This window comes from Triturus cristatus, chromosome 4_2, assembly GCF_964204655.1.
Source record: "Triturus cristatus chromosome 4_2, aTriCri1.1, whole genome shotgun sequence".
Lineage (NCBI taxonomy): Eukaryota > Metazoa > Chordata > Amphibia > Caudata > Salamandridae > Triturus > Triturus cristatus.
In genome coordinates, this window is record NC_140586.1 from 895,304,562 (window position 1) to 895,448,740 (window position 144,179).

The following is a 144,179-nucleotide window of genomic DNA, read 5'->3' on the forward strand; positions in this document are numbered from 1 at the left end:
TCCCAATCAATATAAATACAATGAGATTTCTTAATAGATTTTGTGTGTACACTGTAAGTGCAGCCAATACCTCAGTGCAATACAATACAGGATTTTAGTATTTAGAATAAATCGCAAAGGGTGCACCTCATGTCTTTTTGCACGGGAACGGCTACTCTCCATTTCATTATCAGCACTTTAACGGAAGTAAAGTTGAGATAAATCTAACACACTATTCAGAAGTTGGTGCAAACTGCAGATATCACTAGTATTCCAGCGATAAGTGCCCCAAAATTTAACACCATGGTGGACTCCATCAAATAACAGTAATAAGAACAAGAAAGAGTCACACAGCAGTTAAGAGAACAACCAAAAACATTATTAATTTTTTTCCAAACTTTATTTTTAATAATAATAATATATAAACGATAAACTATTTTCAAACTTTATTTTTTTATTAACATAAATATAAACAATAAACTAATAAACAAAATGTAACAACAATAATACAAAACAACAAGGCGGAACACTCCTGTGGGAACCACGGATGTCGACGACAGACCTGGAAAATCAAAAAGATTTTTTTAAAAACCCCAACATGGTATTCTCAACAAAATACCACAAGAAACAAATCACAGATATATAAAATGTATACAGCTAACAACATTTTATAAGTTTAACTTACAAAAACTGTAAATGTTGCCGTTTTAAAATATTTACCGAATCTGAGGAAATTTTTTTGCAGAAGGCACCACGCCCACAACGTTTTTCTTCAGTGGTGAAGAAATTTTTAACTTTTTCCAAGGGGCAAACAAAGACCAATGCCACCTTCTTCATTCACAAGATTTGCCAAAGAGTTCTGTTACGAGGGGATCCTAACAAAAAACACTTGTGCGGCACAGCAAGTATGATGAAACACCTAAAGACCCTTCATCCAAACAATCTTGCACGAGAAGACTGCAAACAGATGAGAAACACTGTAAAAAGGAATCACAAATAAATGTATATTAATAACTTTCAAATTTATACTATTCCATTACTGTACAAACACATTTTATATAAAAACTGACTAAGAATCTATAGCCCTGAACCACAAGTGTGACGATCGTTAAAACACTACATGCATAGTGCATACTACTTTGAAGCAGTTCATGCCCTAAAGCCTACCTCACTAAAAGACTACATGCTAACTGACTAAATGATTACAGTACTATAAGGAGACACACTGGGTGAGTGACAGGGTGTTTGCTAGAAGAGTATGAATACTAACTAGGGAATTGAAGGTGTGAAACACAACTGTGTAGGTGATTAGAGGACTGCATCCATACTGCATAGGCATTTAAAGCAGTCCATGTGCTAAGGCCTGGCTCACTGCATGACTACTTGGGTACTGACTGAATGATTAGAGTACAGCCAGGAGAGTGCCTAGGTGAATTTATAAGTGCTAGGCTTTTCGCACAGGGAATGGATTAGTACTTGGTACTGAATGGGTCACTAGAGGAGTGCAAAGGCAGTCACAAGTGCTGGACTGTATGGATACTGACTAGGAAATTGAAAGTGTGAAAGACAAGTGTCTAGGTGGTTAGACGACTGCATGCATAGTGCATAGGGGTTTGAAGCAGTCCATGTGCTAAGGCCTGGCTCAGTGTATGAATACTTAGGCAATGACTGAATGATTAGAGTACTGCACAGATAGTATCTTGGTGAATTTATAAGTGCTTGGGTTTTAGCACAGTGAATGGATTAGTACATGGTGCTGAATGGGTCACGAGAGGACTGCAAAGGGAGTGACAGGGTATTTCCTGGAAGTTTATGGATAATAACTAGGGAATTGAAGGTGAGAAAGACAATTGTGTAGGTGGTTAGAGGACTGCATGCATAGTGGATAAGGGTTTGAAGCAGTCCATATACTAAGGCCTGGGTCACTGGATGAGCACTTGGGTACTGACTGAATGATTAGAGTACTGCAAGGAGAGTGCCTGGGTGAATTTATTAGGGTTTGGCGCAGTGAATGGATTAGTACATGATGCTGAATGGGTCACTAGAGGAGTGCAAATGGAGTGACAGGGTGTTTGCTGGAAGTGAACGGATACTGACTGGGGAATTGAAGGTGTGAAAGACAAGTGTGTAGGTGCTTAGAGGACTGCATGCATAGTGGATAGGGGTTTGAAGAAGTCCATATGCTAAGACCTGGCTCTGTGCATGAATACTTAGGCAGTGACTGAATCATTAGAGTACTGGAAAGAGAGTGTCTTGGTGAATTTATAAGTGTTTGGGTTTTGTCACAGTGAATGGATTAGTACATGCTGTTGAATGGGTCTCTAGAGGATTGCAAAGGAAGTGACAGGATATTTCCTTGAAGTGTATGGATACTGACTAGGGAATTGAAGGTGTAAAAGACAAGTGTATAGTATGTTAGAACACTACATGCATACTGCATAGACATTTGAAGCAGTCTATTTGGTACTTAGAAACTGACTAAATAATCAGACTACTTCTAGGACAGTGCTGAGGTAAAACTTTTAAATTTTCAGTTCTGCCACAGTGAACAGAATAGTACATGGTACTGTGGAAATTTAGCTTGTAACTGAACATTATCTGCGCCATCTTGCCTCTCCCCAGCGCCACGCACAGCGAACGCACGGCCGCCATATTAGGCACCCCACTCTCTCTCCCCGCTCATTGTCGATCGCCAGCGCGTTCCCCTGGCGCTGCAAGCATCCCCCGTGCGCCGACCACCCCCGCTCTCTCATACACGGGCCATAAACCCTCTCCTTCTGCGCGACCCTGCCATGGAATCACACCCCGCGCCTGACCGACATCCCATACATGGTCATGCATCTCTTTGATAACCCCCTTCCTCTGCGCCCCATTGTCCGAACCGATCCCAGGCCATCACCTAGCCCTGCGGATGCAGTTTATTGCCCCTACTGTAAGGGAAACACCCCACATCAAAGGGATTACAGTAGATCAAATCCCCTACCCCCTGAGACCCGGCCGGTCGCACACGCCCCCGGGAATTGGCGGAATGTCCAGCTGTGATGATAGCCATCTCCTACTGTGGATGGGGTGGGGACTTCCACTGTAGATATGTGTGGGAACGAGCTCGAAGTGGGGATTCCGAGGATGTTCTTTCATGTTCCAAGACAATCTCAAGAATGTGCCATGTACGATAACCCTGCAATAAAGTCATAAACCTGTGTATAAGAGGCTAGGCCTCAGAGATGCAGTTAGAGCACCTCGTGACGATACCTTGCTGTCTGATCTGATGTGTTCTGCTCCGACGGAATAAAACTTTGTTTCCTGCCTTCCAGTCTCCGGCGCCTGCCTCTTTATTGGTTTAACATCGAATGGTATAAGAGGCGATTACCGCCGGGCAATACTTGAAAGGTTATCGACTGAAACTGCCGCTACCGTTTAACAGTACTGCACCTTAGTGTCAAACCCTGACTCATTTTATCAATGCATAAGCAAAGACTAGCTTCTAATGCTACTAAAACTTTACAACATGAGAGGTTTTAAATTAGTTATCTGTCAGAAAATACACGATGTTACCAAATGCTTCTCTCACAGTGGTTCTCAAATGCACACAGACTCACAGTGTGATTCTAGACAACAACCACTATACATAGGAGTTTACCAAAAATCATTCACTACTGTGGAAGTGGTAAGCGAACTGCACACAATCTTCCTATTTCAGGACTGCACTTTTATGTCAAAGCCTGACTCATATAATCAAAGCATAAGCAAAGACTGGCTTCTAATGCTACTAACACTTCACAACATGACCGGTTTTAAAACAGGTATATGTCAGCAAATACACGATGTTACCAAATGCTTCTCTCACAATCCTTACCCAAATGCACACAGACTCACAGTGTGATTTTAGACAAGCAACACTATCCTAGGAGTTTACCAAAACTCATTCACTACTCTGGAAGAGTTAATGGTACTGCACACAATCTACATATTTAAGTACACCACATCAGTGTCAAAGCCTGACTCATTTAATCAACGCATAAGCAAAGACTGGATTCTAATCCTACTAAAACTTCACAACATGACAGGTTTTAAAACAGTTATCTGTCAGCAAATACATGATGTTACCAAATGCTTCTCTCACAGTGATCCCAAATACACACTAACTCACAGTGTGATTCTAGACAAGCACCACAATCCCTATGAGTTTACCAAAACTCATTCACTACAGTGCAAGTGGTAAGGGAACTGCACACAATCTATATATTTCACGACTACACTTTAATGTCAATGCCTGACTAATTTAATCAACGCATAAGCAAAGACTGGCTTCTAATGCTACTAAAACTTGACAACATGACAGGTTTTAAAACAGTTATCTGTCAGTAAATACACAATGTTGCCAAATGCTTCTCTCACAGTGATCCCAAATACACACTAACTCACAGTGTGATTCTAGACAAGCACCACTATCCCTATGAGTTTACCAAAACTCATTCACTACAGTGCAAGTGGTAAGGGAACTGCACACAATCTATATATTTCACAACTGCAATTTACTGTCAATGCCTGACTCATATAATGAAAGCATAAGCCATAACTGTCTTCTAATGCTACTAAAACTTGACAACATGACATGTTTCACAACACTTATCTGTCAGCAAATACAAGATGTTACCAAATGCTTCTCTCACAATCCTTACCCAAATGCACACAGACTCACAGTGTGATTTTAGACAATCAACACTATCCTAGGACTTTACCAAAACTCATTCACTACTGTGGAAGGGGTAAGGGGACTGCACACAATCTACATATATAAGTACAGCACATCAGTGTCAAGGCATGACTCATTTAATCAACATATAAGCAAAGACTGGATTCTAATGCTACTAAAACTTCACAACATGACAGATTTTAAAACAGTTATCTGTCACAAATACATGATGTTACCAAATGATTCTCTCACACTGATCCCAAATACACACTAACTCACAGTGTGATTCTAGACAAGCACCACTATCCCTATGAGTTTACCAAAACTCATTCACTACAGTGCAAGGGGTAAGGGAACTGCACACAATCTACATATTTCAGGACTGCACTTTTGTGTCAAAGCCTGACTCATTTAATCAAAGCATAAACAAAGACTGGATTCTAATGCTACTAAAACTTGACAACATGACCGGTTTTAAAACAGTTATCTGTCAGCAAATACACGATATTTCGAAATGCTTCTCTCACAATCCTTACCCAAATGCACACAGACTCACAGTGTGATTTTAGACAATCAACACTATCCTAGGAGTTTACCAAAACTCATTCACTAGTCTAGAAGAGTTAATGGTACTGAACACAATCTACATATTTAAGTATAGCACATCAGTGTCAAAGCATGACTCATTTAATCAACGCATAACCAAAGACTGGATTCTAATGCTACTGAAACTTCACAACATGACAGGTTTAAAAAAAGTTATCTGTAAGCAAATACATGATATCACCAAATGCCTCTCTCACACTGATCCCAAATACACACTAACTCACACTGTGATTCTAGACATGCACCACTATCCCTAGGAGTTTACCAAAACTCATTCACTACAGTGCAACTGGTAAGGGAACTGCACACAATCTACATATTTCAGGACTGCACTTTGCTGTCAAAGCCTGACTCATTTAATCAAATCATAAGCCATAACTGTCTTCTAATGCTACTAAAACTTCACAACATGACAAGTTAAAACAGTTATCTGACAGCAAATACATGATGTTACCAAATGCTTCTCTCACAGTGGTTCACAAATGCACACAGACTCACAGTGTGATTCTAGACAAACAACACTATCCCTTGCACTATACCAAAACACATTTCTTCATCTAAAAGTAGTACTACATTTTAGTATAGAAACATAACATAACTAATTTCACAAATTCATAAACAATGACTGGTTTCTAATTCTACCAAAATATAAAAACTGCACAGTTATCTGTTTGCAAACATATGAAAAACACAAATGCTTATCACAGAATGGTTTCTACATGCACACACATTTTAGAGAAAAAAGTACTCCCTACACTTTAGCAGGAAAAATACATTAGTCTGATTAAAATCAAAATAGTCTACATACATTCCCTCACAATTAAATAACTCATCTTTCAAGTTCTTTTGTAGATGATGAAGTATATCAATCACTCACCATATTTTCTTTTACAGAATCTCTGCACTGTGCACCTCTCAGCAAAAGCAAAGAATGAAAAAGTTTCCCTTTCATTTTTCACACATATACATGTAAACATTAAATCACAATCCTTTGCACATAAACTCAAAAGCAAACACACATTTCTATTGGTTAAACATTTCAACCCTTTCCAACTGAAATACATTTCAACCCTTCCTCAATCTGCCTTCTGCCTGTTACCATAGAAACAGGTCATGGAACACTGCACTGAGCTCACAGGTCACAAGTTCAGCACACAATGTTCCTACACAATACAGGAAGTGTACTTGACTTTTCAACAAATCAGCTTTTCATATATAATGTTCCTTACAATCTGTTTTTGTTAACCAATAACAATCATACCTTTAAAAACAGAAATATACACCCTACCTTTCAGTGTAGAAAGTTGTCATACAACCAATGATTTCTTGTCGTTTTTCCAAAAACGTTGCCGTGGATCCGCGCACCCACCGCAAGAGAATCCGTGCATCCAACGCGATAGGATGCGCACCGTGCGCGCATTTCCCCGTGTTTTTTTTTTTTAAAGGGGGCCCCAGGGGGTCCTTCTGGGACCCCCTAAGCACCTCTAGAGGGTCAAAGTATTTCCACTCTGCCCCCTTTATATGTTTTAAACACTTATTCCCCTTGCATCTTCAGCCTCGCTTCTACCGAGGCAGAAAATGGCCGTCAACAGTTCCTGGTTTCGAATGTAGAGAGACACTCGACAGCCAATTAGCATTCAGCGCGTGATCGGGAAGGTGCGCGCTCGATTCGGGGAGGGTGCGCACTCGGTTCGGGGAGGGTGCGCTTACGGTGCGGGTACGGTCCGCGGATCCTCCGCGGCCATAGATATCACTAACTTTTTTACCCTAATTTTCTCAGGAACTACTGAACAGATTCACACCATAAATGCAAAAGGCATGAGTCCGAACTGAGGACTACCTCTTTGCCAAATTTTGTGTCATTCCGTTCAGCGGTTCAGGCTGTAGCTGCGACAACAGATCCTATGGGAAATTGCATGGGGAAAACGCGTTTTGGGACCCCCCTTTTTTCTCGGCCCGCGCTTGACGGATCACTGCAAAACTTTCAGGGTAGGAGCAGAGCGGAGCTGGCCAAAAGTTTTGAACATTTCGTGAGGATTCGTCAACCGGTGCTCACGGTATTCCAAATAGAATGTTGCGGATTTCCTATGGAAAATAGGCCCTAACTATAACTACAGTAGATAATATATATATATATATATATATATATATATATATACATATATATATATATATATATATATATATATATATATAAATATATACATTCATACACATATATATATTTAGTGATGTCATCAACGCTGTCACTGACCATGTCATGAGTAATGTAATATGTGAGGTCCTAAGCAATGCATTGCGGAGGCACGAGTTATAGTTAGCCGGCCAACTATAATGGCTATGTTTCACTGGTTTTGTGTGAGTGAAACCTGAGCCTAACTATAACGTTCCTGTAACCTTTGTTTTTTTCAGTGAATTTCGAAGTTTTTTTATTCCATTTCCTAACTATAACGTCCCTGCAACCTTTTTTTTCCCAGTAAATTTCTAAGGTTCTTTAAGTAGTAGTCGCATTTGCAGAGTGGTAGAGAAAGGGGGCAGGGCCTCCAACCAGCTCTCAGGAATCCCGCTGTGTAGTACTTACAGGAGATCCCAGGAGGGCTTCTTGGCCCCAAGGTCCCTCAGGAGTAAAGTGGACTTCATCCCCCAGCTAGTATTTCGCCAGGAGCCGCATTTGTAGAGTGGTAAAGAAAGGGGGCATGGCACTTAGCCAAAAATAGAAAATGATGTAACTTCACCTTAAAAAAATAACAATTGGGCTATTAATCAGATATAATGCTATCAATAACATGGAACTTGAGAAAACACACATGTAGAAATCCTCTATCATTAATTTGGTTGAGATCATAAAGATCAATCAGGCACTAGTCCATTATTATACAAATAGCGAATTGGGCAGCAATAATATGCGTGTGTTACAATATATGATCAGTAACATTCTGACAGTCTGTCTCAAACATGTAAGGGGTAGGTAACAAGATGGTCATATAACATCGTCCTTGTCGAGAATGACGATTCTTCCATTTTTATGCAGAGAGAATCTTGATTTCATTAAAGACATGCAGAGGCTAACATTATTCAAATACTTTTATTTGCTGCCCAACATGCAGCCCTTTAAAGAATGCAAATACATCACAATGAATAGAACATTAACAACATAACTAGTAGCCAGTGTATACTCCAATCTTCCTCTTGGGCTGTGATGACACAGACGTAAAATGTGGAACATGACTACAGCCCGAACTGCTGAGCGGAATTACACCAAATTTGGCAGACAGCTACATGTTAATCCAGAAAGCTTGCTTTTTTGATTTGGTGTACATCAGTCCAGTAGTTTTGAGATATCTAACTTAAAAAAATATAGATATCTGGGGACGGGGATCATTGCAGTGGCTAGCAGATCCTACTAAAATCTGATTGGCTGTCAACACTTCAACAAGGAAGTGTTGGCAGCCATCTTTGGACTCAGCTTGAAGCAGAGTCCCAGAAGAAAGTTAAATACAAAGAAAAGGGGGCAGGCTGGAGATACCCTGACACAAATACGGTGGGAGGGCAAAAAGTATTTTTATTTTTATTTTGACGAGGATCGGGGTGAATCTGTGCCAATTTTTTTAAAAAGCAAGCGCAGGCTCTCACGCTTGCTTTGGAATAACCCCAGGTGGGCCAGGTCCTGCGGGCATAGGCTAAATATAGGAGGGGCAAGCACGGGGTCCCCCTCCTGGGGCTTATCAAACCCCCGGGGCCGCCAGCTCCCTGGGGCATTTTTAATTATGAATGCGGGCAGGCCCACTGGAGTCACCCGCTGCCCCGGGGACCGCTACCTCCCCGGGGCTAATTTCAATAATAATGGGGGGGCCTTGCGGACGACCCCCAGCCCGGGGATCGACACCGCCCCGAAGCACACTTTTTAAAAAAAAGTAATGTGGGGAGGTTGTAGGGCCGCGGGTACTGCCACCTCCCCAAGGCACATACTTTATTAAAAAATAAGTGAGAGAGGCCCTACAGCCTCAACCACATCCCCGGGGACTGCCACCTCCCCGGGGCACAAATGCAAAAATTAAGGGGGTCCGTTGCTGACTCCCGGCCCCAAGGAACACCAACTCCCAGGGGAAAATTTGAACAAAGGAGGGGGCCGTGTGGCCCCCCTCCAGGGGCCCTACATTGCCCTGGGGACAGCCACACCCCAGGGCCTGATCCAGCAATGTGACAGCCCATCCCCAGGACATTGCAGTGTACTATGGCTTGGCGGGAGCGCAGCAAACATTGCTCTCCATGAAGCGAAGCAGAATGGCATTTGGACAGAGGGAGCTGCATTTTAGCAGCTCCCTCTGTCCAAAAGCAATGACGGGTCCCGCAGGAGGTGGGGAGCCGGAAGGTACTGGCGGGACCGTCAGGCCCACACACAATCATCAACGAGGTGGCCATGCCCTCGGGGATGGGGTCCACGGGGTGACATCGGCCCAGGGAGTACGGCCTTCAGGCCCTCCTCCTCATTTTAAAAATAAGTATTTTTTTTCGGTGAATATCTATCTATATATTTGTGTGTGTATAGATATATTCTTTAGTTCTAGTTAGGACTCTGAGAGATAGAAATTCTATCAGATTTTTGCCACTGTTCGCCAAATCTCCACAAAACCTTGCATACTTTTTGCTTTTTCTACATTGACGGACGAGGCAAAGTTTTGCAGTGATTCATCAAGGGGGTGCTCAGAAAAAAGGGGGATCTCAAAACGTGTTTTTCCAACAATGCATTTTTAAAAACATATTTTGTTGGCATTTATCATTTACAATGGTTTGGAAAACACATCCGCAGTAGTACATAGGTAGCCCAAACTTTTCGTCACAGAGGTAGCAAACAATGCATTTTCAATGGACTTTTTAAAATTGTTTAGACAGACATAGCAGTAAAACGGCTGAATGGTTTTTCATGAAATTCGGCAGGAATATAGATTATGGTCTAGAAAGGATCCTTTTTCCTGTTTCATGAGAATCCGTTCTGTAGTTTTGTACTTATAAGGCACTAAAAATTAGTGACATATAGGACTGAGGAATAGTGCAGTAATTTCACGGTATACAGAGGTACTTGCTGATGACAAGGCAGTATCTGACTAGCTAATGGCGGCCTTTACAAAAGTAAAAAGTAGCCATGTTATTTTTACCACAGTTTAGTGTTCTAGGTGAGTGCCTTAGCTATAGGTAAATGGCAGGTTTTATATTTTTTCTGGTCCTATTAACCACTTTCCTAAAGTGGCAAAAGGTAGGGCAAATTATTTCTTTTAAATCAATACTATATTTTTAAGGGACAATATCGTGTATGACAATGTTGTTTTTAATTTCATACTTAGGGCCCGATTCTGATCTCATTCAGAAAGCATAAGGACCGAATTGGTTCCGGAATGCTTTCCATACAACTCGGATCGGGGAGTACGACCGAACAAGTACGATGCATCCATATGCATCCTGATACGATTCAGTCCTACTCCCATTGACTTCAATTGGAGCCTGTGTTCTGAACGGGAACACAGTCTCCCATTGAAAAAAGGGTTGGTTGGGGAAAATCGTGCACCCTGTGGCGTGCACCCCATGGTGTCTGCCACATTGTACATGGCTGGAAAGGGGGGTCCCTTGGGTATACCCACGGGCCTGATTCAGAGGGCCCCGGGGAAGGGGGGTCATCTACGGGCCCCCAAAGACCGATTCTGGCAGCCGTCTCATTCCGGTGTAGTGTAGTTCCTATTTCCCTTATAGACTCTGCGCATTGGAATGATATACACTATAGTTTTTGCATGGGACTAAGGTATGTAGGCCTCTATCGAGTACATTAAACTTAATTACTTGTGTGCCAGCTAACTCAGCGGTCACTAGAAACTTCTCGAATAAACAAGAAGGGAGTCGTTTCTGACAACTGCATAAACATGACAACTTTGTTTTCCTTAGAATCGGAACGTGTCTCAGAATCGTGGAAACAATAGATAACAGTTTCACTCAGTCAATCGTGCATGCTTAGTTTCTTCAGTTACACAGAAATAGATAGACGGGCATTTCAAATTGAACAGTCTTGTTTCTCGTGTAAGAGATATGAGCTGTTACAATCATTAGACAGTAAGAAAAATATAATACGCACAGCGTAAGCAGTAAGAAGAAATAATACTGCACTAGCATTGTCTTTTAGCTATGACATATATTCATATACCTACATAAATAACACAGGCTAAAAAGTGAATACTCGTCTGATGCTTCTAAATAGTTCTACCCCAGTGTATCTAACCTAAGTGTAGTACAAGGTAAGAAGTAGGTGCTGTTTTCTATAGTATGGTATATACTAAGTTTAGTAGGTTCTAGTTAGCTCGATACCTTAGAATGAGAGAGGTGGGAATCTCTTTCCAAATCTCAAACTCCAAAACCCCGCGGAGGGAGTCAGACCACTGGAAGCTGGATTCTCTGCAAGCAGGCATGACAGCGTCTGGTCAGTGCATCAAGCGGGGTCTCAAATTCCTTCCGAACTTGCCGTGGTGAGCCGTATCGAGCTTAGCCGTGCTGAACCGTGGTTTGCCATTGTAAGGGAAGGTATTTTTGTATCTGGAAGGTACTTAGGAATGCTAGCATTGACGTAAAGTCGGGCAGAGGAAGACGTCATGAATGAACCCTAAGGAATAGTAGTTCATGCATAATAGATGACTTCTTGGAGAAATCAATAATCCTAGCTAGGGAAAGTCCCAATGGCTTAAGGGTCTGGTTTCTAAGAACTCGTTGTGACGTGGGGATGGACAGATGTAGGTGACCATGCCTGTATTTGGATAGCATGACTAATGCCTAAATAAGGACTGGGATTCTATGCCTAAATAAAGGCAATGCGAATTGTGCCTATATAAGGACATGATTCAGGGAAACCTATGTACGGGCATCTAAATCAAAACACAACACCCACTCCATTGACGAATGATCGATATTACTAAATGCTAAACACATAAAATTAAGTATCACATGCTCGCTAAAACTTGTAAAAGCATACTTAAAAAATAAGTTCATGTTAAAAACTCTCAGGTAAACATGGAATGCAAAGGTGCTGTACATACATAAAGTAATGTTTTCATCTGAAGCATATGTTTACAATGAATGCTAAATGCTAAATGAATGCACAGAAATATACACATACTCAATGAAATGGTTCATTTTTACCGAAAGGAAAAAAATAGAGCAGAGCCATTTCATGTCATGATTACATAAATACGAAGAAAAGGTGACATTGTGTCCCTGGAAGTGTTCAAAGAAGTCTGTTCTCTATGAATAGTTCTACTGTAAGCAGAGTTGTTTTAGCCATAAAAGAAAAAACTTCCAAAATTTGCTTTTAGTTTTGAAAAATGAAGGCCAAATTCATAGATTATCCGGTACACTGTGAGCCAAATCAAAAGTCAGTGTAAGATGCCTGTGAAAACATGAAATCCTCTATTCCTGTAGACAAAAAATCGTCTACCGATGTCGGTGATAGGTCGTTTACCTCGTTTAGAAGACTAACTGCACATATATGTGACGCATCGTCAGTAGCAGTGTTCGTTACCGATGTTACCTGTGTGCATGTTGATCCATCTCGTACCTCAGCAGTAGCATGTTGCGTCTGTGAGATCTCAATGAATGCCGTCATCAGGATCGGTAGCCTCTGGGGACAACACAGAGCATGGGCCATTTTCGGGTCCAGCAGAGTATCGCTATCCGTTGGCATGACTGATGGGAGTGTTAGACAGATGTCTAGCACGCATTCTTCACCGCAAAGCAGGCAGCGTAGAACAGGTAAGATGCAATCTTGCCAGATTGGTCTGAATGACAGAAACCATGTGGTATTTAGTTCTCGTAGACGAGGTAAACCCGATAGCTATACTATGCGCTCACGACACTTCCTCTCCAGGAGAGCTTTCTCTAAGTTGCAGGGATTGACGCTGGTGGATTGGCTTGCCATAGCATAGTAGGAGGAATAAAAACAGGATTCCTGCAACGAGTGCAAGAATTAGCAGCAGACCACCAAACACCGAGTGCACGAAGTTTGGAATGATTCCGAGGACTGCTTGAAAAGGTGTTAACAGTCCTGAACATATGGTCTCAAATACATGTACAATACCGCTCGTATCAGACATGTTTAAGATACGTCCTAACATTTCTGTGAAATGCGTAGGGCAGTTTGTCCTTAACAGAGCCTGTATCTCAGCCAAAGTCCTAGCAACTTGTAGATCATAGATTTCTTTGGCCGAGGTCAAAGGCACGGCTTGTTGTAAAAGAATGGTTTTTTTTATTCTGCTTAAAGTATTAATTCGTATAGAAGAGATCTTCAGTGAAGGTCATAAAGGCGACTCCCTGACTGTGTCTATTTGAGGGAACAAGACTTGCATACAGCAAGTGAACCTGGAACTAACCGTTACTAGATATGGGATACCTGGCAACATGCCACAACAGCTCTGATCATTCAACATGAGGTAACTCTCATTTGAAAGTTGGCCAAACGCTGGATTAATCCCAGCGGCTGGTGAACCTTGCAGGTTGCAGGACAAATTTGCAGTAGAACCGCTACAGGCCCCGTGGAAACTAATATCCCGAAATATGAGTGAACCGCTCAGTGCATTTTCACAGTGTGTACCGCTAAGAAACTCTTCACGCCCCCCACTGCAACATCTGTGTGTGTAAGGTAAATCCCAGGATGTCTTGATGTATTCTTTACCCAACCTTTCATATTTGCCTGCTGGCATGTGTTTGAGGCAATACTGAAAATGGAAAGTTGCAACAGGCTGAGTTATTTTGCCATGAATGATCCATTCTGTAGCATGTTTTTCTGCTACCGTAAATGGCAATTTTTCCAGTTTTTCAATGCTCAGCACTGTATACTTTGCTCCCCTTTGTGCCAGTTCGATCTGTTTATCAGTGAGATTGTATTCAGTAAACAGAGAATACGTGTTGATGAAACGCCAAGGCACATAGCCTGCATTCAAGTTTTGTAGCGTCCAGCCTAATAACAGAATGGAACGTAATTGAGACTGGCCTTGTCGCAGCAGGACCAAATCTTGTTCTACAATGTCTATAGCAGAGGATACAATGTTGCCCAATGAATATATCCTGGATGACAGAGTCGTTAACCCATTGTCGACCACAGCGATAGATTTCTCTATATTAATACGATCAATTTCTAGTATTATTTCTGCAGTGTCTGCTTGGGTAACCTTCCATATTTCATTATAAGCAGCATAGATGTTGGCATATATGAAACGTTTTTGACACGGCTTTCTTGGACCTAGCAAGAAATCCCTAAGGTTTGCGTCTTCTTTAAGTAAAATTAAGTGTTGTTTCACATTCTCTAGTGTAGATGTCTGTATCCAATCAAGGCATAATTTTCCTACACTGTATGTTGTTACTACCCCTGGATGCTGTCTTTGAAAATAACGTGGGTCTGGCATATTGATAGTAAAACTCTGTATTTTCTTCAGGAATCTTTCTTGACAGATGTTTGTGTCTGTGGGCCAGAGCAACCATTTTTTCCATTCGGAATCTGATCTGTTGTTTTGTAAAAGTGTGTCTACTGTCACAGCTCCCTGTTCAGTGCTATTACTAGCTGGAGTTGGTACAAAAGGTGTGTTCATCTCTTTGATCTTGGCTAACCCAAGGCAGGACGTTTGTTGGACAGTATCATTCAAAAACATTATTTGCTGTGGGATGATGCATGCTCTAAACAAAGCTTCAAATCCCTGCACATGCCAATCTTTTGTACCCCAGACAGATTTTGTGTCAATTGTGTTTTTCCAAAACTCAAAACCCTGTCTAGACAGTTGGGCAATAAAGGCTGCAGAATAAATCTGTTTCGTATTGGTTAACACACTTTTCGTTCCTGTTTTGTTCACATTTTTAAATTAAAACGTTTCTGGATTGGATGAATTGTACCCTGAAAAATATGGAAACTTCATTGCAAACATTTTTGAGCTACCCCTTAGTGGTGTAGGACAATGTTCCCATTGGTTACACATAAATACATTTCTAGGTGTTGCAGATTTATGCAAGAAATGATGACCATAGTGGTTATAACAAGAAAGCTGTTCATAGTCTGGTGAACCCTCTAAGTATTCGTAGTTAGAGAATGCAGCAGAACTTTCTAGATCAGACATCATGTTATTAACAGTCTCAAAGTCCCAATCATCAGAATAGGTACTGGAGGTAATAAAGTCACTTAATGAAATTTTAAATAAGTGTGGAATCTTCAAGAGTTCTGACGGGCCGAATATATTATAATCCGTTTTGTCCCAAAGTATACCATCTGGTATAGGTACGGCTGTGATGTTCACTGCTGACAAGTCTCTTGCTTCACGATGGTATGATTTGTGTGGTTTCAAAAGTAAGTTCACATTTTTACTTTCTGTGTCCAAGTGAATATATCCTCCATTTATCAGCATGCTTAGAGGCATTACTAAAGCTAGCCAAAGCAGAAAGAAAAGTATTCCATAAATAATCCATAGTTCAATCCATGGTGAAACCAGATAAGTCTTTTTTAAGTGATGAAATAAGTCTTGTGCTTGTTCTTTGAAAATTCACTTGACTGGCGTCGTTTCAGGTTTGCTTGGATCCTCAGAAAACGTATCAAAGTTAAGGAAATAGCCAGAGGCAGTTCTGTCAATGGTTGAAATTACATCAGTATTTGTTGAAATCGCAGGAACCAGTTGATTACTTGCTACGTTGGTGTTTCAGGACAAACTGTTATTTGGGTTTCAAGAGGAATGAGTTCCATACTTTCTGACTAGATCCCCAAGCTTTGGGATCCAGACAGGCCTCGCTGGGACGGCTGGATTTTCCCCAGTGGTGGTTGGCTTCAGGAACACGTTGCTTTGTTTCGATCTTAGTTCATTTAAGTCCTGTAAGACAGCCAAACGATCTTTGATATCAAATGATTTATTTTCCACCACGGTGCCTTTACATTCGAGACCAGGAACCCACATTCTTGTCCCAAATAGGACCTCATATTGAGTGACCCCCGTTGAGAACTTCTTGGCAAATTGTTTAATGACCGTTGGACCCCATAAAGATGTTTGACCCACCCATCACCCGAACCTAAGACTCTAGCTGTTATAGACAGCTTTATGTCCCGGTTTTTTCCGTGCGACAACAGAATTTCCCTCAGGATGGAATGGAGAGGAGTACCGCAATGCAACGCCGAAACTGGCCATGGCTTCTTTGTAAGCCCGCGAGCCATCCGCAGGGCCCTGGTCAGAGTGTAGCGTACCTATTTCGTATGTGCCGATAAAGACTCGCAAATCTTTTATAACAGTTTGAGCATCAGCCGAGCCCTGAGGCCACATCCAAAGGAACGTTGACTTAGTGTTTGTGGGATTGCATTTGTCTGCACGTAGATAGTCAAATGCTATGTAACAATGGTGTCTGTACTGGGCAGGCTACTTCGTAGTCTGGTGTCTGGTGGCATTCTACACTGCGATCTCTATTGCAGACAGTCCATGCAGTTATTGATGAAGATGTGAATCAGTGTATTCATTCTAGGCCACCAGTACATCTCTTTTAATGTTAATATTGTTATTTTCCCACTTCTTTTTAGAAGATGTAGGATTGTGTTTAATTGAGTCCTTCTCAGGACCTTCAGACAGTTGTGGTTCAACTGGTTTTCCACCTAAACTGTCTCTGCCTAATTCTTCATAGGATTTTTCTATTATTCTGGGTAGTTCTTGTTGATGTTCTGTTACATCAAATTCCCTTAATCGTTGGCGGATCGCCAATGCTGCTGCCTTCCCTTTAATATTAGATAATATTATTGTTGAGAACTGGTCGAAGTATTTTAGTAATTTCATACCTAAATTCAGAGCAGGCTCTGCCCCGTATTCATTTTGAATTTGTTTCAGGACATCAGGTATTACCACAATGGACGGAACACCATGTGTTTTAGTATAGATGGCAGCGAAGACTGTGCCTCAAGTGTTGCAGTCTTCCAGATGTGGTGTGATCCCCATTGGTAGACAGATTGTTACGATTCTGTGTTTCTCATTAGGGCTAGTATTAGGAAATACTGCTTCGATTTGAGTAATTTTTTGAGCTATCCAGAATAGAATTTGTTCACGTTTTGTGGGCATTTTACCCATGACCGCATGTAACGTCTGTGGAGTAATTTTTAGTGTATTCCCCTGATGAGGGGTTTGATTTGGAATGGTTATTTGTGGTTGGACTGTAAAAGTCCGCATGACATATTGGACTAATTGTCCGTAAATTTATATTAACTCTTTAAGTTGAGTGAGTAATTCCTCGTTTGACTTTGCTTCAATGTCAGGATAAGGTGTGTAGCCGGCTAAAATTGGCCATGTTGCTCCTGGTCCACCTAATGGACCGAGCCTGGTAATGTGATTGTAATGTTTTAGGGCGCCTTTAAAACAGAGCTGATGCTCCTGGTATGTGAGTGGAATCTCAATATCCTCGAAAGGGAATGTATTCCTCAGGTTGTTCATCTTCTTTGAAGAAGTGAAACACATATGTTACTGGATTTGATTCTGGGAATGTAATCCATGAACAGAATACCTCTTTCTGAAAAGATTCATGTGCCTCTATCACAAAAACTGCTCTACCACCTCTTGGTGTTAGGCCATGTTTTATAAGTTTTAGAGTGATGGCTCTCCTTAAGTTTGGTGGGATGTGTATAACATCCGCATCGCTTTCATTTAACCCTGTTTGATCAAAACCTGTTGCGGCTTGATCCGCCGTTTCTGGATCTGTCATTGTTTAATGAAAAATGTAGAACAAGTTTCAAGGGAACAAAGATAAGGTGCACAATATTTTGGAACACTGTATCCCTCAACGTTGAACAAACCAAACAGCTAATACATAGGATTCTCGTCCTACTCAGCTATGGTGGACATTAACCCTACCCACTCCAGACGTCTTATGGAGAATTATGGGTAGGGGTCTCTGAGAAAAGCACAACTGAGCTACTTCAGTATCTAGCTTTAAATTAGTGCCTTACCAAACGTTGGGCGCCATGTAGTGTAGTTCCTATTTCCCTTATAGGCTCTGCGCATTGGAATAATATACACTATATTTTTTGCATAGAACAAAGGTCAGTAGGCCTCTATTGAGTACATTAAACTTAATTACTTGTGTACCAGCTAACTCAGAGGTCACTAGAAACTTCTCAAATAAACAAGAAGGGAGTAGTTTCTGACAACCGCACAAACATGGCAACTTTGTTTCCCTTAGAATCAGAACGTGTCTCAGAATCGTGGAAACAATAGATAACAGTTTGACTTAGTCAATCGTGCATGCTTAGTTTCTTCAGAGCTACACAGAAATAGTTATACGGGCGTTTCAATAAAAGGATTTATTGAACAGTCTTGTTTCTCGTGTAAGAGATATGAGCTGTTACAATCATTAGACAGTAAGCAAGATATAATACGCACAGCGTAAGCAGTAAGAAGAAATAATACTGCAATAGCATTGTCTTTTAGCTATGACATATATTGATATATACATACATAAATAACACAGGCTAAAAAGTGAATACTCGCCTGATGCTTCTAAATAGTTCTACCCCAGTGTACCCAACCTAAGTGTAGTACAAGGTAAGAAGTAGGTGATGTTTTCTATAGTATGGTACATACTAAGTTTATATGCCAAGAGTCCCTCTAGTCAGCTCCATACCTTAGAATGAGAGAGGAGGGAATCTCTTTCCGGATCTCAAACTCCAACACCCCACGAAGGGAGTCAGAACACTGGAAGCTGGATTCTCTGCGAGCAGGGATGACAGCGTCTGGTCAGTGCGTCGGGCGGGGACTCGAATTCCTTTTGAACTTGCGGTGGCGAGCCGTATCGAGCTTAGCTGTGCCGAGCCGTGGTTTGCCATGCTAAGGGAAGGTATATTTATACCTGGAAGGTACATAGGAATGCTAGCATTGACGTAAAGTCGGGCAGAGGAAGACGTCATGAATGAACCCCTAAAGAATAGTAGTTCATGCATAATAGATGAGTTCTTGGAGAAATCAATAATCCTAGCTAGGGGAAAGTCCCAATGGCTTAAGGGTCTGGTTTCAAAGAACTCGTTGTGGCGTGGGGATGGACGGATGTAGGTGACCATGCCTGTATTTGGATAGCATGGCTAATGCCTAAATATGGACTGGGATTCTATGCCTAAATAAGGGCAATGCGAATTGTGCCTATATAAGGACATGAATCAGGGAAACCTATGTACGGGCATCTAAATCGAAACACAACACCGGAAAGGCTCGTCCTGTCCAAATGCCTTTCGGAACTGATTCTGTCAGCCCTAACGGTTTCCAGGCATCATACTTGGTCATTCGGAACTGGGAACGAATCGGTCGGAACCAATGGCTCCAGATCGGATTCGGCAAACCCGAATCCGATTCGGAGACCTTCCAACCGACATCGGAATCGACCCCTTAGTCTGCGTTCTGGGTTTTGAGGCGAAATATAGTGTAATACAGTATACTTAAAAAATGTTTCAATAAGTAAGAAATGTAAAAGTTTTTTTAAAACAGTCTAATACGCTCAATTTCTACTTACAACCCAGAACGCACACTAATAATGGTGTAAACTATATTTTGCAATTTCAGTTTTAGAAGGGCAAAATAATCTTTACACCACACTTAGTCTGCATTATGGGTTTCAAGGGGAAATATAGTTTAGTACAGAGTACTTAAAAAAAAACAATTAAAAAACACTGTGCTACACTATATTTACCATTAAAACCCACAACGCAGACTAAGTACGGTCTAAACAATATGGTACTACTGTGGCACTTCGCAAACTTTATTTAAAATATATACAGTAATAAAACCAACTTTTCTTACCTTGACTCTAACTCACTTACATAAACTGACTCATCCCTTCCTATATACCTATAAAACAGGAGGACACTATATCTATACTTAAAACCAAAAACACAGCTTACGTGTGGTCTGAACAATATGGCTGCCTTTACTTTTGTAATGGCAGTCATTATCCAATCATGTACAGTTTTGTCATCTGCATGTACCTAGGGATAACGTAAAATGATTACGGTATACCGCAGCACAATATATCACTAACTATTTCTACCTTATGGGCCCAATTCATATTCCACAAACAACATTTTAAAACGGGTGTAGCCAATGGCCAGTTTCTGTGGGTCAACTCCTATGCACAGTGGGTTTGTCCTCCACAGTGGGTTGGTGTAGTGCCTGGCAGTAGGCTCTGCAGTCCAGCCCTGTTGCATCTGGCCAAAGGCCTGAGAAGAAGGAATTTTCCTCCTTGGTGGGTTGGGGACAGCAGCTGGCTGCAGGCTAAGCCCTGCAGAAAATCCCTTCTGTGCACGTCCAAAGGCCAAAGATGGCGGGTTGGAAGTTAGGCATCTCATTGAAAATCTATTAAATTCATTGAAAACACACAGTTAAACACTACTGTAGCTCAAACTACTGAAATTTGCATGTAATTGTTAAAATTGAACTCAACTAAACACAGATTTCCAAATGTCACAATAAACAAGACTTACTACCAACAGGAAAAACATGGCTACATCTACCCCTCTCCGCCTCTACCTCACCTCTCTTTCTACATGACTTCTCCCTCACCCCTTGAGAGCTATGGCATAGATCTGGAGTGGCGACCCCCAGTTGGTGTGAGGTGCTTTTCTGAAACGAGTGGAATTTTTTCTGGGGACACTGCTGGCACTGTATGGAAGGGCCGTGGCGGGCGGGTTAGCATTTCGAGCCCATGTTAACGCTTGGGATGTGGGTGCCACTCCTGGACTCAATGGACATATAGAGAGCAATGAGGTAGACTGGCTGGCGCCTGGCTGGTTGTAGTGCTTCTAGGTTGGAGGGCGCGGGCAGAGTACCCTGGGTCATGGAGGGGTTGCCTCTGCCGCACGAGCGTTCTGCGCAGTTCTGGTGGATGGTGCTTTACTTCTCCTCGGTGTGCCTTAGGGGTGGCAGCTGACCCGGTGGATCCCTCCTCTACCTCGCCACCTTTGTTTGCTGCAATTGGGCATGCGCTCTGATGCCTGCCAAGAGGGCGAAACTGCCCAAAGGCCTGAAGATTGCTGACCTTCTCCAGCACACCTCCAAGCCCAATGCCCCGGACGCGGGGGAGATGGCGGCACCGGCTCCTTCTTAATCGGCCATGTCAGATGGGCAGCTTTGGCGACCAAGGCTGACATTCCCGTAAGGACTTGGGCGAGATGTGGCCACTGTTCTCACTCCCTTTGCACTTCTCTCTCCCTATCTTTGGCTCTCTCTACCTCACTGTAAACTCTTATGTATCTCTCTACCTCTTTTTCTCTATGTACTTACCTGGCTGCGGCTACCTCACTTTCTTTCTTTACCTTACATCTCTCCCTAGCTCATCTATTCCTCTACCTTGTCTCTGTCTCTACTTCTCTTCTTGTTTACTTCTCTTATCTCACTGTGTTGTTCTCCTCATTTCTCTATCCGTATCCTCTCATGACCCCTCCTGCTTCTCATACTCAGTAAAACCGGAAGTCACCGTCTACTCTAGCCAGAAATGTACACACAGAAGGAAGAGAGGAGAGAAAAAGCAATGGAAGGGAATGAAGGTGAATATTGTAAGATTTCTTCCAATGGAAGGACGAAAGCCCCTGGATCAGTGCTTGGATTTCACTGTTGTAACAACAGTGCCAATTGTGACTGGGTTTTTTAGTGGTTACTAATATTAGGCAATTAAAGCTGCAATTTGAAGCTCTATGTGCAGGTGAGGTGTTTCAAAATTAACTCTAATTCACTCAATATCGGCCAAGTCACGATCACTGTGGACTTGGACGAATATGCTGGTAAAATCTACATTCCATGTAAAAAATATTGCTGTTGCAAGAAAAGAAAAAAACAGATTTACTGTGCAAAAATGAATTATTTTTTCAGTGTTTGTTCAGACTTTCTTTTGGTACTACTTGCAGGTGGTAGCTGCACTGGCCATCTATAGCTTCTGAGGGGCAGATTTACAATAACTGGCGCATCCCTGCATTTCAGCAGGGATGCCCCAGTTATTGTGCGTCACGGCTCCGCCACCATGGATGCGCCGCATTTATAATGCGGCGCACCATGGGGCAAAAATGGACACATGCGTGACGCATCTGCTGCCGTAAAGGCGGCGCATTGCTGGAGTTCTGTTGCAAGCGCGATGCAGCTCCAGCAAGGCTCGGGGGTGCCCTATCATTAAAATGCTGTGTCAATCCTTACGCCTGCTTCAAGCAGGCACATGGTTTTGACGCAGCATGGCCTTAAAAGTGGCTGAGTGACATCTTGTAGATGTCACTCAGCCACTTTTAGGAGGCTTCCTGCGCCGGAACGCCCCCCCCCCTGCGCCGGAACGCCTACATGTGGCGCAGGGCTTTACAACGTGACGCATCTGCCAGATGCGTCATGTTGTAAGTACCCCACACCATGGCGCTGGCTTTGCGCCTCCGCTGTGTCACAAAAGTGACGCAACGGCGGCGTAAAAGAGGCGCATGGGGCTTGTAAATCTGCCCCTGAGAATTTTTGTGTACCCCCGTTTCTGAAAATGTAATGTATTACTTGATGTTGTTTTGCATCAGCAGGCCTTGAATTAACTCAAAATGGGCATAAGTTGAAAGATGCTCTCAACATGGTGCCCAAAAGTTTGTCTCGCCCAGGCCCACAAAATCCTTACAATGGCGCTGCAGGATAGGAGCAGGGGGTGCTGAGACACTTAAGGGCAGATTTACACACACCCTGGGCCACCAGGGAGTCACTTTTTGTGAGGTACTGGTGGCGTATTTCACTGCTCCATATTTACAACGACATGTAAATATGGCCCCTTTACACGCAGAACTTTGCGTGAAAGGGGGCTTCCATGGGTGTTGATGTGGGTGTTCCCACGCAACAACCATGGAACAAGACACATTTCCAGATTTACGATTCCTCGTAAATCTGGAAATGCGTCTGAATGCTACACCACCCTAGGGGTGGCGTAGCGAGGCGCAGCGAGGAGAAATGTTTTAATTTCTCTTCGTTTTTTCCTCTTTCAATGTGTGCTGCATTCTACAGCACGCAATGAAAGAGGAAAATGCATGAAGTGATTGTTTTTGTGCAGGAGGGTGCCCCTTCCTGCACAAAATCAATCTCCCCACGACACAGGCATCCTTACACCATGGTGCAAGGGTGGCTGCGCCGGCGCATGGCAGCTGTTTGTGCGCCAGCGCAGGGGAGATCACAGGAATGCAACATATTATTGTAAATATGTTGCATTCCTGTGCGTTGGAAGTGCCGCAGCATGGTGCAGCCAAAGGGATTGTGTTGCCGCGCTGCAGCACTTCCTTGTAAATCTGCCCTGATATATCTGCAAAGTATTGTTGAAGAACACAGCGCTCTGAAAATGGTGGTATGTATTGCACGTGCTCCAGAGTGTACCTTCGCTACATCTCCTCAAACAGGCACAGATATAGCAGACACACTGCGCATGTCTCGGGCAGCCCAGCACCGCTGCTACAGCACGGCTGTCATGGCGCTTATCAGAGCATCCATGTGCTCAAAGAGCAGCAGAGGCTGGGCCCAGAGCTCTGTTCCGTTTACTGACAGGGCTTGGATTCCAGCTCTATCGAATTATGATAAGGGGCTTGTGGCGTAACGCAAAATGATGGGGCCACCTGTAGAATGGGCTCACTGGGGGCCACTTGAACGGCTGGGCCCCCCCTACACTGCAAGAGCCTGCTCGGCTTTCCTGAGGGTTTAACTATTTCTTATTCCATGCCATGGCACACATTTTTGGAGGCATGCAAAGGCTTGGCTTGGAGGGTGAGTAACCCCCCTCCAAAACAAGAAACCCTGGGGTGCCCATACCGCGGGTGCTGTGGGTGCCTCCGTTATGCCCCTGCAGTCCTCCTTATGTTCACATGTCGAACCTGTCTCTGCTGCCCTGCCTGACTTCTTGCTGCAGTGTGAGAATCATGCCCTGCTGTTTCCCATGTGCAGCATCAGAGTCAGGCCTTGCTGCAGTCTTTGAGGAGTCCCCAGGAGAGGAATGAAGGAAAGCAAAAACATCATTCAGGTGGGGGCGTGGCCTAAACGGCCTAGATGGCGGACGCACCTTGAAGGAGCTCCGACATAGACCCCAGTAATCCGCCGCCATACTGCTGTGCATCATACTGCTGAACCGCCTGGCCCCTCCCTGCGCCTTGCAAGTATCTGAGGTATCGGTGCTGGGTCTGGTTGTCAGCCCTGACCCTCCTGTGGTGGACCCTGCAGCCATCTCACGCTACGCGAGGCGAATAGGACACTTTACCCCGCACACTTTTACTCCGCATGCCATTACCCCGCAGTTTTTGCACCGGAAAATCTTTTACAATGCAGGGCTTTACAAAGCAAGCCATGACAATGCATTCCCCATTACAGCGCAATATACTATTCTAACTCCATGGAGGTGTTACTTAGGGGAATGAGTTGTAATAGTTTGCAGTGTAAAGCCCTGCGTTGTAAAAGGTTTTGCGGTGTAAAAAATATGGGGTAATGGCATGAGGAGCAACGCATGATGGGTAAAGGATGTTTTCCACGCGAGGCCTAACTTAACACTGAGGCGGGACTGTACCAGACTGGTGACACTCCTGAGAGTGGTTCCTGGAGGCTGTCGGAAGGAGCGTTTGTAGGACCCAGTTGGGTGCTGGGCCTGCTGAGCATGAGAGGCTCGACCTGCTAATCCTGCTCTGTGGGCCGAAAGGGTTTCAATGCTTTTGCATTTGACTCGTGAGGGACATCTAGTAACGACTAGTGGAACTGCAGCTTGATGTAATAATAATTTCAATGCTTTTGCATTTGACTGTGAGGGACATCTAGTAACGACTAGTTGAACTGCAGCTCTTTGTAGAATTAGTTTGATATTGGACACTATAATATTCACTGCCCACTGCTAATCTTGTCCCATAATGCTTTGCAGGGCCTTTGGTTGGGATTGTATTTTTGCCCATAACTGTGCTTGGGGTGGTCCTAGGAGGAAGAGACCACCACGGAATCGTTCACCAGCATGATATGCTCGTTGTGTTCAAGGCATCTGCTTGGTCCTACCCCTAGGTTAGGGGGAACCCCAAAATCATCACCTCTCTCATTGCCTATATTTTCATGAATTGGTTATGTGCTTTTTAGCATGTAAAATTGCTTAATCAAAGCATTTGTGGGTGTTGTTGAGTTTGCTGCTACGCTACATGTATAAGCACAGTTTCTGCACTGTGCTATGTGCATTTTACGCAGTAGTACCAACTTTGCATGCTCCGTGAGCATAGCGTAGTACTACGCCCAGGATTATAGGTAAGGCTGGAAAACTGAGAACCATTGGGAAGACCCTTGGGACCCATGCGTAGGCAGACGGTCTGCTACAAATGTATGAGAGGTCATATGTGTACGATTGTGTGTCGCTTCCATGTCTTTCCCACCTGTCTCCCCGCTGCCTCCCTCTCCTGGGACAGTCTTATCCCCCAGCCCCTGTTTCGGTGGGTGAATGATATCCACACGCAACTTTCCCCCCTTTTTGAGGGGACGAGACATTACAATGCTGCAGTTCGTTTTACTACTACTTGTTCGATGTCAGGCTGTTGCCTTCTTCTCATGTTTACAATTCTATGATCTGTAACATCTGAAATAAAGACATTTTGAAGAAAAAAAAGTTTAAATGTGTGTGTGTCAGTAAGTTACTAGGGAAGCGGTGTGTGTGTGTGTGTCTGTGTGTGTGCACGCATGCGTGTGTGTGTGCATGAGCACGATATACTTTCAGGTCTGCCAGTGGACCTGCCATACTCAAAGTCATTCTTGGCCTATGGCGCACTCAAAGCAACATGTTGACACTGATATATTGTATGAAACTTTTGGCATAATGGAGTACCGCCAGAAACGAATGCAGGCCTAGGTAAACTGTATGTAATAAGGGTGTATGGGACTCCCACTGCAAAAGGCTGGTGTTGGCATATCAGAGGTAATGCTAGGTAACCAAGCCATTTGTAAGCGGACAACCATGGCATTTGCGGGCCATGACATAATGGGAGAAATGTTTAACATGTGGGGCACCCATTGTGTATGGGCGGCATAAATTATAAAATTCTGTACTGGCATATTTATGTAAGTTTTGGGATAAGGTCGCACCCATGAGAAAATGCCAGCAGTGGCACAATAGAGGTAATTCTTTGCATATAGGGGGGGATCCTGTGGGAAAGCACTACATTTGCTCCCAAATGCCCTTTTAGATCATATGCTTATTAGCAAATGTATCTGAAAACTGTACAGTAAAATGCATTGAACAAATGTTCTCAGGGACGAACTCCCCAAACGCTTCTAGAAGAAGATTGGTTTACTCTTCAGGGCAAGTATTATGCCCCACCACTTTTAAAGAACACCAGCTGCCCTCGCACCTCTGAGCGCTAGGAGACGGGCGACAGAAGGCATCAAGTCCCGCCTGGCACCGCGGAGCAGAGAGGAATGGTTGAGGTGCACATCTAGTAGAGCCTCCATGTTTCCAGGTCCATGCCTGAGTAGCTCATCCAGTCCAGTGTTTTCTTTCCATTCTTGCACTTGTTGGCCTGGTTTTAAAGTAGGAGCTCTGAATTGTGGCAGAGGTTGTGGTACATGGGCTGGAGGTGGGTGCGGCCAAGATCCTGGTGGGGCGCTTGTGAATGTCAAAGCCTTGATTGAAGAGTGCGGTTTCAGCCGTTTCCTGAAGAGCAGGTCTATGGTTTGCCTTCTAAATCCAGTACAAATATTAAGACACACATGAGCACCAATGAAAGGCAGACATCCGTAGACGGGCAGACACGCTCGGAGGTTCACAGCGTGTCAAACTATCCTGTCTGTAGCAACAACTGAAGACAATGACGACACCATTTAACCGTCTACTGCTGAGTGTTTCTTCCATCTCAGAGAGCACCTGAAAGACAATAAAACTATTATTCTTAGTAGTAGTATTAGTATTGTTATAATTATTGCTATTATGATTGGTATTATCATTATAATTAATAAGCATTTAGATTCAATCAATCAATCAGGGATTTATAGAGCGCACTACTCACCTGTGAGGGTCTAAAGGCACAGCGGCGGGGGGGTTGGGGGGGGGAATTCGGTCAGCTCCAGTCATTCGAAAAGCCAAGGCTCTTCCTGAGTGCTTGCAGTTTGGGGGTTCGTCTGATGCTGAGGGGGAGCACGTCCCAGGTCTTGGCCACGATGTAGGAGAAGGATCTGCCTCCTGTTCTGGCTCTGGGGATGCGGGGGATTTCCGCCAAGGTCAGAGTGGAGGTTTCTCTTGGGGGCGTAGAGGGAGATTCTTCCATTGAGGTATTGGGGTCCGGTGTTGTGGAGGCGTTTGTAGGTGTGTGTGAGTAGCTTGAAGGTCACTCTTTTTTTGACAGGGAGTCAGTGAAGGTCATGTAGTTGCTGGGTGATGTGGCCTTGTCGTAGGATGTTGAGGACGTGCCTGGCTGCAGCGTTTTGGACGGTCTGGAGTTTGTGGAGTAGAGATTTGTTGATTCCGGCATAGAGGGCGTTCCCGTAGTCCAGCCTGCTGGTGATGAGTGCGTGGGTGACGGTCATCCTGGATTCAGGGGGATCCATTTGAAGTTCTTGCAGAGTACGCGGAGGGTGTTGAAGCATGTGGGGGGCTACGGCGTTGATCTGTGGGTTCATGGTGAGGGAGGAGTCGAGTATGATGCCGAGGTTGCGGGCGTGGTCCATGGGGGTGGGGATGTGCCCAGGGCGGGGGGCCACCAGGTGCTGTCCAATGCAGCGGGGGTGGATCCGAGGATGAAGACTTCCATTTTTTTTAATTGTTATTGTTAATAATAATAATGATAATAATATTAACAGCAATAATCATAACAAGAATAATATGATAACAACAACTGTATACACACTTTCTTCCGACACTCATGCGCACTTAGGGCCTGATTTAGATTTCGGCAGACGGGTTACTCCTTCACAGCAGAGACGTATATCTCTCACAATATAAATACCATAATATCCTATGAGATTTATATTTCGGCGGATAGGATATTATGGGATTTATATTTCGGCGGACGGATATCCGTCACCATTGTGACGGAGTAACCCATCTGGCGAAATCTAAATCAAGCCCTTAGTCCCTCACACCCACACAGAAGACTTACACTATGCATCATCAGCTTTGGACCCAAGACCCGAAGCAAGCCTCAATGTGTCAATGTACCTGCGATATATAATCAAGTTCTTCTCTCATCAGTGGCGGCTTGCCAAGGGAGGGCTCTAGGGAGGTGAGGCGGGGAAGGGGCAGGGTAGGAGGTAGTAACCTCCGGCATACGGCACAACGGAGTTAAGTAAATAATGTATAATTAAAACAATTTACATTACGCGCGCTGCATCGTCGAGTTGGCGTTGCAGCACACCCAATGTAAATTATTTATTTATTTATTTAACTCCGTTGCGCCGTATGCCGGAGTTAACTACCCCCCTCCCTGCCACCCCCCCCGCCCCACTGCCCCGCAGCACTCCCTCGACGAGCCGCCACTGTCTCTCATGTCTCATCGTCAGATATGTTCTCATCAATTTGTGTTATACATATGTAGGTATAGCTAGGTGTAACGGTAACCTTTACCTCCTCTGTGTTCCGGAGGGACAAGGGAGAGTGCTGCAAGCGAGTGATGCAATTTCCATTTTCAGCCATAAACACACAATGAACTATTGTACAGGTGCAGCAATAATGTAAATAATGTGAGGTGAATACATGATCAGAGGGAGTCTTCTTATAATCTCTTCTACTAATAGTTGCATGCTTGGGTATGTTCGAGTAACACCCTAACCGTATGCTTGTCTGCACATAATGAAATCATGTAAGGAGTTTTGGCCTCCTGGTGAAGAACCTTGAAGGCCCCAAATGCATAGAGAATATCTTTTAGTCTTATGCAGACAATACGCAACTCTTTTAAAAATATCTTGAATCGATATTTTATGTGATGTACTTCAACTTTGCAAAACCTAAAGATCTGGATGAACTTTAATGGACTTAAGATCAATATGGATAAAACTCAGGTGCTTATGTAGGGAATAATTAATCAGCATGGCGTGCTACCCCCTGCCCGAGCATTTTACGTTGTCGACCCAAATTAGTGCTGCAGGAAAAATGCCTCAGAAGAATATTTGACACCGGATTCAACATGGAGTCACAAATTTTGACAGTGGTTTCCTGATGCTTCTTCTTGGTACAAACGCTTCAACTTATCCCCCTGATTCCCCCCCAATCCAGAAAAATTCTCATCCAAGGCCTTATCATATCCAGACTTGATTACGGGAACGTCCTATACTTGGGCGCCCCAGCAATTGTGATCAACAAACTCCAGCACGTGCAGAACGCGGCAGCAAGACTCCTCACGGGGACGAAATACAGATGTTCTGCCAAACCTTCTCTAAAGGCCCTGCACTGGCTCCCCATTCAGGAGCGCATCACCTTTAAAACCCTGTGTATCTCTCATAAAATCCTACCGGGGTAAAGGCCCCCCTATTCTCAAACCCCTTATCAAACCCCACACCTCCACCAGACAGCTAAGATCGGACTCCCTCTCATTGGCAAGCATACCCAGAATAAAAAGAGCACGTACGGGTGGGCGCCGTTTCGCCTACAACGCCCCAAAGCTCTGGAACAGTCTCCCCATCAACATCCGTAAAGAAACCAACCTGCTGCCCTTCCGCAGGCTTTTGAAGACTTGGCTCTTCCCCCGATAACTCCGTCCCAGGATCATTTCTAGCTGACACTATAGCGCTGGGACGCCCTCGGGTAGCTACGCGCTTTACAAAACCAAATCCAAATCCAAATCCTGGTATTATGATCAGAAAGCGCCAGAAGATTGATGGTTTTTGCTGCCAATGGAGTTCAGCTTGATTATTGTAATGCCCGTTATTTGCATATTCCTATATATTGAATGAAACACCTACAACTGGTTCAAAATCAAACTGTAGGTTCTATAAGGTCCACTTTTTGGAAAGCCTCACCTCATATCTAAGATGCACTTGCTTCCTATCCAAAACAGAATACTTTTGAAGCTCTTTGCATTGTTCACAAATGCCTATTTGGTCATACTCTGGACTTCCGTTACATCCTGTACTCCCCCGGCAGATCCTTGCGATCATCTTCAGTCTTTCTACTTCGGAATCCTATATTTAAGAAATCCCTGGTAGGTGAGACAGCCTTCTCAATTCTCATCCTAAAATTCTGTAGCAAAGATAAACTCAATCTCATCTTACTTTTGGAAAGAAGTTTACAACTTTGTTGTTTCCTAGTTAAAGGTCCTCCTTCTTCATGGGCTTCAAAAGCAACAGTAGACCCTTGGATGAACAAAGCGCTTTGGAAAGTACGTTACAATATAACACAACAGTGGTACATAAAGAATGTATTGTGAAAAATGTAATACTATTAGAAATTAAGAAGCACAACTAGAAATGTATTTATTGCAAATCAATAAAAAGCATTTATTTGAAAATAGAGGGGCAGATTTATGTTGGACTTGCGCCACTTTTACGCCGCTGTTGCGTCACTTTTGTGACGCAGAGGCAGCGTAAACCCTGCGCCACGTTGCGCCCTATTTAAATCGTGATGCATCTATGGAGATGTATTACAGTGTAAAGCCCTGCGCCACATGAAACCTGCGTCAGGTTTCATGTGGGTGTTTCTACGCAGGGGAGGTGTTCTGCCGCAGGAACGCCCCTGAAAAGTGACTGAGTGAAATCTACAAGATTTCACGGAGTCACTTTTCCAACGCTGCTGCGTCAAAACCCTGCGCCTGCTTGAAGCAGGCGTAAGGCTTGACGCACCATGTTAGGGATAGGGCAAGTTGGAAGAGTGCTGGAGTTGCGTGTCGCACGCAACACTACTCCAGCACTGCGCCAACTTTACACCCCAGATGCGACATGCATCTGTTTATTCCTGCGCCATGATGCGCCGCATTGTAAATGCGGCGCATCATGGGTGGCGCAAGGTTAAACTTGCGTGCCGCATCTTTCCTGGCGCATCCCTGTTGATTTGCAGAGATGCGCCAGGCAACATATATCTGCCCCTGAGTGTGTAAGATGGTTTATTTAAGAAACGTGTTATATCTTAGCCAATCCTAGTGGCTGGAAGCTGGAATGTAGTGCAGAACACTGCGTAGAGGAGATTCTAGCCACTGAGAGTTGGTCACGGCTTCTTCACTACAAGAAGGTTTATATGTCTGTCTCTCTAATTAATTATTAAATCTACCTTAAAGAATCCTGTTGCGTGCAGAGGAATCATTTGACAAGGGAACCCAACACTGGTGACGAGCGGAGCCAGCGACAGAAGGCTGGAGTTCTGTACACACTGATGGTGTCACGGATCACATCAAAACGGTGTCATGGATTGCATAAATCTCGAGGGATCGTTGGACCATCGTGCACTGCCCCAGAGTACACGGAAGACAGAGAACATGTGATTCGCGCAATAACCACTCCACGCTGTTAGTTAGCGTAAAAGGCCATTTATTAGGACAGGGTTGAACAACATATGACAATCTCCATAAACCCCACAACAATCCCCCCAACATCATGTCTCTCATACCTACATTCACTCCCACACTCCAATCACTCACTCCCACATCAACCAGCGACCTCTTCACTTATCCCATTTGCTTCCTCAATTCTCTTTCCACCTCCTCCATCATCTCCAGCCATCGCACTCCCGCATGATGCACCCCCACCTTGCACCTGTATCCTCCTCCCCGGAAGGGTGAGTATGCCCGTCATAGACCCCCCCCCTCCCAAGCACCTCCAACCTCACCTCAACCCGTCCTAAACTGGCACGCTTATACAATAACACCCTTTACATCCACCTCAAAACGTAGGGTGGGAGGGTGGACAACGAACTTCTAAACTAGACCCTTCCCTGAGGCGCTGGGGACAGGAAGAGGAAGAACTTCCTCTCCTGCCCCCTTTTGTACCTAACCTGGAACCCCATCCCTTGACCCTAACTAACCCCCTTGTCCTAGCATCGCGCAAATTCCCCAGGGGAAGACTGGTCTGTCGACCTCACTTCCCCTGGGGCCCGCATCGCGCAATAACCACTCCACGCTGTTAGTTAGCGTAAAAGGCCATTTATTAGGACAGGGTTGAACAACATATGACAATCTCCATAAACCCCACAACAATCCAATCAACAACATGTCTCTCATACCTCCATTCACTCCCACACTCCAATCACTCACTCCCACATCAACCAGCGACCTCTTCACTTATCCCATTCGCTTCCTCAATTCTCTTTCCACCTCCTCCATCATCTCCAGCCATCGCACTCCCGCATGACGCACCCCCACCTTGCACCTGTATCCTCCTCCCCGGAAGGGTGAGTATGCCTGTCATGGACTCCCCCCCCCTACCAAGCACTGCCAACCAGGAAACCCCCGGAGGGCGGTTACCTGCTCCACCCCTCACAAGTGCACCTTTCGTTCTCAAACCCGCCGACACCATATAGACTCATTCCACAACGCACTGATGACATCCCTCAACTCCATCATGTAATACGCATTGCCCATGTACGAAAGGTGCACCTCGTCGTCCCTAAAGAGGAGGGGCTCCTCGAGCCGTAGACCTGTGTGAGTGATTAACTTGATCCCCCTGTTTCCACAAAAAACCCGCATTGCTCTATTCAATTACCTCCGAGCTCTTTCAACCGCTGCGGGCTTCACAGCCCCTCGCCAAATCCGGCGCGGTACGAATTCAGTCCATACAATACAGGCGCCAGCCAGATTGCGTTGTATAGCTTCCAAGTCCCGTTGCATCAGATGCAGGAGAGATACCCCGGATTGTTTCACCAAGTCATTTTCCCCCAGATGGATAACCAACATGTCCGGGCAGCCCAATTGCGATACCTTTTTTGTCAGCCTGGGCAGCAAGGCTCCCCAGCGCATTCCACTCTTGCCCCACCATTGTACCTCGTGGTGACTGCTCCGCAGGCCCACGCTACGACCTTACACCTGCCTGTCCGCATATTTGGATGCCCAATGAACAAAAGAGTGTCCAACAATCCAGGTAACCGTCTTGGCTCCCAGATCCGCAACGCAACCTACGAACGAAAAAGAGATTAGTGCCATGAAACAACCGCCACCGCCAGCCGCCCTAGCGCTCCCCCTGGTCCACGCGCCTCCCTTCACTTACGCACATACCTCTCACAACACCGAGACCTCCATCTGCCAATCTGCCTAATCCGCTCCCATGACCACCCCAGCCGGGCTGCCGCCGTCGCCGCGCCAATGCGAAACGAATGCGTCCCATAAAGCGCCGGGTCCTTGCCCACCCGTCTCAACGCCATTCGCAACACCGCCAACAACTGAAACACCGTTACCCGCTTGGTAGAGGCATGACAAAATATCTCACCCACCAGCGGATGTGTCTGCCTACAAAACGCCAACAACTCCTGAACCGGGCACGCCCCTGCCCCACCATTCGCGCACAACCACGCCCATTTGCCTCTTCCCACCTGGTCTGTTTTGGAGTGCTCCAACCAAATACCCAAACGCTGCCCATCCACTCTCACCTCCTCGAACCGCCTCCCAGGTGCACCCCTGGCCCCCAACAACTCAGACACCTGAAACGCCCCAAAAAACATCCATACCATACACAAACAAAACAAAGCCAACTCTGAAACGTCATAACAACACTGAGGCAACTCTGCCAACAATTCCAGCAATAAGTCAAACGTGATTGCCTCCCGCAGGGTCCCACCCCCTACGTCCCTTCTCGCCCTGCCCCAGCCTTTCAACATCCTGCCCAGCAACTCACTCCTCGCCGGGTCAAACCCCAAATATATCATGCTGTAAAAAGAAACCCTAGCCAATTTCCCAGCAATCGTGTTCTGCGACAGCCCCTTGTCCATACATTCCAGCACGAACTGAATCACACCCTGCTCGCAGATGTCCCGGGACATCCGCCACGGCACACTAGTCCATCCCAAAAAGGTACCGAATTCAGACCACGCTAAGCGGTACGCCCGCCTTGTGGAGTCCGCAATAGACCTCTCAACCAGACCCATCACTCTCATTCCCCCCAGGCCCAGATACCCTCCGGCACCTTGGTCTTGCAAGCCTCTGCTCCTGGCGCCAGCCTCCTGAAGCTCTGCCACTGCGAACGAGACAATGCATCCGTGATGTCATTGCTTGCGCCTGGGACATGTCGCGCGCGAAACAGCACATTGAAGCGCAGACAGAGCAGCATGAAACTTCGCAATAAGCGCAGCACTCGCAGATCCCTTGCCTTTTGATTGTTAACCAAGTCCACCACCGTCCTGCTATCCACATGAAATAAGACCGATCTGTTCTGACACTCCCGGCCCTATATCTCTAATGCAACCAGTAACGGAAAGAACTCCAGAATCGCGATGCTCCTGCCCTGACTCAACCAGTGCTCCGGCCACCGTTCCGCACACCACCGCCCGTCCCAAAAAACGCCAAATCCTGCAGCACCCGCCGCGTCCGAAAAAATCTGCACCTGCCACACCATCCTGTCGTTCACAAAATCCAAAGACACGCCATTGAAGTCCACCAAAAAACCCTGCCAAATCCGCAGATCCAACCGCACCCCCATCGAAATTCTGACCCTGTGATGCGGGAGCACCGCCCCTGACATGGCCATGCCTAGGCGCCTGCAAAAAGTCCTGCCAGTCCGCACAACTCTGCATGCGAAGTTCAGCAGGCCCAAGAGCCATTGTACCGACCTCAAGTCAATCCTCCGCTCCCCCACCACGTGCTCCAAAAAATCCTGCATCTCCTGCACCTTGCGCTCAGGCAATCTTGCCAACCATGCCGCGGAGTCCAGCTCAATACCAAGAAATGTCAAACAGCAACTGGGCCCAGCCATCTTTTCCGGTGCCAAAGGGACCCCAAACTCAGTGGCCAGCTGCTGAAAATGCCCAAGAGCCGCCCCGCACTCACCCGTCTGCCCCCTCCCCACAAACAAGAAATCATCCAAATAGTGTGACACCAGCCGGTGTCCACTCCTGTCTGTGAAGGCCCACTGCAGAAGGAACTGAATGTTTCAAACAGTGCACATGACACCGCACAGCCCATGGGCAAGCCATTATCCACAAAAATCGCCCCCCTGAATTGCATTCCCAACAGATCGAAATCCGCCGGATGTATGGGAAGGAGGCGAAATGCCGATTTGATGTCGCACCTGGCCAATTCCGCCCCCGGGCCACACGCCTGCACCAATCTGATCGCATCGTCCACTGACGCATACAACACCCTGGAATCCTCCACTGCAATGAAATCGTTTACTGATGCCCCCTCCGGCCAAGACAGATGATGAATCAAGCGAAACTCCCCTTGCTCCTTCTTGGGCACCACCCCCAGCGGCGAGATAATGAGCTCCGGCAGCGGCCACTCTGCAAAAGGACCCGCAATCCTGCCTTCCACCACCTCCTTCATCAATTTTGCTTCAACCACCCCTGGCAATTCTTTCGCGGACTTCAAATTCTCGGCCCACCTCCGTTCTCTCGGACCCTGATACCCCACACGAAAACCCTCCGTAAACCCCCAGTAAATCTTCAGCGCTGCCTCCCGATCAGGGTACCTAGAGAGCCATGGACCCATGGCCTCCACATCAACCGGTGTAGGGGCCCTTTGGTCCAGCCTGTCCCCTCCCTTTAGTAATCCGCCACTGTTCGAGGGAGTGGCCAGCGTGAAACACTGTGTGACCGGGTGGCGTCCGCCGCACTTAGAGCATTCGTGCTTGAATTTGCAGGGGTGTCGCGTACAGAAACCCTTATTAAAATTCCAGCAGGCCCCCGTAGTGGCTCCCCCGGGCTTAGGTGACTGCCCCGCTGCACCAGTGGGAAGGGGCTGCCCTCCCGCCCCCCCAGCACCGCTTTGCCCCCCCGTCCCGGACTGGGCGGGACGCGACTGAAAGGACCGGTACGCGACCGGAAGCCTGCTGGCCGTGTGCGTAGATGCTGCCGACTGGGTGGAAGACATCCATTGAACCCAAAGTTCTTGGTCTACCTCCCCCCATGGTTTGTCCGGATTGACGCTGATCCTGGCCCTAAACTCCTTATCGTAACTGAGCCATGTGAAACCGCCAAAGTGCATCTGCGCTTTATTATTATTATTATTATTACTGAGTTTTGTATCGCGCCTGGTTACCCTTGGGCATCCCCGCGCTCTTCCAGAAAAAAAGGCACCATAACACAAGACAGCGGCATTAAGCAGGGAACAGGTAGGTCTTTAAAAGTTTTCGGAAACGTAAAGTACTCGTTTCAGAGCGAAGAAATAACGGAAGGGAGTTCCACAGAGTTGCAACGTTTATGGAAAATCTTCTGCCGCCAGTCCTGGCCTTCCTCACTCTCGCGACTTGCAGCAGATGTTGGTGATCCGAGCGCAATGTACGAGGGGCCTTGTAGGGTTGAACCATCTCCCGTAGGATGGGTGGCCCTTTACCCTGCAGGATTTTGTGGGCCATGCAGATGATATCCATATATTTCAATAACGCTATGGCCCTATCCAGATGCTTCTCACAATAGATGCTAGCGTAAATCAAAAACGCCGACGTCCAATTCTCCATATTCACTGGTACCCTCGGCCGCCTAGTCAACTCCCACTCCTCCTCTTTCGACCCCTCCTTGGCCTGAATCTCCCTGTGCAGCAGTTTGAAAACATCCACGTACTCGTGCTTCCAGATCCTAGACCTTGTTTTCTCAGATAAATGCGACCCTGGCGGCTTAGCCATGCCCATATATGGCAACTTCTTGCGATGCTTGTCCCCCGCATCCTCCTTCCCCTCCGACTCCCCCGGTTTATCGGTCTGCACCCCGGCCACCATCAACTTCTTGTCTCCCCCTGCTAACTCCGCTACCTTGGCCGGGTCTCCCACCTCCATCACTGATCCATCCCCAACCCCCACCGACCGGCAGGCCTTCTTCCGCCCACCTTTACCCTTCTCCCCCCACGCTTCCCACCAAGCAACCTCACCTGAGAGCTTCACTGGCACCACACGCTCCTGTCCACTGGGCACCGCCGACTTCGAGCTCTCCATCTGGGTCCCACTGCTGCTGGCCTTGGGTGCCTGCAAAACACCAAGCTGCCGCGTTGCCGCCTTCCCCCCCACCTTCAACACCTCATGCACCTCCCCCTATTCCAACTCCTCGCTTTCTGATTCATAATCCAACTCCTCCTCATGCACTTCCTCACACAACATCCTCCGCACCTCACTTGCCACTCTTTTCGCACCCTTCCCTTTCATACCCGGCACAAACTCGCACTCAGGCGCCGACGATGCCCGCTCCCGCGATGGAGGGCAGGCCGCCACGGACCCCCCTGCTGCTTCGCCCTGGCGTTTGGAGGCCGTCTTGCGCCCCGCCGGCCCACCCTGGCCTCTACCAGCTTCCTCTGCTGGCCAATACCCCCGCCCCGGGCCGCCACAGCCCGAGGGGGCCCCAGCGCCATCAGGTCTCTGCAACGTTGCGGCAGTCCCTGCGTCATCCACCCACACCCAATGGCCTTGTGCCCTAGGCTGCCCTTTTCCCCGTCCGAGCCCTGTTGCCAACCCCACCGGCCGTGCTGGGGGGCAAACCCCCTTCGGCGCAAAACACCCCGCCGCTGATTCCCTGGCCGCACAAAGTACCTGCCACCTGAGTTCCGTCTCCTCAATAACCCGCCCTGGTCGCAAATACGCTCCTCCAGGGACATGCTATCCCACCTGTCAGCCCAACGAACCTTCCCCCCTGAACTAGCGCCCGCGCCCTCTCCCTTTAGAGGGCCGGAGGCACCCCCCCGCCCACTGTCTTCGACCTCTGTGTAACTGCCGCTTTCTCCGGTGCCTTCCCCTGGGCCCCCCCGCCCCCACTCACTCCTCTCCTTCCCCCAGACAAATCAATGGGCAGCTCCCCCCAGGTCCCATCCTACCCTCCCCCGCTGAGTCACTGCCAGACAAAACCAGGGCGAAGTCATCCCACCCCAGGCCTTCAGTCTCCCCTGCCCCCTCCACATCGCTGCCCTCACTACCAAAATCGTGCTGCCCCCCTGAACCAGAAACCCCAGGCCAGCACCCAGGGCCATCCCCTGCACCTGCACACTGCTGCCCCCAACCTCCTCTGCCCTGTGTTGCTGCTGCCCTGCAAGCCCCCCTCCTCCTCCAGCACAGCCGCCCCCACTGGCGCCTCGGTCCCAACGCGTGCGGGAAGGCTCAGACGCCTTCCCCCGCATTTAAACTGCTCCCGACGTTTGCCCCGCCCCCACGCCACCATACCTGCATCAGGCCGATCGCGGCGTCCGGACCATGCCCACCCAGGCCTGATCCAAAACGCCGTACCCCAAGAGGTCGGACCTCCCGGCCTGGCCGAGCACCAGCAGGGAGGCGCGCACGCCCGCTGCGTCAGGCTCGCTCATCCCGGCACCGTCAATAGCGCCGCGGGACTTCGCTTCTCCATGTCGTCTTGCTCACGTCCCGAGGCGGCCCAACGCTCACTGGGACACCAGTAGCGAAGCACAAGAAACCCGGCCGACAGACCAGGCCGCAACGACAACGAACTTCTAAACTAGACCCTTCCCTGAGGCGCTGGGGACAGGAAGAGGAAGAACTTCCTCTCCTGCCCCCTTTTGTACCTAACCTGGAACCCCACCCCTTAACCCTAACTAACTCCCCTGTCCTAGCATCGCGCGAATTCCCCAGGGGAAGACTGGTCTGTCGACCTCACTTCCCCTGGGGCCCGCATTATTTTTAAAATACCAATTTGAAAGAGCTGTGGGTAAAGTGCTCGAGTAAGCGCGAGCCCAGATGAGCGCGTGTGCCACTACGAGCACTGAGCGTGTGATGACGTGCGTGCTAATAAAAAACTAAAATGCATCCATACAGCAGCCGAAGTGTTCGTGTCAGCAGCCAGTTTGAAAAAATATATTGTACAATGCATTATCACGTCTCCGTGTAAATTAAAAAATAACCCAAGCGCATCGATCCCTGCGCTTATTTTAAAGAGATTTACGGTAATTTGCACACCCAGTTTAAACGCCCAAAAAAAATTAAGGATTAAAATCTTTATGGTGATTCACACACTAATTTTAAACATCGTTTAAAGTTTTGTTAAATTGTTCATGCGGATTGGCATGTCAGCAGCCATCTTTAAAGAGGTTTTGACAATAAAGAACTGCAGTGATTCGCACTCCAATTGCGGACACCAGGAACAAGCTTTGATTTAAATAATTACGGTGATTCACTCACCTATTGTGAATACTAGAAAACTCATTTTAAAGTGAGGTATATGGTGATTCGCACATAAACAAACTCTACTCGTTTATAAAATAACCGCTAAAAGACTTTACGGCTAGCTTGCATTTATTAACCTGTTATGAAACGTGGCACACAATCCATGAATCACATGAAGAGGGTCCACAAATTGCAAAGTTCACCGCTTGTATAAGTTAAGTAAAAAATAAGAGGGAGCCAGAAAACAAATTGATGCATGAATTGTGACAATAAAGAGTATAGTCATTAAACAGAACTTTTTGTGTTTGTGAAGGTCATACAAAATATTGTCAACAATGGAGGGGATCAGTGCAACTACTCCCTTCTTACCTAGCCCGGGTGATCCTGTGTTGGAATTGAAACAATGGAAAGATAGTTTTGAAGCCTATTTAGAAGATACTGGGGGTATGTTTATACTGATAAAGTATGTTTGCCACCTTAAAACATTGTTTAGGTGCGGAAGGAAGACACATATTAAATAATTTACTACCAATACCTATGGATGAAGATGTCGAAGAAGATATCGATGTATATGAAATGGCGATAAAGCAAATGGATATTCCTTACACTAAGAAAGTTAATGAAGTGGTATCTAGACATAAATTCTTGAGTGGAGGTCAGATGCCTGATTAATTTTTTTTATGTTTTTTTTTAAATGATTTGAGAATTCTTGCTGCTAAATGTAGCTATGCAACTTTCCATGAACAAATGGTGAATAAAATGAGTGAGGCAAAGTTACAGGAAAAGCTATTATCTGACAATAAGAACAATGTAGATATCGCCCATCGATTTGAAGAAATTAAATTGGGTATGAATGAGTTAGTGGCAAAAACTACTGCTAAAACACAATTGGTAGAGAAGGTGGGTGGAGAAGATAAAGTACCTGGAAAGGAGAGGGAAACCTAGGATTCAAATTTGTGCTCAAGGCATGGATAAAAAGGAGTATTCATTTTTTAAATGTAGGCAGTCAGGCCACTAAGCAAATGACAAGTCATGTCCCACAATCGGACAAATTTCCAAAGGGCATTATGCCAGAATGTGTAAGAACAAAAACAGAAATATGGATGGTGGGGCTGAGGCATTTAAACAAAAATCAAATTACATCAAAGAGGTCACTCAAGAATCAGATGGCCTGTCAGATGAGTACGTTTTCAGTACATATGAAATTAATGAAAAAGACGATACTCGCTTCTGTGTCATTGACATAGATGGTAAAGAAAGTAGAGTAACGGCTGATTCCGGTGCTCAACACACATTAATTGGTGATTAATGGATAAATACATTTCCTGGAATACAGTTGGTACCTCCCGATACTAAACGTGCAGGATATGGTACCAAACCAACTGAAGTTTTGAGATATTTTTCCTCCAAAGTAAGTTACAAAGGTAAAACAACATTTTGACAAACTGTTCATCAAGTTTACCAATTGATGAGGACAAGGACATGAGTATAGTTGATAATGGTATGGGGAAGGTTGTCTCAATTTCTGAAGTATCATTATGGAAAAATCTATGGAAATCAGCTTGTGAAAATGATGATGAGATTCAAAAGGTTTTGGAATACAATAGATCAAAGGGGCCAAATAACAAAGCTTTGGTGAGGATTTATTGCCCTATTTGTATGTGGCAATGAGTTATCAGAATAGAATAACTTGGTATTACGAGGAGAGCAATTGGTGGTACCAGTGAGTTTAAGGCAGGTTGTGTTAGATATGGCTCATGAGAGACATCCTGGGATGAGCAGCACGAAGAGGAGAATCAGAGGTGAGTTTTGGTGGCCAGCTATCGATAGGTGTATAGGAACTCAAGCTAGATCTTGCATTGAGTGTGTCATTAGTTATAAAAACTCATAAGGTGGCAACCTTATGAAAAAGCACCAGTGTCCAGACCAAGTAGGGTATGTGAGAGGGTTTCACTTGACATAGCAGGACCAATGTGTTTATCCAATAGGCAAAATTTTGCTATTGTTTTAATTGATATGCTAATGCTATCACAATGGCCAGAAGTTAAATTAGTGCACCATGTTACCTCTAAGGTTGTGATTCAGGTCCTTAAAGAAGTGTTTGAAAAAAAGGATTTTCTAAATGTCTGGTCACAGACAATGGCCGAGATGGCCGAGATGAAAGTATTTTATTTGGAGGAACATGGGATCGAACTCATACGCACATCAGCACATTTTCGGTAATGTAAAAGAAGTGTAGAAAGGTGGATCAGAGTGCTGAAAGAGGGTTTACAACTCGCATTGATTCATGGGAAGAATTGTAATCAAGCTTTTAAAAAGTTACTATGGAGTTACAGGGTTACACCCAGATACATGGGAGATGTATCTCCATTTGGAAAAATGAGAGGCAGAAAGGCGGTGTGCAATTTAAATCAAATATGGATGATGGAATGTGCTGAAGTGTGATGATCATAGATGGACTGTGATCAAAGAAAAGGTAGAAACAAAAGAAAAGCATAACAAGGATGTCCAACCTCTCAAAGAAGCTGAATAAGTGCGTATGAGTAAGGGAAGATTAGAGTGGGAAATCAAGTAGTTGAACTAACTGATGATAAAGTCTGAAGCATGAGTAAAGTAGTAAGACTACCTAAATGCTCATTGCCAGAAGTTGAAAGAATGGAAACCTTGCTAATGAAAATAAGAAATTCCACACCAAGTTAGGTGCAAATGAAGATGAAAATAGGATAAAGGGTAGTTATCTATCTGATAAAAGAATAAGGCAGAAACTGGCGTGGTTCAACGATTACCACATGTAAAAACAGAAATTAATTTAAGCCATTACATTATACTGATGTTATCATGTAAATAATGTATATATTAACCATAGAAACTTATATATGCATACAAGAAGTAGGTTGTCTATATGAAATCAACCTGTTACACCCTGTCTAAGTTTAAATGTCTACATATTAATTCATATATTTATTTATCTAATTTATAGATTAATTACTTGTGTCTAAGATTGGTTATTGAAATAATTAAATATTTGTCGAAGGGGAATGTGTTATATCTTGGCAAATCCTAGTGGCTGAAATCTGGAATGTAGTGCAAATGAGTATGACTTCCCCTGGAATTTGGAAGACTTATCTTGACCTTGCTGCTTTTTTGAAGGACTGACAAAAAGAAGATCTGGACTTTGATGAATTACAACCTCTTGCTGGCAGCCAGAAGATTGAAGAATGCTTCATCTGCTAAAAAAATGTGATGGAACTTATCGTCAGGCTCAGCGCCAAACAGTCTGGGACCTCCAAATTGGATCTTCAAGGTTTTCGCCCTCTGAGCAGCATCTGCATCCTAAAGTTTGAGATGTAGATTCCTTCTAGCCAGAATGGATGCCCCACTTGCTGAGAGTGTCGATCTGACCACATCGAATTAAAAATCTGAAAGAAATTCTACCTGGCGTTCCATGTCTTCCTGAAGGGTAGGCATTCGAACTCTCCTAAATTGCTACAAAGACATTTTCAAAGTCCAAGATGAGTAATTGTGGTGTATATTGCAAGCAATCCAAGCCCTCAAAGCCAAAACATTTTTAAGAGCAAAGCGCACTTTCTTGTTAGATGGATCCTTCAAGATGTTTTCTTGCACCACAGAAGAACAACCCACCAGACTAGCCACGATAGAGTCCACTTGTATATTTGTCTGGTAACACGCTATATATGTTTCTAAGTAACTTTTAGAAATAGATCTTGGTAGGATGATCCTATCAGGATCAGGATCACTCTTGTTTAACAACATCCATAACAAATTGATGGATCGGCAAACCAACACTATGTGATTTCTGGAACTGTCTTAGGAGAGGTTTGTCTGAGGTTCCCAGTCTCTCAACAGGAAAAAAGTTCCTATTTTCTCTAACATGGTTTAGCAAATCAGGCAAACAGTCCTTTGAAATATATTTGCCCCTCTGATCCATGTTACCTGGAAGTCCATCACCGCCGTCAGAATCCCCAGAGTCAGAAGGGGACAGCGCTTTTTTCATTGTATTGCCAGCCGCATCCAATTTAAAGGCAGCCCAGGTTTCATGAACAATACTGTGATTTTTTTCACTCCTCATCCTCTCTCGAATCTCTGCAGTGCTTGGGAGGAGGCAAAGGATCAGGAAAGTGGGAAGAGATACGAAAGGGTGATATGAGACATGTCTATTCTTGTCAGCATGCTTGGCTACGTTGAAAATGCAGGAAAATATATGACCTATTCCAAAAAGACAACCCTCACGAAGCAAAAGCTTACCTGAATCCCTGTTTTATGTGGAAAGCATGCACACTGCCCTCAGACGAAATGAAAGGACGTGCATGCGCGGTTAAATCCTGCGTGGGTGGATCTTGCATTCTTGGATCCTCCTCCTTTGTTCCTGTCCTGCTGTTACAGCCAGCTCATTAGTGATGTCCGGAACGAGGACGAGGGAAGAGGGAGAAATTGTTATTCACTGTTTTATTCTATTTTCATAATTTCTTTTTCTGTTTCCTTAACAGTGCATGCCAGCCCATGGCCTACACCTTTCTTTTCATAGTTGTTATCTAATAGTGTTATTTATGTGCATTTTGTCTACAGACCTGCACACAGAAGAGGACCATACAAAAGACTAATTGACATTTTTATGGGATCCAGTTCACCTACCCAAGCTGCTACATTTGGGGGTTCACATCACCACTGGTTATATATTATATGAAATAATTGTTGACAACTCTCTCAACAAGACAGCAAGGAACTTCAGATCCCAGAAGGAGAAGACCACAACAGTTCTAGGACCTTCAGATCTCAGAAGGAGAAGACCACAACAGTTCTAAGACCTTCAGGTCCCAGAAGGAGAAGACCACAACAGTTCTAGGACCTTTAGATTTCAGAAGGAGAAGACCACAGCAGTTCTAGGACCTTCAGATCTCAGAAGGAGAAGACCACAACAGTTCTAAGACCTTCAGGTCCCAGAAGGAGAAGACCACAACAGTTCTAGGACCTTTATATCTCAGAAGGAGAACACCACAACAGTTCTAGGACCTTCAGATCTCAGAAGGAGAAGACCACAACAGTTATAAGACCTTCAGGTCCCAGAAGGAGAAGACCACAACAGTTCTAGGACCTTTAGATCTCAGAAGGAGAAGACCACAGCAGTTCTAAGACCTTCAGGTCACAGAAGGAGAAGACCCCAACAGTTCTAGGGCCTTTAGAGATCAGAAGAGGAAGACCACAACAGTTCTAGGACCTTTAGATCTCAGAAGGAGAAGAACACAACAGTTCTTAGACCTTCAAATCTCAGAAGAAGACCACAACAGTTCTAATACCTCCCATTCTCAGAAGGAGAAGACCACAACAGTTTTAAGACCTTCAGATCCCAGAATGAGAAGACCACAACAATTCTAAGACCATCAGATCCCAGAAAGAGAAGCCACAACAATTCTAAGACCATCAGATCCCAGAAAGAGAAGACCACAACAGTTATAGGACCTTTAGATCTCAGAAGGAGAAGGCCACACAGCCTCAATTCAGTCTTGCAGGTAGGCCGTACCGGGACTGGAAAATAAAAGAAGTTCCTGTAGGCTACAGCAGTACATGAGTGCTGAAAATCTTTGAGCGGGACACATATAATTCAGACAGATATGTATTATCTAAGATTGGACCTGCAGGAATCTTCACTATGTACTATACGCCTGCTTTCATACGTTTTCCATTCTTTTCATTTATGTATTACTACTATTGTTTTCATAGTTGCAATAACTCTTCAAAATGTATTCTGCACTAAACTAGGCTTTAAATAAAAAAAAAATTAAAAAGCAGTGTGGATTTCCTGAGTATGCAACTTGGATACAAAGGGTGTCAGTAACTCACAGCAATAAATTAATTGCCTGAGAGTCTCTGGCAGGTTTTGTTAAGCGCTTTACAGACATCCTCTCCATGTAAGTGGATGGAGATACACACTTTATAACTTGACTGCACTCCCCACTCACGCTGGTAAGTTGGTATACCTGACCATGCCTTAGGGCCAAGGGGGAGTTACCAGGACTTGGCCATGAAAAGATCCTGATAACCTACCGCATGGGCATTACCCACATGCTTTGATTTATTTTGATCAACAGTAATTTATGTGTCAGTATAGGTGTAGCATGCCTCTCATGTGCTTTAGATGCCAAATATAAAATAGATTTAGGGCCAGATGTATCAAGATTGGGAATAGCGATTCCAAAATAGCCATTTTTAACAAATTGCTATTTGGTAATCACAATTTGTGATGTAAGATTGCAAGCAACATTGATTTTGTGACTCCCTAGGATTCGCTATCGAAATTTTGCAAATACCAAATAGCGATTACCTAATAGTAAATTGTGACTGTTGCGTTTTGGAGCAGCCTGATCACATCACATTGAGGAAGTGAATCAATCCATGCTGTTTTTAGAACCCAGAGCCAGCGGAGAAGGCAGGCTGTGGCAGCTGACGACAGTGGCAAGGAAGCAGGAGGTTGCAAGAGGAAGCTAAAATTCAGTGAGCAAGAACTGGAGCTTGTAAATGAGGAGTGTGTCAAAAACCACAACAAGCTGTTTGGGAAGAGCTGAATTCAGGGTCAAGAGAGTGAGAACCGCAAAATCTGGAATGACATCGGGGCAAAGATCAGTGCGGTGGGTGTTACGCAGGGCTCGTGAGAGGAAATTTGCAGGCACTGGTGCGACCTACGGACACCGGCCAAGGAGAAGGTAGCAAACAGGCTTGGTGAGGCATGGTGAATGGGCGGAGGACCATCCAATCGACCACCATCCACCCCTCTGTAAGCAATGATAGAGTCAACGTTGCAGCCTGAAGCCGTTGTTGGGGTGACAGACTTTGACACCTCAGCCACACCCAGTACCATCAGCAGTAAGAGATACAAATTGCTAAATGTTAAAGGTCTATGTAAAAAGTTAACTAAGTATGAAATCGCAATTAACTACAAACAAAATCCACTCCAGGCCACAGTTTATCATCAACCCACCAATGTATTATGGGAGTTGTAGTGTGAATTGCAATAGTGAATACATGTCCAATAATGCTGCACTGTGTAGTCCGAGCTAAAGTGACATAGCAAATAACAAGTCAAAACACAATGTTAGGTTCATATATTAATTTCAGATTCATTAACGTAAACTTATACACACAACAGCATATTTTGAACTGAGCCTCCAACACCCACAACACCTGCACCAATAAGACACAGGGCAACAGAGTCTCCGCTGCTTGATTTTGATTCAGAGACGGATAATGTTGCAATAGACATGCGTTCTCCACCCTCTGAGGTTAGATGCTCCCAAAGATGTCACTCCCTTGTCACGCACCAAAGCCATCGCCTCAGAAGGCCTAGATTGGCTGGAAGACGTGCATCAGAGGAAGGAGGTGGTTGAGCTGCAGTTGGAGGTCTAAAGACATCAATGTTAAAGGTCCAGCGCCTACAATGCAAGTACATGAATTCAATGCAAACACAGTTGGTGTCACTGAATAACAACATGTGTGGCATCAAAGATGGCATGAGGCAGCTGACCACAACAGTGGAGGAAGGCCAGAAGCCACTGCGGACAATTTGATGGAGCTATCAAATGTCACTAAGGAACTTTGCACAGTATGCAGCATGATCATGTCACACATCGTAGGCGTCATCACAAACTGATGGGCAGATTGGATGGGTTTACCAGATCTGTCCATCACCTGACAAATGAAACTGCTGTACTGGCACAATGCGCTGTTTCCATGCAAGTGGAGATGGCACATTCTAGTTGAGATGTTACATGTGGTTTGGTGCAAGTCACCAACGCAACAGAGAACATGCAGACGGCTCGGATTGGAGCAATCTGTGACTTAAGTGGTGGGGAAAGTGAGGAGCTCTTAGCCATGGTAGTGTATGCCCCTGTGATGCAAAAGGTGTTGGAGTTCTAGACCCAATGCATCTTGAGAGGCCTCACCAAGACATGGTTCTGAGCCCACTGAATGGCCTAGTGAAGTGTGTGGGATAAAAAAACTAATTATTGACATGTATTTCTGTTTGTTGTTTAGGTCCTTTTTTAACATTTGTGATGACTGAGGTGATACATTTGCTTTCACACAAATTGAGCATTTTTTATTCAGTTTACATGTGATAGCATAATTTACCTAAAGTTATAGTAATAAATATCACTATTGGCAAATACATTCCGAGATGCTTTTTCCATCATTACTTACCTCTGAAAATAATTGCGGGTAAGTCCTGCACGTCGTCCTCTGCCTTCTGCTGCCCTTGATCCATCTGCTGGTCGATGTGGTGGGCGTGGCTGCTCATTGTCATCTGACTCAGAATCTGACCGGTCCAGGGGTATGCCTCTACATGTTGCAATGTTGTGCAATATGGCACATGTCGCCACGATTTTGCAGCAGGTTTCTGGACTGAATTGTAGTGCTTCACCATTCTTGTGTAAGCTTCTAAATTAACTTTTCAACATCCCAAAGGTCCTCTTTATCACGTTTAGTGCAGTTTTATGTGCAGCATTGTAATGGTGTGCGCTTGCAGTGGATAGATTCAAATATGGCATCAAAATGAACAAGCACGCGGCACACGCACTGTCTCCGACAATGATGACAGCAAACAATGATTCACTGTCAAATATGAGTATGACGCTAATATTCACAGCACAGTCTTAAGAAGGTTTAATAAGTAGATATCCTTCTCCAAACTCACCACCAAGTAGCCATTTGTAAATTCCACTATGGCAAAATATGAAGAAATCATGTGCACTTCCAGGGAATCTGGCCACTATATCAGTTATCATACAAGGCATTGCATATGACTTGTATGTTCAAAGAATGGCTACATTTTCTATTTCTGAAGATATTTTCATTTTCAGATGGTGGATATATTGCAACATGTGTCCCATCAATGCAGCCAATGACATGTGGGAATTGGGCTAACTGATAACATTTCAATTTTGTGAGCTTCAAATCCTGTGGTGTGTTAGGGAATCAAATGTAATCATTGATTTTCAATAACATTGCATCCAGGAATACATGGAAAAAGCGTGACAGTGCACTCCGAGACACCCCTCCTGCTGCAGCTAAGACCACCCTGGTAGCTACCTGAGGCTAATAGTTGCAGGGAACTTAACGCCTGCACGTGGGTGGGAATTGCATCGGCCTTGCAAGTATGTCACTGCAGCTGTGGTTGGAGTTCATCTATTAAATCTAAAATGATTGCAGAATTGAATCTATACTTGGCAAATATTTCCTCCTCTGTCTGATCAAGCATGATAATGTGCATTCTGAAAATGTGCTCCTGTCTCCTCTTTCTACGCAAGCCTGCCAGGATCCTCACCCTCCTCGCCACGATGTAGAGAGCCAGTTCTCAGCATATTTTTATAGGTTGCACCTGGTTACCACCTGATTTCAGTTGGTGGTAAATTGCACATGCAAAATCCTCATTTTGCTTTCCTACTGGTTGTGCGGATTGAATTTCCTGTTCTGATTATATATGATGTAGCACTGCAACTTATAGCTATCTACCTATCTGTGGTTAATTGAATATCAGTTTACACTCAGACTCAGTGTGGATTGGGAATGGAGATTAATCCTTGTTAAATTTGCCCTGTGTTGCAACTGATAGAACCTTCAGGTGTTTTCATTTTACATACTAGGTAACATAACATTTATGACAACAAACATTGGCAAAGCCCGTATGTCTTGCCCTTGAGACCTTTTGGCTTTGGCAATACATTTTAGCCATGCGGCAAAGCATCCAGAATGCTGTGCGGCATGGCTCAATAAGAAAAAAAAGCCTATGGCCTACTTTTGTAGACGCATGCACCGCACATGAGCGCGACAACAAAATGATGCATGCTACGCAAACAAATGATGGACGGAATGCTGAATAAATCATACATTCACCCCCAGTCAAGAGATCTGGGTTAAATCCATCGTTCTTTTGCTCACCATGCCACCCCAGTTTAGACCCAGCCATAGGCAAATCAGTCTTGACCCTGTTCCTCATGGGAACAGTCCAGACTGAACTGCCATGCTAGGTCCTCCCTGGAACAGACGCAAGCACCCTGGGACCGATTTCTGGGTATTACCCTTCATCGGTCAGGCTAGCTTGAACCCAGTGGCACAGTGAGCAAGGGACCCACGTCTGGCAATACCCATCCCACTTAGGGTGAAAAGTGCTACGCAAACAAATGATGGACGGAATGTTGAATAAATCATACATTCACCCCCAGTCAAGAGATCTGGGTTAAATCCATTGTTCTTTTGCTCATCATGCCACCCATCATACATTCACCCCCAGTCAAGAGATCTGGGTTAAATCCATTGTTCTTTTGCTCACCATGCCACCCCAGTTTAGACCCAGCCATATGCAAGTCAATCTTGACCCTGTGCCTCATGGGAAAAGTCCAGACCGAACTGCCAAGCCAGGTCCTCGCTGGATCGCAAACAAGCATCCTGGGACCGGTTTCTGGGTATTACCCTTCATCAGCCAGGCTAGCTTGAATCCAGTGGCACAGTGAGCAAGGGACCCACATCTGGGTATACCCATCCCACTTAGGGTGAAAAGTGCTACACAAACAAATTGTGGACAGAATGCTGAATAAATCATACATTCACCCCCAGTCAAGAGATCTAGGTTAAATCCATTGTTCTTTTGCTCACCATGCCACACCAGTTTAGACCCAGCCATATGCAAATCAGTCTTGACCCTGTGCCTCATGGGAACAGTCCAAACCGAACTGTCAAGCCAGGTCCTCCCTGGACCGGAAACAAGCATCCTGGGACTAGTTTCTAGGTATTACCCTTCATCAATCAGACTAGCTTGAATCCAGTGGCACAGTGAGCATGGGACCCACGTCTGGGCATACCCATCCCACTGAGGGTGAAAGGTGCTATGCAAACAAATGATGGGCGGAATGCTGAATAAATCATACATTCACCCCCAGTCAAGAGATCTGGGTTAAATCCATTGTTCTTTTGATCACCATGCCACCCCAGTTTAGACCCAGCTATATGCAAATCAGTCTTGACCCTGTGCCTCATGGGAACAGTCCAGACCGAACTTCCAAGCCAGGTCCTCCCTGGACCAGAAACAGGTATCCTGGGACCGGTTTCTGGGTATTACCCTTCATCAGCCAGGCTAGCTTGAATCCAGTGGCACAGTGAGCAAGGGACCCACGTCTGGGCATACCCATCCCACTTAGGGTGAAAGATGCTACGCAAACAAATGATGGGCGGAATGCTGAATAAATCATACATTCACCCCCAGTCAAGAGATCTGGGTTAAATCCATCGTTCTTTTGGTCACCATGCCACCCCAGTTTAGACCCAGCTATATGCAAATCAGTCTTGACCCTGTGCCTCATGGGAACAGTCTGGACCGGACTGCCAAGCCAGGTCCTTCCTAGACCGGAAACAAGCATCCACGGACCGGTTTCTGGGCATTACCCTTCATCAGCCAGGCTAGCTTTAATCCAGTGGCACTGTGAGCAAGGGACCCACCTCTTGGCATACCCATCTCACTTAGGGTGAAAAGTGCTACGCGAACAAATGATGGACGGAATGCTGAATAAATCATACATTCACCCCAGCCAAGAGATCTGGGTTAAATCCATCGTTCTTTTGGTCACCATGCCACCCCAGTTTAGACCCAGCTATATGCAAATCAGTCTTGACTCTGTACCTCATGGGAACAGTCCGGACCGGACTGCCAAGCCAGGTCCTTCCTAGACTGGAAACAAGCATCCTGGGACCGGTTTCTGGGTATTACCCTTCATCAGCCAGGCTAGCTTGAATCCAGTGGCACAGTGAGCAAGGGACCTACCTCTGGGCATACCCATCCCACTTAGGGTGAAAAGTGCCACGCAAACAAATGATGGACGGAATGCTGAATAAATCATACATTCACCCCCAGTCAAGAGATCTGGGTTAAATCCATTGTTCTTTTTTTAACCGTGCCACCCCAGTTTAGACACAGCCATATGCAAATCAGTCTTGACCCTGTGCCTCATGGGAACAGTTCAGACCGAACTGCCAAGCCAGGTCCTCCCTGGATCAGAAACTAGCATCATGGGACCAGTTTCTGGGTATTACCCTTCATCAGCCAGGCTAGCTTGAATCCAGTGGCACAGTGAGCAAGGGACCCACGTCTAGGCATACCCATCCCACTTAGGGTGAAAAGTGCTACGCAACCAAAATGATGCAGTCGCTTTCTTTTTCTTTTTCAAAAAGGCAGCATAGTTCTGTCACTGATTGGAAAAGTGACTAAAGGTTAGTGTTTAATCTTATACTCAAAGCAATTCAAATCACTAAAATGGTGGACCAGCAGTGTTAAAAACACTGTGGTGCCTATGGCGCATGCGAGACGTGAAGAATTACATGCGTGGCCAGTTATGAATGCTAGTGCCGAAATGTGGTACTGAGCCCGTGCAGGTAGGTAATTTGACCCGATCATCTAGTACAGACAATTTAAAAGTTAATTCTCAAATCAGGTGTTTGTTAAGCGCGACTACTAACCCGTAAGGGTCTCAAGGTGCTGGGAGGTGTGGGGGGGGGGTTCATAGGTTCCAGTTCATCAAGGACGGGTTCTGTCGAAGAGCCAGGTTTTGGGGTTTCTTGCGAAGATGGGGAGCGATGTTATCTGTCTGAGGTGGAGCGGAAGGTCGTTCCAGGCTCTGGCCGCACAGAAGGAGAATGAGCGGCCTCCCGATCTGGTCTTTCTGGTGCAAGGGACCACGGCATAGGAGAGCTGGGCTAATCGTAGGGTCCTTTGGGGTGCGTGAAATTTGAGACGGCTATTCAGGTATGCTGGTCCGGTGTCGTGGAGGGCCTTGTGAGCGTGGGTTAGCATCTTGAAGGTGACTCTAGCTTCGATGGGGAGCCAGTGGAGTGTGTGCAGGTGCTGGGAGATGTGGCAGTGTCTTGGCAGGTTGAGGACCAGTCTTGCGGCGGCGTTTTGGATGTTCTGTAGCTTGCGGGTGAGGTTTTTGTTTATTCCGGCATAGAGTGCGTTGCCGTAGTCGAGCCTGCTGGTGACCAGGGTGTGAGTGATGGTCTTTCGGTGTTCGAGGGGGATCCATTTGAAGGTCTTACGTAGGAGGTGGAGAGTGTGGAAGCAGGAAGACGAGACTGAGTTGATCTGGCGGTCCATTTTGAGCTCTGAGTCCAGGATGATTCCCAGGATGCGTACGTGGTCCGTGGGGGTGGGCGGGCTTCCAAGGGCGGGTGGCCACCAGGCGTCGTTCCAGGCATCTGGGTTTGGGCCCATGATGAGTACTTCCGTTTTGTTGGTGTTTAGTTGTAGGCAGCTGTTTTTCATCCATTTGGCGACGGTTTCAATGCCTTCTCGAAAGTTGTGTCTGGCGGTGTTGGGTTTGTTGGATAGGGAGAGGATGAATTGAGTGTCGTCTGCGCATGACACAATGTTGAGTCCATAGGTTCTGACGATGGGGGCGAGCGGAGCCATGTAGATGTTGAAGAGCATAGGGCTGAAGGAGGACCCCTGGGGGACTCCGCAGGTGGTAGGTGTAGGGTCCGAGAGGAAAGGGGGGAGTCTGACCCGATGCGTTCTGCTGGAGAGGAAGGAGCGGATCCAGTCGAGGGCCTTATCTTGGATTCCTACGTCATGGAGTCTGTGTATTAGGGTGCGGTGAGAGACTGTGTCGAACGCCGCTGAGAGGTCGAGGAGGATGAGGGCTGCTGTTTCTCCTTTGTCCAGTAAGGTATGGATGTCGTCTGTTGCGGCGAGCAGGGCGGTTTCCGTACTGTGTTTTTTTCTGAAGCCGGACTGGGAGGAGTCGAGGATGTTGTGCTCTTCGATGAATGTGGCGAGTTGGCTGTTGATGAGAACGGGAGCAGGGAGATGGGTCTGTAGTTTTTAGGTTGGTGGGGTCCGCCGAGGGTTTCTTCAGGAGGGGGTAGATCTCAGCATGTTTCCAGTCATCAGGGAACGAGTCGGTTGCCAGGGAGCGGTTGATGGTGTGGCAGAGCATGGGTGTGATGGTGTCGGCGGCTCTGTTAAAAATGTGGTGGGGGCAGGGGTCAGTGGGGGCCCCGGAGTGGATTGACTTCATCGTCTTCACTGTGTCTTCGGTGGTGAGGGCTGTCCAGTTGTCGATCGCTGGCTTCAGGGTGTCGGAGGGGTTGGTGAGGATTAAGTGTGTTGGTTGTCTTCGTCAAAGTTGTCGTAGATGCTCTTGATTTTGTGGTGGAAAAAGGTGCTGAGTTTGTCGCAGAGGTTTTGTGAGGGAGGGATGTCGATGGCCTCGCTGGTGGGTTGGGCGAACTCCTTGATGTTGTTGAATAGTTCTTTGCTGATGTGTGCATGAGTGGAGATTCTGTCTTCAATTCTGAGTGGAATAGTGTGGGCGCACAAAGTGCCTAAGCGATTAACGGTGCCTCTGGTCTTGAAATTATTGCCACTGTGGTGACCAGTAATTAATAAGAGAATCAATGCTGCATTTTCCCATCAGCGACAGAACTATGCTGCCTTTTTGATGTGATTTACCACTATCTAGGAACTTTCTTCATTTATTGCCCCTTGAGTCCAACCAGCGGTGGACCAATCCCTGAAGACCTTTCCTCTATTAATTCAGGTAGGTCCACACTGATTACATCAGACTGCTCCTTTTCATATACCTGACACCATTCTAAAACCTACCTATTTTTAATTGTACTGGCTGTCCCTTGTATTGCCTTGTCCTGAGGAAGACCCGCCGTGCCTCTTAGTAAATCACGTACCTTATGGGGTCAAAACGTCGACGTACTTGCGATAATCCTGACTCTACTCTCTGTGCCCCACGTGAAATGGAAATTTAAATCCCAAGCGGTTCGGAGCTTCATGTACCTAGGGATGGATGTCCTCTGAATAATTAGTATCAACAATTCTTACAGCACTGTATATATCCTGTTCACATTTAGCACATTTTTTCGCTCTTTTTTCACTAAAGCACTTGCGCCTTTGGAACAAAGTGTATGTTCACGAACTTTGACAGCATTTCAATGTCAGCTCGACGCCATAAAATGTAAAAATATTTGGATTTTTCCTTAAATATAGACTTTAATTGATTCAAATTTGGTGTGTCTTTGATTCATGTTCTTTGTCCTTTCACTTTTTTTCCTTTTCATTGATTATCACTGAAAGGTTTGAGTACTGTTGTTTTGTATTGGTTATTATTGAGTATACCAACAATCAATTCTGTTACCCGACAAAATTAACTTTCTCCGCATTCTTGCACACCCAGGTTCACACACACGCACACACACACACACACACACACACACACACACATCAGCATGTCAATTTATGAAATTATATATATTTTGGTATCTCACAGAGACTATTTATTTTAGAAACATAAACACAAATTCCCCATACAAAAGCTTATCCTTTCTATGAAACAAAACATAACTGTTATCCAGAAATAACAGTGTTTCAGATTTGGCAAAAACATGTTTGGTTTGCACATCAATGTATCATTTTCATTCCATGCTCCCGGGGACAACTGACTAGAGTCTGGCTTGCAGCCCTTGCATTCCCTACTCATCTTGGGAAGCCCCACAAGACTGACAGCTACTATGCTATGGTCGCAGCATGCCAAGGGTGGACATCATCCTCATGCTGTGGATGTCCATACAAGCCCAGGAATTACCACTATCATGCCAGGGGGATGTATGACGTTACAACGCACACTTTTACAACGCATGCACTTACAACGCATTTTTTACAACGCATAATCCATTACAACGCATGACATTACAACGCATGACACTACAACGCATTTTTAAAAACTACCTTTACAACGCATTTCCATTACAACGCATAATACCTTTACAACGCATACCATTACAACGCATAATATTAAATTGCATTTAAGGTAAGTATTAGATAGTATAGGGGTAAAAGTTACTTTTCTAACTCCAGGGGGTGCAACAGTAGGGTAAGTGTTGGATAGTATAGGGGTAAAAATTACTATTCTAACTCCAGGGGGTGCAACAGTAGGGTAAGTGTTGGATAGTATAGGGGTAAAAATTACTATTCTAACTCCAGGGAGTGCAACAGTAGGGTAAGTGTTGGATAGTATAGGGGTAAAAATTACTATTCTAACTCCAGGGGGTGCAACAGTAGGGTAAGTGTTGGATAGTATAAGGGTAAAAATTACTATTCTAACTCCAGGGGGTGCAACAGTAGGGTAAGTGTTGGATAGTGTAGGGGTAAAAATTACTATTCTAACTCCAGGGGGTGCAACAGTAGGGTAAGTGTTGGATAGTATAGGGGTAAAAATTACTATTCTAACTCCAAGGGGTGCAACAGTAGGGCAAGTGTTGGATAGTATAGGGGTAAAAATTACTATTCTAACTCCAGGGGGTGCAACAGTAGGGTAAGTGTTGGATAGTATAGGGGTAAAAATTACTATTCTAACTCCAGGGGGTGCAACAGTAGGGTAAGTGTTGGATAGTATAGGGGTAAAAATTACTATTCTAACTCCAGGGGGTGCAACAGTAGGGTAAGTATTGGATAGTATAGGGGTAAAAATTACTATTCTAACTCCAGGGGGTGCAACAGTAGGGTAAGTGTTGGATAGTATAGGGGTAAAAATTACTATTCTAACTCCAGGAGGTGCAACAGTAGGGTAAGTGTTGGATAGTATAGGGGTAAAAATTACTATTCTAACTCCAGGGGGTGCAACAGTAGGGTAAGTGTTGGATAGTATAGGGGTAAAAATTACTATTCTAACTCCAGGGGGTGCAACAGTAGGGTAAGTGTTGGATAGTGTAGTGTAATATTATGCGTTGTAATGGTATGCGTTGTAATGGTAGTATGCGTTGTAATGGAATGCGTTGTAAAGGTAGTTTTTAAAAATGCGTTGTAGTGTCATGCGTTGTAATGTCATGTGTTGTAATGGATTATGCGTTGTAAAAAATGCGTTGTAAAGGTAGTGCGTTGTAAAAGTTGCGTTGTAAAGGTTGTTCCCCATGCCAGGGTTCTCATTGCGCCAGGGTGAGGGCCATCAGGTCATGGATGCCCCCATATGTCATGAATTACTGCCAGCAGGACTGGTTCTGCACAATACTTCAGAGGAACAGTGCTAAAGAAGGAGGTTAAATGATTCTCTTGTCGGCTGAACTGGTACATGTCACTGTTTCCGTGCACAGGCCTTCGGCACCAATGCTTAATTTCTAAAAAAAATAAGTACCAAGGCTCTGGTCAGGAGGCCACCGCAGCTTGCACCACACATTGCCTCTGCTATGCCGCCAATGATAATAACAACACAATTACCTATCATCACACTCCTACAAATGTGACAATTCAGACTATTCCAGGCCCCACAGCTATAGGAATGGATTGAGCAGCAGGTAATAGTCATTTGTAATGTGTATTGAATCATTAATTAACTGCTGTTGTGGTCATCTCTAAACTAGCCAGACAGTGCCACCTTGAGGCAGACGGTCAGAAGAGCCGGTGTTGACAATTAAGTGCTGGTGCCGAGCACTGGAAACCACTGGCTCTAATTAAGCATTGGGCACACCTCTCTCCTTAGATATTTTTGGAACTATAAGCACATGTAGCACTCTCTCATCTCTGAGATTATCTTTGGGCTCAGGGCAGGCTCTCAATTTGGTGGTGTTTTTGGTCCAGGGAGCCACCCCAGGATGGGGCAGGCATCAGTTCAGATTCTAGTGAAAGTATGGAATGGAGGCTACTGTTTAGGGAATGAGGGGAAGGACTACTGGCAAGCCACCAGCTGAACCTCTTTCCAAAGCATGGGACAGAGGGATTGTGGTGGCTTTGAGGGTCAGGTCCAGCTGGGCAAACACCAGTTCAGTCTTATAACTGGAGCAAAAGCCTGCTACACTCAAGGCAGAGAAATTTCAAGGGCTTTTCCAATTAGCCAGAGCGGACTGAAGCTTGATGTCTTCATCGAGGACACGTTGTCGGTGCATCACTGTCTACCCATTATGCCTGTATGAAACCTCACGCACATGTCTTCCTAACATAATTCGCCAAGAGGAAAAAAAACTGGAGCTACAAAATGAGTCTGAGGATGAGTCTGAAACCCCCAAACCTTCTCAGTGATACAAGAGGTCTAGTTCGAAATGTTGCAGCTCTGAAGGGGTCAATACCACTTGTGCAAAAGATCTCCCTTCTACAGTGGTTCGGATTGTGGCTAATGTGATTCCATTGCAATGTCCTGTACGTGGCGTTCAAGCCAATCAGAAGTCAGGTCTGCAGACTGCACAAAATGCTGTGATCCGCTTTGTTTTGGTGTGAAGCACATGGACACGGGTCTCTCAGCGCTTAGACACACTCTTCTCTGGATCCCATTATAAGAGCGTCTTGGAGAGAGGTCCTAGGGAGTTCTGTCATCTCAATGCTTGCTTCTTCCAGCTAAGGAGTTCTCTATGTTCCTACAAGAGGAGGCTGGGGCCTTCTTTCATCTTAACCACGGATCGGTGTCATCAGCGATCAAATTATACTAAGCACTCAAAACAATGATGCTGGACAGTCGAAGGCATTTCTCCGCTTCACGGCCAATGGATGGGAAATGAGAGTTCACGTCACTAGATGCGTGCTGGAGCACGCGTTTCTAACACACGTGAAGAGGTGGTCCTCTAAGGACTGGAAGCAGCCAAGTTCAAGCTAAAGCAGATTTTTAGATTCTGCAATACTAACCTGTCTGGCCTCACAGCACTGCGTCTACTAGTCAGGTGACAAGGTAGGCAAATTACGATACGGACTCAGGGCTGCCCCATCACACAATGGCCTCTAGGATCAGACCAACCACTCAGGGCCCTGAGGGGCACCATGTCGCTGATTCCTCAATAATCGCTACAGCTGTTGCTGACTACTATTAACAGACATATGCTCCACCACCGGCCAAAGCCACATATCCTGTAGTTTGGGACCTGTATGACCGAACCCTCTGGAGATTGGATCTGTGGCCCTGGATCAACAGTAGAAGAGATGCAAGAAGCAATCAGCAAAACATCTCAGGGAAGAGCCTGGGCCCGGAAGGTTCCCTCATGAATATTACCAGAAATGCGCATCTCTTCTCGTACAATACTTACTAGCCATCCTTGCGGACATCTCCTCCACAGGCTGGCTCGCGCACGATATACGCAGTGGCCATCAAAGGTTTTCTAAAACCTGGGGGACCCCAGACCGACAGCTCTCCCGTGATCCCATCTCACTCAGCCACCAATATGGAATCCAAAATACTGGCAAAAATATGAGTCAAGAGACGAGTCTAAGTCGTGGAATCTGATTCGCAGAGATTGGTGCGCTTCACGCCGAGCACTGTCTCAGGCGCCTGCGGGTGGTGTTGGCTTGAGCACACGAACTTCATGGGCCCAGCACATTGGTCCTTGTGGACTTTGAGAAAGCCTTCGACTCGGTGAGCTGGACTTTCTCCACGAGGTGCTGAGGAAAAGTAATTTTAGCCACTGCTTTCTTCAGTACATTAAAGTCATGTAAGATGCAAGTATAAATATAAATGGATATATTCTTGAAAACACTTTAGTGGAGAAGTGCCTACAAGGGCTGGTCCAGTATCTGGCAGGTAAATTCCAATACCGGCTGCGGTATTTTGGACTACTAGCAACATAGACATCAAAGCCTCAATTGCTGATGCACGGAGAGCGTTGCAGTAATAAAGGGGGTGGTGATGGACGGAGCATCAGAACCAATCAAACACTCACACCCAGTCAACAGATCTGGGTTTGATCCATCACCATTCTTTAGCCCACTCTGCCACCCCAGTTCAGACATGGCCATATGCAAATCAGTCTGACCCTGTGCCTCATGGGAACAGTCCAGCCCGAACTGCCAAGCCATGCCTTCCCTGAACCGGAAACAAGCTTCCTAGGACCGGTTTCTGGCATTTCAGCCGTCTTCATCCAGGCTGGCTTGAATCCAGTGACAAAGTGAGCAAGGGACTCACGTCTGAGCATACCCTGCCAACTTATGGCGAACAAAGCAGTACAAAAGGGGGTGGTGATGGACGGAGCATCAGAACCAATCAAACACTCACACCCAGTCAACAGATCTGGGTTTGATCCATCACCGTTCTTTAGCCCACTCTGCCACCCAAGTTCAGACATGGCCATATGCAAATCAGTCTGACCCTGTGCCTCATGGAAACAGTCCAGCCCGAACTGCCAAGCCATGCCTTCCCTGGACCGGAAACAAGCTTCCTAGGACCGGTTTCTGGCATTTCAGCCGTCTTTAGCCAGGCTTGCTTGAATCCAGTGAAGAGCCTGGGCCCGGATCGTTCCCTCATGAATATTACCAGAAATGCGCATCTCTTCTCGTACAATACTTACTAGCCATCCTTGCGGACATCTCCTCTGCAGGCTGGCTCGCGCACGATATACGCAGTGGCCATCTCAGTTTTTCTAAAACCTGGGGGACCCCAGACCGACAGCTCTCCCGTGATCCCATCTCACTCAGCCACCGATATGGAATCCAAAATACTGGCAAAAATATGAGTCAAGAGACGAGTCTAAGTCATGGAATCTGATTCGCAGAGATTTGAGCGCTTCACGCCGGGCACTGTCTCATAATAAACAACAGGAGCATAAACCCTTAAACCTCGTTGAGACTGGGGTAATAGTGTAAGAGACAACAATGATTCTCAACAGGTATCATTTAAACAAGACAGATAAATAGCATGTACAAAAACATTACATGAGGAATAAGGAAGACTCTGAAGAAATGAGGTAGAAAAAAGGTCATATTGTATTAGATCAGCAAAAGGTTTTACAAAAAGGACATACAATAATGTGAATGAACAATGGAACAGTTGTATCAGCACTGTACGTAAAATGAATAACGTATAAGAACAACCCAAACTTGTACTTGGTGCTTAAAAGTGTACGTGACACGAAGACGGCGACACAAGTGACAAGGTGAAGACAGCTAAGGACGGCGCAAAGTGAAGTGAAAGTGAAATTTAGAAAATATTTACAGAGGTTCTGAATTTAATTTTTTTACAGTAGAATTACTTAAATATACACAATAAGGAACCATAGGGCCATCAGTTTAAGCTGATGAGTCGACGGCGTTTCGATCCGAGCAAATTGGGATCATCATCAGGACTGGGCTGTAATATTCAAAAAAGTGCTGTAATCATGAGTAACTCTAGAATACAGAGAGTCGCTAGGGAATGCGCGTAGATAAAATTCTGGACTCCGGTGAGCTTGACTTTCTCCACGAGGTGCTGAGGAAAAGTAATTTTAGCCACTGCTTTCTTCAGTACATTAAAGTCATGTAAGATGCATGTATAAATATAAATGGATATATTCTTGAAAACACTTTAGTGGAGAAGTGCCTTCAAGGGCTGGTTCCAGTATCTGGCAGGTAAATTCCATCCCCACAAACTCAGCAGGTCACTCACATCTGCAAATCAACCTTGACTCGTCACTGCCAAATTCTGCCACACAGGTAAGGGCAACCAAGGATTACCTATCCTGGCTCCCACTCTTCAGCTGAACTGCACAAAATAACCAGTCTTGCAACGTTGAGGACGCCTCTTACGTCTTTTGTGAGGGCCAGCTTTAGGGTGATGCGACCTGTGTGGCGGCACTGGGCACTGACCTGGGGAGGGGGTAATGACCTGGGGGGGAGAGGGGGGGCTGTGATTAGCAATAATTTACGATTTAAAAGCACCTGCTGCAGAGTCCCTTGTGTGTTCAGCTTTCAGGCAGCAATAAAAATGTCAAGATAACTCTTTTGTTTTAATGTTCCTGCTAGACAGAGAGCTCTGAGTTTTGATTAGTGGCAGATTTGGCTCACCATATGGTAGCGCAGAGGGTTAATATGCCTGCTGCAAAGAACGTATACTCTGCAGATCACAGATCTCAATTTTATGTGGATGGCTGAGTGGGTAACTGCTTTTGTCACAGAGATCCTTTGGGTACCGCAGTTCATAAGATACAACCCTATTATAGAACAGTGACTTTTAAGAACTGTCATCAAAGGGCTGCATGCAAGCTGCATAAAATAGGTTAGGACATTATGTATTTTCTCTCCAGTCTTTCATTATCTATTCCTAATGTTGCTAAAAAGGGTTTGTTGGGGGTAGATATACACTCTGCTTTAAAACACCGGAAACAAATGTGAGAAAGGGGCTATGGAGAGTTGAGGGTACTTTACCCCGGCGATAGCGCGGGAATCCGAAGAGAAGGTCATGGGGGGCGGGGCGCCTAAAATGATTGTCGCACAGGGCGCCACCGGCGCTAAAGCCGGCCCTGTCTTTTGTACTCTAAGAGGCATTCCCTTTGACCCAGTTTGCTATTTTAGTATAAGCGCGCCCTTAAATGCGATCCAGTGTATAAGTAACTGACATAGACATAGGACAATGGCGCAGCGCCTCTGGGGACATTCCGCCTGACGTGGACTCCTACCTCTGTGACGTGCCCGTGTCCCTGGGTGCACCGTCTGCTGAGGCCAGGCAGTGTTCCTGCATCGAGAGCGCGACTGCTCCCCTCACACCTGAGGAGGCCGAGCACGCCCTGCCTGGCCCCAGGCACATTCACTCATGTGCACACGCGCGGAGCTCACACCGAACCTGTCTGCCGCTGTTTGCACAGGCCTTATCGGCTTAAGAGGTGGTGAAAGGAGCTGGGTTGACAGCAGGGCGGGAGACCGCAGCCCTGTCTAGGCTGGGAGTGGAGCCAGGGCAGGGGTGAACATGCGGGGCGGGTCTGCGGGGGGTGAACATGCGGGGCGTGTCTGCGGGCTGCAGTGTCCAGTGCATCCAAACCTTCACTTTCACAGAAAGGAATTTTGGTGTCTCTTGAGTACGGAAGTGCACACGGTGTGTTAAACTCCGAACAGCCGCATTAGCCTATACATACCCATAACTCACTTTAATCAATGCAGAACCGCGACTCACTTTAATCTACGCATAACCAGAACTCACTTGAATTTATGCATAACCATAACTTACTTTAATCTATACATAACTATGTCTCACTTTAATTTACGCATAAGCACAACTCACTTTAATCTATACATAACTATGTCTCACTTTAATTTACGCATAAGCGTAACTCACTTTAATCTATACATAACTATGTCTCACTTTAATTTATGCATAACCATAGCTCACTTTATTCTATGCATAACCAGAACTCACTTTACCAGTCCCCGTCACTGCCAGGTGGCCCCAGGTCCATGGTGACACCTTCGGCCGGTCCTCGCTTCACAGCCACAGAAGGCTGCATGAAAGGCATTTGGTGTTGTAGTTAATATTGTAAATGTGGGATCTAAAGCCCAGCATGTGCAGCCTTATGGGCAGAAAAGCCAGTGTGGGGACTTCTTCAGATGGGTATCTGGGCCTGAATGGGTGTCCCCCGGTTTCCACGCCATTGATGCCCCAAACTAAAAGCAAGCAGACCCCTCGAGGCAGCGATGCTCCTCGGCGAGGGGATGAGGGTTGGAAACTCAGCGACCCCGCGCGCATAGCCAGGTGCAATCACCTGCCGTGGATGTTTATCACAGAGGGGGGCTGTAGTGTCTTGCATTTCTGCTTAGGCAGTCTAGTTATCCTGTGGAATGTTGACATTCATGTGATGGTTGGAATGTTGGCATTCTGGACTCTAGGAGTCAGTTGAGAGCTGGGCTGAGCAAGTAACATACTGCTCCTGGTGGGGTCTCTGCATAAGCTTCCATCTTCTACTTGGAATAAACTTCTAAATATACTACCTCGTCTGATTCCTGATTCATACACCATCACTACAATTTTGGCGACGATTTGACTGAACTTCCGCCTGCTACTTCAAGGATTTCTAAGATTAATGAAACTTCAAGGTAATGGACTTCCTTTTCTTCTAACCACTAATTCAAAAGCATACTGGCACCCTGCGAGCCCCACCAGTGACCTTTCCACCGGTCGCCCACATCCCTTAAGTGCCAGTCCCTGCTGTAATTTACCTACATGCTTCTCCTAAAATCCATGGAGAATTATTCTGCCTTGCAGTAACCTCCTGCTTGCTTGCCTTATTCCAAAGCTACTAATCGTTCCTGCCTACTTGCTGTTTGACATCCTTTCTGTCAACTACATGACTACAGCACTGCTAACTTCCTTTTGTGCTGCCCTGAAACGAGCGTTTTCTAACAGTTGGCTATCCCCTCAAAACAACATCCACAAGGTTTTCGTCCTGGCGTTGTTTGGCAGAGCTTCGTCCCTAATGTGCACAGTTATCTCTTCATTCCGGCATGATTTGAATAATGAGTCGTATGGGAGAAGACTTTTGTTAATGACATGTTATTGTGATGAATTTAAGGTCATGGGAGAAATGATTCTCGTGTATAAGAACAACTTGAAGTGTTTTCTACTAAATCGGCAATTTATGCCCGGACGTCTCAGAGGTCTGAACAGAAACTTTCCATTCAAGCGACTTCAATTTCTGCCTTGATTTTTAACCTTGTTTTCCTCCACGGAACAGTCATGCATTATTAAGAGGCCTGTCACCTGATTCGAGACATTGGGGGGTGAGTTTGATCTTATTTTTATTATTTTTCAATATGGCACAGTGCGCACCTTCCTTTTGGCAGTTTAACAGTTTTTTTTAAAAACGTCGCATGAGCCTTCGACAGCACGCTCACACACAGCGCGAGCACTCTCACCTGTAGCTCCGGTGCAGTTCTGTCTTCATGACGTCTCTCCATTAAAAATTGCTTCTGGTGATTATAGACGTTTGGAGTACGATGAAGCCGGGAGCCACCCGGCACAACGTAAAATACGTGCCGCCATTTTATGCATAACTCACCGATTTCACGTTTGCATTGCCTTATATTGTTGTTGCCAACCATTCTGCCAACCACGTTTCTACTTGGCAATGTGAACTTCCTCGTTATACAGCATGCAGCACTGTTTTTATTGATTTACGAAGCATTCTCCTCACAAATTATTTTTAAGAGCTTGAGGCACAACATCAACCTTCTTCACAAATAAGGAACTAAACTTCAAGGTCAGCATTTGAGTGTTGATTTATTTCGTATTTCACTCGTTATTTTCTTCTACCGCAGTGACTTACTACATGAACTGAATTAATTCAACAGCGCCATCTACTGGTTTTTATTTGAATATTAAATTTGATATTAATCTTGGATTCACCATACTAGATCTGTATTTTCGCCAGTGAACAACGGTGACTACCTTATTTATTTTATCTTATTATTTTCGAGAAATTTTACTGTGTCATCTGCATTTTTCGTGCTTCACATTTCATTTTCTGCCTTCAGTTTATTTCTCATGATCTGTGCAATTTCTTGTGTGTAGACGTACATCACTTGAAATTGATTGTTCACATTCTTCTGATTAATGATAATTAATGACACTCGTTATTTTCTTTGCAGGTTCTTTCATTCATGATTTCAAACTATGTTAGAATTTTTTCGCAAATTCTTCTTGATGTTTGTCTCCTGCATTTTCATTATTCTGTATTTATTCTATACTCATGAGTTTTCTTGGTTTTGTGCACGAAACCTCTTCCTGTGATTCTACTTCAAAAGTTCTGTATGATTTTTCTTCAACAGTTCTGTATGATTCTTCTTCAAATGTTATGCCAGTTTCTGTTTCACCTTGCGTAAGGGTTTCTTTCTAGAAATTTTACTGGCAATTGTGGTTCTTCCATTTTTTTAGATGGTTTGTACTCCTGTTAGGTGTAGTTTTCACCTTTCTTCTTTCTTTGAGATTCATGTTGTTTTCTCCTGTTAGGAGTACTTTTCTTGTTTTTTGTGTTTCTCTTCGTTGCATTACGTTTGTCGGTTCTCGCCTTCATACCAGTCTGGCCAATTGGTGTGTTTTGCTGTAACCTTGAACGTGTTGTATAATTCTCTTTTGTCGTTGAAAGAGAAGATGTCGTGTCGTGTCTTCCTTCCTTCATCCTTGTTGTACTTCTCTTACCTTTGCTATGCTACGTTTTTCGTATCGTGCGTCACATCTTTTTCACATTTTGTAATTATTCACCTCATGTAATTAGTGTTTTCTTCCTTTCTTATTCTTGCTGTTCTCGTTTATAGCTCTTCCTATTTATTTAATTCTATTCTATGTATTTATGGTGTCTTACCATTTTATTCTTGGTGTTCCTGCTTTGTACTTTTTCTTCATGTTACTTACTCATCGTCCACCCTATGTTTCTATTGTTATGGTTATACTTTGCATTTTTTGATGCCTTTATAAGGGGGAAGATGTGTAGTGTCTTGCATTTCTGCTTAGGCAGTCTAGTTATCCTGTGGAATGTTGACATTCATGTGATGGTTGGAATGTTGGCATTCTGGACTCTAGGAGTCAGTTGAGAGCTGGGCTGAGCAAGTAACATACTGCTCCTGGTGGGGTCTCTGCATAAGCTTCCATCTTCTACTTGGAATAAACTTCTAAATATACTACCTCGTCTGATTCCTGATTCATACACCATCACTACAGGGGCTAACCCCATCGGCATGTTAACATTATTGGCAACGTGCCTTGCGCGCCTGCGGGCTCTAACATGGGCCACTACATTATGTTAATTTGCTATGTTAATTTAACTTGCTATAGTGCAGAAATCCCACCCAAAGGTGTGTCGCAGCGCTTTGCTTAAATATAGGTGCATCAGTGCGCTAGGTTAAAATAGAGCTGTCTTAAGAAGTTTCCTGCATTTGACAGGATCTGTGCAGGAGCGGATGGGATATGGTAAGGGAAAGACCTACCTCCGCATATGGGGGACGGTAAGTTGGGCTTCGTCCTTGGATCTCAAGCTCCTGACTGAGCGCCAATAGCTGAGCTTCGGATATAAATAAAGGGGGCCTTTTCCGACCAGGGATCTGTGCACAGGGCAACAGCGCTCGAAGATTGCGCTGTTCCTTCCCGGCAGCCGGTGTAAGGCTCTCCGTAGAGGTGCCAATGCCGAGCCTGAAGGGAGGTTACGAACCAGCCCGGCTGCGGTATTTTGGACCACTAGCAACATAGACATCAAGGCCTCAATTGCTGATGCACGGAGGGCGTTTCCATAGTCCAATCTACTAATGATCCCTTGAACTAAGGTTTTCATATCAGAGAGAGAAGAAAAGGAAAAGCTGTCCTCAGCAGAAGCATCTCATTGAACCAGTTACCACTGATGGATACAACATGTTCTTTCATTGATGAATATTGATCCAGTTTAATGTCGAGGTTCTTAACTGACTGCCTTGGAATGGGTACAGGACCTAGCTCCGGGGGCCACCAATCAGAAGTCCAAAGTTGTTGAGCCTTACCGAACAGTATCCTCTCTGTTTTATCCCTGTTTGATTGTAAACAGTTTATTACCGTCCAGTCTACACTCGCTTTCATGCCTTTTACTTCACCCATATTTATCAAAAGAAATGACAAGCTGGGTGCCATCAGCGTATGATAATATTTCAAACATGTACGTTTGAACAATCTTGGCAAGAGGGGGGCCACTATGTAGAGCTTAAACAAGAGCCCTGCAGGACCCCCTTGTCGATTACTGTGGCACGTGACTTATAAGAGAACCAAGGGGTATTGCTTGTGTTCTATTTTCTAAAAAGCCTCTGAACCACTGAAGGGCCGACCCAAAAATGCCTCTCTCATGAAGCCTGTAAACCGGCCTTGTATGGGGAACAGTATTAAATGCTGCTGAAAGCAGCACCAGCGTAGACAAATTAACATGAACCCTTCAGATCATCATCGTTAGGCCTACAGAGTTTTCAATATGAAAGGCCTACTGCCTTCGATAATGCATTCCCATTTGTTGAACCACACGTATAGGATTGATCCCACTGGAACGTTAACTAAGGTCTCTGTCTACAGAGATCTAAAGCAACCTTTAGGAAGACTCAATGTGTTTAAACATGAGCAGCTGATCCCTCGCTTGAGAGACAAACAGTACATTTGGCCAAACAGTACAGATTCACTTAATACTCACCCTAATCCACACACGCAAACTATACAATGCACACAGGCACTGCTCAGGAGAGACGGGTATACAATTTAAACTTCCTCAAAAGACCTAGCAACAGCCATCGCATTTCTTTCCCGTGGATTTAAGAACTATGGGGTATATTATCAAGGATGGCGTGACAATTATCGCCGCTTTTCCTGCCGCTAAAAGCGGCGATAATGGGCTTGATAATATGCCCTTGAGAATTCCCATAGAAGCCCATGCTCTGGTGCCAACATGGGCTTTTGTATTGGAATTCTCTAGGGCATATTATCAAGCCCATTATCGCCGCTTTAGCGGCAGTTTCCTGCTGCTAAAGAGGCGATAATTTTAACACCATCCTTGATAATACGCCCCTATTTTCGGTTAGTCTGTGTATCACTCACTAATAGCACCACACTCTCTCACTAACACTTCTTTCGCAAGAACCTCGTCCTCTGAAGCTATTAATTATTTAAATATAATGTTGTTATTGATTTGATAACATGAACATATTTCAAAGGTATATATACTGTCTTTTATGAAAAAGAGTGTTCTTTTTATTTGTTAATTTCCAAGTAGTTTAACCTACACGAGAGGGGAGAGGTTTTTATCTCCTCCATCAGTAGCTTTCAAGAACTGTGAGCATTTTTAATTTGTCGGAATGAAACCACTGTTTTCTTCTAGAGTCAGCTGGACCTTGAGTATGTCGGCAGTGGAGACTACTTCATCTTCACCGCTGACATACACCTCCGACGACCTGATTGAGTACGGGCAGTCTGAGGTTTTGCCATTTATCAGTCCTTCCTAGAGAGGCCAAACAAATAGCAGTTTTTAGAGCTCACCCCTAGCGATGCAGTGCGCAGTACTGCTCGCGCAGGCGGGAGCCCTTTTGTGGAGGGTTCCAAAACAGACCCTGGAATCGCACATGCTCGTGCGTGTGCTTTTTCTTTGGTGTTACGGGATTGGCTTGTGAATGCTTGTTTTTTAGAAACACAGCACGCAATAGACCAAAGGCGGTCGCGTTGCTCCGCCCATGGCCTATTGGTGTCTGTTACCCGCACGCCGACATCTGTTTTCAATTATCGTGCCCAGACATGGGCGTGATAATTGAAAACAGATCACTCGCTGTGGCAGGCGCGCGCGCACCACTCGTTTCCTAATGTTACCGCAGTCTAGTCTGTCTCTTGTTGGAAGATATATCTGGCGATACTGTGCTAAGCTTGTGTTTCTAATTCCATGCATTTGTACCTTAGACCCAGACCTATTGGTTTAGCCATTGCTTGTTATAAAGTCTTCATTTTTCTTTTAAAATATATTTGCAATAAAAAGATGTGAGTGCTACAGAGTCGCAGATAGTGCCCCAGGCACCTGCGCATTTATGCTCTTCTGTAAAGTTATTCAATTCCTACCGCTTTTAAGTCTGCTGAACTCACGGTGTTCATAATACTACACGGCGCAGACAGTTCCAGGAATCACAGAGCTGAACAAATCGGTGTTCTGAGCGGAGGAAAAAGAAACGCTGCAGATAGCAGCATCCCAATGGAGCGAGAGGCTGCACAGAAAGGTGAAGCAATCAGCATGCTTTGTATGTTCAGATCCAGTGTTTATCTTTTGAGGATGCTGAGCTGTGGCATCAAAAAACGCATTATACACTCCGAGCAGGGAAAGCAAAATAAGAGTCATATCGATAAAGGAGTTACACTTGTAAAGGGCTGGAATGAGGGGGGGAGGAGCGGGTGCAGATTCTGCGGCTGCTGCGTGTAATGGACATCCTGTCTTCGAGCAACTCAGCTGTGAAACGACGCACACCTCCATTTTACTGCCCTGCTCTGATGGTAACTTGTATTCTGCAGCAGTGTGCGCGTGCTACTGTATTTCCGTCTCTGGGGGCGGTGTGAGCGATTCGCCGCCATGTTAGAGTGTGCTAAACGCTCCTTTAAGAAAGGTCGTACGGGTCATTAGAGCCTTTCCTCTAAGCGCATTTCCTTTTCACATGCTGCAGATGGGAATGCAGAAAAACACACACACATACTTCTTCTGACAATACACTGGAGCCCAGATGCCCTAAAAGATTACACAGGTCAGTCAGCGAGTTGCACGACCTTTTACCTTTTGAAGTAGCATCTACAAGACATGCCAACTGGAAATTGAAATTGGCTCTGTAAGGATGCGGTGGGATTAACACTGTGCCCCTTGCTTTGTGCAAAATAACTTGTTTCCTGACGCGGATGTTCAAAGGAGATGAGGTAGCAGGTGGGGAACACAACTTATTCCAGGTCAGACGGAATCAATGTTAGATTCTAAAGATACATTAAAGTGCAGCATGGGAGATATCATGGCATTTACACTGGTTCTGGTCAATTAGTCACCAATATTCTCAACAACGACCAAAGAAGGACACCATTTGCACCGATTGGCTTGTACTAAAACATTGACAAAGTCAATAGGTCTCCACTTTAGGACCTATTTGCGTTGCCAATGAGTTTTGCCAATGCTGTAAAGCTATAGCAGCAAAAACGAGCATTTACAATGCAATAGGTCTCGCATTGACGCGAGTTTGAGCTATTGACATTGCAAATAACAATGCATTTTATTTTTGTTTTCTTTTTAAAAACATAAATAAAAGGCATTGTAATTTACGATTCTAATAGCTTAAACTTGCGTAACTGCGGGACCCATTGCATTGCAAATGCTTGTTACTTTTGCTTCCTACCATCCCAAATGTGGTGGTAAGTGAAAATAAAAACATTTCAATGACCCCCACGCCATAGGAGAAAAATACCATGGCAACGGGATCATTGCTTTTTTTTAACCCGCTTTGTTTTTTTTTTCTCACAATAAAAGGGAACTTGAAAGTGTGCCGTATGGCTCCGTAATGTTGATGGGCCGTACAGCACATTTTCAGTGCAATGTCAGGAACCACAGTGACAGTTATTTTTATCAGTCTGACTGCAGGGTTGCCACTGCAACACACTGGGTACCCAGAGTGGGTAGGCCTGAAGCCATGTTTGCTTTGCCACTGTAGTGGATGGCGCAATGGGTGCTTCAGTTCACTGGTCCACTTACTTCCAGGCCCTGGCACACTTTGAAGACCATATACTAGGGACGTATAGGCAAATTAAATTTACCAACTAGGAAAAGGCTAATTCAGCCATCTTTAAAGGGTGGAGCACATTCACTTTACTACCGGTTAGCACGAGTGTGAACAGTTCTATAGCCAGCAAAACTGAGAGGTTTTTATAATCCTACAGTTGTTAAATAAATAAATAAATAAATAAATAATGCATCAAAAAGTTCAGAGATATGTTTGTCTCGGACTTTGAGGCATCTTGCTATATAAATAAAAACATAGAGTGAGAACCACCAGGCCAATTTCATTTACAAATCTTCTTACCTATTGCTTCACCCCTAGATATAACCTAGTCTCCAGTTAGATTTGGGTCAACTCTCTACCCATCGTTTCATGGTCAGTGGCCTTTTGACATTGTTTCCCATTGTGCTCCCATTGTTTCTTTGCTGACTACCACTTTCAAATACAATTCTTTCCCTACTAAATTGATAGAATTTTAACTCCCTGAAACATTTTGTGAAATTGAAGATTTTGTATTTCATTATATTTTGGCATGTTATGATTTTGCTTAATTGCACCAGTTAAAAAGTTATTTTCTATTAGTGATCATGCTCAGGGGTAAAACATAGATTGGGTGTTATTTTAAGCAAAACTGTCATCTGTGCAACATAGCAGATATTTATTTAATTAACAAAGAAAACCAGCTGACACTTTTTGCAGCAATAATGTACAAGGAAAATTCACAGGAATGTAATCCTCGTTTGTTTATTATTTTTGTCTAAAATTATCTAAAAAATGTATTTCCCTTTTAATTAAATTGGCAACCTTTGGGGCACAACTGTGTGAAATAGGTAGAAGTTGCGTTTTTTTAATTTCTCAGACTGCTTATTCCCATACGGAACATCTGAATTTGACGCTCTTTCAGACCTGGTGGAGATCTATTTTCTTGTGCGAGCACGCCGTGAGGAGAACGGCTCGACACACGGGCTCACCTGTTCGCCCCTTGCACCACGGACACCACGAACACTGCTACCATCACTGCCGTGAGGGGAACGGCCCTTGGAAAACTTCAACCCCCAGAGTGCTTAGTCCCGGGCGCCCACTGCTAACGTCATCGCAGCGCCCGGGCTGCATTTAAGCCTCCCAAGCGCCCCGCGGCGCGGAACGCGCGCGGGCAGCGCCCGGCGCGAAGCCCGGGCCAAGGGCGGGCCCGTCCTTGCCCGTCATCGCCAGTCGGAGCCAGGGCAGGGCCACCCCCCCTTAACTTGTATGTTCCTGGATTCTGCCCTTCCACTAGGACTGTTGACTAAGGTACTGTGATAATTTCTGTTGCCTCTCATTGTGGGAGCATTTTACACTCCTTTGTTCCCTCCTTTCTTTGCTTGTTGACATTAATTCCAACTTCCTTCACGCTGTGTGGGCATCGCCTCATAGAGGGGCGCTTTTCTTCTTCGGTCGAAGCCGCTGCTGGGATAAAACAGGGGTTGAGGGTTGAGGGCTGCGAGCAAGAGGGCTGGGACTCCATTTTCAAGAGGCCCAGGAACCCGTGCCCGCTCCACCTGGGCTGCTCTCCCTCCTTCCCCACCCCCGCCCCCAAAGACCGGGTGAGCAAATACCGGCTTACCTCGTACTCTGTGGGACCTCCTAGCAAACCTGTTATTGCCATCTTGGATTCCTTGAGGTCACTTAACGCAATTTTGCCCACGCCTCGCGGAACCCGCAGTCCGGATTCCGCTGTGCAGAGGGGCGCTTTCCTCACTGGACTAAAGCTGCTGTTGGGGTAAAACAGGGGCTGAGGGCTGCGAGCAAGTGGGCTGTGACTCCATTCTCTAGGAGTCCCAGGTACCCGCGCCCGCTCCATCTGGGCTGCTCTCCCTCTCCATCCCAGATCTCTCATTTTAAACTGTTTGATTGTAAGTTATAGTACTATTATTCATTTAGTTGTTTCCTAGAACCCACATGATGTCCTTGCGCTCAGGGAAGGGTAGACAGGTTACTGTAAAAACGAACAATGGGAAAGCCACTGGAACCTTAGACGATTTTATAACTCGGGCAACTGTTATCTTGGAAAAAGAAATAATCCTTACCGAAAAGCGCTTGTCCTTAGATCTAATAACAGGCAAACGCTCATCCCTGGGAGATATTGCCTTTAAAATCACACCCAATAAGGCACCCACTCCCGAGAAAAATGCAGATAGTGCAGATAGCAACCTAGAGGCTAGTCCAAATCTAGTGGCACTCTCTGACTCCCAGATAATCATGATAGCAGACCCAGGGGACTCCCAAGCTGAAGCATCCACACCTACTCTTATACCTATTTCATCAGGTACTACGGGGGATAACGCCTTAGACGGCAATTTGAGCAGTAATGGGCCCATCCATATACAAGATCACGTAGTAGACTGTGAGCGGGAACCAAACAATCTGAACAAACGTAAAAGAGGGGGAAACCATAGAAAAGGAACTAGAACTAAGTCAGCGAAGCCAGCGCCATCTAAAGTCCCGACAAATCTAACCAAACAAAAGGGCACTCACCCAGTTGACGCGGGACAGAAAATCTTCTCATTTAACACCAATAATAATGATCGTCTCTTGGGGGTAATTGAGAAATCGGTTCAGATGCTTTTGCTGCCTGTTTTAGAGAAAATTCAAATTGTTAATCTAAAATTAGACCAATTGGAACACCTTATCTCTCTTAACGCTAACTCCCTTGAAACTCTAGTAACTAAAAACAAATCACTCGAGGCGGGGGGTACTAATAACTATAATAAAAACAGTATCGCCAATAATAGTAATTCAAAGAAAGGGGGAGAGAATAAAAATGCCAGCAAACCACCCGAAACACTTATACCTGTTGACCCTAAGGCTGCATCGGTCCCCTTAGCACAAACAAAACCTGTTCCTTTAGCTCGTACCAAACCTGTAGTGGCGGGCATTGTGGGGCCCCCTAACCAAAATATGGGCAGCACAGTACTAATATCAGAAGTTCTTACTTCCAAACAGGGAACTACCCAAGGGTCAAAACAAACATCTTTGCAGGGGCCTGCAGGAAACAATGACAACGAGAGAGCACATAAAAGGAAACCACCACCTGTAAATTTGCCCCCAGATTCAGCTCCTTTTATGGAAATACTCACAGGAGTACCCCCAGTTTTGTTTAATAAAATGGAATCAAACCAGGAATTAAAAAACAAAGTAATATACTGGCTCAATAATAACAGACCACTCCCTCCTGAATCTAAAACAAAAATACTTAGCGTACGCAGAGTTCCCTGGGTGGGCTCAAGTGATAAGGACCTAGAGGGGGACTGTATTCTGATCAACTTCAGTGATACTTGGGTAAAAAATATCATCTGTGGTAAACCAAGATTTGCTAGAGCTGGGGATATTCAATGTATAGGTCTAGAATATTTTTATCCAAATTTGTATCTTCCTCCCGCGACTTTGCTTTATAAAAACACTGGGCAGACATCAAACAGTGAAACCCACCCTGGGTGGGCCCGGAGAAATAGAGCCGATTGGCCAATCCAAAACAACTGGGGCCCTCGGCAACAGTGTGACGGTTTCTTTAGGGGATCAATTTATAACAATAACAACTCCTTGCAAACCCGGCATAATGACCTAAGACCACGATTCCAAGGGGAAGACTATCTAGGACGGTTTCCTAGTAATATCCCCCTAAGAAACCGTTTTGTTGCACTTTCAGGGATGGAAGAGATAGACTGACTATCATTAAGTTCTCCCGGCGATACTAATGCTCTGATATCAGGAGAGCCGAGCCAGAGGGAGAAGGGAGAAAGCTGTGATGATAACTCACGGGAAAATGTTTCTGTTGGTGACGATTGTACATCCAACCCCCAAGTCCCTGAGGCTGGCCATACTAAAGAAAGCGAATCAAGTCCAATCATCTTAAGGCATAATCCGGAAGTACTAACTGAATTAGGTAGACAAAACCAAAGCGCTGTAAGGATGCACCTTATTTCCTGGAATATTGCTGGGCTCGCCTCAAGATTGGAGGACGAGGCATGGCTAGATTTTGTGGGTGACTATGACATCCTGTGCTTTCAGGAAACTTGGAGCCGATCCACTCAGAACATCGAGGGCTTTCAAGCTTTTAATACCCTTGCGATACCCTCACAAGCGGGTAGGGCAAAAGGGGGCCTAATGATGGCAACATCTTTAAAACTATGTAAACTTGTAATTTCTAAGATAGTTGACTCCCCATGGTTTCAAGTGTTAATGTTGGTTAATTTGTTTCCTGAACCATTGCTGCTGATTAATTGGTATTACAACATCTTTGACAACAAAAAGACAAGCGTAATGTTGAATTTGGAGGAGGCCATAGCCAGGGCACGCCTCGAGCAACCCCTACTATTTGTCATCTGGGTGGGAGATTTTAACTGCTCATTATGCACCTACGGGGACTCGAAGGCGTGTGGTTTAAGTGACTCCCATGACCAACCCTTGTTACACTTCAAACATACACCCCAGGGGGACGCTCTAAACAACATCATTATCTTAAATGATCTATGTATAGTGGAACCCTGGGTTGGTCCAAATTCTGCTCCAATACCGACGTTTCAGGGAAGTAGAGGTATGATGAGTTTTATTGATTTTGTAATTGTCTCTAGTGGACACCTCCATCATGTTGACAAGTTGGAAGTAATCGCTAATGCTGCTAGTGACCACAATCCTCTAAATTTATCCTTGCTTTGTCCCGTTAAACCCAAACACTCTGTCTGGGAGCAACCTGTAAAGTATAGTAGGAACAAAGGTATCACACTTAAATGGGGCAAAATAGACGCGGTAGGTCTTGAGGCTGAGATCCTAAATAGATATAGCTCTGAGTACGAGGCATGTTTAACACCTACAACTACACCTGAAAAGGTTATAGGGAATTTTGAATCTTTATGTGGGTATGTAGCCGAACGCCTCACAAAACCAATTGGTAAAAGCAAAATGCTTGGTCCTAGATGGTTTGATGCCGCATGCTCGGCAACACACAGATCCTTGAAAGCGGCATTAAAACAAAAACCCAGGGACATAGAAGTGGTTAGAGCATCTAGACTGGCATATAAAGAAGCCATAAGAACAAGGAAGCTGGACTTAAAAAACCAAGCTTGGGAAGATTTAGAGAAGGCCTCGGAATTGAAGGACAGCAGGCTCTTTTGGGAAGTTATTAATCGCCCCCTTTTTACAAGTAATGGTAAGGATAACATTGTGATGCAGATTGCATGTGAAACATGGGAATCACACTTTGGGAAGATTTTTAACCCACATGGTACTTTATCCAATGAACCATCACTAGGAGACGTTAGGGATTTGGTGGTCTCTCAGTCTTCCTTGTCCTTGAGCGCATCGTTCACCTTACAGGAAGTGGAAGATGCTCTGTCGAAAGGCATACTATTAAAAGCACCCGGCCCTGATCTAGTGCCTTTGGACTTTTTTAAACATAATGTCAAGGTTTGGGCCCCTCTGTTATTAAATGTTTTTAGAGCAGTTGTCATTAGCCGTATTCCGGCATCATGGAAGGAGGCAGTAGTGGTGCCAATTTTTAAGAAGGGCGATAGATCAGATCCCCGATGCTATCGCCCAATTTCATTAATTGATGCATCGTGTAAGATACTGGGTAGGGTCATTTTAGCTAGATTGGAAACTTGGGCAGATTCGGTGGGCCTCATTGTGGACACCCAATATGGGTTCAGGAAAGGTAAAGGTACTGTTGAACAGTGCCTGAACCTGGCCCTGATCATAGGCAAATACATGAAGGCAAGGAAATCCTCCATCCACCTTGCCTTCATGGACCTTTCAAGTGCATTTGACACTGTGTGTCGGAGCAAGTTGTGGCAAATGATGGAGGTCATGGGTTTCGAGGAACCCTTGGTCACCTTGCTCCGTAGACTCCATGAATCAACTACTGTAGCCATAAGGTTTGGGCCAGGGGGAGAGAAAACTAAGTCTATCCTCTCAACTGAGGGCGTTCGACAAGGATGCATATTAGCTCCTTTTCTGTTTCTTGTGTACACCAATGGCCTGGAAAAATACCTGTTGGATAACTGTCATGACTTTCCAAAGGTCAACGGCAGGAGCATTCCAATGCTTTCTTACGCCGACGACACGGTACTTATGACACTCACAGGAAACAGTATGCAGCACTGTCTTGATGCCTTCCACAAATTCATGTTGGACCTGGACCTTAAGGTAAACTTTGCCAAATCCTTTGCCATGGTCTGTGGCCCAAAGGGCACTAAAACTAGAAAGTTTGTAGTTAACAACTCTACCATTGAAAAGGTTGAAAACTTTAATTATTTGGGTAACCTTTTTAACAACAAACTAAGTTGGGCCCCGTTAATGCAGACCCGAGTTCAAAGTGCTAGTCGCTCTATAGAGAGTCTGTTCCGTTTCTGTGGCAAACTAGGACAAAAACCTGTCATACATTTAAAAACTTTGTATAAAGCTAAATGTTTGTCGGTTGCTACTTATGGGGCAGGAGTTTGGGGGACTGAAAGCCCTGACTCACTACAGATTATGGAGAATAAATTTTTAAAGCGTGTATTGGCTATTCCATCAGGCTCCTCAAACAGATTTGTCCACAACGAAATAGGTCTAAGTTATGTGAGTGACACCATTCGCCTTTCCCCTTTATTGTTATGGGGCAAAATATGGCAATCAGAGGACTTACAGCTTACTAGGGATATCCTCCGGGATTGTTTAAAATTGGCAAACATGAAACAGATCCCCTGGCTATCTTATGTAAATGAAATGTTTCATAAATTAGGCCTGGGTGACATTTTTGACAACCCCGAAAATATACAGGGAAACATCAAAGCTGTAATTAAAACAACTTATTGGAAATCACCGTTTGTGAATTCCCTGGTTAGCCCTTATGCTCCTAAGGCTACTTTGCTGCACCAGTTTTATTTATCCTTTACAAACCATGTGCAATGGCGATTCTACTTGACAAGGTTTAGGTTACACACCCTGCATTTTCTCTTTGCGTTTCCTAAACAGGGGGGTTGGTGTGAGAGACTGCCCCCCTGTCCTTGTAATGACAAAGATAGCCAAAGCACGATGCATATTGTTCTTTTCTGTTCCCTATATAAGGACCGGAGAATCAGGTTTATTAAGCCGATCCTTAAGGAAAAGCAACCATGCCATTATGAAGAGGGCTATGATTATTTACTATCTCTATCTTCACCTGGTGTTTGCTGTGCAATGCTAAATTTTATACGGGTGTCACTTTTGATCAGGAAACGTTACGGCTAAATCTGGCACCATGAAGCTGACCCTTGATTATCTATATTGTATATCATTGCATCGTGATTTTCTGATTTTTTATTTGTTTTAACCGGCACTTTAATGTATGCCCTGGCATGAAGAACCAATGAAATCATCTAATTTGATTGGAAGTAACAGCTATGGGGTTTTATTTGTGACTATTTTAGCTAATGAATTTTAACAGTTTAGTGTTATAATTGTAAGAATGTTTTTTAAAAATGATTTTGAAATAATGTTTGTAAATGAAATTGTTTGACTTTTATGATTCCTTTGTTCTGAATCGAATAAAGTTTTGAAATGAATGATAACTTGAAAGAGATATGTGCATGAAGAAATACATGCACTGCAGTTGTCTTTATGTGTAGTGTTGCTTTAACGTCCACCTAATGTGTAAAATGTCATCTCTAGTAGTACTAACCTAGATATAGCACATTCCATGGGGAATTGTATATCATTGTCATTAAAGATATTTCAATGGTGATTCAACTGTATCCCAAGCAGTACCTCATTAATATTAGATAATCAACATGGCACCCCAGTCCGAGAGCGCTTTCTGTCAAACAATCCGACAAAAAACATTGGCATAAAATGGAACAGACTAGGCCCCCATGACTGTTCTAAAATTGTATATAGATGCTGTCACTGAAGGAGAGTACATTATTAGTCAGAGTAAATTTGATGTTGTTAATTATCATCAATAAACAAGTTTAACGGCTAGCGTTGCTTATGTAAGGATTGGTTATTTACACATTGCTATCTGTAGCACTGAGGTTAAAGTTAAAAATGTTCCAACCATATACGATAAATATGATCTGCTCCCTTTATTTGAATGTATTTAATGTATTTTTTGGGAAACGGGCAAGCCAATCTGAGACATTGGACAGATTTACCGAACAAATATCACATTTGCAGAATTCTGAAGATGAGGGGGTATAATATGCAAGGACGACAGGAGCACAATATATACAAACTGAGGATCTCTACGACCTAAATAGATACCATATACCACCTCCCACAATAAACAGTCGGTGGATGGGAGAAATATACAATCTGTACCGGGGCACAATATACAACGTGGATACAGGCACAATATACAACGTGGATACAGGCCCAATATGCAACGTGGATACAAACACAATATACAAAATGGATACAGACACAATATACAACGTGGAAAGAGACACAATCTACAACCTGGATAGAGACACAATGTGCAATGAGATAGGTACATCATGTACAACCAGACACAATGTGCAACTGGGCATATGCAAAATATACAAATTGTGTTTAGGCATCATATATAACCTAGATAGAGTCAAAATGCATAACCTAGCATAGTATAAATCTGGGATAGAGACAACACACAACCTGGTAAAATATACACCTGGGAGAGAGGCACAATATACTATTTGACATAATATACAACAATGATAGACTCATAATGTACAAAGTGCCACAACATTCAACCGAAATACAGACACAAAATACAAACTGAAACGAAGTTCAACTTGTCTAGCAACACAATGTGAGGAGATGTGGCCTAGTGGCTAGAGCTGCAGATCTTGGATTATGGGGACTCAGATTTGAATCCCAGCCTCAGCCCTTGGCTCAACATCAGTGTGATTCTGGGCAAATCACTAAATCCACCTGTGCCTAAAAACGTGTCATGTATTTATTAATCCCCACTTGATGTTAACAGTTTTGAAGATGGCCGCCCCACCCCCTCACCACCATGTAACGCGCTGCATTCTGTTGCTTCTTAGCTAGGTTTGCCCTATATAAATACTAATGCATACAAGATATAAACCAGCAAAATATACAACCTGGGCCTAGGCGAAAGGATGTATGACGTTACAACGCATGCTTTTACAACGCATGCTGTTACAACGAAAGTTTTACAACGCATGCGATGTTACAACGCATGCTTTTACAACGCAAGTCTTTACATCGACATACACTAGATGGCGTGCTGACATTAGAAATGTGTAATTTACTATTCTAACTCCAGTCCACGTTGCAGTAGGGAAGGTGTTTGGATAGTAAACTACACTATTTCTAATGTTAGCACGCCATCTAGTGCAAGTCGATGTAAAGACTTGCGTTGTAAAAGCATGCGTTGTAACATCGCATGCATTGTAAAAGTTTCGTTGTAATGGTAGTGCGGTGTAAAAGTTGCGCTGTAAAGGTTGTTCCCCTAGGCGAAACATACAAGCTGCATATAGACACAGTATGCAATCTACCCCAATATACCAACTATGCTTAGGCGGAATATTCAATCTGTGCTGAGGCACAATGTGCAGCCTGGATAGAGACAAATGATAGAGCCTGGCCCACCGGCAGAGGCACATATAGACATATATGTAGTGGTGCAACAGACAACCTGCAACGAATGATACCCTGTCAGAAGAACAATACACAGTCTGTGCACATGTACAATTGCCAGCGTGTGCAAATTCACAGCATGCAACCACGGCAGGGGCAAACTGTTTACTCTGAGTGCATCACAGCTAGGGTGACCACCCATCCGTGAAGTTCAAGGACTGCCCGTTATTTGGGCCTCACGTACGTGATGATCCCTTTCAAGGACACCTTTTGTCTGTAATTCTGGACATTGCAGCAAGCTGCGCTGTCCCCTTGTGAGAGGGCCCAGAGTTCGGTAACACTGACTATAGGGGCCAACTCGTACACCTGCTGTGACTCAAGGGTCGCAGCAGCAGCCCCTACCGACCTGGCACAGACTGCTATCGGCCCATGGTCATTCTGTTTGCCGGCCGATTGTCACATACAGAGTGATAATTGCTCCCTGTGCACTTCCAGCATGTGCTGGGCCTTCTCCTGCCCTGAACTAGGGCATGGCACTCTGCTTTTGTTCAGAGGCTGGTGTCACCGCACCAGGGACACGTTCGAGAGGGGGCGTATGGGAGGGCAGTGTTGGGGGGCGATGAATGTATCTGTTTGAGGGATCAGAGTTTTGCCTAGTCCAAGTTTTGACTCATCATAAAGTAGTGCAGTGGGTCAGTGCGCCTACAGCAAAGCGCAATCTGTAACATGCAGACCAAAGGATTTGTTTTACCTATTATTTAGTTAGCTCAGTGGGTTACTGTTATTGTCACAGAGACCCTTGTGTTAACTGCAGTCCATAAGATGGATTCCTAGTATAGCACAGTGAGCTATGAACCAAAATTAAACAGCAACATGGAAACTGCAAGGCACGGGTTTATAACCTTATTGTTTTCTCCCTAATCTTTCATTATTCGAAGGTTGCTAAATAGGGTTCCTTTGGATAATGATAAATACGTATTACTAAAAACCACTGCAACCACTATGTTATGTTTTAAATCCAGACTAAGCACTCTTAAAATATAATGCCTGGAAGTGCTGCAGATCGGCGCATATAAATTCTCCCTGCTTCCACGGACAGAGTAAATCTACAGTCACACACACAATCACTCATCATACGCTAGGGCCCATAACACTAAATTCACGCTATTACTCTATCCACACTGAATATAGGAGAGAAAACCTAAACCAATCTGCATCTACAATGAGGTCAATGCGACCTTAATGACATTGCCTTGAGTCATGATTTTAAACATAGGAAATACATTTGAAACTCAATAAATGACAAAGAATAAACACCCGACACTGATATTCAAACAAATGCTTGTTTATCTAAATAAATTCAAATGGAAAGTCAATCATTAGCAAAACGTTATTCTCATAGTTACCTATTCTAGCTAAATGGGTCAGGACTGGTCTCTCGGTAAAGTCTCTTGAGCTGCCGTCCTCAGCATGAAGTCCAAAACGCGATGACCGCAAGGAACGCGATGAATGTAAAGAGCGCAATGAACACGGACCCTCTCTAGTCTAACATTTTTATAGGAAAAATAACAAATAAAAGTTACAAACAAATGTTAGATATCCGTTGAGCCACTGAGCAGAGCGAGCAGGAAAGGAAGTCTCTTGGTTACATTTAGAAAACCTCCGCTCAGGAAAAATCACAAAAATAAAAAGACGGAAGAAGGAAACTCGAGTTTGCAAATGTTTCTTTCGTAAATGCTCTTCCTTGATATCTTAGCAGAGCCACCGCAGACTGGTTATTGTTCATTGTGGCTTTATCCTTGTCCAAGGACAGTTGGATTCGTTCCCGGAGCTGCTGTCCTCACGGAAAACTTTCTAACCAGGCAAAGGCTGTGGTCAGATGACTCTCGATCATGTTCAGCAAGGCCTCTCGTCAAAATTCGATCACTCGAGTGCAGGCTGTAAATGGCAGCCATCTTGTTTTAGGCCAAAACGGACCATCTTAATTAAAAGAGACACAAACAACGTTACCACATCATAATGATTGTACAGTGTTAAACCCCACTAATACCCTTATGTGTATGTACTTATCTAGCCTTCTGCAACACAATAAAGCATTAGCACACGTTATTTAAAACGCACAAACACAAAACAAATAGCACTTGTGAATTAACCCGCACATTATTATTAAGCAACATATATGCATCCCACGTGTAGTTTCTCTCATTAGTATTGTTGGTTAATCCGGACAAAACAAACTATTAATTAGTCGTTTCAAATTAGTGTTTTTAAATCAAATCATATAGACGAAACTGGAGCTTAAAACTCGATACATTTTCAACAGAAAACTCTGCTCCAGCAATCCCCCCTTTGGTGATATCTTATCACCACAAAAACCACCCAAAAAGAAAATGTAGTCCCAATTTTTAGGAGAAATTGAAAACGTCTTTATGACACAACATTAAACACCAGATTCTCTCACATCATCCCTCCTTGATTCCAAGTACACACTCTCCCTCAATTCCTCTAATTCTATTTTTTGTGGGTCTCTCCTTGACCTCTTTTGTTTCTTTTCAGCATTTCCATTTCCTCTAATTATTCTCTTTTTCCCTCCCCTGTTTTTACAACACAAACACCCGAATCTTAATATCAATAAAGCAACAATTATGCATGTCAAAGGAAACAATATTTTACCAATAATGGTACTACCTATCTTAGCAATAAAACTCTTAACAGCAACTATTTTATTAGCTGTTTTAGTCCAGACACTTTCAGCTTCAAGTGGTACTAATTCTTCATGTAAATCAGTAATATTTTTAATATAGACCTTTAGGTCTCTGCTTTCGTCAGGAATGTAAGTGCAACAATGTTGAACTTTCAGCATTCCACAAACTCCACCCTCTTTAGCCAAAAGAATATCAAGGGCAAGTCGATTTTGCATAGACATGGCACGTACGGCAATCATCTCCGTATTTACCAAAATAAACCCTCCAGCGGTACTTGTCGATAAGCGATCCACCACTGTTGACAGTTTCCGAATCCCATATGCATTCAAACAAATTCCCACTGCCGGAATTAAAGCACCAAAAATGTCACCCACTATCTCTGACCAAGTTTCTCTCTTAAAATGTGTTAGTAAATTAATGTGTTCTACATCCTCTATTCTATCTATATGAAAAATCTTTGGAAAAACCAGGCCCACATAACACGTGCCATACCAATGGTCAGGCAACTTGTAATAAGCCTTGTTCCCACAAACATAATACACTCCTGGGAAAACTGGATCTTCTCCACCTTTAAAACCCCATCCTGTTGCAATGAAGTATGTATCATGACACTCACTAGTCCCAACAAAATATGTATTATATTGGGATTTCTTCCTGGTAATGCATAGTTTACCCTTCTGTGGTGCATCTAAAGCCAAAGTCGGACTGGCCCCATTCTTCAACTCCTTTCCCATCTCAATGTCCCAAATTGTCTCACTCACTTTATATTTTCCTGCCTTCCCATGCATGCCCATTCTCCTTTCCTCTACCATGTTTAGGAAAGCCTTCTCCTCTTCTTTCAGACTGCAAGTTAAATTATTTCTAAAAATGTAATCTAAGGTTAATTCTTCTTTCTCAATAAAAATCTCGCCAAAAATGTTAGCTTCTTTAGCCGGATTCAGCTTTTTATCCATAGGCAATTGCCCAAAAATGTTATCTTTGTTAGACATCTCATAATCTATTTTCCCTAATAAATAAAAAACACTACTTAGCACACTACATGAAATTCCATACGTAGCTGGTAAATGGTGATAAGTAACACCCTCTGAAACGGATGCAGGTAATTGCATACAAACGTAGCAATCCCTAACCTCCATTGTCTTTACGTATTCGTACAACAACTTTGAAAAAACATTGCTAGAAAAATCATTAATTGACCTATCTTTATGCACGTAAGTGTTACTAATTCTAGTTGGAACTACTTTTTGTGAATTCTTTCCTACATTAGTCACATTCTCAGTATGTATTCCTAAAACGTCTATTGTAACTCTAAAGGTAACTAATAAAGCTAAAACACCCCATAATAGCATTAATAATCCAGTACAGCAGCAGCACATTTTACACCATCTTTTCAAAAAGGCACATCTACTTTGATTATTCCCTGTGTTAGCCATTTTACTACTTTAGCAGTGTCTTTTGACTTAGCCTCTTCTACTCCACTACTGAGTTTAAAACTCTAGATTATTTCACACAGCTAATTTCAGATTTTCTCTTTTCACTTTTCTCCAAGTGACTCTTTCAATTCACTCAGTTTGGATTTTCATCACTTTTCACTAATTCTTCAGCAACATCAAACTGTATCAGATCATCAACAACATCCTGTGTATCCGACTCTTCTCCAATGTCAGTCAAGATAACTTTTAGGATTTCAACAGTTTCTCCTCAACCACTTCTCGTACGGTCCCCTCTGGATTTCCTTGACTTTCTGCCTCTTCACCTTCAGACAGTGCCACATACGTCCATTCCGGTGACCTATACTTCTGGTTAGGTTTTCTGATTCTTTTGATCTCCTCTGGTTCATTTGTAACCTTTTGTTTTTCACCCTTTGCTTGATTCTGACTGGACACCTTGTTCACCTGTTCAGCTTTTGAGGAATTTGCTCGTGTCAGTCTGTATCTTAATCTCTTTATTCTGTTGGGCCAAAGATCTCCTCTTACAACCCTCTTTGGTCTCACTTCTTTATTATTTCTTTCTCCAATCCAAGTTCTCTTTCTCAGAACTCGACCCTCTGATTTTTCATTGTCACTCTCATCTGATTCTGTCTCATTTGCCTCTCGTTCTTCAACAATTTTCTTTCGCTCCACAGTCTTTTCCACCACCGATTGAGATTTCCCTAATTCTGTCCCTCCTCGGGTCTCCGACACGCAATCTTCTTGCTGTCTACTTGTCCCTTCACCTAGCTTATCAGGAATGTTCCCTACATCTCCTCGGGGTCTTCCGCAATCTGTCCCTCTCTAACTTCTTCTGACCCTACTTCTTCAGGTATAATCTCAAGTGGATTTTCAACCTCCTCATCTGATTCAGGTGTAGTCTCTGTGGAATTGCTCCTTTCTCTTCTACCGCTTGTTGGAACTTCAGGCACTCTTACAGAATCCGATCTCTCCTCTGAGACTCTCAATGTTTCTCTTGAAGCCTCTCTCGGAAAAGGAAAAGAATCACTCAACTCTCTTTCACCTTCACCTCTTTCAGGATTTTTCCCCCTTCTCACTGGTTCAGTTTCTGCATCATCACTGGAATCTGATTCTTCAAAATACTCCTTACCAGTCCCATCCTTTGGATTTGGAACTCTCAGAGTATGACTCGCATGCACCCAGTTTTTCACACCGGCACACTTTACTGCAGTTGTCGTAGTCAGAATGACTTGTCTTGGCCTTCCCCACCTTGGAACCAAGCAATTTCTTCTCCTGTGCACCTTAATCCTCACCCAGTCCCCTGGACTCAGATCATGGGCTTGCTTCTTCTCAAGTGTAGTAGTGTCTTCTCCAACCTGGTGAAACACAGAATGAACTGCGTCAGCCAGGCCTTTACAGTAATCCAAAATCATGTCATCAGTTATTGTCATCAACTTGTTGACAGGCACAAATGCATGTCTCATCGCACGTCCCATTAAGATTTCGTGCGGACTCAAACCTGTGGTTCTATCTGGAGTAGACCTAATAGTCATCAGCACTAGAGGCAAGACATCAGGCCATTTCATTCCAGTGGCTAAACACATCTTACCAATTCATTTTTTTATTGTGCCATTCATCTGCTCCACGACTCCAGAAGCCTCTGGTCTGTATGCACAATGTAGCTTCTGCTGTATGCTCAATGCTTCACAAATTAAACCCATGAGCTCATTATAGAAGTGTCCACCTCTATCAGACTCAATCGTCACTGGGAACCCGTACCTAGGAATCAATTCTCTTAACAGTAACTTCGCAACTGTTATTCCATCATTTCTCCTAGTCGGATAGGCCTCCACCCATCTTGAGAACAAACAGACTACCACTAGAACATACCTCAATTTATTCACTTGGGGCATTTCAATGAAATCTACTTGCATTCTGGTAAAAGGACCTCCTTCTCTGCCTATTGTTCCTATACTCACCACTGTCTTTTTCCCAGTATTGAACTGCTGACAAATCAAACATCTCTGACAGATGCTCTCTGCAATTAACCTGAACTTTGCATTGTACCAGGTTTGTTTAAAAGACCTAATCATTGCGTCCCTCTCCAAATGTCCTTGGCCATGATACATTCTTGCCATTGTCGACAGCATTGAGTTAGGCATGACTGGTCTACCATCTCTGTAGATCCAAACATGATCTGTTTCTCTTGGGGCACAACCTGCCTTGATCCAATCTCTCATTTCCTCATCTCCTGCCTCATCCTGCAACTGTTTCACTTCATCCCACGTTTCCAGGACATTAGTAAACATCACAGAACAAAAAGACATTTCCCTCTCTCGTGCCCTATTAATCGAATGATTGTTCTTAGCACAATATTGTGCTATGTCGTTGGCAAATCTATTACCAAGAGTAACAAAATCATCTCCTTGTCCATGAGCAGCACATTTCACAACTGCTAGCTCTTTAGGCAGCTGTATCGCCTCAAGTAATTTTCCAATCACTTCAGCATTCTTTATTGGAGTCCCACTCGACGTCAAGAAACCTCTCTGTAGCCAAAGCTGGCCAAAGTCATGAACGACTCCAAATCCGTACTGACTATCAGTCATCACAGTCACTCTCAGATTTTTCCCAATCTTGCAAGCTTTTGTCAATGCCAACAATTCAGCCACTTGAGCAGATCTCACTCCTTTCAAAGGCGAAGCTTCCATAACTTCTGAAACCTTGCACACCGCATATGCTGCACTCAGCACACCATCATCAGTTCTCAAACATGATCCATCCACAAACAGCACATGATCACTCTCAGGCAACGGCAGATCTCTTATGTCTGGTCTTGGTTTCGTGCAGTAATCAAGCACATCCAAACAATCATGATCAACATCATCTCCCACATTCACATTGTCAGCATCCGGTAACAACGTTGCTGGATTCACATTCACACATCTCTCAAGAGTCACATTTGATGCTCCCAGAATGATTTTCTCATATTTAGTCAGCCGACTATGTGACATGTACTGAGTCCTGCTTCTTGTCAAAAGAATCGCCACATCATGAGGTACGAACACCCTTACAGGATATCCCATTATTATGCCCTCACTCTGTTCCAAGCTTCTGCATGTAGCAGCTACCGCTTTCAGGCAACCTGGCAAACCCACAGCTACGGGGTCAAGTGTCGATGAGAAGTACGCAATCGGCCTTCTCAGTTGTCCATGCTTCTGAATTAACACTGAAAGTGCACATCCTTTGGGAGGAGGAGCCAAGATGGCGACCGGGACGGCAGCGTAGATTCCCGGCTCCGTGAACCTCCGCATCCCGCACGGATATCCTGCATGAGATCCTTATTCTGCGCTACGAGATCGTGGTCGTAAACGAAAGTGGCAACCGATCGTGTGACTCCGAGGTCTCTGACTGCCGTACAACCGGAGAAATCAGCGGTTGAACTTTGCGGCCCGTGCGGTCCCGAAGCCGGGACCTCGAGTGGACGCCTTGGCCGGGTGGCAGTTGAACAACAGCGGCCTGTGGTGACTGGGTGGAGTCGGTCCACCGGAGTGGAGCGCCCCTCGGCCTGCATTTTGCTGCGGCCGCTCCCCCCTGCTGAACGTTGCGGACTGAGGACATGCCCGGGTGTGCAATTCTCGGATTCCGTGGCGTTTGCCCCTGCCTTTGACGGTGAGCTGCCCGGACGCCGTCCCTGGCTCGCCCTGATCCTTGCGGGCTGCTCCCGGCTTTTCGCGGGAGCTGGTCCGTGGCGGAGACGACTGTTGCCCGTGACCGCGCAACGGCTGAATCTGTGCCTGCCCCAGGATCCCTGTCTTCAGCGACGTGGACCTTGAGGAGTTGTTCCCGGGGTCCTGGCCCCACTACGAGTCGGGCCTTCCCAGCGGCCATTTTGTCGCGATGCAGCCTACCATCCTGTCCGCTGGGACGCAACGAGACTGGGGGTGTGTGACTTTCGGGAGTGTGGCGGAGCGATCGGAGGGAGCTGCTCTGGGATACGGCGACCTCCTGGAGGCCCTTGGTGCCCTTCATTACTCCTTGGCTCATGGCGCCGGGGTCCTGGAGGGGAAGCTAGATGGTGTGGTAACAGCGTTGGGACAGTGGCGGCATGCTGGTCCACAGGTACGCAGTGGCTTTCCACACTGCACACAAGAGGAAGATGTTGCGGCCCCCCCCGCGATTAGTGTACAGCCGGACACTCCGGACAATATGCTACCGTGTGGTCAGCTAACTGTGGACTTGATCTGTTCCGGAGGTATCGGACCTGAGCGGAAAATGGTGGCCTTGTCCCGTGCGCGGTCTCCGGCGGCCCAGGAACAATTCCAGCAACGTGTGTCTCATTTGGCTGATTCAGCCTGTCTGGGCCTTGTGTGCAGTGTGGATCCTGGGGCGGCACTGGAAAAGACGCCCCTCCATGAAGCGGTCTGTGCGGATGCTCAGAGACTTCCACCCCACCTGTGTGCGGCGCTTCCCGACTGTTTTTGGACACTCCTGTACCTTGGGACATCGGACATGGTGCTGGGTCGAGGGACAGGCATGGGCAGAATCGCAAAAAGCGGTCAAGGCTGAGGCTGATCCTTCGGGGGTGGTCACCTAGTATACAGGCGGACTCATGGTTGCGCGCTCTCGTGGTTATTCGCATAGTTGGTGTATAATGCTCCCCATTCCCCCCCCCCTTTTTTTGATATGGTCGACTTGGTGCTGCTAATCGTTTGCTGGGGGGAGACTTCACCGTGCGGGAGGGAGAAGCCGGGGGTATGTTTTTAAGGCCCTCCTCCAGTTTATTATATTCTTTCCGCCCCCCCGTCTGGGGGGGGCTCTTTCTCACTCTCTTTTTTCCCTGTCTCTTCTATATTTCGGGTCTAGTTCCAGGGCGACAGGCACACTGCTGGGGGGTGGGGCCATACTCATTCGCAGAGGTGCAGGGTGGGGGGATGGGGGAGGGGACTCTTTAGTCTTTATCTCTTTTTCCATGGCCTCCGTTTTCTTCTCTGTTTCTTTTTGCTTTCTTTTTCTGGGATCAGTGCGATACACCACCCTGATTGTGAATCGTTTGCTCTTTATGTGTGCCACAGTTTCCGGGGGGTTCGCTGGGCTTTAGGTACGGGGACCTGTAGGCGCAACTATCTTTGATATTTCTCCTCATCTGTACTTTCCCGCGCCTGCGCCATTGATTTAATGTAGTGCTGCTTATTGTTTACGTCTCTTATCCTTGCCCCTTCTCGCTGTTGGGAAATTGTTTGGCACCTGATCCTACTGTTTTGTCTTATCATAAAATGAAAAACCCTTTCTCTCCTGGTGTCCTACCTGCGCGGCTCATTGGCCGGACTATATTGGATTGAAGACTTTGCTCTCCGAGGTGCCGCATGTGTTGACATTTGCTATTATTATCCTGGTTACTTAGCGGCCGGCCCCGGGGGGTTGTAGGCCCATACGTGTAAATGATTGAAACATCAATAAAGGTTTTTCAAAAAAAAAAAAAAAAAAAAAAAAGAAAGTGCACATCCATTTCTCTCACTGCAGTACAACTCAAACTCTTTCTCATAGTCTGGCATTCCCAAAGCAGGGGCTTCGCACATTCTGCTCTTTAACTCTTCAAATGCCGCCATTTGTTCTCCATCCAGCTCCAATGGGTCTCTCACCTCACTTTTAGTCAGTTTAATCAGTGGCTTTGCTATCAGGGAGAAATTACTTATCCACTGACGACAATATCCCACCATCCCCAGAAACATCCTCACCTCTCTTTGGGTCATCGGGGCTCTCATTCCTCTGATAATTTTGATCCTGTCATCAGTCACCTTTCTCAGACCCTTTTCAATATTGTGGCCAAGATAATGCACCTCTTTCTTGCAAAATTGCAATTTGGCTGGAGATACCTTTAACCCTCCATCTGCCAGATGATTCAGTAAAGCTATGGTATCTACTTCACAAGCTTCACGTGTCTTTGATGCCACAAGTAAGTCATCGATATACTGCACTAGCACTGAGCTTTCAGGCATGATCAAACTCTCCAATGACTTTTTCAACAACTGATTGAATATCGAAGGACTCTCTGTATACCCCTGTGGGATACGACACCATGCTAAAATACGCTGGCCAAACCGGAATGCAAAAATCGGCTGGCTGTCATGATGCAATGGAATTGAAAAGAAAGCATGACACAAATCAATCACAGTGTACCACTCAGCATCATGAGGAATCTGATACAAAATCACTGAAGGATTTGGCACAATGGGACAACATGCCACCACAATTTTGTTAACCTTTCTCAAATCTTGTACAATCCTGAACTTTCCATTAGGTTTTTTTAGCCCCATTATCGGTGAATTACACGGGCTACTTAGTAACTCTCTCAAAACACCCTGTTGAATCATCTTGTCAATTATAGGGGTAATTCCCTCAATTATCTCTGGTGTCAGTCTGTATTGTGGGATATTAGGGTAAGTGATTCCCTCTTTCACTGAAATCTTCACTTGATCTACATTATTCATCAATCCCACATCTTCTCCAGTAAAATCCCAAACCGCTGTTTACACTGTGTGTCTCAACTCCTGAGGCAAATCATCTGGATTAAACACAGCATATGTACCAACAATCTCACTCTCTCTATTATCTAGAGTCATTCGGTACAAAACATCCTCATCTGGTGTTTCAAAAGCTATTCCATCCGGAGTACAAAAAATTGTACAATTCATCTTGCACAATAGGTCCCTACCTAACAAGTTCACTGGACTGGTGTCACAGACTACGAATCTGTGCATGTCTAAAAAAATTCCCTATTCTTACCCTTACTGGTTCGGTAAGTCGAGTCTTAATCTGTGTATTGGCTACACCAAGTACTTGGATTGCTTCGTCCGAGAGAGGAAGATTTCTAATATCTGCTGACCTGACAGTTGATCTCGTCGCACCTGTGTCTACCAAAAAAGTAACACTCTCCCCATTTATTTTCCCATCTACAAATGGTCCTGCCTGGTCTATTTCTAGAGTTGCACTAAGTATGCACTCTTCCTCCTCTCTTCGGCACCGTCAATAGTCCCCTTCAGACTCACTCCCCTCATTCTTTAACCAGTACTGCTGTACCAGGTTAGAACGTCTCGGTTTGTTTACCTGCTCATCATTGTAGAATCCTGAGTCCTGGTTATACTTTTGGGACCCTCTATTCTGCGGCAAGGGCGGTTTTGGCTCTTGACTCTGTTGTCTGACAACCTTCTGCTGTTGCTGCTGTTGATTACACCCCTCGTTCTGCACCTGTTGATTTAATGTTTTACTCTCATTACTCACTAATGGTGGATTGGTACACTCGGATCTCCAATGCCCCAATTGTCCGCAGTTGTGACAAGGGAACTTCTTCTTTGCCTCCTCTAAATTCCCCTTTCCTTTTCCTGCAAATCTAGGTCTAATTCCTGGATTATTTGCCTGTTCCATCAACTGTGCTTCTTGTCTCTCAGCAACTTTCACCTGTGCCCACATTGCTTTCTCTTTCAGCTTTCTCTGCTTTGCCTCAATCTCATCACTGAAGTACTTTGCATGTCTCAGGATTTCATCAATCTTTTTACTCTGCCAATCAACCGTATGCTCACGTATTCTTTCACTGATTTCAGGTCTCAGGCCATATACAAATCTGTATACAAAATGACTCAAATCCTTATCACCCAGGTGTTCGTCTCCACTGAACTGTTTAAAAGCCAGTATCAGCCTTTCGTAAAAAGCATGAACTGATTCTTTTGCTTCCTGATGTGTTCGATCTATCTTAACCCAATCTGTTTCTTTCGGGGGTACCTTATTTTTCAGGAACACAATTACCTGCTCATATTTTTTCATAACCTCTGGATCTGGTGCTCCTGTTTTTGGATCTCTTGGATACTCCTTAGCAGGCCAATCTACAACTATTTTACATTCAGCCCACAAGTCTGCTGGAACAATTATATCAAACAGACTATTCAGGTCAATCCACAGCACTTTTGACAATTTCACAAACCTGTCTACCTGCCTATACCATTCGACAGGCTTGTCTCTCAGTCGAGGGAAATCATTCGTAGATGACAAAATATCCTGTCTGGTCCATGGGACATGGTCATATCCTCCTCCAGGAATCTCCCTCATAGGATAAGCATCCACTGTTTTCTCCTTTTCTCTCACAGGAAAAGCTGAGTAAGTCCTGTCCACTGAATCTTCCCTTTTCTTGTACCACCCATCCTTCCACTTTTCTACATCACCCCATTTTCTCAATATGGCAATCATTTCCTTAATCTGTCCTGTTCTGCCAGCGCCATTTAGATTTTCAATATCTTTGTCTGTAAAATCCACCCTGTAAGGCTTCTGCAAAGCTTTCACCTTATCCATGTCAACTCCCTGTTCATTCGCTATTGCTTTTAACCTGTCATGTGTACTCTTAGCCCTCCAGGTGATACTTTTACACATGAATAACAACTCTCCATCATGATGGTTTTTGAGTATATCTGTAGGAATTGTCCCTGCAATAAGCTCCTCCAATTCTATGCGCAACCTGGCTACATCAATTGCCTGTGAATCTTTATCCCTCTTTTGAAGAACTTTCAACCAATCATTCAGATCTTCAGCTGTTATTTCAGTAGACTTTTTCACTGCACCCACTTGTTCTGTCATTCTCTGTGGTTCCAAAATTGTTCCTCCCAAACAACCAGTATTCAATCCTGAATTAGGCTGCACATCTAATCCTCCACTACATGTGTCATGTCTCGACTGCCTCGAATCATTTCCTCCTGTTCTCACTCTTGATTCTTCCAAAGTACAAGTACCAACCAAACCATTTCCAACATAAGGAACTGTCAAATTATTTTCACCCATTCTTTGTTTATCAAAAATAGGCACAACCGGACCAATAGTTACAGGCACTGTAACTGCTTCAAGATTTTTCGTCAGCTCGCGGATTTTCTCAGTCAGCTCAGATGTTGTTCTGGCTAATTCCCTTGTTTTCTCTTCACTGACTCGATTCTCTCTCTCTCGCTCTCTCTCTCTCTCCCTTTCCGTGAAAGAGCTACCACTTTTCAAATCAGGTGTCACAACCTCAGTTTTAATAATTCGCAAAGTATCTCTTACAGGAGTAGAAACTGGCGTATTCTCTTCTGGTTCTGGTCTATACGGAGGTGGTCTCTTGTAAATCATGTCATCCAAGACCTCATCCTCATAATCATTAGCCCCATACCTTCTCACATCCGTATCAGGCACCTTTCCTGCACCTTTCCTCCCTTCCACTTCTTCAACAGTCCTCATTGGATATAATCCCTCTGACATACTAGCATCTCGCCATCTCCTCATTCGATCATGATGAGTCTCACGATCATATTTCCTCCCAAAAAAGGACCTATAATTGCCTCCACTCCTCTGCTTTTCTCGCTCATGCACCTCATCTTCCCATTCCACCAACGCCTCGAACTGTGTCGGCCTTGGTCTAGGCTCTAGACACATCATCTTTTCCCGTAAATTTTTCAACACGGCCAGATTAAATGAACCATGTTCCGGGAATGCTAAGACACCATCATCCTTAGTATACTTAGCCCAGTTATCCAACCATATACAGGTATGATACCCATATTTTGCAACCATAAAGGATGCAGGAGTTCTCGTCGGAGGTAGCAATTCACCCTCTCTAGTTATTACATTTTTATCTTTGTCGAACCACCTTTTTATTTTACCGAACAAAGATTTTTTCTTCTTTTCCTCCGATTGGTAATACATTTTAACGTTTACCAATATTCTCTAGTCGCTTCCGCAACTGTGGAAATTTTTGTCCAATAACAGCGCGACTCACATCAACGCACCAATCCTGGAGCGTCTACGTCACTCTGTACTCCTTCCAATCCCTGCGCGACTCACACCAACGCACCAATCCTAGCGCGAACACAGTTCTGAGCCACTATCCAATCACAGCGCGGTCTGAATGACGTCAGCAGTCGCTGCAGTCGCTTCTGCTCTTGTCTCCTGTCAATCGTCTACCCCTCCTTTACAAAGCCTGCTCAGTAGACTTCGTTTCAGATTCTACAAAATCTATTAGTTACAACATATAAACATCTCCATTGTCTGCTTCGCTAACCACAGAATAGTAAAGGAAATCTTTCTCACAAGAATCCCGCTTCTCTCTAGAACAGCGCTTACCTCTGCTCCAACACGGAATAATCACTTTCGTTGACACAGCAGTACATCCCTCTACTCTGCCCTTCTAACATGCATCCATTAACTGTTTCCTCTAGGACTGCTCCAAAGAGTCTTACAATCAATTAAATGCTCATACATTCATACACTTTCACACCCGAAAATATAGCACATACACACAGAATCCTGCCTTTCCCGAGAACAGCAACCAATCTGTCCCACTACAGAATTATAACACACATTAACCAAGCAGCTTACCTCTGCCCAGTCCTTCAGACAAGCTTAGAGAATACCTATTACTACTCCAGCGATAAGCTTTAACGGCGAACCTTACGGATCCCTGGGACTTAAGACCAGAGTTTCACAGATAACCTTTGCTACCATACGCACTCCTTTTATACCGAAAATATATCCCTAATAGTAACACACGACGATGTCACTGATTCCGAACCCAGACAATGTGACGCGCAACTTCAATTGTCACACGTTTTTCCCCGCATACGTACAGGGCCAACAATCCCGTTTTTCCCGAGAGCAGCACTTACTTCCCTCTGCCCTACTACGGAACCGTCACCAGCTCCCAAGTTACAAAAGCCTTACACACTACATAGAACTCAATACAATGACCTCAACATATAGTATTAGTACATATACCAACATTAATCAATAATCAATAATAACCTTATTGTTTTCTCCCTAATCTTTCATTATTCGAAGGTTGCTAAATAGGGTTCCTTTGGATAATGATAAATACGTATTACTAAAAACCACTGCAACCACTATGTTATGTTTTAAATCCAGACTAAGCACTCTTAAAATATAATGCCTGGAAGTGCTGCAGATTGGCGCATATAAATTCTCCCTGCTTCCACGGACAGAGTAAATCTACAGTCACACACACAATCACTCATCATACGCTAGGGCCCATAACACTAAATTCACGCTATTACTCTATCCACACTGAATATAGGAGAGAAAACCTAAACCAATCTGCATCTACAATGAGGTCAATGCGACCTTAATGACATTGCCTTGAGTCATGATTTTAAACATAGGAAATACATTTGAAACTCAATAAATGACAAAGAATAAACACCCGACACTGATATTCAAACAAATGCTTGTTTATCTAAATAAATTCAAATGGAAAGTCAATCATTAGCAAAACGTTATTCTCATAGTTACCTATTCTAGCTAAATGGGTCAGGACTGGTCTCTCGGTAAAGTCTCTTGAGCTGCCGTCCTCAGCATGAAGTCCAAAACGCGATGACCGCAAGGAACGCGATGAATGTAAAGAGCGCAATGAACACGGACCCTCTCTAGTCTAACATTTTTATAGGAAAAATAACAAATAAAAGTTACAAACAAATGTTAGATATCCGTTGAACCACTGAGCAGAGCGAGCAAGAAAGGAAGTCTCTTGGTTACATTTAGAAAACCTCCGCTCAGGAAAAATCACAAAAATAAAAAGACGGAAGAAGGAAACTCGAGTTTGCAAATGTTTCTTTCGTAAATGCTCTTCCTTGATATCTTAGCAGAGCCACCGCAGACTGGTTATTGTTCATTGTGGCTTTATCCTTGTCCAAGGACAGTTGGATTCGTTCCCGGAGCTGCTGTCCTCACGGAAAACTTTCTAACCAGGCAAAGGCTGTGGTCAGATGACTCTCGATCATGTTCAGCAAGGCCTCTCGTCAAAATTCGATCACTCGAGTGCAGGCTGTAAATGGCAGCCATCTTGTTTTAGGCCAAAACGGACCATCTTAATTAAAAGAGACACAAACAACGTTACCACATCATAATGATTGTACAGTGTTAAACCCCACTAATACCCTTATGTGTATGTACTTATCTAGCCTTCTGCAACACAATAAAGCATTAGCACACGTTATTTAAAATGCACAAACACAAAACAAATAGCACTTGTGAATTAACCCGCACATTATTATTAAGCAACATATATGCATCCCACGTGTAGTTTCTCTCATTAGTATTGTTGGTTAATCCGGACAAAACAAACTATTAATTAGTCGTTTCAAATTAGTGTTTTTAAATCAAATCATATAGACGAAACTGGAGCTTAAAACTCGATACATTTTCAACAGAAAACTCTGCTCCAGCAATCCCCCCTTTGGTGATATCTTATCACCACAAAAACCACCCAAAAAGAAAATGTAGTCCCAATTTTTAGGAGAAATTGAAAACGTCTTTATGACACAACATTAAACACCAGATTCTCTCACATCATCCCTCCTTGATTCCAAGTACACACTCTCCCTCAATTCCTCTAATTCTATTTTTTGTGGGTCTCTCCTTGACCTCTTTTGTTTCTTTTCAGCATTTCCATTTCCTCTAATTATTCTCTTTTTCCCTCCCCTGTTTTTACAACACAAACACCCGAATCTTAATATCAATAAAGCAACAATTATGCATGTCAAAGGAAACAATATTTTACCAATAATGGTACTACCTATCTTAGCAATAAAACTCTTAACAGCAACTATTTTATTAGCTGTTTTAGTCCAGACACTTTCAGCTTCAAGTGGTACTAATTCTTCATGTAAATCAGTAATATTTTTAATATAGACCTTTAGGTCTCTGCTTTCGTCAGGAATGTAAGTGCAACAATGTTGAACTTTCAGCATTCCACAAACTCCACCCTCTTTAGCCAAAAGAATATCAAGGGCAAGTCGATTTTGCATAGACATGGCACGTACGGCAATCATCTCCGTATTTACCAAAATAAACCCTCCAGCGGTACTTGTCGATAAGCGATCCACCACTGTTGACAGTTTCCGAATCCCATATGCATTCAAACAAATTCCCACTGCCGGAATTAAAGCACCAAAAATGTCACCCACTATCTCTGACCAAGTTTCTCTCTTAAAATGTGTTAGTAAATTAATGTGTTCTACATCCTCTATTCTATCTATATGAAAAATCTTTGGAAAAACCAGGCCCACATAACACGTGCCATACCAATGGTCAGGCAACTTGTAATAAGCCTTGTTCCCACAAACATAATACACTCCTGGGAAAACTGGATCTTCTCCACCTTTAAAACCCCATCCTGTTGCAATGAAGTATGTATCATGACACTCACTAGTCCCAACAAAATATGTATTATATTGGGATTTCTTCCTGGTAATGCATAGTTTACCCTTCTGTGGTGCATCTAAAGCCAAAGTCGGACTGGCCCCATTCTTCAACTCCTTTCCCATCTCAATGTCCCAAATTGTCTCACTCACTTTATATTTTCCTGCCTTCCCATGCATGCCCATTCTCCTTTCCTCTACCATGTTTAGGAAAGCCTTCTCCTCTTCTTTCAGACTGCAAGTTAAATTATTTCTAAAAATGTAATCTAAGGTTAATTCTTCTTTTTCAATAAAAATCTCGCCAAAAATGTTAGCTTCTTTAGCCGGATTCAGCTTTTTATCCATAGGCAATTGCCCAAAAATGTTATCTTTGTTAGACATCTCATAATCTATTTTCCCTAATAAATAAAAAACACTACTTAGCACACTACATGAAATTCCATACGTAGCTGGTAAATGGTGATAAGTAACACCCTCTGAAACGGATGCAGGTAATTGCATACAAACGTAGCAATCCCTAACCTCCATTGTCTTTACGTATTCGTACAACAACTTTGAAAAAACATTGCTAGAAAAATCATTAATTGACCTATCTTTATGCACGTAAGTGTTACTAATTCTAGTTGGAACTACTTTTTGTGAATTCTTTCCTACATTAGTCACATTCTCAGTATGTATTCCTAAAACGTCTATTGTAACTCTAAAGGTAACTAATAAAGCTAAAACACCCCATAATAGCATTAATAATCCAGTACAGCAGCAGCACATTTTACACCATCTTTTCAAAAAGGCACATCTACTTTGATTATTCCCTGTGTTAGCCATTTTACTACTTTAGCAGTGTCTTTTGACTTAGCCTCTTCTACTCCACTACTGAGTTTAAAACTCTAGATTATTTCACACAGCTAATTTCAGATTTTCTCTTTTCACTTTTCTCCAAGTGACTCTTTCAATTCACTCAGTTTGGATTTTCATCACTTTTCACTAATTCTTCAGCAACATCAAACTGTATCAGATCATCAACAACATCCTGTGTATCCGACTCTTCTCCAATGTCAGTCAAGATAACTTTTAGGATTTCAACAGTTTCTCCTCAACCACTTCTCGTACGGTCCCCTCTGGATTTCCTTGACTTTCTGCCTCTTCACCTTCAGACAGTGCCACATACGTCCATTCCGGTGACCTATACTTCTGGTTAGGTTTTCTGATTCTTTTGATCTCCTCTGGTTCATTTGTAACCTTTTGTTTTTCACCCTTTGCTTGATTCTGACTGGACACCTTGTTCACCTGTTCAGCTTTTGAGGAATTTGCTCGTGTCAGTCTGTATCTTAATCTCTTTATTCTGTTGGGCCAAAGATCTCCTCTTACAACCCTCTTTGGTCTCACTTCTTTATTATTTCTTTCTCCAATCCAAGTTCTCTTTCTCAGAACTCGACCCTCTGATTTTTCATTGTCACTCTCATCTGATTCTGTCTCATTTGCCTCTCGTTCTTCAACAATTTTCTTTCGCTCCACAGTCTTTTCCACCACCGATTGAGATTTCCCTAATTCTGTCCCTCCTCGGGTCTCCGACACGCAATCTTCTTGCTGTCTACTTGTCCCTTCACCTAGCTTATCAGGAATGTTCCCTACATCTCCTCGGGGTCTTCCGCAATCTGTCCCTCTCTAACTTCTTCTGACCCTACTTCTTCAGGTATAATCTCAAGTGGATTTTCAACCTCCTCATCTGATTCAGGTGTAGTCTCTGTGGAATTGCTCCTTTCTCTTCTACCGCTTGTTGGAACTTCAGGCACTCTTACAGAATCCGATCTCTCCTCTGAGACTCTCAATGTTTCTCTTGAAGCCTCTCTCGGAAAAGGAAAAGAATCACTCAACTCTCTTTCACCTTCACCTCTTTCAGGATTTTTCCCCCTTCTCACTGGTTCAGTTTCTGCATCATCACTGGAATCTGATTCTTCAAAATACTCCTTACCAGTCCCATCCTTTGGATTTGGAACTCTCAGAGTATGACTCGCATGCACCCAGTTTTTCACACCGGCACACTTTACTGCAGTTGTCGTAGTCAGAATGACTTGTCTTGGCCTTCCCCACCTTGGAACCAAGCAATTTCTTCTCCTGTGCACCTTAATCCTCACCCAGTCCCCTGGACTCAGATCATGGGCTTGCTTCTTCTCAAGTGTAGTAGTGTCTTCTCCAACCTGGTGAAACACAGAATGAACTGCGTCAGCCAGGCCTTTACAGTAATCCAAAATCATGTCATCAGTTATTGTCATCAACTTGTTGACAGGCACAAATGCATGTCTCATCGCACGTCCCATTAAGATTTCGTGCGGACTCAAACCTGTGGTTCTATCTGGAGTAGACCTAATAGTCATCAGCACTAGAGGCAAGACATCAGGCCATTTCATTCCAGTGGCTAAACACATCTTACCAATTCATTTTTGTATTGTGCCATTCATCTGCTCCACGACTCCAGAAGCCTCTGGTCTGTATGCACAATGTAGCTTCTGCTGTATGCTCAATGCTTCACAAATTAAACCCATGAGCTCATTATAGAAGTGTCCACCTCTATCAGACTCAATCGTCACTGGGAACCCGTACCTAGGAATCAATTCTCTTAACAGTAACTTCGCAACTGTTATTCCATCATTTCTCCTAGTCGGATAGGCCTCCACCCATCTTGAGAACAAACAGACTACCACTAGAACATACCTCAATTTATTCACTTGGGGCATTTCAATGAAATCTATTTGCATTCTGGTAAAAGGACCTCCTTCTCTGCCTATTGTTCCTATACTCACCACTGTCTTTTTCCCAGTATTGAACTGCTGACAAATCAAACATCTCTGACAGATGCTCTCTGCAATTAACCTGAACTTTGCATTGTACCAGGTTTGTTTAAAAGACCTAATCATTGCGTCCCTCTCCAAATGTCCTTGGCCATGATACATTCTTGCCATTGTCGACAGCATTGAGTTAGGCATGACTGGTCTACCATCTCTGTAGATCCAAACATGATCTGTTTCTCTTGGGGCACAACCTGCCTTGATCCAATCTCTCATTTCCTCATCTCCTGCCTCATCCTGCAACTGTTTCACTTCATCCCACGTTTCCAGGACATTAGTAAACATCACAGAACAAAAAGACATTTCCCTCTCTCGTGCCCTATTAATCGAATGATTGTTCTTAGCACAATATTGTGCTATGTCGTTGGCAAATCTATTACCAAGAGTAACAAAATCATCTCCTTGTCCATGAGCAGCACATTTCACAACTGCTAACTCCTTAGGCAGCTGTATCGCCTCAAGTAATTTTCCAATCACTTCAGCATTCTTTATTGGAGTCCCACTCGACGTCAAGAAACCTCTCTGTAGCCAAAGCTGGCCGAAATCATGAACGACTCCAAATCCGTACTGACTATCAGTCATCACAGTCACTCTCAGATTCTTCCCAATCTTGCAAGCTTTTGTCAATGCCAACAATTCAGCCACTTGAGCAGATCTCACTCCTTTCAAAGGCGAAGCTTCCATAACTTCTGAAACCTTGCACACCGCATATGCTGCACTCAGCACACCATCATCAGTTCTCAAACATGATCCATCCACAAACAGCACATGATCACTCTCAGGCAACGGCAGATCTCTTATGTCTGGTCTTGGTTTCGTGCAGTAATCAAGCACATCCAAACAATCATGATCAACATCATCTCCCACATTCACATTGTCAGCATCCGGTAACAACGTTGCTGGATTCACATTCACACATCTCTCAAGAGTCACATTTGATGCTCCCAGAATGATTTTCTCATATTTAGTCAGCCGACTATGTGACATGTACTGAGTCCTGCTTCTTGTCAAAAGAATCGCCACATCATGAGGTACGAACACCCTTACAGGATATCCCATTATTATGCCCTCACTCTGTTCCAAGCTTCTGCATGTAGCAGCTACCGCTTTCAGGCAACCTGGCAAACCCACAGCTACGGGGTCAAGTGTCGATGAGAAGTACGCAATCGGCCTTCTCAGTTGTCCATGCTTCTGAATTAACACTGAAAGTGCACATCCTTTGGGAGGAGGAGCCAAGATGGCGACCGGGACGGCAGCGTAGATTCCCGGCTCCGTGAACCTCCGCATCCCGCACGGATATCCTGCATGAGATCCTTATTCTGCGCTACGAGATCGTGGTCGTAAACGAAAGTGGCAACCGATCGTGTGACTCCGAGGTCTCTGACTGCCGTACAACCGGAGAAATCAGCGGTTGAACTTTGCGGCCCGTGCGGTCCCGAAGCCGGGACCTCGAGTGGACGCCTTGGCCGGGTGGCAGTTGAACAACAGCGGCCTGTGGTGACTGGGTGGAGTCGGTCCACCGGAGTGGAGCGCCCCTCGGCCTGCATTTTGCTGCGGCCGCTCCCCCCTGCTGAACGTTGCGGACTGAGGACATGCCCGGGTGTGCAATTCTCGGATTCCGTGGCGTTTGCCCCTGCCTTTGACGGTGAGCTGCCCGGACGCCGTCCCTGGCTCGCCCTGATCCTTGCGGGCTGCTCCCGGCTTTTCGCGGGAGCTGGTCCGTGGCGGAGACGACTGTTGCCCGTGACCGCGCAACGGCTGAATCTGTGCCTGCCCCAGGATCCCTGTCTTCAGCGACGTGGACCTTGAGGAGTTGTTCCCGGGGTCCTGGCCCCACTACGAGTCGGGCCTTCCCAGCGGCCATTTTGTCGCGATGCAGCCTACCATCCTGTCCGCTGGGACGCAACGAGACTGGGGGTGTGTGACTTTCGGGAGTGTGGCGGAGCGATCGGAGGGAGCTGCTCTGGGATACGGCGACCTCCTGGAGGCCCTTGGTGCCCTTCATTACTCCTTGGCTCATGGCGCCGGGGTCCTGGAGGGGAAGCTAGATGGTGTGGTAACAGCGTTGGGACAGTGGCGGCATGCTGGTCCACAGGTACGCAGTGGCTTTCCACACTGCACACAAGAGGAAGATGTTGCGGCCCCCCCCGCGATTAGTGTACAGCCGGACACTCCGGACAATATGCTACCGTGTGGTCAGCTAACTGTGGACTTGATCTGTTCCGGAGGTATCGGACCTGAGCGGAAAATGGTGGCCTTGTCCCGTGCGCGGTCTCCGGCGGCCCAGGAACAATTCCAGCAACGTGTGTCTCATTTGGCTGATTCAGCCTGTCTGGGCCTTGTGTGCAGTGTGGATCCTGGGGCGGCACTGGAAAAGACGCCCCTCCATGAAGCGGTCTGTGCGGATGCTCAGAGACTTCCACCCCACCTGTGTGCGGCGCTTCCCGACTGTTTTTGGACACTCCTGTACCTTGGGACATCGGACATGGTGCTGGGTCGAGGGACAGGCATGGGCAGAATCGCAAAAAGCGGTCAAGGCTGAGGCTGATCCTTCGGGGGTGGTCACCTAGTATACAGGCGGACTCATGGTTGCGCGCTCTCGTGGTTATTCGCATAGTTGGTGTATAATGCTCCCCATTCCCCCCCCCTTTTTTTGATATGGTCGACTTGGTGCTGCTAATCGTTTGCTGGGGGGAGACTTCACCGTGCGGGAGGGAGAAGCCGGGGGTATGTTTTTAAGGCCCTCCTCCAGTTTATTATATTCTTTCCGCCCCCCCGTCTGGGGGGGGCTCTTTCTCACTCTCTTTTTTCCCTGTCTCTTCTATATTTCGGGTCTAGTTCCAGGGCGACAGGCACACTGCTGGGGGGTGGGGCCATACTCATTCGCAGAGGTGCAGGGTGGGGGGATGGGGGAGGGGACTCTTTAGTCTTTATCTCTTTTTCCATGGCCTCCGTTTTCTTCTCTGTTTCTTTTTGCTTTCTTTTTCTGGGATCAGTGCGATACACCACCCTGATTGTGAATCGTTTGCTCTTTATGTGTGCCACAGTTTCCGGGGGGTTCGCTGGGCTTTAGGTACGGGGACCTGTAGGCGCAACTATCTTTGATATTTCTCCTCATCCGTACTTTCCCGCGCCTGCGCCATTGATTTAATGTAGTGCTGCTTATTGTTTACGTCTCTTATCCTTGCCCCTTCTCGCTGTTGGGAAATTGTTTGGCACCTGATCCTACTGTTTTGTCTTATCATAAAATGAAAAACCCTTTCTCTCCTGGTGTCCTACCTGCGCGGCTCATTGGCCGGACTATATTGGATTGAAGACTTTGCTCTCCGAGGTGCCGCATGTGTTGACATTTGCTATTATTATCCTGGTTACTTAGCGGCCGGCCCCGGGGGGTTGTAGGCCCATACGTGTAAATGATTGAAACATCAATAAAGGTTTTTCAAAAAAAAAAAAAAAAAAAAAAAGAAAGTGCACATCCATTTCTCTCACTGCAGTACAACTCAAACTCTTTCTCATAGTCTGGCATTCCCAAAGCAGGGGCTTCGCACATTCTGCTCTTTAACTCTTCAAATGCCGCCATTTGTTCTCCATCCAGCTCCAATGGGTCTCTCACCTCACTTTTAGTCAGTTTAATCAGTGGCTTTGCTATCAGGGAGAAATTACTTATCCACTGACGACAATATCCCACCATCCCCAGAAACATCCTCACCTCTCTTTGGGTCATCGGGGCTCTCATTCCTCTGATAATTTTGATCCTGTCATCAGTCACCTTTCTCAGACCCTTTTCAATATTGTGGCCAAGATAATGCACCTCTTTCTTGCAAAATTGCAATTTGGCTGGAGATACCTTTAACCCTCCATCTGCCAGATGATTCAGTAAAGCTATGGTATCTACTTCACAAGCTTCACGTGTCTTTGATGCCACAAGTAAGTCATCGATATACTGCACTAGCACTGAGCTTTCAGGCATGATCAAACTCTCCAATGACTTTTTCAACAACTGATTGAATATCGAAGGACTCTCTGTATACCCCTGTGGGATACGACACCATGCTAAAATACGCTGGCCAAACCGGAATGCAAAAATCGGCTGGCTGTCATGATGCAATGGAATTGAAAAGAAAGCATGACACAAATCAATCACAGTGTACCACTCAGCATCATGAGGAATCTGATACAAAATCACTGAAGGATTTGGCACAATGGGACAACATGCCACCACAATTTTGTTAACCTTTCTCAAATCTTGTACAATCCTGAACTTTCCATTAGGTTTTTTTAGCCCCATTATCGGTGAATTACACGGGCTACTTAGTAACTCTCTCAAAACACCCTGTTGAATCATCTTGTCAATTATAGGGGTAATTCCCTCAATTATCTCTGGTGTCAGTCTGTATTGTGGGATATTAGGGTAAGTGATTCCCTCTTTCACTGAAATCTTCACTTGATCTACATTATTCATCAATCCCACATCTTCTCCAGTAAAATCCCAAACCGCTGTTTACACTGTGTGTCTCAACTCCTGAGGCAAATCATCTGGATTAAACACAGCATATGTACCAACAATCTCACTCTCTCTATTATCTAGAGTCATTCGGTACAAAACATCCTCATCTGGTGTTTCAAAAGCTATTCCATCCGGAGTACAAAAAATTGTACAATTCATCTTGCACAATAGGTCCCTACCTAACAAGTTCACTGGACTGGTGTCACAGACTACGAATCTGTGCATGTCTAAAAAATTTCCCTATTCTTACCCTTACTGGTTCGGTAAGTCGAGTCTTAATCTGTGTATTGGCTACACCAAGTACTTGGATTGCTTCGTCCGAGAGAGGAAGATTTCTAATATCTGCTGACCTGACAGTTGATCTCGTCGCACCTGTGTCTACCAAAAAAGTAACACTCTCCCCATTTATTTTCCCATCTACAAATGGTCCTGCCTGGTCTATTTCTAGAGTTGCACTAAGTATGCACTCTTCCTCCTCTCTTCGGCACCGTCAATAGTCCCCTTCAGACTCACTCCCCTCATTCTTTAACCAGTACTGCTGTACCAGGTTAGAACGTCTCGGTTTGTTTACCTGCTCATCATTGTAGAATCCTGAGTCCTGGTTATACTTTTGGGACCCTCTATTCTGCGGCAAGGGCGGTTTTGGCTCTTGACTCTGTTGTCTGACAACCTTCTGCTGTTGCTGCTGTTGATTACACCCCTCGTTCTGCACCTGTTGATTTAATGTTTTACTCTCATTACTCACTAATGGTGGATTGGTACACTCGGATCTCCAATGCCCCAATTGTCCGCAGTTGTGACAAGGGAACTTCTTCTTTGCCTCCTCTAAATTCCCCTTTCCTTTTCCTGCAAATCTAGGTCTAATTCCTGGATTATTTGCCTGTTCCATCAACTGTGCTTCTTGTCTCTCAGCAACTTTCACCTGTGCCCACATTGCTTTCTCTTTCAGCTTTCTCTGCTTTGCCTCAATCTCATCACTGAAGTACTTTGCATGTCTCAGGATTTCATCAATCTTTTTACTCTGCCAATCAACCGTATGCTCACGTATTCTTTCACTGATTTCAGGTCTCAGGCCATATACAAATCTGTATACAAAATGACTCAAATCCTTATCACCCAGGTGTTCGTCTCCACTGAACTGTTTAAAAGCCAGTATCAGCCTTTCGTAAAAAGCATGAACTGATTCTTTTGCTTCCTGATGTGTTCGATCTATCTTAACCCAATCTGTTTCTTTCGGGGGTACCTTATTTTTCAGGAACACAATTACCTGCTCATATTTTTTCATAACCTCTGGATCTGGTGCTCCTGTTTTTGGATCTCTTGGATACTCCTTAGCAGGCCAATCTACAACTATTTTACATTCAGCCCACAAGTCTGCTGGAACAATTATATCAAACAGACTATTCAGGTCAATCCACAGCACTTTTGACAATTTCACAAACCTGTCTACCTGCCTATACCATTCGACAGGCTTGTCTCTCAGTCGAGGGAAATCATTCGTAGATGACAAAATATCCTGTCTGGTCCATGGGACATGGTCATATCCTCCTCCAGGAATCTCCCTCATAGGATAAGCATCCACTGTTTTCTCCTTTTCTCTCACAGGAAAAGCTGAGTAAGTCCTGTCCACTGAATCTTCCCTTTTCTTGTACCACCCATCCTTCCACTTTTCTACATCACCCCATTTTCTCAATATGGCAATCATTTCCTTAATCTGTCCTGTTCTGCCAGCGCCATTTAGATTTTCAATATCTTTGTCTGTAAAATCCACCCTGTAAGGCTTCTGCAAAGCTTTCACCTTATCCATGTCAACTCCCTGTTCATTCGCTATTGCTTTTAACCTGTCATGTGTACTCTTAGCCCTCCAGGTGATACTTTTACACATGAATAACAACTCTCCATCATGATGGTTTTTGAGTATATCTGTAGGAATTGTCCCTGCAATAAGCTCCTCCAATTCTATGCGCAACCTGGCTACATCAATTGCCTGTGAATCTTTATCCCTCTTTTGAAGAACTTTCAACCAATCATTCAGATCTTCAGCTGTTATTTCAGTAGACTTTTTCACTGCACCCACTTGTTCTGTCATTCTCTGTGGTTCCAAAATTGTTCCTCCCAAACAACCAGTATTCAATCCTGAATTAGGCTGCACATCTAATCCTCCACTACATGTGTCATGTCTCGACTGCCTCGAATCATTTCCTCCTGTTCTCACTCTTGATTCTTCCAAAGTACAAGTACCAACCAAACCATTTCCAACATAAGGAACTGTCAAATTATTTTCACCCATTCTTTGTTTATCAAAAATAGGCACAACCGGACCAATAGTTACAGGCACTGTAACTGCTTCAAGATTTTTCGTCAGCTCGCGGATTTTCTCAGTCAGCTCAGATGTTGTTCTGGCTAATTCCCTTGTTTTCTCTTCACTGACTCGATTCTCTCTCTCTCGCTCTCTCTCTCTCTCCCTTTCCGTGAAAGAGCTACCACTTTTCAAATCAGGTGTCACAACCTCAGTTTTAATAATTCGCAAAGTATCTCTTACAGGAGTAGAAACTGGCGTATTCTCTTCTGGTTCTGGTCTATACGGAGGTGGTCTCTTGTAAATCATGTCATCCAAGACCTCATCCTCATAATCATTAGCCCCATACCTTCTCACATCCGTATCAGGCACCTTTCCTGCACCTTTCCTCCCTTCCACTTCTTCAACAGTCCTCATTGGATATAATCCCTCTGACATACTAGCATCTCGCCATCTCCTCATTCGATCATGATGAGTCTCACGATCATATTTCCTCCCAAAAAAGGACCTATAATTGCCTCCACTCCTCTGCTTTTCTCGCTCATGCACCTCATCTTCCCATTCCACCAACGCCTCGAACTGTGTCGGCCTTGGTCTAGGCTCTAGACACATCATCTTTTCCCGTAAATTTTTCAACACGGCCAGATTAAATGAACCATGTTCCGGGAATGCTAAGACACCATCATCCTTAGTATACTTAGCCCAGTTATCCAACCATATACAGGTATGATACCCATATTTTGCAACCATAAAGGATGCAGGAGTTCTCGTCGGAGGTAGCAATTCACCCTCTCTAGTTATTACATTTTTATCTTTGTCGAACCACCTTTTTATTTTACCGAACAAAGATTTTTTCTTCTTTTCCTCCGATTGGTAATACATTTTAACGTTTACCAATATTCTCTAGTCGCTTCCGCAACTGTGGAAATTTTTGTCCAATAACAGCGCGACTCACATCAACGCACCAATCCTGGAGCGTCTACGTCACTCTGTACTCCTTCCAATCCCTGCGCGACTCACACCAACGCACCAATCCTAGCGCGAACACAGTTCTGAGCCACTATCCAATCACAGCGCGGTCTGAATGACGTCAGCAGTCGCTGCAGTCGCTTCTGCTCTTGTCTCCTGTCAATCGTCTACCCCTCCTTTACAAAGCCTGCTCAGTAGACTTCGTTTCAGATTCTACAAAATCTATTAGTTACAACATATAAACATCTCCATTGTCTGCTTCGCTAACCACAGAATAGTAAAGGAAATCTTTCTCACAAGAATCCCGCTTCTCTCTAGAACAGCGCTTACCTCTGCTCCAACACGGAATAATCACTTTCGTTGACACAGCAGTACATCCCTCTACTCTGCCCTTCTAACATGCATCCATTAACTGTTTCCTCTAGGACTGCTCCAAAGAGTCTTACAATCAATTAAATGCTCATACATTCACACACTTTCACACCCGAAAATATAGCACATACACACAGAATCCTGCCTTTCCCGAGAACAGCAACCAATCTGTCCCACTACAGAATTATAACACACATTAACCAAGCAGCTTACCTCTGCCCAGTCCTTCAGACAAGCTTAGAGAATACCTATTACTACTCCAGCGATAAGCTTTAACGGCGAACCTTACGGATCCCTGGGACTTAAGACCAGAGTTTCACAGATAACCTTTGCTACCATACGCACTCCTTTTATACCGAAAATATATCCCTAATAGTAACACACGACGATGTCACTGATTCCGAACCTAGACAATGTGACGCGCAACTTCAATTGTCACACGTTTTTCCCCGCATACGTACAGGGCCAACAATCCCGTTTTTCCCGAGAGCAGCACTTACTTCCCTCTGCCCTACTACGGAACCGTCACCAGCTCCCAAGTTACAAAAGCCGTACACACTACATAGAACTCAATACAATGACCTCAACATATAGTATTAGTACATATACCAACATTAATCAATAATCAATAATAACCTTATTGTTTTCTCCCTAATCTTTCATTATTCGAAGGTTGCTAAATAGGGTTCCTTTGGATAATGATAAATACGTATTACTAAAAACCACTGCAACCACTATGTTATGTTTTAAATCCAGACTAAGCACTCTTAAAATATAATGCCTGGAAGTGCTGCAGATTGGCGCATATAAATTCTCCCTGCTTCCACGGACAGAGTAAATCTACAGTCACACACACAATCACTCATCATACGCTAGGGCCCATAACACTAAATTCACGCTATTACTCTATCCACACTGAATATAGGAGAGAAAACCTAAACCAATCTGCATCTACAATGAGGTCAATGCGACCTTAATGACATTGCCTTGAGTCATGATTTTAAACATAGGAAATACATTTGAAACTCAATAAATGACAAAGAATAAACACCCGACACTGATATTCAAACAAATGCTTGTTTATCTAAATAAATTCAAATGGAAAGTCAATCATTAGCAAAACGTTATTCTCATAGTTACCTATTCTAGCTAAATGGGTCAGGACTGGTCTCTCGGTAAAGTCTCTCGAGCTGCCGTCCTCAGCATGAAGTCCAAAACGCGATGACCGCAAGGAACGCGATGAATGTAAAGAGCGCAATGAACATGGACCCTCTCTAGTCTAACATTTTTATAGGAAAAATAACAAATAAAAGTTACAAACAAATGTTAGATATCCGTTGAGCCACTGAGCAGAGCGAGCAGGAAAGGAAGTCTCTTGGTTACATTTAGAAAACCTCTGCTCAGGAAAAATCACAAAAATAAAAAGACGGAAGAAGGAAACTCGAGTTTGCAAATGTTTCTTTCGTAAATGCTCTTCCTTGATATCTTAGCAGAGCCACCGCAGACTGGTTATTGTTCATTGTGGCTTTATCCTTGTCCAAGGACAGTTGGATTCGTTCCCGGAGCTGCTGTCCTCACGGAAAACTCTCTAACCAGGCGAAGGCTGTGGTCAGATGACTCTCGATCATGTTCAGCAAGGCCTCTCGTCAAAATTCGATCACTCGAGTGCAGGCTGTAAATGGCAGCCATCTTGTTTTAGGCCAAAACGGACCATCTTAATTAAAAGAGACACAAACAACGTTACCACATCATAATGATTGTACAGTGTTAAACCCCACTAATACCCTTATGTGTATGTACTTATCTAGCCTTCTGCAACACAATAAAGCATTAGCACACGTTATTTAAAACGCACAAACACAAAACAAATAGCACTTGTTAATTAACCCGCACATTATTATTAAGCAACATATATGCATCCCACGTGTAGTTTCTCTCATTAGTATTGTTGGTTAATCCGGACAAAACAAACTATTAATTAGTCGTTTCAAATTAGTGTTTTTAAATCAAATCATATAGACGAAACTGGAGCTTAAAACTCGATACATTTTCAACAGAAAACTCTGCTCCAGCAGAAGCATGAATGACATGCGACTCCTACGCGTGGTAGTTTTCATTGTCTTAAGAAGGGTCACTGGAATTTTGCAGCAGCTTGTGGGGGGGCCAAATTATGCGGCAAGAAAAGGCTAATTATGTGACCTAATGCTGCACATTTTGTGAAAGTAATACTTTACTATTTTGGCATTTTCAAACTTGTTAACACTGTTGAGGCATTGGTTGCACCTTGTTAGTACCAGTTTAACAACCAAATATAGCTATAAGCAACAGAAAGGTGGCCAGTTAACCTTTCCGACGGTACCTCCTCTGCACGAAAATATGTGTCTCTGCGTTTTTAGTAACTTTTGAACCATTTGAGCTAAATTCTGCAGATTATGTGGCAGATGATGCAGTATGTGGCAAATGCGTTAAATCTATAAGACAAAATTTAAGTCTGGACACCTGTGCCAAATCTTTGAGAGATGCATTTTCTAACATTTCTCGCAACACAGCGCAGCAAGTCAAGTTGATGTGCTGCGTTGCGTGAAAGAGCAAAGTAGCGCCATATTTTCAAAAGATAGGGTGCGCTGGAATTGAGATTAAAAGGTCTGACGTGCAAGTTACAAACTGAACTCACATCGGGGCATATTAACAAGGAACAGGGAAATTAACGCTAAGGGTGCTTAGCGTTAATTTTTTTAACACCTGCTATTATCGCTGGATAATATCGCCTGGTTATCGCGTTATTAACAACGCTAACCGCCTAGGAGATAAAAAATCCAGCGAAAGCGGCATTTTGGGAGGTTATCGCTGGTAATGCAGCGATAAAACTACAAGGATAGGGATATCCTTGTTGATAGCCCATGGTGGATTTAGCCATGTAATCCACCTCCCATTGGATTACATGGCTTAGTCTGTAAATTAGCCGACGTAAAAAAGCAGCGTTAACCGTGGTTAGCGCTGCTTTTTTTGTCTCTAACAGGGTGAGCGTGAAGCTTGATAATAGGAGAAATGTCGCTTAGCGACATTTCTCCTATTATTTTGCTCTGGAACGCCCACTTTGCATCTCATTAGAGATGCAAAGGGAAGCGTAGTGAAAAAGGGTGCTAACATGCGATTTTGCATGTTAGCACCCTGTTGTTGATAGGGAGATATTTTTATCTCTGCTTCTTTGGCTTTTAAAGCCAAAAAAGCGGAGATAAAGCCCTTGTCAATATGCCCCTTCGTCTCTCTGTTCACTTCCTACTCAACCTTGTCCTGTCTCAGCTCTTTTTTCTCTATCTGTTCCCTCCTCTCTCCTACCTTGCCATTCGTCTCTGCCTCTGTCACTCACCCACATGCTTTCTCTCAGTTCCCTCTACCTTGACTTTTATATGTCGCCTCTACCTTTTGCCCTCTTTTCAACCTTCTCTCTGTCACCCTCAGCATCTTTCTGTTTCTGTTTTTTGCTCCTTTCACTGCCACATCTTCTTCTGTTGTCTTCTTTTTTCATTTCACCATCTGCTCTTTCTCCCAGCGGCAGGCCCATGCTTGCCTTCCACCTCTCTCGCTGTTCGCTTTCATTTTTAGGTCTCGCTGAGCCAAAGGCTCGAAGAGACATTTTATATGTGGGATTTTCAAAGTGCTACCCACAGTTTTGGCTGGTCTAAACCTTGAGTGCACGATCACATGCACGTGCACAGCTGCTCCCACTCCCCCCTCCCTTCTCTATAGCTTTGGCTCCTTTGTTTTTTATTACACCCTCCCTTCTCTCCCCGCTGTTTTCAGACTACCCCCTCCCTTCTAATCAGTTTCCTTTCTGCTCCCTTGATCGCGTCTCCGATCACTTTAACTACTTCAAATGCAGCGCGCACCCCTGCTTTCACTTTTCTTTTCATTGCTGCTGGCATTTCCACATCTGGCAGCTTCCTGCCCTCACCGGACACTGTTTATTAAACTAGTGCCATGAAAATGTGCCATAATATAGACCATTTGGCACCAGGAATCTGACACTTTTAATAGTCTACCTGCCCAAAATGGTATTTTGCTTCCTCACACTCATTGCACGTGTGTTTTTACACTCTTTTCCCGACCGTTAAAAATATTGCGGAGCACTGGTGCAAATTACACGATAGGGAACTAAAACAAACCAAAACATTCTACGACAAATTTCCCTAGTCACTCCAGATTACAAATGTGTTGTTGAAGACAGCAGCCGGGCACAAAAAAATGCAGTTGCTTTTTCAAATTGGTTTACCTCTTTTCAAATTGGAATTTTAAACGCAATGCGCTTGCTGCCTTTTTCCTTTTTGTAAATAATAGCGCTTTCATGAGGCATAGGCAAAAGGTAGGCAGAAGTGCGCCGTTTGGATCATTAGCTTAATTTGAGCTGAAATTCCTTTGTTGTAAGTTGGGGGGCGGGAAGGGGCCAGAGGGACCGTCGCGAAGCCTCTCCCTGGCAGGCTTGTTGAGGTTTGATTGTCTTTGTTGTGATAATCTGAAATTAATTTGCACTTGAGCCCATCTTTCTTCTGCGCTCAATTTAAACACGGTTATAATTATTCGCCCTGCATGAAATTGAAAACAGACACTGACATGACAAGCCTGAACATTTTAATTCCCCAGGTACCGAAGGCTTTTTTCCCCACTTATCTCACTAGGTAATAAAACAAAATGTTCCAGTGCACGCGCTTAAGAGAGAGGTATTTGCCTGAGGGGAGACAGTATAAATCAGTGTATTGCTACACATTTACTCATGTACTTTCCCGGTAGGTCAATTGTTTTCTTTTTAAAGTGATGTTAAACTTCTGCTAATATCGGGTGATTGATGCAGTTGAGGAGGTTGGCGCCGCTTTAATTCTGTTCTTAGCCCCTGTGCCCTCGGAGAGGTTTTTTGTCTCAGACATGCATTTTAAAAGATAGTCTTTTGCAAAAGCCATTAAAGGCGACATCCCACCCGGTGCCCACAATTGATTTTAGCGGCGCACCTCTCTTCTCCCCGGTGTGAGGGCTCATATCCTCATCAGCATTCTTTTATTTTTAGGCCAGATTAGTGTGTTTTAGGTGGCGATTCTCATTAACCACTGTAAGGCCGTCCTCTTTTGTGATTTCCTTTGGAATTGTAATGTAAAATAGCAGGCCAGCAAGGTCTTTCCCTGGGCACACATTCCGTCTTTCATTGGGGCACGTTTAAAGATTCAGAGTTGGCCCTGCTGATTTTCCCCTTGAAATATAAGTTCGTTCTGAAAGGAACAGACAAGAGGTTTTCCCACAGGTCAAAAGTTTTGCAAAGAGTGGACAGTGAGTGGGTACACCATGTTACTTTATACACAACACAGTTCCGCCTCCTTTGTGAAGGGCTAGGCCTGACAGGAAACCAGTATGCCCCCTGGAACCACCTCTGTATAGGCGGACAGTGGCGTAAAAGGGTGCCACGGCCCTCAATATAAGTAAGGATCGTAGCCCTCTAGCGTTCTCTTGGGCGATAAAAGTGCCATAAATAGGCCCCTCAGTCACCCTCAAAGGTCGCGCCGCCGCTACACTAACAATAGCTACGCCCCTGCTGGCAGCACAAGGTACTGCATCAGTGTTCAGATACGGGCCCACTCCTGTGTTTGTTTTGAAAGCCTTAAGGGCTGGGCAGGGCCACACGCATTGACGAGCTGCGTTTCTGCCCTTCAGGGTCCGTGTGTCTCTGCAGGGCCCCGAATTACTGTGACGTTATCTACACTCGCTCAATCACTCTCATGGCACCGCGGTGACTTACTGATAAGATGTCCATGCTACAGCATCCACAGAAACAGACTTCTCCAAACAGAGCCTGAAAGCCCCTTTTCTCTCACAGATAATATCGAATGATCTTGTTATTGATTGAATGCTTTCAGAGGTTTTGTTTCCTGAAGGGCTTGATAAAGGGGCAAGAAAGGTGACAAAAGATTGGTACTGGGTCCGGGAGATCTAATGACCGCCTCGTGCATCAGCGCAATCTACGATGAGGCCGAAGTGTTTGGCAAAAACATTAGATTCACCGACGACTTAATTCCTCCCCTATCTCGAATCTGTCTTTAAACTTACCGGGCAATTTAGTCTTCGTGTCACTGATGTTTATCACCCAAATGTGCCCCTATGAGGAACTGCACTCAGAGTCATTAATCTGCTTCTGATTTCGAACAATAAACAGCCTGTTCGCCCCTAAATGCGAAACAGCCACACTAGGAACATGCGTACAGCGAGTGACCATTCCACTGATCAGTGGATTCTGACGACTTGTTATTTTGAATCTATGCCCTACATTTTTATAGCTATCTAGTGCACACAAAACAAAATCAGTTCTCTGCTTGTTCCTTTCCTGTAGACCCGCAGTCTAATCGCATGCAGGTTTTATTTATTTTAATTGTAGACAATTTAAGGTCGAGCTGTGTCCTCTTACCCCACGGAGAATACAAAAAACAATGTTTGGTGTATATATGCCACACGTTTGAATGAAGACGTGCAGCTAATGGGTCATGGGGAAAAAAACACTTGCCTCTACTATCGGGTTCAACATGACATAGTACTGACCGACCAGTGAACATTGGTATTTTCACACTGATCTGCGCAGGATATCCTTTTAGGTCTCGCCTGAGACAGCGCTTTAGCGCTGCTCTCGCAGGAGCTTTTGTAAATGGGGATCTGGAAGTGCAAACGAGTGCTTTCAAGCCTCCAAATACAGTGCATGTGCGCCGGGCGCGCGCACCATTTGGCAGCCTGCACACCATTTGCTTTCACTTTCGCGGGCCGCACGGGCGCTTTGATGTGATCGCAATCACTTTCACACAGTGCATGTGCGCCGGGCGCGCGCACCATTTGGCAGCCTGCGTGTACATTTCGCGGGCGCTTTGATGTTCTCAGTGAGCCGCGCGGCCACTGCGAACATCAAAGCGCCCGCAAAATGTACACGCCATTTGCCACCCCCTCCCTTATCCCACTTCCTGCTTGTATTTCCATTTCTCTAGTTCATCGTTCTCTACTTAACTTCTCGCCGCCAGTTTCTTCCTGAGCACCTTTCCATCCGCTTTCCCGTCCCCTGCTCCCCGCATCTCTTCTTTCTTTCATTTGCTCCTCTTTTCTCCTTTCCTTTCTTCTCCCCGCGGCTCTTCCTTCTTTCCTCTTCTCTCATTTCCTTTATTCTCCCACTTCTCTTTTCCTTCTTTCTCCGCGCATCTCTTCCTTCTCTCCACTAATCTCCTTTCCTATCCCTGCGTCTTTTCTTTCTCTCCGCTTCACTTCCTTTTCTCCTCTTCTCTTAGCTTCTCTCCTTTCCTTCCTTCTCCACGCCTCTTCCTTCTCCCTGCTTCTCTCGTTTACTTCCTTCTCCCTGCGTCTTTTCCTTCTCTCCGCTTCTCTTCACTTCCTTATCTTCTCTCTTCGCTTCTCTCCTCTCCTTTCCTTCCTTCTCCCCGCTTCTCTTCTTTCCTTCTCTCCACCACACTGGCCACGCACCCCCTTACCTTCCCATCGCCTCCCTTTCTCCTCACCCACATTCTGCCTTGCTCTCGCATCTTCTCTCCCTCCCACCCTCCGTTCCTCTCTCCACCGTCTCCCTTTCTTCCTGTTGATTCTCTCCCGTTCCATCCCTCCCTAGTGTTTATTGGCTACATTGTGTTCCTTTACTTCGTCGATTTTCTTCTCCTCCCCTCCCTCCTTTGTTTACTTGCATGTGTGTATAGCGCCGAACAGACCCACCTAGACAAGGAGTGCTTTACGTAAAGACGTCTTTTCTCGCTGCTATGATAGCATTTCGATCTCTTCGCAGGCCCTGGCTGTGGTCACGGGTCGGACACACGTGAATGGGTCCATCTCGTCCTTGCCGGCTCCTTACTCTACTGTGGGAGTTAGGGTGCAGTGTAAGTGTTGGGATACACCTCCCAGGACTTTGCAGCTTCCAAGTCTGGAAATCTTTCGATTTGGGTCGGGGTATTGCTCTGGGTCGCCTTATATTTCAGAGAGGAGTGTTTGGGACCTGCCCGTTTCATCCGTCACTGGGCCTCGGTGCGGAAACTGTAGGTTACAGCTTGAAGATAACGAGAAGTACTTTGAGCTGTTTTAGGTCTGGCCTAAGAGTCTATTGCGATGCACATTATCTTACAGTGGGCCCAGACCCCGCACATGCCTTACTATTGGTTTGTCACTCTCATTTGCCTAGTTCGTATTCATTAGCTTCGTGGGCTTTCCTTCTTCATGTGTTTGTCCCGCCCATGGAGCACGGATGCATTACCATGTTGTTCCACTGCTTGCTTTTTCAGGCGTTACTTTATTTTTGTTTAGAGTTTGTTTGTCTTCCCACTGTGTCGCTTGTCTGCTCCCCCTGCCCCCGAGCTTATTGTTCCTCTAGCGCGCCCATGTGCTTTGCCCCAACTCTTCCGACATTGCCTTTGCACCAGCAAGAAAGAGCAAAGCTAGCGGTATCCCTCTAGGACAGCACCGGATTATTGATTAACCCATTATATTGATTGGTGATAATTTAAGTTCACCCCACGTGTGCACTCTTGAGTAGTACCCGCTAGCACAGTACTTCCCCAGGTTCTGGGGCATTGTGAAAACAAAACAGCAAAAGGTGCACCACTTCCACAAGTGTAAATTATATTAAATTAGTCCATGTACTTGATGTATTTTCTTTTTCAAAATTCTTCTTTATTGTTCATTTGTTATAATGACATTAAGAACAGCCAAAACAGCCGACGCGTTTCGTCCAACTTGGGACTTCTTCAGGGCTGCAAAAATGCATATATAAAAGATATATATAAATAACACGAATAACCACTTATTATATTAACCAAACCAAACTACACACAACAAACATAATCTGTGACAAAAGACAAGTTCATATAAGTGTTACAAAAAACAAAACATCACTTTTAACAAAACTCAGAAGACATAAGGAAGCTAAAAAGACTGCCATCAAATCAACAGTTGTTATAAATTCATGATCATCATTTTCCATTTGGCTAGTCCGGATAAAAACAACCTCTCAACATATAAACACGAATCAAATTAAGTAACAGCTTGGAAGCATATATTTGTAAAATTTGATTGGTTTCTTAATTTCAACAATAAGCTCATTCCTAAGTTAAGTTTGCATTAATCGTGCTGGTGTTTAGTCAGAGACAAGAGAATTACTAGAGAAACTATATATGCAAAAAAGTGCAGACAAAAGATAACAAGGTTTTGAATTATGAACATCATCGTATTGTGTCCTAACAGGCTCAGTTAAGTTTAGAAAAGGGGAGAGACCTGAAGATGTACCCACCGTAAATAATAGTATACCGGTGTGTATTTATTTTCGGGGCAATTTCTAGAACATCATTCAACGACACTAAAAGAGAGCCAAAGTAAAACGGTATAAGACAGAGAAATTTTGTCACGACATTCAATAACGAAGTAACGTAAGTACGTCATTTGTTATGATAACCTTGAACTAGACTGGAAGAAGTTAACAAAGAGAAAAGCGTCAAAATAGTTTAATAATTCGCATAAGTGAGCGTTATCGTCAATGGATATTCCATATATATCTCAAAAAACGTTTAAAAAAAAGAAAGAACTCCCCATGGGAGTATATGTACTTACATTCATAAGATAGAAAATATATCAATTAGAGTACGAGTATATGTCAGAAAAGTGACAACAGCTGGTCCCGTTTTTTCAGTATAACACAAAGTCAAGAATTCATCCAATGATACGGACAAAAGCCAAAGTCTTCAAGTTGCCTGGAAGTGGAAACATGGCAGTCCAATCACACAAGATGAACCATAATGTTTTATTGTTATGATAATACGTAAACAAACTCACTCGTTCACTATGTATGGGTGAACTCATATTACAACTTGATTAAGTAAAAGTGGTCTAATTAGCCCTGTAGAGTATCAGGTCGACCTAGGTACAACCAAGCTAGCAACATAGGGTAGAACTTTATTAGAATGGTCCCTTTAGCACCATCCTTAGTATGGAAATTTAGAATTATATTTGCAAGATAGTCCTAGTAATAACAGAAAGGAAATAAGTGAAAAGAACAACATGTCACATTGACATCAAGATATATAACTCAAATCCCACAAGCCCCTAAGTTTTAACCAAGAGCAAAAAGGTTTAAATTTATAGAAAAAGAAGAATCAAATGAACTCATTTCTAGGGGGTGAGATATAATCTAAAGTTCCGCATGAAACCTACCCGATTCCGCATATTCAGTATCCGAGATGGAACCCAATCCGTCAACGGTCTGCACCAAACAGAGGTTATACTCGCACGTTTAAATAGTGTTGCTCTGGGATTACAAACCCAAAACACCTGAGTTCCACGCTTCGAAAATGCGGAAATAACGCCACGGCACCGTCAATGAAAAAATAGATGGTAAACTGAGTTGCCATATTGGAGAGGTGATGCGCATAATATAGCATCAGGAAAAACAAACAACATGACTAAATATCTCATTGGTAACATATACCAGAGACCAACAATCGAAGAATAATGTGTACAATGAAGAACGGAACAGGTGACGGCCCATTACTGGTGTTTTGACAAAAACGTATCACACCCTCACTGTGAATCAAGACGCAAGCAACGCCGCGGCCATGTTGGAAAAGGCAATGTTCACAATGTGGACTTCAGAGAGAGCCAATATTACAGCTCGTTGTCACAAGGCTGGTGTATGTGAGGATCCAAAAAATAAAGGATAATGTGCCCAACAAATCAAGACTGAAAGCATTATGGTTTTTACATTTGTTCCATAAAACGGGCATCATATATCGACACTATGAAGTCTAGCGGCCATGTTGGAAAGGTAATGCTCACCGCGTTGTTAAATGGTAGCGGCAGTTTCAGTCGATAACCTTTCAAGTATTGCCCGGCGGTAATCGCCTCTCATACCACTCGATAATTTACCAATGAAAGAGGCAGGCGCCGGAGACTGGAAGGCAGGAAACAAAGTTTTATTCCGTCGGAGCAGAACACATCAGATCAGACAGCAAGGTATCGTCACGAGGTGCTCTAACTGCATCTCTGAGACCTGGTCTCTTATACACAGGTTTATTGCTTTATTACACATAGTACATTCTTGAGATTCCCTTGATGCATGAGAGAACATCCCCTGAAGCCCCGGCTCAGATCCGATCCCACACATAGCTACAGTAGAAGTCCCCGCCTTACCCGCAGTAGGAGATGGCTATCGCGCAGCAGGGTATTCCGCCAATTCCCGGGGGTGTGTGTGACCGGTCGGGTCTCAGGGGGTAGGGGCTTTGATCTACTGTAATCCCTTTGATGTGGGGTGTTTCCCTTACAGTAGGGGCAATAAACTGCATCCGCAGGGCTAGGTGATGGCCTGGGACCAGTTCGGACAATGGGGCGCAGAGGAAGGGGGTTATCAAAGGAGAGGCATGACCATGTATGGGATGTCGGTCGGATGTGGTTCCGTAGCAGGGTCGCGCAGAATGAGAGGGTTTATGGCCCGTGTATGAGAGAGCGGGGGCGGCCGGCGCGCGGGGGATGCTCGCAGCGCCAGGGGAAAGCGCTGGCGATTGAGAATGAGCGGGGAGAGAGAGTGGGGTGCCTAAAATGGCGGCCTTGCATTCGCTGTGCGTGGCGCTGGGGAGAGGCAAGATGGCGCAGATAATGTTCAGTTTGCAAGCTAAATTTCCACAGTCCTCCCTTTTAACATATCTCGCCAGCTTGCCTGGCCGTCATTTATCTTCGTTAACCTTCAGCTATAATATCGTTAATGTCTTTCGTACATTCCTTAAAGATACAGAGTTTTTAGGGCAGGCAGGAGTAATCTGACACATTTGCTTATAGTTACATGCAGGTGATAAAGTAGGCGAGGAGGTAGTACATACAGAGTTACATCAGCTGTGCCGCATGTCAGGCCCCGGGACAGGAGGAGGGGAGTTTGTTTGAGCACAAATAGGATACTGTAAAGCAAACAGGATGTTTCTGGCAAAACAAGAGATATTTCATACATTACTTAAGGCCTAGACTTTGTGTGGATCGAAAATAGTCAGTATAGTCGTGTACATGGCTGGTGTTGTATGAATGTCACTATACAAAGTTACATTTTCTTCAACATCTCAGTGTATAGTCGGAAGTGATTGATGCAACATCATGAAAACTTGATAGGAAGATAGTTAATATAAAAAGGTGGTTGGTAGAGGATTTTCAACTTTGACATGGGTTCTTCTTTCCAGTGTCCTTTTTTAAAAAGAGCCATCACTGGTAAGCTCTTATTGTTGTTCTTCTTTCGTTGGCACTGTTGAGCACCGGCGGTGGAGCTAGGGTCCAGCTCAAATCCAATTTCTCACGTTGCAGGGTGTGACCATTCACTGTTCTCTGATCACAGCCCCGTTCCTTAACACAGTTCACCATAGGTACTTAGAGACAGGGTACCTGCTTTTTGTTCTTCTGTAGGTAAGTCAGATTCATAATCCATATAAAAGAGGGTGAGAGAGAGAAGGGTGTGACGTGCTTCGGGATGCTGAGGGAAGAGGGGGTGGAGTGGGATCGGATCAAAAAAATGTGGACCAAGGGGAGCAGAATCTTCCAGCACTGGGCCCATCAATCGGGCCCGACGGGTTGAGACTTCAGGCACGCTGGTCAGTGAGCAGGGGGGCCTCGATGTAGCCCTTCGCGCTTATCATCCTGAAAATGGTGTCTCGTCTCACGCCCTTTTTGCTTCGTAGCTTCCCCCTTGGTCGATGTCATAGATGTTCCATGGTCTGCAGCCAGGCTGTGCGTCACGTCCGACCCCTCCCTTCCGATGGCAGCACGTTATCTTTAAATGGGTACAAGAAACAAAAATCTTAGAGAGTTGGCAGGGAAGACATTTACATACTTCATCCTCTCTCCCAACCACCGAGTGGTTGCGGACATGTTTTTATCGGTTGCTGTATGATTGGTGTCTATTAACTCTGATGTTAGTGTGTGCGTTACTAATCTATTAATCATTGCTGTGGTGCAAGTTTCTGTGGGTGTCCCTGCCCATCGTCTGGCCCTCTAGGTGCCGATTCCTGCGCCCGATACTGGTTGCAGGAAGCCTGACATCTGTCAACCTTTTAGTCTATTAAAAATTCGAACCGGCTTCTCCGGCAGAGGCTCGTTCGTCTCAACACAAGTTTTGTTAATACATATTTCTTTCAGAGGACTGCTAAGTTTATGAAAAGAAAGTGCGAGGTGCTACTGTCACGGGTTCACGGGTATCCATTTCGGGGAGGAACATAAGCTAAGCATTATTTTTGCTGGCGACAATAGGTAACCCTTTATCAGTTTAGGCGATGTATTATTAGTGAATAAGGTCATCAGCTGTTTCGTTCGAAATACTCTGAGGCAGCTAGTATAGGGCTGGGGTTATCTTGGGAGAACGGGGTGCTTTAGACATTCTATTTCAGGGTAATTGGGCGGGGGTAATTCTGGGCGGTGGAGATGGTGTTGTTAAAGCTCTGAAAAATGGAAACCACTGACATATAGTCCCCGTGATGAGGGCCAAATTGGGAGACATCAGTCGTCTTACCTGTCCTTTCTTTTCTCAGCCAATTAAGCTCAATATTTGTAGAAAGGAGAGGTAGTAACGTGGCAGAGTACGGTCGTTTTTTTTGTTTTAGTCAATTTGTTCGAACACCACCGTGCTCCAGGCCAATTATACACTTACCGAGGAGGTATGTGTCGTTAATTTATTCAAAAAGAAAAGAGGGTAAGAAGGCTTTTTAGTGAGGGAGGGAATGAGAGAGAGAGAGAGAGAGAGAGAGAGAGAGAGAGAGAGAAGGAGAGAGAGAGAGGGAGAGAGAGAGAGAGAGAGAGAGAGAGGTGTGCATCAAGTAGGCTATTTGGCATACATACGACACAAAACGAGAGAGAGACATGGGTAAGATAATAGGCCACTTGGTGCACACACAACGTGGAGTAGCATGGGTCTGTTCCATGTAAGAAAACACAAGCGGGGAAAAGACATAAATTCGGTGATCACGTACACACAAATGCCGGATAGGGTGTGACAGTACATGCATCAAGCGCAGAAACTTAAGACGGAGACTCAGGGCTACGTTGAGTATCGGGACCTCTCCTTTCCTGTCCTCCTTTCCTATGCATGCTGCGTACTTTCGGTATTTTGTAGTTTATCCTAGGGGGTGTCGGACCCTTTATTCTCCTCCCTTTGATCGATGGGCGAGCACTTCAATCATACAGTGACGCTCTCTTCAAGTGACCTAAGCATGAGATGCACACACATTCATACCGTGTAATCATAGCACACACGCACAATCATGCCATACAGTTCCTCATGTTCTCAATGGTGGTCTGCACTTCACGCACTATCTCACAAAGTTTGTCTAAATTTTCCCTGATATTGAACTCGGTGCGGTCCATGTCCACTTCATTCTTCAGTCGGAGCTTCGTCGTGACCTATAGAGGGGAAAAAGAGGGGAGGGGATGTGCAGCATTCAAAGTACCCTAGCGCGCGCAGACACGAAAAAGTTCTACTTACCACATACCAGGCTAGTCGCAGGAATGGGTGATACCACAGACCTATTATTCTTTTTTTGTCCGAGACAAAGATGCTCTAATTTATTCCATTTCCTAAATTCGGGTTCCCTTGTCATACATGCATTTCTCAATCGGTTGTGTATTAAGGTGCAAGATACCATACCTTGCGTTCGGCATATACCCTGAGCTATGGTTGACCATTGTTTAACAACTCTTGGAAAAAGATAGGTGTGATGGGTACAAATTCCGTTAATCAAAAAGATTCAGGCAAATGGGGACTGCATTATCTATTTTCTATTGCTTGGGAGTAACAATCATTTATTCAAAAGAAGAAATCTTTATCAACCTATGTGATTAGTCATGACACTGATTCCGTAATTCTTTTAAGAGGCCCTTTATTTAAAACAATGTCAGTATACAAGATACGGGCCTACAACCGTTCAGGCCGGCCACAGGGTGGGAGGCGTCGAGTGTCATGAGCAACGCTACTACGGCATAAAATCGGTTCCCTTCCCGCCCCTCCCCGACCATCATGTGTGGAAGCATCGCATATATATATATATATATATCTCTTTTTAACACAAATGTCACGTGACTGGGACGCCACAAGGGTTTGTAGGCCTTTCCTACATCGGCGCCATCTTGGGGCGAGGTCGGGTCAGAGTACAGTCTAAGTCTTTCCATGAATTAGCTGTTGGACCAGAATTCCTTTCAGTAGTTCGAGAACTTTCGTTAGCGTCAACTTTGCGTCAGCATGGCGTCACTGCGACCCCGTAGAAATGCCATGGTTCGTTCATGGGGCGGGGCAGCAGGCGGGTTCTTCCGCCGACGCTTCGAACCAGTCTTTCTCACTGCACCAAGCGGAGGCAAGGTGGCTGCCGTCCGGGGCAAAGAGCAGTGGCAGCGGTTTGTCCTTACCGGAAGTCCGCGGGAGTCGAGTGTCAAATGACTCCAGCCGATTCTGCAAGGCTGAGGGGAGCATCTTGTCAAGGGTGGGGCCCACGCCCAAGCAGACAAGCTTTCGAGTCCAGAATTGACTCACGGTGGGCTTTAGGCCTGGATCCGGAGGAGCCGACCGCCGGAGTTCAAGGGCAGCAGTAGCAGCAGCTCTTCGGTACAGCCACCGGAGAGGAGCCAACAGCAGTAACAACGGCAGTTCGGATGGTACTGCCACCGGGGTGGGTCCCCGATTACTTGGCTGCGGGGGCCCACTCCTCGCGTCGGGAGCTAGTGGCGATCCTGGTGAACCCGTGCTTGGGCGGTTGTCCGGTGGTCGCATGCAGCGGCAGGGTGCAGCTCAGCTGGCCGGTGAGTCAAAGACGGTTGGGTGCAGCTTAGCTGGCCGGCGAGTCAAAGACGGTTGGGGTGCCCTCATCTGCTGGCGAGCCTCCACCTGGGGAGGTGGGGGAGGCCCGTCCGCGTCGCCTCCCCCCGCCAGGGCACCCTCCGTTATTGAAGGAAGAAGAGAATGGGAAGATCCGCACAGCGTGCCAGGGTGAAATTCAGCAGACCGATGAAAAAGATGGCTGGGGTGCCCTCATCTGCTGGTGAGCCTCCACTTGGGGAGGTGGGGGAGGCCCGTCCGCGCCGCCTCCCCCCGCCAGGGCATCAGCCGTTATTGAAGAAAGAAGAAAGAAAACGGGAAGGCCCGCACAGCGTGGCGAACTCCGCCTTGGTGTTGCCAGAACTTCGGCGCTTCGTATAGCCTCCGGCCTATTCGCACAGTCGTCCGCCACTGATGTCAATGGATTTTTGCATGGCTTTTATAGCCCAAAGTCAACTAAAAGAACCGCCCAAAACAGGCCAATGTTGTAATTTCGAGGAAGGAGAGGCGAGGACGGTGTCACGTGGACGTTAAGGCTTTGGGATGGAGGTTGCAGCAGACTGTCATGTAAATAGTTGTTTTAAAACGTGTTTTAACCTGTTTACCCTGTTGGTGTGTTTGTTATATCTTATAAGTTATTAAAATGTTATAACTATACTACTTCGTTGGAGTGTTTGTACATATTTGCTATCTGATGACGAGCACAAGGAGGTTACTGTGCAATCGGAAAAATAACATAGACCAATTGCGCGCGATCTAGCCCTAGTTTGGTGACGTCGATGGTGGGTGTCAGCAGGCTTCCGTTGGTGTAGGATTTTGTCATGCTTATTGGGCGTGGTGGGCAGTGAGGCAGACATGTTTAGGTAGCGAGAGTAATGGAGTCGGGCTACCTCGTGGCCGTCTCGACCGTGAGCTTGGCTCCTTCCCCTGGTTTCATATGTCCCACAAAGGGCTAACTCCTAGCGTTACTTTAGTTTTTGTAAGGTCAAAAGGATCCCACCAGTGCCTTTACTATTTTGTCGATTCCTGCTCGTTCGTCCTTTGTTAGTCGATTCATTCTGGTGGACTCCTTCTGTCTCATTTCAGGGTCATCTAACGTTATAGCCGACGTTGGGTTCAGTACAAGAGGCTCAGCCGGTGCGGAGGCCGTGAGGACCGAGGCCCTTGTACTGCTTTTCGTTCGTGTTTGGGGGTTGTGGGTGTTGCACTATTGATTGGGAGGGTGCGTATGGAGGGGGCATGTAAATGATCGGGGGACCTAATAGTAATTCATCATTCGTTCGCTGTTTGGAGGATAACTCAGGGTAGAGCAAAGAAGGGGTCCTAACAGCGTACTGGCCTGATGTTTCGGGCTCCTGTCTTAGTTTAGTTTCCCTTCTCTCCTTTATTTCTTCTTCTAACTTTCTAGCGGCAAGGTGAGCTGCTTTTCGTAATTCCTTTTCTGCTTTTACTTCTTCCCTCTTTTTCCGTTGCGTTGCTTCTTTGCGCCACATGCCGATGCTGTCAAGCATAGTAGGCGTCGTCTTATTGCTACGCAGAGCTATTTCTAGCACTTCTATCTTATGGTCGTCGAAGGATCCCATCAGTGGCCACTGACTCTCGGGGTCCTTCTTGGTATATTTATGCCACAGCTTGCTATAAGCTACGGCGACTAGTCCATATTTAGTGAACATGTCCTTATTAGGGGTGCCTTCCAGTGGGGCCGGATGGTCCACCTCTAATAAGCGGTCCGGGCAGAACCAACTACCAATCAGTGGGGAGAAGATAGGCATGACGGGTTTCAACGGGGACAAAAGTCAGCACTACCTATCTTTTCACTGCCTGCAAAGACTAGACAGAATATCTCTATTCCTCGTTATTTGTAAGCAGAGAATACCTCCAAAGAACCAATATCGAACAACTAGTGTTCGGACAATCAATCAATCAATCAATGGGGAGATAAAGATAGGCATGACGGGTTTCAACGGGGACAAAAGTCAGCATTACCTACCCTTCACTATTTGCAAAGACTAGACAGAATATTTCTATTCTACGTTATTTGCAAACAGAGAATATCTCAAAGAGCACTATTCTTCAAAACAATCAATGTTCGGACAATCAATCAGTGGGGAGATAAAGATAGGCACGCGGGTTTCAACGGGGACAAAAGTCTGCGTTACCTACCCTTCACTATCTGCAAAGGGAGAGAGAGAGAGTATTTCTACTCCTCCCCGTTTGTAGACAGCGAATATCTCAAAGAGAACAATCAATGAGCATAATCAATGAGCAATACTAGTAATCCAAAGCTTCAAACAATCAATCAATTATTTCGCAATTTGTCGTGTATCACGACCTTACCCGGACCGCGTGGACAGTTTCTCGTCTTCCGCCTCCAGCGCCCGATCGTCCTCTACTCTCCGTATTTGCCGCGGCACTCCTGATGGTTCCCAGTCAGGACCGTAGATCACTCGAGAGAGAGGTCTGCTCGGAACCAGTGAAGTTCGGATGATCGGCTGCCAGACGAGGGTCTATTGGGCAGGAGCTCTCCCGATCGTTGCAGTCGTTCACTCTGTCGTCGGGACCTCTCCCACTGGATCCACGTGTCGCTGATGGGCCCCACGTTTGGGACGCCAATTGTTAAATGGTAGCGGCAGTTTCAGTCGATAACCTTTCAAGTATTGCCCGGCGGTAATCGCCTCTCATACCACTCGATAATTTACCAATGAAAGAGGCAGGCGCCGGAGACTGGAAGGCAGGAAACAAAGTTTTATTCCGTCGGAGCAGAACACATCAGATCAGACAGCAAGGTATCGTCACGAGGTGCTCTAACTGCATCTCTGAGACCTGGTCTCTTATACACAGGTTTATTGCTTTATTACACATAGTACATTCTTGAGATTCCCTTGATGCATGAGAGAACATCCCCTGAAGCCCCGGCTCAGATCCGATCCCACACATAGCTACAGTAGAAGTCCCCGCCTTACCCGCAGTAGGAGATGGCTATCGCGCAGCAGGGTATTCCGCCAATTCCCGGGGGTGTGTGTGACCGGTCGGGTCTCAGGGGGTAGGGGCTTTGATCTACTGTAATCCCTTTGATGTGGGGTGTTTCCCTTACAGTAGGGGCAATAAACTGCATCCGCAGGGCTAGGTGATGGCCTGGGACCAGTTCGGACAATGGGGCGCAGAGGAAGGGGGTTATCAAAGGAGAGGCATGACCATGTATGGGATGTCGGTCGGATGTGGTTCCGTAGCAGGGTCGCGCAGAATGAGAGGGTTTATGGCCCGTGTATGAGAGAGCAGGGGCGGCCGGCGCGCGGGGGATGCTCGCAGCGCCAGGGGAAAGCGCTGGCGATCGAGAATGAGCGGGGAGAGAGAGTGGGGTGCCTAAAATGGCGGCCGTGCATTCGCTGTGCGTGGCGCTGGGGAGAGGCAAGATGGCGCAGATAATGTTCAGTTTGCAAGCTAAATTTCCACAGCGTGAGCTCAAAGGAAACTAATCATGTATCTTATTATCACATGGCCAGCATATATTCAATCTTGAGGGGGTTGATCTGTAACAAAGTAACCTATCATTTATTACAGTTATTACTTTCCAATCTTCTTCAATTCTCACAACCATAATTATGGCATCTCTTTCGTTGTTGATTTCTTTTCTTTGGAGGTCCTATGATTCTAATATGATTCATTACATGCACATATCCCAATGATGAGCCAGTTGCCCTCCCAACGTGGCGACCATTTATGACACTTTATTGGTGAGTTGACGTTTGCCTGCTATATCAATCGTTAAACCAGCATAGGTTCTTTTTCCCCTCGCGTACATTTGCTCTCACCTTCGAGATTGAATATATGCTGGCCATGTGATAATAAGATACATGATTAGTTTCCTTTGTGCTCACGCGGTGAGCATTACCTTTCCAACATGGCCGCTAGACTTCATAGTGTCGATATATGATGCCCGTTTTATGGAACAAATGTAAAAACCATAATGCTTTCAGTCTTGATTTGTTGGGCACATTATCCTTTATTTTTTGGATCCTCACACACACCAGCCTTGTGACAACGAGGTGTAATATTGGCTCTCTCTGAAGTCCACATTGTGAACATTGCCTTTTCCAACATGGCCGCGGCGCTGCTTGCGTCTTGATTCACAGTGAGGGTGTGATACGTTTTTGTCAAAACACCAGTAATGGGCCGTCACCTGTTCCGTTCTTCATTGTACACATTATTCTTCGATTGTTGGTCTCTGGTATATGTTACCAATGAGATATTTAGTCATGTTGTTTGTTTTTCCTGATGCTATATTATGCGCATCACCTCTCCAATATGGCAACTCAGTTTACCATCTATTTTTTCATTGACGGTGCCGTGGCGTTATTTCCGCATTTTCGAAGCGTGGAACTCAGGTGTTTTGGGTTTGTAATCCCAGAGCAACACTATTTAAACGTGCGAGTATAACCTCTGTTTGGTGCAGACCGTTGACGGATTGAGTTCCATCTCGGATACTGAATATGCGGAATCGGGTAGGTTTCATGCGGAACTTTGGATTATATCTCACCCCCTAGAAATGAGTTCATTTGATTCTTCTTTTTCTATAAATGTAAACCTTTTTGCTCTTGGTTAAAACTTAGGGGCTTGTGGGATTTGAGTTATATATCTTGATGTCAATGTGACATGTTGTTCTTTTCACTTATTTCCTTTCTGTTATTACTAGGACTATCTTGCAAATATAATTCTAAATTTCCATACTAAGGATGGTGCTAAAGGGACCATTCTAATAAAGTTCTACCCTATGTTGCTAGCTTGGTTGTACCTAGGTCGACCTGATACTCTACAGGGCTAATTAGACCACTTTTACTTAATCAAGTTGTAATATGAGTTCACCCATACATAGTGAACGAGTGAGTTTGTTTACGTATTATCATAACAATAAAACATTATGGTTCATCTTGTGTGATTGGACTGCCATGTTTCCACTTCCAGGCAACTTGAAGACTTTGGCTTTTGTCCGTATCATTGGATGAATTCTTGACTTTGTGTTATACTGAAAAAACGGGACCAGCTGTTGTCACTTTTCTGACATATACTCGTACTCTAATTGATATATTTTCTATCTTATGAATGTAAGTACATATACTCCCATGGGGAGTTCTTTCTTTTTTTAAACGTTTTTTGAGATATATATGGAATATCCATTGACGATAACGCTCACTTATGCGAATTATTAAACTATTTTGACGCTTTTCTCTTTGTTAACTTCTTCCAGTCTAGTTCAAGGTTATCATAACAAATGACGTACTTACGTTACTTCGCTATTGCCTTTGCACCAGTCTGCTTTCTCTCTGCCAGCTCCTTGTTGCTCTTTTTCACCCATTTGATCCCCCCACCTACACCTCCGTGGTGCTTCCCCACTCTCTTTAACAAGCATTTGCAATGCAATAGGTCTCGCAGTTACACGAGTTAAAGCTATTGGCATTGTAAATGACAATGCCAATAGGCATTGTTATTTGCAATGTCAATAGCTCAAACTCGTGTAAATGCGAGACCTAATGCATTGCAAATGCTTGTTTCAACCTTCTGTCTCTCCCTCTCGGTATATAGCCCTCGCCGCTTCCCCGCCAGCGTTTCTCTCTCTCTCTGTTTTACGCTCCTCAGCAGCACTTCTTCGAGGGCTATTATTCATGGTACGGAGATGGAATTGTGAAGACTGCTCCTTATGTCAGCTGTCAAACTCTGCAGGGAACCTATACGTTTGCTAGTTTTCCCATCTTTGAATCTGTCCAGCTATGTGTGAGTGTTTGCTCAACACTCCAATGTGTAATGTAAACTAAAGAATATAAACCTATGTTGGCTTGTACTTCTGACTATATCATGCAACGTCCTCAGATGTCTCCGTAATAATGACCTTTTGTCCTGAATTTTCGACCGGAATTTTAACCCTTGGACGTGAATTTTTACTGTACTGTCCAGAATAAGCCTTCTTACCAAGTGGTCACCCTAATGCACGCGCCTTGCAACCTTAGAGAAGACGAATGCACTGGGCACGCGCAGCAAAGAAATGTGTTATAAATCTAATAATAGTACAGAGCTATTTACATCAAAGGTCATCTCTGCGGAAGCGACACTCCTGCCCTGTATATTTATAGGACTGCACCGCTGCCCCTTTTCCGGCAGCGCTTACGATAGCATAGGTAATGCATGTCAAGCTCCCTGCAAAGATTCATGCCGACTCTACGGTAAAGGACGCAGGTTTGCTCCGTTCCACAGACGCAACTTTTCATCCTTCCGGCGCTGATGAAATATGCGCCACTGAGTTGGTAATATATATAGGGGCAGATTTATGTTGCACTTGCGGCACTTTTGCGTCGCCGTTGCGTCACTTTTGTGACGCAGCAGCGGCGCAAATCCTGCGCCATGGTGCGGGGCATTTACAAACGTGACGCATCTCCCAGATGCGTCACGTTGTAAAGCTCTGCGCCACATGTAGGCGTTCCAGGGCAGGTGGGGGCGTTCCGGCGCAGGAACGCCTCCTAAAAGTGGCTGAGTGAAATCTACAAGATTTCACTCAGTCACTTTTAGGCCCATGCTGCGTCAAAACCCTGCGCCTGCTTGAAGCAGGCGTAAGGATTGACGCAGCATTGTACAGATAGGGCCCCCCAGATCATTGCTGGAGCTGCGTCGCGCTTGCGACGCAACTCCAGCAATGCGCCACTTTTCGGCACAGATGCGTGACGCATCTGTGCCGTTTTTGCCCCAGGGTGCGCCGCATTATAAATGCGGCGCATCCATGGTGGCGCAGCTGTGGCGCATAATATCTGGCGCATCCCTGCTGATATGCAGGGATGCGCCAGTCGTCATAAATCTGCCCCATAGAATTCAGAACGGGGAAGCTAATTACAGAAAACAATTCATAGCTGCGACACATCACATGTTAGCACAAACACCGGTTGGGCACTCTCGGTGAAATGGGCGCGTGACCTCCCGTCCACGACAAGGGTTTTGTCGTGAGGATGGGGTGGTCGGCGTGCAGCACAAACCAGGTACAAAGACTCCCCACCGCCAGAAGTGTTGCCTCCAGCTGTTTTTGGAGGTTTTGCCAGATTTCTACTCGCAGTTACCACCAGAGATATCTTTAGGCACACCCTTCGGAGCTGTGCATTCTAGTCCCCTGTGACGTCACATCTCTGTGTGCGCATTATTTAATCGTTCCGTCTTCCTGAGAAGGAAAACCAAACGGGGTGATTTGAGCCACTGAGTGCTCCAGAAGGGTGGGGGTTGGCACGCTGAGATACTGACTACTTTCACATCTCCATTGTCACTGCAAACCCTTCTCACCCTTGCCATAATTTTCGAAAGTGCCCTGTGGCCCGTAAGTGATGTCACACGCAGGACCTGACAGCTGTGGCCTCGAGGTATTCCTAGTTTCTCAGTGACCCCGGGATGTTCAACATTCCTTTTCATGCGATCACTTTCCGTTTTGCTGCTTTGAAATTAAACATTAAACTACAAATACCAGAATGCAAAGCGACACGGGACGAACTTTAAGCAGACGAACATTTCCCGCCTTATACATGGGGCAGTTGGAGAGGAGGTCAGTATCAAACGACCTGACACAGTTGGAACCTGGGGTCACGACAATGGCCCTTGTTCATTTGTTGACACTAAAAACGGCCGTGCAATGGTGGCTGAAAAGAGAAAGAAATAGAGACATTAAATGTGCGCTAATTTGGTAAAAACCTTGGGGTTGTCACTAGGGTAGTCAGTGTGTCACGGGCCCGGGTGCAGGGAGGAAATAGCCCCCGGCTGCTGTACGAATTATATTTTTTTAAAAACGCAATAATCACGGTTCACTGGGTCCCGGTGCCACTGCACCTGCTGCATCAAAGGAAGCCACGCCCCGTGGTATGTGTGTCTATCCTCCAGCACATACAGCTAAAAACACAAGCTCAGCGGCTGGGAGGTGCATCACTCGAAGCGAAGGAAAATGTACCTCACACCTCCAGCCGAGGCTTGAAAGAGGCGCAGACGGACAGACAGAGGCCCCGGGCTTGCTGCCGCCACCGCCCGCCTCCGCAGGGCGCGGTCCTCGCTGCCTCTGACTCACGCAGGATTTCCTCTCTGCTGTGGCCGCTGCGGTCCGGCAGGATGGCGAGCTTTCCCAGGCGCAGGCCCGGGGGCAGGGTGGGCCCTCACTCCTGCAGCATGGGCCTGGCTCTGGAGCTGCCATGCCGGTTAGACGGACCCGGTGCACGGTACTAACACAGTACCGAGGGCAGGGTGCGCCTCTTCCTCCGGGGCCATGTGCCCCATGGGCCTGGCTCTGGAGCCGCCGTGCCGGTTAGTCTGAACCGGGGATGGTACTACCAGATGTAGAGGGCCACCCGGCCTCTATCAATGTGTGCGTACGCACGGCACCCCTCGTGACCGGGCTCGGTCGGAGGGGATATAATAAATGGGCCAAGGCCGCACGTGACCTTACGGCCGGACTGTAACAGAGAGTGGTTGTGTCCCCTTATTGCCAATATCTAGTACCTATGCCGCGTCCCCGTCCCAGCACGCTACACTGGCGAAACCGAACCCCCACTACCTTTCTGCCGTTTCCTGCTGCCTGTGCCTCGCCGGATCGCCTGAGGCTGTGTACGCCGGTGGTCGCGCGCCCTTCCCTGGTGGCGCATGTCGGAGCTCACGGCCCTCCTGGTTCCGGTCGCTAGGGACTGCTCGCGGTGAGTGTCAACGAACCCGTGCGTCCCGCGATCTGTGTCCAGCGTGTGCCTGCTCAAGCGCACGGATCGCGCCTGAAGACCTGCGAGGCACCCGGTGGGGCTGTGCGCGCGAGAGAGCTGCTCACACCGGCACGTCTGATGCACGTGGCCCCGCTTCCTATTCCAGCAGAGGGAAGGCCCGTTCCTGAACAGCAGGGGGCGTTGTCAGCCTGCTGCACTCCCACTGAGCTTCAGAATTGTCCCAGGGGAAGGAAGGGAGCCCCCCCCCCATTTTGGTGCTGCAAGAAAGGTGCCAGCTCAGCAGAGGAGGGAGCCCCCACCCCACACTTGTTGCAAGGAGGAGACAGCCTGGCTGATTGGCAGGCAGAGCCTGTTGGGGAGCAGAAAGAGTATTGCCCAGTCAAGGAAGCCTGAGAGGGAGAAGTGGTCCCCAACACCCGGCTCCGTTGGTCAGTGGCGCAGAGTGCGATGGGCGATGAACCGGCTGTCCAGGCTCCGGCCCCGACGACCCCTCACTCATATGCCTCAGTGACGTCACTGCCGCCCTTCAGTCAGCTCGCCGACCCTGCCACTGCAGCGCCAAGATGGAAGCGGTGGGTAGGACGACTCAACCACTATTTCACGGGGACTCGCGAGTATGACGGCAAGGTGAAGCGCTCGCTCCTCATGCACTTCGGAGGCGATGAACTGTATGAGTTGTCCGAGTCGCTGCCCAATAACGGAGCTGAGGATGACTACGAGGCCGCCATTGCTGCATTGAACAAATACTTTGATCCCCAGATGAATCCGGACTACGAGCGGTTCAAACTACGACAGGCTCGACAGGCAGAGGCAGAAACAATGGATATGTTTTACGCCAGACTTGGCCACATGCACAGGCATAGACCACAACGACGAAATTAGAGCCCAACTGATTTCTGGATGGAAGTCAGTGGCCCTGAGGCGCCTCATCCTGCGGCAACCAGGCATTTCACTTGACGAGATTTTGATCCTGGCCCGATCTCACGAACTCTCCGACAAACGCGCGGAGGAAATGGAGGCAGTGCGGCTACGGAACACGTCGCTGGCAGCGGCGCCCAAGCCGGTGCAGATAAAGGAGGAGATGGTAGAGGCCATCCAAAGACGGCCGGGAGGAGTCCAATGACGGGGCACGGGAACCAGGCCCAGCGGCAGTTGTGGATACTGTGGGTTCGACCACGGAGAACACAAAAAGTGCCCCGCAAGAGGGCAGGCATGTGCTAAGTGCGGGAAAGCCAACCACTTTGCCAGTGTGTGCCACGGGCGAGGGGGAAGAACACGTGGCAGTGCACCCAGAGGACGCCCAGGGAGTCTGAAGCACCTCACACTGGAAGACCGGGAGCCCGCAGATGCCCCGGACAGAGCCGCGGACACGGCCTACTACGAGGGCGACGACGACGCGTTTGTCATTTCGTTCACGGTACAAACAGGCAAGAAGAGATGACCATCCCCCATGTGCCAAGTCAGCATCAACGGATTTCCCATACAGGCTCTTATCGACACCGGAGCATCGGTGAACGTAATGGACTCCAACCAATTTGATCAACTACAGCCCAGGCCAGCGCTCATCCCAAGCAAAGTCAGGATTTTCACATATGGAGGCACCGAGCCTCTCCCATTGAGGGGCATGATTGAGGTCAAGGTCTCGAGCGACGCTCGCACGCTGACAGCGAAGTTCCACGTAACAGAAGGGGGAACAGGTACGCTAATAGGCTGCCACACGGCGGAGGATCTAGAGCTTGTATTCTTCGTGAAGCAGGTACATGAAAACCATGCAGAAGATATAATGAAAGAATTTCCTCACCTCTTCACGGGGCTAGGCAAGCTAAAGAACTACCAGGTGAAGCTGCATATCGACAGCAGTGTCCAAACGAGAGCACTCCGGCACCGACGGATACCACTGCACCTCCGCCCGTTGGTGGAGCACGAGCTGTAGTCCCTGGAAGATATGGGAGTAATTGAGAAAGTATCGGGGCCCACACCGTGGGTGTCACCCCTAGTGGTGGCGCCTAAGCCTAAACAACCTGGTACCATCCGCTTGTGTGTGGACATGCGGCTCCCCAACCAAGCCATTCGAAGGGAGCGGCACGTGACCCCGACGATGGATGACATTGTAGCAGACTTAAATGGAGCCCCGTGGTTTTCCAAGCTTGACCTAATCTCTGGATACCACCAGCTAGAATTAGCTCCGGAGAGCAGGTATATCACCACCTTCTCAACGCACGTGGTCCTGAGGAGATTCACCAGACTCAGCTTTGGAGTGTCGTCCGCGGCAGAAGTTTTTCAGAACGTGATCCAAGAAACTCTGTCCGGCCTAGTTGGGGTGATCAATCTCAGTGACGACATATTAATTTACTCACAAAGCCTCGAAGACCACCATGCTCGGCTGAGAGCCACGCTACAACGACTAACGGACTGCGGTCTCACCCTGCACCGGAAGAAGTGCGCTTTGTACCAAAGCTCCATCGACTTCTTCGGGTATGTGTTTTCCAGGGAGGGGCTCCGAGTGGACCCCCGGATGGCGGCGGCGATCAGGAATGCTCCAGTGCTGCGGAATCCAACGGCGATCAGAAGTTTCCTTGGCATGGCGACGTACTGCGGGCGGTTCTTCCCAAATCTCGCCACGATCTCAGAACCACTAAGACAGCTGACAAAAACCGGAGCGCCATAAGCCTGGACGCCGCGGGAGGAGGCTGCATTTCAAGGAGTCAAGAAGGCGCTGCTGGACCAGACGACAATGGCATACTTTCACCCATGACGAAGCACGGAGCTAGTGGTTGACGCCAGTCCAGTGGGGCTCAGCGCGGTGCTTCTGCAAGAGGCTCGGCAAGGAATCTACGTGCCAGTTGCGTACGCCAGTCGGGCGCTGTGGCCGACCAAGACACGGTACGTGCAGATTGAGCGTGAGGCTCTAGCCATTCGCTGGTCCTCTTTCCGAGTTGTGACAGACCACAAGCCTCTACTGCCATTGTTCAGTGGGTCGAACAGGCTAGCACCACCCAGGATTGAGCAGTGGGCTGTCCAGCTGCAAGCCTACTCGTTCCAACTGGTGTTCCGCCCGGGTGCCAATAATCCTGCGGACTTCCTTTCGAGGCATCCGTTGCAAGCAGAGGAGGGACCACCACCGGAGGATAGCCTGACGACGGAAGCGTTCGTACAATTGATTGAGAATGATGCCTGCCCGCTGGCGGTCACTAAAGAAGATCTGTGTAACACCACGGAGTTGGACCTCACGTTGCAACGGGTCAAGGAAGCCCTTACCACTGGCAGGTGGCATAGGTTTCTGGATGGCGTGGCTGGCCTCATACAGGAGGAGCAGAATGCTCGAAGACAGCTATGGAGAGTGCGCCATGAGCTCAGCATCGGAGAGTCGGGTCTGGTGCTCCGGGGCCAGAACATCGTGGTCCCTCAGAGCCTTCACAGCCGCCTAGTGTCATTAGCTCATCAAGGTCACCAAGGAGTCGTGAAGACAAAGGCAAGGCTCAGGTCCAAGGTATGGTTTCCGGGGATGGACAGGATGGTTGACGAAGAGGTGCGGACCTGCCACTCTTGTGCCATAACCGGGACCAATCCTGTCCCCGCACCCGTGATCACGGAAGAACCATGCAACACGCCCTGGACCAAAGTGAGCGTCGACTTCGGCAAGATTTCCCGACGGGCGTCACACGATGGTCATAATGGACTCATGCACAAAGTTCCCGGTGGTCGAATTAGTGCCGTCCACAGCGTTCACACATGTCCAGCCTGCCCTCGAGAAGATCTTCGCACCCTTTGGGCTACCGGAAGAAGTGTAATCGGACGATGGACCGCCATTCCAAGGTCAGGAGTTTCAAGACTTTCTGCAGAGGCGGGTGATTAAACACAGACAAATCACACCTCAATGGCCCCAAGCCACCGGGGAGGTTGAGCGATTTATGAGAACCCTGAACAGGGCAATGCGCATAGGAATGGACCGCCATCAAGACCCGGAAACCTGCCTCCATCAGTTCCTGTTTGTGTACAGGCAGACGCCCCACTCAACGACAGGATGCGCTCCAGCCACGCTCCTTCTGAAACAACCACCTTGAGATCTCATCACCGAAGGTTCCAACTGGGCACCACCAGACTTAGACCCCGTTCAAGCTCAGCAGAAGCGCCAGCAGACCAACGACAAGGCCACCCTCAGCCGAGGGGCCAAAGTACCAGCCATCCGGGTGGGGTCTCGGGTGATTTTGAAGGATCGTCATCCTGGTTGGAAGTTCCACCCACCTTATGAGCCAGCAGAGTGGACAGTCACCCAAGTAAATGGAACAATGGTCACCGCCCAGAGAGGGCGGCACACGGTGGTGAGGAACGTGTCATGGTTCAAGGTTGTGAGGAGTAAGCTGCAATCGACGCACGGAGCCCCAGAGGAAGAAGAAGAGGACATGTCTAGCATCCCAGACATAGTTGCCCCGAGTCCAGGAGAGAGTGCAGCGCCACAACCTAGTCAAGACGCCGGGGATCACATGGTCCCCAGTCAAGAGAGGGTACCGGAAGTTTCCAACCCGGAGGGGCATCAGCGCTGTGCCACCCCAATGCAAGGAGGGCCATTGTCCCGAAGCCAACACTACCGGCTGAGGCCGAATCCCGCACTCAGTCAGAAGCTGAAAGACTATGCCTGTCAAGCGGCTGCACCGGTGGCAACATCACCTGGGTGCTGGTCAGAGACTCGATGAACACTTCTATCAGTACATGCTGTCATTCAATCTCTCTCTCTCTCTCTCTCTCTCTCTCTCTCTCTCTCTCTCTCTCTCCACCTCTCTTCACCTCTCTCCATCTCTCTCGCTCTTTCCGAGGATTTGCATATCTCTCCTTATTTTCCCTGCTGCATTCTTTTCAGCTAAAGGTTTGGAGGGATGTAGAGGGCCACCCGGCCTTTACCGATGTGTGCGTACGCACGGCACTTCTCGTGAACAGGCTCAGTCTGAGGGTATATAATAAATGGGCCAAGGTCGCACGTGACCTTACGGCCGGACTGTAACAGAGAGTGGTTGTGTCCCCTTATTGCCGATATCTAGTGCCTAGGCCGCGTCCCCGTCCCTGCCCGCTACACCACTGTACCGAGGGCAGGGTGGGCCATCACTCCTGCGGCATGGGCCTGGCTCTGGAGCCGTCGTTCCGGTTAGACTGAACCGGGGATGGTACTACCACGGCATGGGCATGGCTCTGAAGCCGCCGTGCCGGTTAGACTGAACTGGGAATGGTACTACCACTATACTGAGGGCAGGGTGGGCCATCACTCCTACGGCGTGGGCCTGGCTCTGGAACAGCCGTGCCGGTTAGACTGAACCAGGGATGGTACTACCACTGCACCAGGGGCAGGGTGGGCTTCTCACCGGGACCATGAACCTGGCTCTGGAGCCGCCATGCCGGTTTGACAGACCCGGTGCCCGGTACTACCACAGTACCGAGGGCAGGGTGGGCCCTCACTCCTGGGCCTGGTTCAGAGAGAGCCGTGAGGAGTGTTGTATTGCGGGCGTTACAACACGATCGGCAATGGGCTCACACGGATCGCGGGGATGAGGGGCTGCTGGGCAATAATGACTTGGGAGACAGTAATGTAATGTAATGTAATGAGGTGCTTATATAGCGCTCTATCACCCGACGGGTATCCTGGCGCTTAAAAAGGAGAGTCCCCACCAGAAGTTTATAGGGGCAGCCGAGGTGTGACACAGGAAGGGAGGAAAAGAGAGATAATATCAGAGGGAAAAATTACTCCAGCCTAGGGAATAAAAACATTTTCAACTTTTTCCTGAAATCCATAAGACTATGGACCTGACGTAGATCCAAAGGGAGAGTGTTCCATAGCCGAGAAGCAACAGCAGAGAAGGATCTGCCACCTCTTCTGGACCGCCTGAACCTGACTACATCAGAAATGCAGAAGCAGAATGAAGGTTTCTAATTGGAGAATACCAGCTGAATTTTCTTTGCAGGTTCTTAGGGCCCATTCCATGAGCTGCCCTAAAGACAGTGCATAGAGCTTTGAATTGAATTCACTGGTGGATCGGCAGCCAATGTAAATCTCGCAAGGCTAATGTGGTTGAGGTCCCTCGCTGCCTATTTAAAGCGAGTTTCGCTACAATGGCCTGTATTCTGTACAGCTTCCCGATAAGGGTGTTAAGCGCACCCAGTTATAGAGAGTTGCAATAATCAAGTCTGCTGAGAATTACGCATCTCACAACCTGCATTCTAGCAGAGTTGGGCAAGAAAGGGAGGATCTTTCTCAGCACTCGGATTAGCGAGAAGCAAGTGCCAACCGTTTTGTTAACCTGAGAATTCAGTTGGAGATCCTGATCCACCATCACCCCCAGATTGCATACTGTGCTCGAAGGGGTAATAGGTGCGCCAGTAGGGGACAGCTGAAAGATGGGTAAAACAGGCTGATCAGATCTTCTGGAAGAATACAGGACCACTTCCGTTTTAGAGCTGTTAAATTGTAACCAGTTCTTCTTAAGCCACTTCGTGGTGCTAGTCATACACTCGTGAAATCTTTCCAAGGAAATGGAATCATTCTCTTCCAAGGAAAACACGTGCTGGGTATCATCCAAGTAATTCACCACTTCCACTCCAAAAGATCTAATAAATGGAATGAGAGGCTGCAAATAGATGTTAAAGAGCACAGGACTAATCCCTGAGCCCTGCGGCACCCCCTGCCGTAAGGAAGACTTGTTAGCGGAGAACGGCTGAAGGCACACTGTCTGTGTCCTGTCTGTTAGATAAGAACAAATCCAGTCAAGGGCACAACCGGTCACACCCTGGTCTTTAAGTCTCTCCAACAGTATACCATGGTTTACAGTGTCAAAAGCCGCTGACATGTCCAACAGCACCAAGATCACTGACTGGCTATTGTCTGCCCGCATCCTCACGTCATCAAGCATGGTAAGAAGTGCTGTTTCAGTACCGTGCTTGGGCCGAAAGCCAAATTGCATCTCGTCAAGGAGCGAATACTCCTCAAGATACTGGGATAGAGACTTACTAACGATGCGTTCCAGAATTTTAACAGGATATGGCAATAAAGAAATTGGCCGATAGTTGGCCACACACCCGGGGTCAAGCGTGTTTTTTTTTAGAAGAGGGGTCACAACTGCTTCCTTCCAGTTTTTAGGGACCTCCCCCGTACTCAAGGATAGACCACAGATCTGTCGTAAATAGGGAAAGAGCTTGGCCCCGTATTCCTTCCAGATTCTGTGGGGAAGGGGGTCCAGGGGGGACCCAGAGGAGACACCCCTGGCTAAGGTATCAAATGTTTCCTCGTCCGGAATGCGAAAGCAATCCAGAGTATGCTGACAGTGTGGTTGGTCTATTGGCCTCGCCGTTGTAGCCCTAGTGCTGTACGTACGCGCATGACCACTTTTATTTACCTGAGGTCACATGACCTCTACGTTGTGCGCCTGTTGCGTCACAGGCGCGACATAACATTCCTCCCCAACAAACATTGAAACAATGATAGCAGGCAACGCCATGAGCTAACTCCTAGCTCTTTCTACAGATTGCCACACGAAAAGGTTCCGCAAATGTAACATAAAACAGTCTTACGTAAAGTAGTCCTTGAGGCAGCAGGAAGGCACTGTGTTACCCCGCAGTTGATGCTGAGATAGTCTCCTGCTCTGGGAGTCACGGCCTCCAACATACGGGGCATCTTCACTGTGCCGGGTCTCGGGACGGTGACAACTGTCATCCAGCACCACACCTGCTGCCCCTCTGCCCGGACTCGACGCAGGACTCCGGGATCCCCAGACGTCTTCAGTGGCCGATGCATCTGCCACCCCACTTGAGCTAGCCTCCTCCACCGGCGCCCTATGGGAACTATTCTCAAACCGGACTGGTGAGGGCCCCGACCTCTCTGACTGGTATCTCTTGAAGTGTGACACATTCCGGGTTATGGTTTCTCTCCCTCGAGTGGCAATGACTCGGGTTCCTTTGACATTAACTACAGTCCACGGATCCTTTTCATATGTCAGCCGAAACTTGCCGCTGGTGATTAGATTTTTGAGTAGCACCACATCTCCTCTTTGTAGATGGGGCACATGGGCCCTCCGCCTGTGACTTACCTGTGCATAGGCCTTGCGGCGCCGGGCATCGATTTGGATGTCATCCGGGGTATCCGGCTGCCACTTGGGGTGATGGGGAATCGTGTCAGTGACCACTCGCCCCATGAGAAGATGGGCCGGGGCTATGCCCGTAGTGGTGTGGGGTGTTTGGCGATAGCTCCTTAGAAAAGTGAAAATGGCCAGCTCAATGGACTGTCCCTTGTCATGCACAATCCGGATTACTTTAGTTAGGGTCCGCATGAATCTCTCCGCTTCACCATTTGCTTGTGGCCACCGGGGTGTGATCCTTCGGTGATGAATGCAGAGAGACTTCAAATAAGAGGCAAACTCTTGGAAGGGAGGTCCATTGTCTGTCCTCAGCTCTTGTATGAGACCATGAGTAGCCATGATTTTTTCAAGTTTTGGTATTACCTCCGCGGCACTGGGCACAGATATGATCTCGACTTCTGGGTACTTAGAGTGGTCATCGATAGCCATAAACGTGTCGCGGCCATCAGGAAGGCTACCAAAGTCTAAGCTGACGCGGGACCACAGGGTTGTCGGCCGTGGTTCCACCATCATTGGAGCAGGTCGGGGTGTCTCCCCTGTCACTTGGCAGGCCACACATGACCGGATGGTGGCTTCCACAAGTTCGTCCATCAGCGGGAACCACACCTTTGTTCGGAGTCTTGACTTGGTCTTGACAATGCCTTGATGTCCGATGTGTGCCAGATTGACAACCTGCTCGGTTAACGACATCGGAATTACCAGCCTGTGTCCTCTTAGGAGGCACCCAGTGTCATCTTCAGTCAGCTCATCTCTGACGTGGTGTAGACTGTCCATGACTCGCTGCGCATTGGCCGTTAGACCTCTCGATTCTTCCTTGGCCTTGTGCCAGTTGCCACTTTGTAGAGCCACTTTGGCTCGTTGTAGGCATTCGTCTTTGCTTGTGGCTTTGCGGAGGCTCTCCATGGAGAGAGGAAGGGGGCAGGAGCGAGCGGTGATGCACCGAACATATTCTTCCGGGTCGGCCGCGTCCTCCATCTCTTGGACCGTGGCTGCCCGGGGATGTCGAGACAGGTAGTCAGCCGGATTCCGAGAACAGGGCTGATATTCCACTTTGCAATTATAATTCTGGAGCTGCAGCATCCACTTCTCGATCCGAGGTGGAGGCTTGGTAGATGCCCCCGAGAAAAGTGCTACCAGTGGTTCGTGGTCAGTTGCTACCACAAAGGGTTTTCCGTATATGTACAAGTGAAAATGGCGGCACCCCCAATCAATGGCATTGGCTTCTTTCTCGATTTGGGAGTATCATTGCTCCGTCTCAGTGAGGGATCGGCTGGAAAAAGCCACAGGGGCCCAATCGTCCTCCGGGTTTCGTCTCTGCAACATCAAGGCCCCTAATCCCATGGGGCCAGCACCCACCACGACCAGCGTCAGTTTTCTGGGATCGAAAAAGGCGAGTGTGGTGGCTTCAGAGAGGGCTTCTTTGATTTCCTCGAAGGCCTTGGCTTGGTCAGAACCCCATTTCCACAGGGTGGAGTCTTTTTTAAGCTCCCTCAATGGTAGAGTCAAATTGGCACGATCCCGAATGAACCTCCCGCAATAGTTCACCATACCGAGGAATCTGCGGACCTCGGTGACGTTGGTGGGGGCGACGGCATCTTTTATGTCTCTGACCTTTTCGGGGTCGGGGTTAACTCCTTCCGTGGAGAACGTGTAACCGAAGAACTGTAGCTTCCTTCGTAGGAACTCACATTTCTCCCGATGCAGGGTGAGGCCTGCGTCTCGCAGTCGACAAAGTACTTGCGTGAGGCGAGTTTTATGTTCGGGGATAGTTTTTGCATGTACCATGATGTCGTCACTAACGTTAATAACGCCAGGGATGTCCGCGATGAGTTCCTGTATGATGTTCTGAAAAACTTCAGCCGCACTGGACACTCCAAAGCTTAATCAGGTGTATCTCCGGAGCCCCACATGTGTCAAAAAGGTTGTGATGTTGCGGGATGCCTCATCTAGCACCAACTGATGGTATCCGGACCTCAGATCTAACTTGGAAAACCAGCAGGCTCCGGCCATCTCCCCAATCAGATCGTCTATTGTGGGGGTAATGTGGCGTTCTCTCTTGATGGCGACGTTGGGCAGCCTCATGTCGACCAGATCCTCACCGCGCCCGGCTGTTTGGGCTTTCGGGTGACAACAATCGGGGACACCCATGGGGTGGGGCCAGTCACTTTCTCGAATATGCCAGCGGCCTCCAACTTCTTGAGCTCTTCCTCGACTAGGGGGCGCAGGTGGAAGGCTATCCGCTGGTGTCGCAGGGCCACTGGTTGAACGGTGAGGTCAATGTGGAGGTGCATCTCTTTCCCCTTGAACCTTCCAATCCCCTGGAACACTTCTGAGAATTCGGTTAGAAGATGCTGGATGGACTCCTGGTGTACCCCGAAGGCAAACGTCACTACCCCCAGGTCCTCGGCAGCTCTGCACCCCAATAGCATTCCCTGGCCATCTTCAGTAACGTAGACATTGGTGGTGATGGATTGGGCACCATGTTATATGGACGTTCGGAATCGACCTCGTATCTTCAGGGGTTTGTCTTGACCGTATGCGAACACAGTGATGGCCAAGGGGTAGAGGACTGGCATGGGATTCATGGTGCGGTGTAGGGTCGACGCCATGATGTTGATGGTAGCGCCGGTGTCGACTACTGCCATGACGTCTTGGGGCCCACTCGAAAGCTGCACTGGGGCAGGCGTCGCGCTTTCCGGGTTGTGGTGCCGATCATGTGGACTTTGTGCACAACCCGCTTTTTCTCCTCATTGTCATCTATGTCGCTGGGTCCTCTCTCTCCTTCGGGCAGGGCATTTACCACTTGGCGGGGCTTGCGGTATCTCTTGGACCTGCAGACTTTCTCAAAGTGATCAAACCGTCCGCACCCTGAGCATCTCTTGCCTTTGGCGGGGCACTCAGCTGCCGGATGGGGTGATCCTCCGCAGTATCCGCAGGATTTGGGTTGCCCTGATGTGGATGGCCCAGGTCCCTTCTTGACCCACCTCGTCGTGGGTTTGGTTGGTACGGCGTTCACTGGCTCGGCCTTCACAGGCACTTGAAGGGCCGCTTCCATGTGTGCAGCCCGTGCTTTTGACAACTCTTTGGTCCGCCCCAGGGTCAATATGTCCAC

General features: G+C 45.8%; 1 long non-coding RNA gene across 1 annotated transcript; it reads right to left on the bottom strand.

Moving 5' to 3' along the window:
• Positions 1-18,602: 18,602 nt before the first annotated feature.
• Positions 18,603-65,873, bottom strand: LOC146835367 (uncharacterized). The gene is made up of 2 exons (XR_014960723.1): positions 64,094-65,873; positions 18,603-27,169 (listed from the first exon to the last, which is right to left on the bottom strand). It is a non-coding gene; the product is annotated as an uncharacterized LOC146835367 (long non-coding RNA).
• Between the last annotated feature and the right edge of the window lie 78,306 nt (positions 65,874-144,179).